Raw genomic sequence first — 144179 nt, forward strand, 5'->3', positions numbered from 1 at the left:
AATTTTTATTTTCTAGGCTTTTTATATCATCGGCAATCTTAACGATTAATCTGACACCAACGTGAGAAGTGAGTTCCTGAAACATAGTTGTCCTTAGTAGGTGCATTCTCAAGTTCGGCCTGCTTATAGTGTCGCACATGGACATCCCGCGCAGAGTCAAATGATACTTGAATCTGCCGTTTATGGAGACACAGAGAATTAGTGACATTAAATTATTTTAATTTAATAAACAACTTGATAAGTTAGAAGATAAATAAACCTCAATATAAGGAACTCTGAAGACAACTTTTCAGACAGTAAGCATTTCAGATTACAAATTTAGTTATTAAAATAATATTAATAGTGAACATAATAAATTATAAACTAAAACAGTACACAATGAACTTAAACTATGGACGTCAATTTAATATAACAAAAGTATAAGCGGTGAGCTGGGTGACATCACAACATACTGAGACACAGAAGCACAATTGAAAGCAGTTAATCCTCGCCAGGGTGATTATCTCAATCGGTTGATTTTGATACGGAATTATAATAAACTTATAGATGAAATTGAAATCTCAGAAGTTTTGTATAATCAGCGGTCTCCAAAAAGTTGAATGTTCGTTTTGTCATAGCCGTTCTTGTAGAGCAAAACATAATAATAATAATAATTCCCTCAGACGGCTGTCAAAATAAAGAATTTTAACATTATTATCGATAAACATATACTGGGTGGCGGGAGGTAGGGGTGCCTCCGCACCCCAGTTTGACTGGGCGGTACGAACATTTATACGGTAACCCTCCCCCATTACGTCATCCTAGATACGCCTATGGGTAGGGGTGAAAATAACATCCCTGGACCAGTATGTTAGTCAGGATAGTTCTAAATTTGATCCTTATACACAAATAAGTTCGATGTCTGAGTGCGTACTGATTTGTAAACTTTTAATACTACAGTTATAAACTATAAATAATACGACTTAGTTTTTACAGACATATAAAAAAGTAAGTTACCATCTGCTGCAATTATAAAATCGTTTAGTCCCCAAGTCGGCCAATAACGAGAAGGGAAACGTCCCAACGTCCAACCTGTCAACTGTTTACCCGCGCTTCCGTCTGCTGCATCCGCCCACAATGTCATTACTTTGTGGAGCGGTGCCGGGAGTACCCGTGATTTCATATTTCATAAATTAACGTAGGAACAATAGTGTTTGGTGCTTGTAGATTTAATATATCTGTTCGGTGTTCTGTACATTATTGCTACAGAGTTACTTTTACCTTCTAATTACAGAAAAACGTGATTTCAAACAAACTGATTCAAGAAAAAGATATAGAAATACACAATGTAATTGCAACCTACCGAATTTATTATCCTTAATCCTTCTTTACATAGAAATTGTGTTTTTTAATCATTAAATAACAATATTAATATATGAGTTAACCAACGACGCTTATATTTATATGATGTGTGTACGTGTTTCGAATTGTGGTTTTTGCCTTTCAGACTGATTTTATTCCAATTTCGTTAAATGTTCTACCAAAAGTGAAACATATATATAACATTTTCAGGTTACTTTGACTTTTAACATTTTGGCTATTGACATTGATCTCTAAGTACATTTTCAGACATTCGCCGTACTGGAAAACAATATATTTGATTAAATACAAAAAACTACAAATGTATTAACATTACAAAATTACATTTTTCCATAGTTTTCCTTAAAAATAAAAATTGTTAAATGTGCAAACAAAATTAACTCTGTACTCCTTTCGTGAAAATTTATTGCATATTCAGACTCCATATCCACGCATGTATATTGTAGTAGGCGACCCCTACTCCCAATCATCCAGAATATCCTATTAATCCGGAAGGATTAAATTGTATTTTTAGACAATTTCTAAGCTGTCCTGAGAGAACAAAAATAATATGATGATAAATTACTATTTTTAACCGCTACAGTGACCTGTAACTTGGATACATATCAATGTTTAAAACCAACATTCACAGAACAACATCCTACTCGTACCGATAACAATCGAAAAATACTTACGCACTCCTTCATTAAGGTATCGGACCTAAAACATTAACAAGTCATTCGCTTAAGAATGTAAATTATGAGTTCAGTCACCCGTAAGACGTTCTCAAATCTCTGGTTCAAGTGTGAAACTTGTGCGAAATCTGTCATTGCCCCTGAAATAATAATACGATGACAGAAAAGAACCCAAACATGTTCCGTTCACGCAGTCTACTGTAGATCGCGTTTCTGTGTGTACAACAATGGGAAGATGGTCTATAGGAATCCAATTCTGATTCACTTTTACAAGAAATAATAAAACCTTTTGATGATTGAGAAACGATACGGAAACGTGATACTGCTGGTCTATGTGTTTTACTGTTTACCTGTAATGAATAAGAGCCAGCTGTTTTCCCCTAAGAACAACGTTAGACCGCGTGCAGGTTTGCAGCAGTTTATTTTTAATCAAAGGAATAAGGGAGATACCTCATTTTTATAAATATGATTAGTACGCATACAAATGCTTTATAGGTTTTTATGTAAAGTATGAAAATTACTTGTAAAGTGCGTTTTGCTGTCTTGTACTATTTGAATATTTACACGATGAAGTGGAAAAGGGTTTGAGATTGTTTTCTGGGTAACTTATAAAAAATATTGAATAGCTACAAAGCGTTTGTGCATTAACCATATATGTCAGATGAGACATCTCTCATTATTCTAATACCAAAAATAAGGCCGACAAGTTCGTTAGGTTTAACATTGTTTTTATTAGACATGTTCGCGTGGGCTCTTTTTGTGTCAGATGAGACATCTCTCATTATTCTAATACCAAAAATAAGGCCGACAAGTTCGTTAGGTTTAACATTGTTTTTATTAGACATGTTCGCGTGGGCTCTTTTTGTGTCAGATGAGACACCTCTCATTATTCTAATACCAAAAATAAGGCCGACAAGTTCGTTAGGTTTAACATTGTTTTTATTAGACATGTTCGCGTGGGCTCTTTTTGTGTCAGATGAGACACCTCTCATTATTCTAATACCAAAAATAAGGCCGACAAGTTCGTTAGGTTTAACATTGTTTTTATTAGACATGTTCGCGTGGGCTCTTTTTGTGTCAGATGAGACACCTCTCATTATTCTAATACCAAAAATAAGGCCGACAAGTTCGTTAGGTTTAACATTGTTTTTATTAGACATGTTCGCGTGGGCTCTTTTTGTGTCAGATGAGACACCTCTCATTATTCTAATACCAAAAATAAGGCCGACAAGTTCGTTAGGTTTAACATTGTTTTTATTAGACATGTTCGCGTGGGCTCTTTTTGTGTCAGATGAGACATCTCTCATTATTCTAATACCAAAAATAAGGCCGACTATGTTCGTTAGGTTTAACATTGTTTTTATTAGACATGTTCGCGTGGGCTCTTTTTGTGTCAGATGAGACATCTCTCATTATTCTAATACCAAAAATAAGGCCGACAAGTTCGTTAGGTTTAACATTGTTTTTATTAGACATGTTCGCGTGGGCTCTTTTTGTGTCAGATGAGACATCTCTCATTATTCTAATACCAAAAATAAGGCCGACAAGTTCGTTAGGTTTAACATTGTTTTTATTAGACATGTTCGCGTGGGCTCTTTTTGTGTAGTTCGCTCTCAATAGTTGTGTAGTTCGCTCTCAATAGTTATGTATATTTTTCGAATATAATCTAACATGTAAGACGATTCGTGTTTTATCATAATTTTAATTGATTTTTTAGTTTTTTGTAACTTTTGAGCGCATGTGTTTTAATATATTATTTTCCCTCCCTTTTAATATGTACGAAATGGGTATTATACTAAAAACGTATTAAAATGTTTTAAATATTTCTCGCTTCATGTGACTTTAATATGAAAAGTAAAAGGTTTAAAACTTGTGTTCTAATAATAATAAATAATGTATTGTTGTAAACTCGTATAGTGATTAACATTGTCACAAATACACTTTAAAATGCTATTCCAATACATTTATTTTTAGGTATATATGGCAACAATATATTATTAAAGCTTAAGTCATTAAACACTACAAAACCAGTACAAGTAAGTAACCAATCTCGTCGTGTATAATGTCTAAAAGGAAAAGACATTTTGTTAGAGGGAAATATTTTTTTAAAGTGAATAAACATAAAATGTAATACATTATACATACATTATGATTAAAAAAAACAGTAAAGGCAATAAAAGGTCATAATAATGCAAATATAAGGGAATAGTCTGTTATAAAAAAATGGATACATACCCAGTAAATACCCAAATACACTAAAAGGAATACAAATTTACAAATCTTGATTTTTCAGAAGAAATTGTATAATTGGTTGAACGCTAGTGAAGTCATCACTAATGGGGCTGGAAAAATGTAATTTCTATCTGTCTTTATATCTGCCTGACTAGCCGCTAGATACAGTATATCGAACAGGAAGCGTTAATTGTATATGAGGAAAGCTGAGCTGTATGATGGTGCTTATGGCTGCATGGGCTTTGGCTGAGAGTACGCATATTTTTGCACTGGTATTATGGGTAACCATGATTGCAACAAGAAAATATCAGAATACATAAATTTGTAAACAAACATATGACATATCAACACACGTACCCTAATTATCCCAACACATACATCATTTTATAGTGACTTGGTGGGTAGATTATTATTATTTAAACACTAGTATGAAACTCAATTTAATGAACAAAAATCTTAATCTATTATCTGGCAATAATAGATTCTTAAAATTATTCAGAACTTGGCAAAGTTTTGCAAAAAGCTTAAGAAACCCCGGTCGTTGAGCTACTTGAGCATGAAAGCTTCGAATTTCTTAAGGAAGTTTTGCAATAGTGCAAATATCTAATCAATCAGTTTTGATAAGCTATTGTAATCTTTGTAATATAGTCTGGTTATTATTATAAACATGATTTAAATCATTGTCTTAATACTGCTCTTTTTTACCATCTGTATTAGTATTTATTATTTATCCTTCTTAGTACTAGTCTATACTGTATTTGTTAAAATTGTAGATGACGCTACTGAGCTTAACACTTTATTTATTTATTTATTTTATTTCCCAACGGATTATACCATTTTACTATAGATATATGCAATATGTGAACAGATGGCATTATACAATGATTTGAAGTTCAGGCAAGCAAAGTAGGTAATTGACTAAATAATATGAATTGAGAAATGGATTAATGGCAATTACTAGATAGTGACTAGATGTAAAAGAGACAGGTACAGTTGTTGAAAAATCACAGTAATGATGTGATACTGAACTATACTAGTACACAAAAATAAGTAGGTAGCTATAATACGTTAATAAATATATAAATAGATTTGGTAACATCATGCACAACAGTAATGAAGCGATTTATCTGAAGTAATACTACAAGTTACATACAAATAAATAGATTGCTACTTAAAATTAATAAATAGATTACACAATACGTTTAAAAAATAATAAATAAGAAATAATGATAATAATAACAATAAATTAACACTGCAAGTTACAACAACAACACAATTTACAAGTATGCTGGGGTGTGGTTACTCAAGTAAGCAAGGAGACCCTCCTCTTGAACGGGAGGGGCTTCTCACAGGAGAAGTCCAGTTGAGCAGCCGCCGTGCTACCAGCCTTGAGGAGACGGTAAATTCCGCTGTTGTAAGAATAGTAGGCTGAGAGAAAGCGTCTGCTGAAGATAGTCTTGGAGCGAGTGCCTCTGGGCGTGGTAATGTCAATACCGCTCAGGATGCTGGGACAGTCGATGAAACCCGTTTACCAGTAGAGCAGAATGATGTCGGCATGATGACGTCGGAGTGATAGAGGTAGAAGAGCGAAGGACTTCTCCACATCGTCAACCGGGGTGGTGCGGTAGGTAAACCCAAGTCTCGGTCCAAGCATCCGTATGAAGCGGCTTTGAATGTTCTCCAATTCGTTGACATGGTTTCTCTGGAAGGGAGACCAGACGATATACCCATACTCCAGCAGCGGGCGTACCAGGGACTTGTAGAGCGTGATCAAGGTGAAAAGCGAGTTGAAGTTCCTAGTCGATCTGAATATGAACCCGAGCAGAGAACTTGCTTTGGCTGTAATGTGGACAATATGCTCTTGAGAGTTGAGCGAAGGGGTCATTGTCACTCCGAGATCGCGTACTTTGTTCACTCTCTTCAGTGTAGATCCATTGAGGACATAATCATGTCGGACTGGAGCTGCACCACGTTTGTAGGAGATGACGACGCATTTCAAGACGTTTAGCTCCATGAAGTTCTCCTTGCACCAGGCATCGATGTTAGTCAGAGAAAGTTAGAGGCTTTCAAAATCAGGAGCCAATGACACCGAGCCAAATACCATGATATCATCGACAAACATGAGATATTTGGTAAGGATGACGTTGCCAATGTCATTCATGAACAGATTAAATAGCAAGGGACCAAGGTGGAACCCTTGCGGGACTCCAGATAGGACACTGAATGGCGCAGAAAGGCACCCGTCATATTTGACTACAAGGGTTTTGTCGGTCAAGTAGCAGTTTAACCACTCAAGCAGGGGGCCCCCCACATCATATCAGGCAGGCTTGGCTACAAACATGTTGTGATTGACCTTGTCGAAAGCCTTGGAGAGATCAAGGTAGACGCAGTCAACTTGGTGAGCATTGCCAAAAGCAGCCATGACGTATTCTTGAAATTCCATCAGGTTAGTTACTGTTGAACGTGAGCGCAGGAAGCCATGTTGAGAGGAAGAGATACATTTCCGGAGATGAAAATAGAGGTAGTCCAGGACAATGCTCTCGTGCACCTTGGCAACAGCAGAGAGAATGACAATGGGCCGATAGTTTTTGACGTTTGAGCGATCGCCAGGTTTGAAAATGGGAACGACAAAGCCACGCTTGAGGGCCGATGAGAAGATTCCAAGTGAGAGCAGGGAGGAAAACCAAATAACCAGATGAGGAGCCAAAACAGGGGCACAGTATTTCAGAACGCATGGAGGAATAGCGTCAGGACCAGCTCCCTTATTAGGGTCAAACGAAGCATGTTTGAGTTGAACATCCGAGGCAGTGGCGACACATTTTGTGACTATTTTGTTATTATGTTACTGGACTCTCAGTTTGTCAACAAGTCTATTGACTATTTCTCTATTTGGTTTTTGTGCATTTATTATGTGAATTTGTTCTAAATAGCTGCCACATATCTTTATAACGTGGCATTTTTAATTTATAAGAAATTATTACATGTACCTTGCTTGTATAAAAAGAGAGAAATAATTTATTATTATCATATGTGAAGAAATATTTCATATGCATACTTTATATTTTGCGTGAAACTTCATTTCTACAAAAGTGATTTCTATGATGCGTAATTTAGTGTCAATCTCTTTGTTTTTGTACGATTGTCTGTACGTCTGTTTGTCCCTAGGACAGCTGAGTGTGAAATGAACTATAGATTTGAAATGCTGTTTGCAAACTCCGAGAAGCCTGTTACGGTATGTGGATTATAAACGGCGTTACTGTCAGCTAATCGTAACATTTATTCTTGAACAGATTCTCTGGATGTTTTCCAATGACATGAACAAGTGTATTACACACTTTCACATCGATTATATTGCGACTGTTCGTGGTAGAGCTTATTCAATGAAGTTTTATATTGAAATACGTATCGCTACGTCTATTATAATCGTGTATATTAAAATTAAATACCAATAGATGGGAGGATTCTTCATAACATAAGCTATAAGATCTTAAAGATTAATAATTGCAATGGTTAAACTTTCTAGTTTTACAATACAGGGGTTCACAGTGCATCAGTGAGGTATAGCTACGTTACAGGAACGTAAGACAAATTAGGTTTTGACACGAATTAAAAAAATATTTTTCATGGATTTCCCCCGTACACTTTGTACATAGACGAAGCATCTTGAGATTGACCACTTTAAATGAATTCTTATTGCATTTGCCTATCTAGACTATTGAATTGAAAGTAATCCAAGACCTCAAGTGTAACCGAGCAAGTGAATATGAGTTCCGAGTAGGTATAAGTCCGTGATAGGCTATAATCCGCTGACAAATTGAACTGGAACGCTTACAATCCGAGCAGAGCTCCCAGCCTCAAGTGTAACCGAGCAAGTGAATATGAGTTCCGAGTAGGTATAAGTCCGTGATAGGCTATAATCCGCTGACAAATTGAACTGGAACTCTTACAATGCGAGCAGAGCTCCCAGCCTCAAGTGTAACCGAGCAAGTGAATATGAGTTCCGAGTAGGTATAAGTCCGTGATACGCTATAATCCGCTGACAAATTGAACTGGAACGCTTACAATGCGAGCAGAGCTCCCAGCCTCAAGTGTAACCGAGCAAGTGAATATGAGTTCCGAGTAGGTATAAGTCCGTGATAGGCTATAATCCGCTGACAAATTGAACTGGAACGCTTACAATGCGAGCAGAGCTCCCAGCCTCAAGTGTAACCGAGCAAGTGAATATGAGTTCCGAGTAGGTATAAGTCCGTGATACGCTATAATCCGCTGACAAATTGAACTGGAACGCTTACAATGCGAGCAGAGCTCCCAGCCTCAAGTGTAACCGAGCAAGTGAATATGAGTTCCGAGTAGGTATAAGTCCGTGATAGGCTATAATCCGCTGACAAATTGAACTGGAACGCTTACAATGCGAGCAGAGCTCCCAGCCTCAAGTGTAACCGAGCAAGTGAATATGAGTTCCGAGTAGGTATAAGTCCGTGATACGCTATAATCCGCTGACAAATTGAACTGGAACGCTTACAATGCGAGCAGAGCTCCCAGCCTCAAGTGTAACCGAGCAAGTGAATATGAGGTCCGAGTAGGTATAAGTCCGTGATAGGCTATAATCCGCTGACAAATTGAACTGGAACGCTTACAATGCGAGCAGAGCTCCCAGCCTCAAATGTAACCGAGCAAGTGAATATGAGGTCCGAGTAGGTATAAGTCCGTGATAGGCTATAATCCGCTGACAAATTGAACTGGAACGCTTACAATGCGAGCAGAGCTCCCAGCCTCAAGTGTAACCGAGCAAGTGAATATGAGGTCCGAGTAGGTATAAGTCCGTGATAGGCTATAATCCGCTGACAAATTGAACTGGAACGCTTACAATCCGAGCAGAGCTCCCAGCCTCAAGTGTAACCGAGCAAGTGAATATGAGGTCCGAGTAGGTATAAGTCCGTGATAGGCTATAATCCGCTGAACAATTGAACTGGAACGCTTACAATGCGAGCAGAGCTCCCAGCCTCAAGTGTAACCGAGCAAGTGAATATGAGGTCCGAGTAGGTATAAGTCCGTGATAGGCTATAATCCGCTGACAAATTGAACTGGAACGCTTACAATTCGAGCAGAGCTCCCAGCCTCAAGTATAACCGAGCAAGTGAATATGAGGTCCGAGTAGGTATAAGTCCGTGATAGGCTATAATCCGCTGACAAAATGAACTGGAACGCTTACAATGCGAGCAGAGCTCCCAGCCCCTGATCCTCACTCCCCATTAACCCTTTACGACAGGCTCAGAGTCCCTTCGATTTTACTCATGTTTTACAATCCCAGTTAAACTGAGCGTTTCAATTGGGGTTTACTGGAACATTTCGAGAGGATGAAGCGTTTTACGGTAGTTTACATTAATAAACGACAGTAATTAACGACAGTTTTAGTATTTCCCTCGTTCTTTGTTCTTTATTGCATTAATTAAAACTGTTTATCAGGTGACGTTTTCAGATAACTATCGATTTACAAATATGCACTAAAGAAACCTTTAAAATATTTAATAATTAAAAACTTGGGGTCGGTTAGATTTTAAAAGTCTTGTTTTTTTAATCAACAAAGTTACGTTCCGTGCTGTGGATTATAGCAGGTTAAATAGCCTGCCCTAAGCATTTAGCCAATTTAGAATAATTGTTAATACCGTGATTTAAAAATCAATATTTTATGATTATTTAAATCTATACCTTTTAAATTATACTTAAAAATTAATTAGTAATGTCTTACTGTTTATGAAGTTGGGGAAACTAAAATAGAAAATTAAATATCTTTACCATTGTTTATGTCTTTATGAATAGATTAATATGAAGGAAACTGAAATAAACTGTAGTTATTAAGCATAACTATGAAAACACATGGCGCCGATTTACTTACGATAAATTGTTGCTCATTCAAGTGATGAATGTGTGCCGTCATACAGAATAGGTTGTCCTGTAACAATGAATGATACACTATACTAGCTGGGGGGAGGGGGTATTCATAGTGGCACATATTGAAGTGACAATGATTGTTAAGCCTTACCCTCAGTTAAAAATACGGTAGAATTAATATCTTAGAAACATAATGGTTATTTTCCTTTTTCAAAGAAAATCGCTGTTCTTAAAAGTAACTTAGTATGTTGCTAGATCGTAGTGGTAAGAATAACTGAATGAAAATAACTGGTTAGTTCGGTTATTTCAATTAGAGCGATTAGTCAGTTATTTTTTATGCAACCAGTTAAATTAGTCATAAGACTAATTTTCTTACCGACTAATTTTCCAATAAGTCAACTGTTGAACAGACTTAGTACAAAACTACTAGACTTAAACTAGTCGATGATTCTGATCGGTTATTTTAAATTAGTCTTAAGAATGAGTTAGTTGATTGTGCAGACTTAGTTTATACTTCAAGTAGTTATATATTTTGTTCGGTTATTTTAAATTAGTCTTAAGACTAAATTTTCTATAGACTAATTTTCAGTAAGTTAACTGATTGTGCAAACTTAGTCTGTTCTTGAATCAGTCGTTTATTTTAATCAGTTATTTTAGTTACGCCACTCTCGTACTTTAGCAATTACCTTTCTTGATACTTTGGTGATTCAAAATTTAAATAAATAATAATATTGTCATTTAAACGGTAACTATATTGTATAATAATATTATATTTCAAAATTATGTATCTAAAATGAATAAACAGAATTAATAATACGATTATAGAATTATTTACCCGGTTCGGAATTGGTTTGAAATTCTTGATCACTGTTTGCTGATGATATTAAGGTTTTCAGCAGGGTTACATCTCCTCATGACCAAGAGGAACTCCAACATTCCCTTGACAGGATAAGTAACTGGTGCAGAGTAAATGCTATGGAGCTTAATATAGCCAAGTGTCTTGTCATCAGCTACACTCGGAGCAACACAGCCAGGCCCTTTGACTATTCTCTAAATGGATCCCCTCTTAAGATAGTAGACAGAGTCAGGGACCTCGGAGTTATTATGACACCCTCCCTAAGCCCTTACGAACACATAATGCATGTTACAAATAAGGCCTCTTCTATGCTTGGGTTTATTGCCCGAACTTGCAAAGACTTCAGATCCCCCTCTACATTGGCTATCCTCTATAAGACTCTTGTGCGTCCTTTGTTGGAGTACTGTTCCGTTGTTTGGTCTCCATATCAAGCAGGCCACATTGTGCTGCTGAACAGAGTACAGGTGCGTTGCTTAAGACTTCTTGGAGTCAAACTGGGATATAATTATCTTGCAACCCCCGTCGCTGAGATTGAGATGCTATATGGACTGCAACCTCTCCAGGAAAGAAGAAAATATATTGATATTTTATTCCTGTACAGGCTGGTGAACGGCTTCCTCGACTGCCCTCATCTAGTGTCGGATATAGACTTCTCTATACCAAGAGGTACCCGCTCTAAGACACTTTTCTGCAGAAGATTTAGGCCCACATATTATGCATCAAACCATGGAATATGCAGACTTCTAAAACTGGGTAGCGAGGCAGCGCACATCGACTTTTTTCACGATTCAAAATACACCCTGAAAAACAAATTATTAAATGTAAACACCTAACACATGCTTAAACAGATCCACTTACAGTAACTAACAGCTACGATTGTATTAATTATTGATAGTATATTGTTGAGTTTCTAAATTTTATTAATGTTATAGCATTGGTCAACTATTTATTTATCGTTGCTGTTACTGTATTGTTATTATTCCTTGTTATTTATTGTTGTTTTTGTTATTTATATTTATAGTATATCACTCTGTTATTGCCTATGTTGTTCAAGTTAGAGCTTACAATAAGACTGTGTATATTGATTATGATTTGTCATCTTGATTGCTAAGTACTTGATTTGTTGAATTACTTTTGTAAAAATGGTGGAACCGTTGAAATAAATAAATAAATAAATAAACTGTATTGCCCGCGGGGCGTTCTCGTCTCAATAGGTATGGTTCTTTTCCCCAACCCAGACGACTCTCCTTATCTTATCAATTCATCAGTAGGCGCAGGCGGACGGACACGGTACCGAATTTGTGATTGTGACGTTCAAGCTTAGTGTTCATTGCATTTTAAACGTGAATGAAATTTTTTAAACACGATGGTTTAATTTTATTTATTTATGTGTTTTAATTAGTCTTTGTTACTACATTTAAATACAGTGCGTTAATTTTTCATTTTTCCGTTAATTGTTTTGTTTTTTTAAGGTTCCATTGAAAATATACTAAGACGTAAAACATAGTGCACTGTGTTTGCAACACACCAGTATTATTTAGATTATCAATTTGTGTGTTTATTTTCTAATCTAGCCATTTTTTGTTCTTGAAGTCTAACGTAATTTTAATGAAATAGTGGTAAATTATACTCCTTTATTATGTTTTGTATAAAAAGTGTTTTCTATGTGTGACTTACTCATTTTATTCATATTATATTATATTAATATTTTATTTATAGCTTACTAATGTTGTTTTCTTCTAATGTAGTCTTATTTATGATTTAATTTGAAAATGAATTACACGAAATAAATGTCAACAATAACTGATGACCAGTTTTAATTTTGATTTATTTGAGCTCTATTGCAAATATTACCTACTTAACTCGAAATCAAAAATCTTACATGTCAAACATCAAATGCATGACTTTCTTACAAAATTATACAGGTGATATAATCAAAGTGTTTCGTAAAGATTTTGTTTAAATATGGTACTGGAACATTTATTATATTAAAAGTAGGTTAAACAGAACGGTAGTCTACTTATTTAAGTGTAATCTAATGTGTAAATAAACTTATATTACAAAATAAATTGGGTGTGGCAATTCAACTAATTCATCTGATTAATGTGAAGTCTACACATATAAGTAAACCAGCCAATCTGGATTAAATTGAAAAAGTAATCGGTTATTCATTCGACTAAAATAACTGATAAACGACAGAAATAACCGACTGGTTACTCGGTTATAAAAACCGTTCGGTTATCCCATCACTAATGATCGGTTCACAAGTTTGCCGTGCCCCGGAACTACCAGAGGGTCCTGACCTAGCGAGAGAACCTTGTCAGGTAAAACTGCACTAATCTCCAATTTTCCCACGGCATTTACAAGTCATGGAATGGGTCCGTAAACGCCGCATAAGAAGTGTTTATATTATAAACATTTAATTTAGAACACCAGGACGGGAAAATAAAAATATTACAAACTAAATAGAAATACTCATTGACCAAACTTTTTTATTTCTAGACATATGTAACAAAGTATCGTAAAACTATTATTAAAATGTGAATGTTGTGTCCGGCTCCTGTTCACCTTTTAGCGCAGCATCTAGAACATGATGCCGTCACAGGCGACTTCTGAAATTTGGAAACATGTTCGTCTGAAGAGATAAAAAAACGTCGATGACGAAGAAGCTCAAAATAAACTTTCGACATCACAGCACCTGATAAGGTAATGTAAACAATACCTCTTCGTCTAGATTTACATTGCATTGTGTAATAAAGGTATCTCTGATGTTGAAACAATCTAAAGAGTGTCCATATATATATATATATATATATATATATATATATATATATATATATATATATATATATATATATATATTAGATGTATACGAAATGTATTACCGGTATACCTATTCGTACCTAGACTCGCCAAAAACCTGAGGCTATCGGAAAGAGAGTTGACATCAATGTAAACTATATCAATAGTTTGGTTCTCTGTGTTTCATAAGGTTTACAGTGTAAAATTATATATGACGAGATCAAATAATAATAATAATAATAATATGTTTTATTGCTGTCAGACAATTACATAAATTGTATAGGAAAGGTCAATTAATAATTTAAAATTTATCACTTACTCGTCCAGTCAAACATACACAGTGGCATTCATTCCGCTTCCATCTGCTCGCCAATTATCTCCCTCTCCGACACCAGGTTATTATCATTCTCCGAAATCATTGGTCTCCCAGTTATATGCCATGAACTCGCCCATGCTATAAAAAGCCTTTGAGGCTAGAATTCGTTTTAGGCGATTTTTAGATACCCTGGGCATTTCTTGAATTTTCAGTGAGTTTGGTACATTATTGAATATTACAACATCTGCTCGCGAGGCGAGTGTTCGAAGGCTACCTTCCAGTACGGTGATTATTCCTGCCTGTGATTGTGAATGTCTCGGCCCCGTGTTAAGGCACATTTAGACAACACAATGACACAGTTTCAAGGATGTAGAGGCAGGGTGAAGCCAATATCTGCAACTCTTAAACGCAGTGAATACAAAAGAACATGCAGCATTATTTACCATCCAGTCCTTAGAGGCTGGATTCACTTCACCGCGAAAGTCACGTTTATTTCTGGAAATTGATTATTAACATGATACTGATCTGCAGCATCAATAGCACATCTCTGACTGACGCTCTTTATTTTTCACTAATTGATAACTACACACACACACACACACACACACACACACACACACACACACACACACACGCACGCACGCACAATGTGTGGCTGGCAGTCGGGCGGTGCAGACGTACCTTAGTGTACTCCATAATCGACCTAACCTATATAGTTTTACGGATTTGATTATCTTTCTTATCCTATACACAATATCTTGTGACCCACTCCCTGACAAGATGGGGAGTGCAGTTTGTTCCATGTGTAATAACTATCTTCATTTCGATTGTGCCGAAATTTTGGAATCGCATGAGGCAGCGACGACGTGATACCTGGAATGCAAGTCTAGCAGTGGTAAGGGTAAGATAAGGGTGAAGATACCTAAAGATCGTAGGTGGTTGGTTGACGAATGCAGGCGTATTGTGACCTGTATTCTGTAGTTCAGTTTTAATAATTAGTGTTGTGTTTAGTATTTTATTAAGTATATGTTTAGAGTTAGTGAGGTAGGCACATAACATGGTGGTTGTGATTCCTGACTTATCGTGTCAACGCTCTGGTATGATTTATTTTAACCTAGTTTGTAATTATGTGTCAGGTTAGTTATTTACCTGAAGAAGAGATCAGATTGCAGATCTGGAAACGTAGTGCTTTACTGTTTTTTTGTTTCACTGAACGATGGCAAATTTTCGGAAAATCATGTTTCCTTCATAATCCTTCCATCGTCAAAAATAAACTTCAAACAAAGGACATAAAGACATTATTAACAAAATGCATAGCTACTGAAATCCCAGTAAAAATGGAAGGAATCATCAAAAATCAATTTGCTATATGAAAAAAGGTAGTACCAAAATAACTAAACTGTCTGAGTTTATGAATTTCTTCTACGAATTAAAAATTGTTGAATTTGTCTTTAAATTAAACACTCTAGAGAAGTCTAATAAAATCTTAAAGCTGAAAATGTTATTTTTTTTTTTTTTAATAAATATGTGGCAGAAAATTTCAGTTGGAAAATATGGAGCAACATAATCACAACATAAACGTACGTAGTGTTCCTGAACAGCCTGATGAGGAAATTAGTAAAATTGTTCAAAAACTCTCTGAATCGGTTAGTGTTCCTATTAACTGTTACTTTAACAATGGCGTTTAATCCGTTAACCGAATCCCAACGAAACGAATCAAAGGACCTAGGGCAATAATTTTGTAGTGTTCTGACCGTGTTACTGAAAGGATGTAAGAGGAGTTCGATTGATTCGTCTATGTTCGTCTGGGGTGTTCCAAGCACTAGAGTGTACGCGAACGAACATCTCACACCTTTTTACAAAAACGTTCTGTTTTACGCTAAAAAACTCAAAGATATGAACTAAAAATTCTTCTGGGTAGTGGAAGGCAGGATATTCGCTAGGAAAACGGAACATGGGAGAAAAATTCGCATCTCAATCTTGGTAGACTCGGTTAAGCTTGGAGTGTCTATTAGCTAAACACATTATTAGTTATTGTTTGTAACCTCTCCCTGAGCCTTTGTATGAATAACATTAAATGTAATGCTTTTAGATTTTTCACTTATGAATCCGTAGCCTTAGAAAGTATGTTGATGAACTTTTAGTTATTTAAATAGCTTGCCATACAAATATAATATGATAGTCTTAACAGAAGTGTGGGTCGTGGCAAGGACGGCGGCAGTCTAAATTCCCTAACCCCGGGTTTAACCTGTCTCTACGTGATCGACCTGATAACAATACCAGAGGAGTTCGTATCTATGTAGAACACAATATTTACTGTGGCCACCGTCTTATCCTGTTTCCTGGGGCGGAGATTGTCAATATCACATGCAAAGTTAACTATAACAATACGCTTTTAGACATTTCTCTTTATGGAATGTATCTTAAAATTGAGTTGTAATCCTACAATCATTACTGGAGATCTGAATGTATGTACCCTTAATAATAATGGCACTAGTGGTACAGATCTCTGGTAGTAATTACTATTTATTATCATCTTATAGATCTTTAGGCTGTGTTAACACCAAAACCAGAATATTAGCAACTTTGTGTCTTGCTTCATCATGTTTTTATTATAAACTCTAAGAATATAGATTTTACTTGTAAGGTTCTGTTATTTTTCATAACAGATCATTTTCGATTAGAGCTAGGACTATCACAGTTGGATATTTTAAATAATAACAAAACTTTGATATCTTATTCCACTGAAAGAAAGCAATCAGTAAAAATTAATAATACAAACAGTCAAATGCTACAACTGCTGCATTGAATTGCGCAACGTGGCGTGCTTGGCCCGATCATATTTCTAATATACAGGGTGAGTCAGAAATATGGTAAAATATTTTAAGGCTTGATTGTACCATAAAATAAGATTGAGCTAAAAATAAGAAAAAATGTTATATAAAGGTAGGTCCGGAAACGCTCCATTACTGAGTAATGGCTGGCGAAAGATTTTGCTTTGTTTTCAGTTCACCTGGTGAAATTAAGTGATTCTGAAAGGTTTTGTTCTTACTTTTTAACTCAAATAAGATGGATATATAAGGAAAATCACCTGAAAAATCAAATAAAACCACTCTAGAGGTTGTAGTGTGAACAGTTTTTGAGAAAAAGTATGATATTTGCCAAAAATCTAATAACAAAAATACCATCTTAAATGTTTGATGTCAAATAACATTGTTAAATGACCAATAAACAAATTGTTTTTCCTAATACAGATTGTAGAGAATTTAATTCTAAAAACAACCATAATAAACAAAGTTGACTAAATGTGTAAAAAAGTTATGATATTGACTCCTCACGTATCACACTTCACAGCAAACTTTTGCTGTTTTATAATAAGGAATGAGTATCTGATTGGTAACAGCTGGTAATAATTAATTATTTAAACAACAACTGTTTAAACATTTTAAAATAATAAATAATCAGCTGGGCATTTATTATTAGATGACATACGTTACCTCATTGTTGAACTAAACAACAAACTGTAAAGATACTGTGTGTTTGTGTTAAGTATTTTAACCAGTTATTTTCATCCATTTTATTAGTAATTTTGTTGTGTGTTTCATTTATTAAAAATGGAAGGTAATATTCATGTGTATTTAAACTCTGAATTAGCAGACATGCATTTAATGTATAGTTTGGGACGCTGCAATAGTACTGCAGCAAGACGTCAGTTCAAGAGAACTTTCCTAACCGCAGGTGTCCAAGCGCAAGATGTTTGCCACTATTCATCAACGCCTATCTGAAACAGGTTCTTTGAAGTCTTCGGAGCACAGTAATGCAGGCATCGCCCGATCATGTAGGACTGTTGAATTAGAAGAGTTGGTTCTTAATAAAATTTCTGATTATCCTGAAAAGAGCACTAGAGAATTGTCACTACAGTTCAATGTCAGCCAATCTAGTATTCGGAGAATACTACACGAATACCAGTTACACCCATACCACTTCCAGCATGTCCAAGCAACTCCATGTCCCAGCAACTCTTTTGCCACAAAACTACGTTCCCCATGTTGTTTTTGTCAATGGCTTCTGTTAAAATGTGCTGATCCAAACTTTTTGAATACAATTTTGTTTACCAATGAGGCTCACTTTACAAGAACAGCTATCATTAACTTCCATAACAACCACATTTGGTCAGACAGAAATCCTTATGCTATCAAACCTAATCGCCCACATCAGTTTTCAGTAAATGTTTGGGCTGGAATCTTAGCAGATCATTTTGTCGTATTCGTGCTTCCTCCCAGGCTTAATGGCGCAATGTACTTGAACTTTTTTAACTGTTCGTGGACACCTAAATGAGAGTTTCACAAATCAATCGAAGGCCGAGGTGGACCAGTTTCATGGCCAGCAAGATCACCGGACTTAAATCTTTTGGACTTTTTACCTTTGGGAACATTAAAAAAAAATTAGTTTACTCTTTCCCAATAGATACCATTGAAGAACTCCGATTAAACCTTTCTAATGGAATAGAAACCATTAAGCAGACACCTGGAGTTTTTGAACGGGTCTGAAACTTGATGAGAAGACGCCTGAACGCGTGCATTTTGAACAACAGAGGTCATTTAGAGCATCATTTTTAATCTTCTGGTGAGACTTAAAGCGATTGTTGATGTTTATTGTATTTAAAAATAAAATTTTGAACTAAAAATGTTTATTTTACACCAGCTGTTACCAATCAGATACTCATTCCTTATTATAAAACAGCAAAAGTTTGCTGTGTAGTGTGATACGTGAGGAGTCAATATCATAACTTTTTTACACATTTAGTTAACTTTGTTTATTATGGTTGTTTTTAGAATTAAATTCTCTACAATCTGTATTAGGAAAAACAATTTGTTTATTGGTCATTTAACAATGTTATTTGACATCAAACATTTAAGATGGTATTTTTGTTATTAGATTTTTGGCAAATATCATACTTTTTCTCAAAAACTGTTCACACTACAACCTCTAGAGTGGTTTTATTTGATTTTTCAGGTGATTTTCCTTATATATCCATCTTATTTGAGTTAAAAAGTAAGAACAAAACCTTTCAGAATCACTTAATTTCACCAGGTGAACTGAAAACAAAGCAAAATCTTTCGCCAGCCATTACTCAGTAATGGAGCGTTTCCGGACCTACCTTTATATAACATTTTTTCTTATTTTTAGCTCTACAATCACGTCTTAAAATATTTTACCATATTTCTGACTCACCCTGTATATTATAAATTTATTACATTTGCCCTTACACTCTTCAACATTATTTGCTATATACTTTATTTACATATATATTTTAATGTATTATTTTATAGGTTTATATAGTTGTTATATGTTTACATGTATATCTTAATTTTGTTAAGCTATAGACTTATGTACTTAAATTACTTTTAATTAATTTTATTAAATTACAAAGTCTATAGTTGTTGCCCAATTTATATATCAATGACAATATCAATGAGATACCTCTCAAGGCCGTTTCAGTTCTTGGAAATCGTACACGAGGTCCCGTTGCCTTTCATAGAGATTAGCGCACACGCTCTGCTATTATTATCTTATCTGGAGTGAATGCCTCCGCCATCTATGACCGGCGCGGCGGAACTAACTGTTAAGTCAAAATAATTACAACTCACGCACAGTCGGTTGGTTTCGCCTGCAATCCAGAAGATGCTATCCCTGCACTACATTATTGTGTTGAGAAAGTCTTCGGATAATTTGAAGGTTCAAATATTGTAACTTTGAATCCATATTATTAATTGATTGTAATGAGCCTAGTGCTTAACATGGACTAAACTCTTGAACAAACAAAAGTGGAAAAGACTTTCTTGTTTTTAAGAATCATAAATACAGGGAACGTATGGAATATGATAATGGTGACGTAAACTGGAGTATCGTTGAAAACGGATTCAACAAAAACAAAACTAATAGCTATCTGCAACGAGAACCTTTCTCGGTTACGATAAGGACTTTGTCACCTAGCCCGAATAACATCTCCTGGTAATATCTTAACGACAGATATCATTCAATATAGTGCCCTATCATTCTCCCCACTAGTACAGCCATTGACATGTACTAAAGAGAAGTACAGCGTCGATTGCCAGACCGAAGACGTATTTAAAAACTAAGGATGAGTTAGTGGGTCGGATTAGCGAACTAACTGGTAGACAAGCTGGTTTGGTGGATAAGTTACAGGAGTTGACTAAACAGCTTGAAGACGCGAAAGTTGAGTTAAACAGGCACAGAGTTGTGAATGTTCAAGCATTAGCGAAGTCTAGTGTCTTTAAATATGACTCGTCCATCCAAACAGAATTTATATCCTCAGATAAATCACTACAGACAGAAAACGTAAGGGATTGTGTTAAATTTAAAATACTTCAAGAGGAAACAGAAAAAAAACTTATTTCTACCGTCCGAACAATGGGGGAAGGACTTCTACCTGCCAAGGAAAATCCACAATATCCTGAGTTTTTGGACATTCAAAACGGATTACAGTTTGTCCAAAGACGGAGAGATTGAGTTTTCCCCATCAAACTTACAGAGGGGAACAAGAAAAGGAAAGAACTACTCAAGTAAAAACACAATCCAAACATCAGTCGGTCTCGGTAGTGGTTCAATAAGACACGAGTCCAGGTCATACAGTGCATCGAAGAAAAATACTATTGGACTTGTAGATGTATATATATGGAGATAGCTATGCAAAAAAATTGTCAAACAATTGTGCAAACATCTAAACAGACATTCAGGTGTGTTTGTTTGTGCAAACACTGGCGTTTCTCTTCAGTACGTTCTAAAAAACTGTGAAGAGTTGGCATCAACGCGTGGAGATGAGGATACTGTTGTCATAATGGCGGCTTCTAATGATGTCAGCAGCATTAACGAGAACAGCAGGTAACCGGCGAAGTCCGTGGTGGAACAACTCCCTTGGTTTGTGATGACGAATAGACATGCAAATTTCGTAGTGGTAAATTTATTTCACCGACATGATCTCACTCCTAACGGACTAATTAATATAGAAATTGAAAGAATTAATGAAAGTTTAAATAATAAAACAAGAAAGAGTACCTATTGTTAACGTTAGTACTTTTAGTAGAAAATTATTCACCCGGCATGGCTAACACCTAAATGACCTTGGCTAACATATACTATACGGAGAAATGCTGAATCCATGAATAATATAAATCGTCAAGACCACGTTCCTACCCATGAGATCGCTTTATCTTCGACAGAGGACACAACGGAGCTGGGTCCTGAAACACAGCAAATCTCTGCAACTGAGCTGACCGGTGAGAGGTGCCAGAACATGGACGTGGCGGCGACACATCCTCCGGCAACTGGAGACTGCGGCCGTGCACCGGTGGAGGGCAGACCGACAGCATCGTCGACCTGGAATCCAGCAGCGCTTCCGACATTAATTATCAAAGATGGGCTTATGTTATTGGAGTTGAATAGTTTTCTGTATTTGCCTGTAACCGAAAATGATGATTCCGAATCTTTAGTAAAAACTGGCCAGAGCGGAATTCATCTAAATTAGATGAGTTAGACCATTGTTCTACCTTAGTTGCAAAACTTGGTAACCGTAATGGGGGTGGATTCATCATATACCACCAAAATATAAGGAGCGTTAGACACAAGGTTTTGGAGCACTGCTTGTCGTGGGCTCGGGCTCCTGATATAATCTGCCTCACAGAACACTGGTTGGGTGATGGGGAGTTGGTGGTAATCCCACAGTATTCATGTGTAACATCTTTCTGTCGGAAACATTCCGCGGGCGGTGGGGTGGCCATCTTTAGACACAATGAATAAATATTTGATTTCTCTGTAACACGACTAGTCAAGCTGGAAATTGAATTTTCAAACTAAGATTGTTTTGAATGCGCAATTGTAAAATTGGAGTTTAAAGTTGGTGATTAGTCTTTCTTAGACACCTCAGTAATTAATTTGATTTGTGTCTATCGTCCTCCCTGTAAAAACAAAAACGATTTTTTGCTTAAAATGGAGCAGCTGTTGACTGGCCTATTAAGGCGTGATCAACGATGTATAATATGTGGAGACTTTAACTTGAACTTTTTAGCAAATAACGATTCTCATGTTACATTATTAAGAAAAGTATTTTTCTCCTTTAACATGAGGGAAATTTTAAACCAAACTACAAGAATAACTGCAACCGGTGTATCTCTCCTAGATGATCTCTCCGTTTTTACAGATGTTCAAAGTAATATCCACTGTGAGGTAACATTTAATAGATTGTCCGACCATCATTCTCAAATTGTTTACCTCACCAAATGTCAGAGGGTGGAAAAGGTTCTCCAAGAACCAGATTCAAAATTTCAAGTCCATACTGCCTCCAACGGATTGGTACATTTTATCAAAATTAGAGGATGTGAATTCAACGTTTGAAACATGTACGATCTTAATTAATAAAGCTTTTCAGTCTCCTTCCCGTTTAGAAAGTCGAGGCCTAAAACAAAATACAAGGCAACTTTTGAGTTTGATTTCAAAATTAAGAGATGGCGTCCAAAAAGAGAGATATATCAATTTTGGTTAGGGAGTTTGGTGATCCAGATTGGAAACGCCTTCTCAATCGGCGTCGTACTATTCTGAGGAATCTTGTAAGCTCCCGTAAACGGTTACTAACGTCTAGAGCGATTTCTGATAGTGACAACAAACAAAAGATAGTTTGGGAAATTATCATACGTGAAGCTAGAGACACGGACCGCATGAAAATATTGCTTTGTTGAATAGAGGATTGATGTGCAACCAATTGATAGCTTACGTTTGGATAGTGGAAGCTGTTCACGTAGAAGTGTAGTCCCTCAATCTTTATTTTTTACACCAATCACACCGGGTGAGATAGAAAAAAGCATCATATCAATGAAAACCCAAAAGTCTTCGGGTGTTGACGAAATGTCCGCTTTGGTTGTTGAAGCAATGTTACGGTTGTTTTCTAAACCCAATGTGTATTCTGTTCAATGAATCAATCGCAGGTGGTGTTTTGCCAAATTGTTTAAAAATAGCCGTTGTGCCTGCTTTTAAGAAAGGTGATCGGGAATCTATGGACAACTACAGACCGGTGTCTCTCTTGCCTACTTTATCTACGGTGCTGGAGAGGCTGGTTCGTGCTCGTTTGTCTTCCTTTTTACATCGCCACAATGTACTGGACCCAAATCAGTTTGGATTTAGACAGAACCATTCAACAGCTGACGCAGTGATTTCTCTTGTTGACCAAATTATTGACTACCTAGAAAAACGCCAGGCAGCCTTAGGAATCTTTTGCGACCTTTCAAAGGCGTTCGATCGTGTAGACCATAGCATTTTGTGTTCTAAGCTGGAAGGGTATGGAGTATATGGGTATATGAGAGGCGTAGCTCTTTCGTGGTTACAATCGCATTTGTGTCACAGGACACAGTTTGATCAACTTGGGTTAACGAAAGCTGATTTAATTGAGAACAAGTATAGAGTGACGCAGGGTCCCATTCTGGGCCCTTTATTTTTTATCCTCTACGTCAACGATTTCATGCGTGCAGGGGAAACGCCAATTTGGTACTCATGGTGGATGATGCTACGGTTCTTCTTGATAGCTTATATAATGACGTTGACCTACGACCATCGTACATATTGACAGTTGGCTGTGGAAAAATAACCTATTGTTGAAAGCTAAGAAAACCACATTTATTCAGTTTCTAAAAAAAATAAACAACCCTCTGATTTGTTGGTTAATATAAATGAAACTTCACTAGAACCGTCTCAATCTACGTGTTTCCTGGGTGTAACCATTGATAGTAGATTGCAGTAGTCTACTCATGTATCTAGGTCGTGTGGTAAACTGAGTCGAGGTTTTTTTTGCATTGCGAACTCTGAGTACAGTTATGGACAGAGATGGGTTGGTGACTGCTTACCACGGGTACTTCGCTTCGTTGTTGATGTATGGGATTGAGGTCTGTGAGGCACCACCTCTCCTGCAGAACATGCATTTTTGCTCCAAAAGAGAGCTGTACAGATCATATGCAGGGTCCCAAATCTTCATTCATGCCGTGGTTTATTTAGGAATCTCAACATTCTAACAATGACATCCCTTTAAATTTTTAGAGTTGTCATGTATGTGAGGAAGCATCTGTGTCAGATTCCGTCAGTGGGAAGCACTCATGCCTACCCGACAAGGCACGGCACTTTGCTTCGTACTCCCTCATATCGTTTGTCCCTGCACGAGACTAGGGTGATGCACGCGGGTGTAATTTTTTATAATGTTCTCTCTCAAAATTTGAAAGATGTTTTTGAGGAGACAATTGTTAAAAAGACCCTGAGGACGTACTTAATAGCAAAGGAACGTTATAATGTAAATGAATTCCTCTCTGACAGTGTTGTTATTTTAATTCAAGAGGATATTGAAATTCCTTTATACTAGACGAGATAGTAATTATTGTGCACAGTGAATCGAGAAAAAGGGTTGATCACCACAGCAGTACTGTACAGCTAAAGTAGAGTGGAGTCGGAGTGTAGTGAGTGACCGAACGACAAGAAGCAGCAAGCAGACATAGTGTTGTGAATGTGACTGGCTTCTTTTGATGCTGTATAACTCTCAAGTATATTGCGAGTATGTATGCTCTTCAATAACAAAATAAACCTTTTCTGTGTTTGTTTAAGCTGACTACAATAACTGAGGTTCTAAGCTAAATTTCAAAACTAAACAACTCAAAGTCAAGTGGATGAGATGGTGTTACATCGGAAGTTCTTAAGAAATGTACAAATGTCATAGATTTTCCCTTGGCACACCTAATAAACCAATATTTTTTTAGAGTATTTTCCTAGAAAATGTAAAGTTATGTCGTATGCCCAATCCATAAAAAGGGCCAAAAATCTGAGATTTCCAACTACATACCAACTAGCCTGCTTTCTTCCTTTCCTAAAATGTTTGAAATGATCATTCTGGCAAGACTTCAATGATACTTCGACTCTAATACAATCAGTGTGGTTTCAGAAAGGGACAGTAAACTTCTAGTGATGTTAATAATGCCACAGAGGCCGTTTTGGGAGCTTTCGATGGGTCACAGTGAGTCAGTGCGATATAGTGTGATTTATCCAAGGCTTTCTGTTGTGTCAAACTGTTCTTTTGGGAAAACTGGAAAGATGGCTAGATATGGTTGAGGTTCTCTTACTTCTTTGCTCGTACCTCTCTGATAGGAAGCAGGCAGTTTCAATAACAAATAAAGGATTATTTCAAGCGGTTTGGAAGAGGGTCAGCTCAGGAGTACCTCATGGCTCCATACTTGACCCTTTCTTATTTCCTTTAAACATTAATGACCTTCCTTCTAATATGAATTCAAACATTGTTTGATATGCACAAGTACCCTGTCTTCTTGTCATGATATTCACAGCCTATAAGTTATCATAAATTACTCATAAGTTGGCATTAACAGATGGTAGATGGTCTTCATTCGAATGAAGAGAAACTAAGATAATGATTTTCTCATCACATTCATTGACTTAGCGAGTTTCAGCGTATATGGATTCAGACCATCAGGCTATACTCCTCTTCTTGATGTCATTTTAGATGATAAAGTCAAATGGTCTAAACATATTGATACTCTGTGCACAAAGCTGTCTTCAAATACTTTCGCTTTTTGAGTGTTAATGCTTGTAAGTTGGCAAAGAAACTATCCGTAAAATTTACTACGCTTATGTGTACAGTAAGTTAAAATATTACATTCTGGAGTGATGTTACTAGACGCAAGAGTAGACACGCAACACGGACACAACCGTGTAGCCAAGCGCTCCTGACTTTCTACACAAATTTCACAGGCAGCAGTGATGAAACGTACTTATTTGTACTATAGACGATCAACACTAGCGTACTTTCAAATCTTAGAAGTATATTGAGAGTATTCGGTTTCACTTACTATAAACCACCAGTGAAGATTTTAATTTTATACCTTATATCACAAAATCTGGAAAGTCACTATTTGAAAATCAATATATTTTACTATGGTACCTTTTTGTACAAAAGTCAGCAAATTGAAGAGTAAAACCACTAATCTTTATCTGCTTTGATGTACTGCACGATTAACATCACCACTTTATCCACTTGATATTGATTATATTGTAAGGAGCAGCATTTGAAATTAACCCTGATTATACACGACCCAACTTAAGGCCTAATGGTCTTAATACAGGCATTGTACCCTTTTTATTACCTTAAGTCTCTCAACCAAGTGTGAGTTTGAAGTATTTTGAAAATCAATTTTCAAGACATGTTGATGAATTTAACTTCCTCGTCAGCCAGACATTATTGGATATCAAAAGAAAATGGACATTACAATAATATTTCCATTTAAATAAAAAAAATAATCTTTATTCAAAATACATTGGACTCAACTATTTTTCTTGCTACTTAGAGTTCCATTACTATTTATTAGTCTTTTCATAGAAGAAAATATTTTTTTAATGAGAAAATAAAGAGATGTGATGAGAGCTGCAGTGGTCAGCAGCAACACTGATACAATGTCTAGTAAGTAGAGCTGGTACCATGGCATCGTTGCTGAAGCAGGCCTGAGGTGCCGAGCGCCTCCGTGCCTCAGCACGTACTCCACCCAGAACACGAGAGAGTCTTCTGCTGACACTGGCTGATCATTGTAGATGTGTTGCATCCTCTTCATGTTTTCTGTGTACCTGAATACAGTTTTAGAAATACTGTACATTATACTGAAAACACTTATAAGGTTAGAAAATATTCATTCTTGTTTTTTTCTAAGATTTTAGTATTTTGATTGGAACAAATCTTGAATCTCTAGAGATTGCATGTTAATGTTAAATTTGATATTTCATTTCACATTTTCAAAATAGTTCAATAAAAACGATACAATACATAAAAATAAGGAAATAGCCAATTTAAAAAATATTTTTCTAACAACGTGTAAAATTTCAGAACAATATTTACACAATGAAATTGTTCCATACAACAACTAAACTAATACACTTTACTGAAAATATCCTTATTCAGGAGAACTACTGCTGTTTGAGCAATTCCATGTTATTGTCGCAGCAGTTGTTTGGTATTGTTTGCTAGAACTAAGAAATGACTTCTATCGGTACCATTGTATAGCACATTACATGAAGTATAGATACAGCTACATCTGTATGTTTAATGCAATTCCATGTTATTGTCGCAGCAGTTGTTTGGTATTGTTTGCTACAACTAAGAAATGACTTCTATCGGCACCATTGTATAGCACATTACATGAAGTATAGATACAGCTACATCTGTATGTTTAATGCAATTCCATGTTATTGTCGCAGCAGTTGTTTGGTATTGTTTGCTAGAACTAAGAAATGACTTCTATCGGTACCATTGTATAGCACATTACATGAAGTATAGATACAGCTACATCTGTATGTTTAATGCAATTCCATGTTATTGTCGCAGCAGTTGTTTGGTATTGTTTGCTACAACTAAGAAATGACTTCTATCGGTACCATTGTATAGCACATTACATGAAGTATAGATACAGCTACATCTGTATGTTTAATGCAATTCCATGTTATTGTCGCAGCAGTTGTTTGGTATTGTTTGCTACAACTAAGAAATGACTTCTATCGGCACATTGTATAGCACATTACATGAAGTATAGATACAGCTACATCTGTATGTTTAATGCAATTCCATGTTATTGTCGCAGCAGTTGTTTGGTATTGTTTGCTACAACTAAGAAATGACTTCTATCGGTACAATTGTATAGCACATTACATGAAGTATAGATACAGCTACATCTGTATGTTTAATGCAATTCCATGTTATTGTCGCAGCAGTTGTTTGGTATTGTTTGCTAGAACTAAGAAATGACTTCTATCGGTACCATTGTATAGCACATTACATGAAGTATAGATACAGCTACATCTGTATGTTTAATGCAATTCCATGTTATTGTCGCAGCAGTTGTTTGGTATTGTTTGCTACAACTAAGAAATGACTTCTATCGGTACCATTGTATAGCACATTACATGAAGTATAGATACAGCTACATCTGTATGTTTAATGCAATTCCATGTTATTGTCGCAGCAGTTGTTTGGTATTGTTTGCTACAACTAAGAAATGACTTCTATCGGCACATTGTATAGCACATTACATGAAGTATAGATACAGCTACATCTGTATGTTTAATGCAATTCCATGTTATTGTCGCAGCAGTTGTTTGGTATTGTTTGCTACAACTAAGAAATGACTTCTATCGGCACCATTGTATAGCACATTACATGAAGTATAGATACAGCTACATCTGTATGTTTAATGCAATTCCATGTTATTGTCGCAGCAGTTGTTTGGTATTGTTTGCTACAACTAAGAAATGACTTCTATCGGTACAATTGTATAGCACATTACATGAAGTATAGATACAGCTACATCTGTATGTTTAATGCAATTCAAATTGTTGATTGATCCCATCGCCAGTAACACTTTTCATCGCCCCAATCGCTGCTGATACAACATCAATGAACCATTTGTACAAGGTTGATATCACACAGCGTGTTAAGACTGCTTGCCCAAACATACATTTCATCAGGGGCGTCACCACCATAGGGAACATGGGGGACGCATTCCCCCTACATTTTAAAAGCCAGTTTTGTCCCTTCTCCCTAAATTTTATAAGAAATTTGACAGAAATATTTTTTTGTGCATAAATAACACAGAAGGCCTGAATGCCCGCCCGCCGCCACGGTGCTCGCTTGGCTCGTCGCCACTCAGGGCTCTGCAGTCCGCCCGCACTGCGTATACCTCCTTTAGCAAAAGGCAATTTGGATTGTTATAATGTACTGTAAAGAGAAACGTCTATACTTTTAAAATTAATGTTTACGTTGTGATGTGATAGATCACATTTAATAACAGTAGTGTTTGTAAAATAAAGCATTTTAAACCTGATAAAAGTTTTTTTTATTTAACACCTATTTTCAATTGTATTTTTAGACATACTTTCAGACCAAAAAAAATTGTTTCAATGAAAAACGTGCTTTTAGAAATGTAAGATTTTTGGGCTTAAATTAGTGTTCAAATGTAATTTCAAGGTTACAGTTTTCAACAATTTCCCAAGAGATTACCCCCCACATATTCCGGGGGAGTGCCCCGGACCCCACATTCGTCCCCCCCAAAGTTTTGATGCTGACGACGCAGATGCATTGTATCAAGACGATAATTTATTTAAATACAGTTCCAGCATTATGAGACACAAGTACCAGTCATTTAACACAAGACACATCATGAGGATTAGTTCTGTGTTACACCTACAGTGCTGCTGGAGCTGTTATTTGTGACACAGAGAAATGTGCACAACGCTAACTGGTTACTGGCCAGTAGCAGCATGGGAAACCTATCATTGCACCAAGTCTTGTGAGGACCTCTACACAGGAGCGCAGGAAGTTCAGGATGGGCAAGGATAGGGTTGAGGCCACTTGCTGCTACACCCAGTTAGAGCGAACAGGATCGCCTTTACCCACTAAAGGCCCTAAAGCCTTTGACACAAGGACAGCCTACTCCCTCATCTGCGGTTAGTGACATTGGGTTGCCCAGATGATGGAGCTTAATTGTTGTAAACACAAGTTAAATAAGAACACAGGTTTCCTGCACTCGACACACGTGCATCTTTAAACTTACAACAAGTTTAACGTTATTGTTGAAACTATTGCACTGCTTTAAACTGATATGAAGATGAGGTCACTATAAACAACTACTTACTTTGGATCGTTCAAAACCATTTTTACAGCATGAAATATGCTTTCCTCTGAGAGATCACTGAACAGAATTTTGACTCCGATCCGGTGTTCCTCATAAAATCTTGCGTTCATGGGCTGGTCACCAAAGAATGGAATACAGACCACTGGCACGCCGGCACTGATGGCTTCGTGCTGGCTGAATAAACCTCCATGAGTCATGAACAACATGACATTTGGATGGGCTGCAATAGAAATTTAACGTTAGAACTAACGTAGAGTAATAATGGCATGATTGCCAAAACACGTGTTAGGAAATATACCTATAAAAGGGTACTATGTTGCTTATTTTCTTAATTTATTTGTTATAGTAGCCCTATACAGTGAATTTTAAAATGTTATATAAATGTCTAAAAAAAGTAATTCAAAAATTGAAATACCACACACTAAAAATGACAAAAGTAAGAGAAGACATTCAGTTCAACAAGAAATGCCTATATTTGATCATGAAATGATTGTCAAAAAACCATGTCAGGGAATAAAAAGTTATGAAATGGTACTATGTTACTTATTTTCTTTATAAAAATAAAATATATATATATATATATATATATATATATATATATTTATTTAGATGGTAGAATCTATTTGTATTCATACACTTTTGAGCAAAATCTAATACTTGTATTGTGAACTAATCTGTCTGCCCAGGTGAAGGTAAGGTGTAAAACTTACAGATTAAGTCCTTCTAATTCAATGTTTCCATATAACGATATTTTAGAAAGCTATTGCATGAAACAACTAATAGAATTGCTACTGCAATCATTTATGCTGTTTTAAGAGCAAATTCTTAGAGAGAAAATATACTATTGATAGGGATTCGGTTTAGGTGTTCATGACCAAATCTGTTTGTGAGCACGGTCAGTTACAACAGTTGTGTGTATAATGTGTATTGTGTATTGTGTGTATAATGATGCTCACCCAGAATGTCCTGCTGAGGCATCCACGTGCCGATCATTACGTTGTCCGGGAGGTGCTTGAGATCAGAGCCGGTTTTCCACAGCACTCTCTGAGGTAATCTACGAAATACATTGATGAAGTTGTCGAAGTATTCCTTCGGCAGGAAGTGGTCCGGGACGACAGACCCCATGCTGAAGTATATCACACCGTCCTTAGCTTCGTCTAGAAACTGTTTCATTTCCTAGCAAAGCAATACGTATTTTGTTACTCATTTTGGTTTGTGCCACTAGAAATGAATTGTATAACAAAAGTGTAGATTACCTCCATGCAGAATTAGAGGATAAAATGGATATAAGTACTTTAAACACTTACACATTATATAGATCAAACATATATATTTATAATATTTATGAAAAGAGTTGTCAAAGCAGATATATGTAACTTTCAAGAATGCTTGCACAATAAAGACTTCATTTTTTAATTAATACAAATCACCCATTTTACAAAGGTAATTTTAATAGTATGCAATTAGAGTCCTACCTTTACTTTTATTATAGTTTTTTCCTTACAAATCCAACAATATAAGTTTTAGAAAATTTCTTAAGACATAATTAGATTTTTTTAAACCATGTACTAAACAATATAAACTGTCATTATGTGACAGCACTGTTTGTGAGACACAACAATCAGCTGTTATAAATTTAGCTGTTCTAATCAGCTGATTGTAACATTACTTTGTTGAACTGTGGTCGTAATATCCTTACCTATTGCAGGATATAGGTTTGTGTTGCAGAGACATCAAAGACACAAAACTAAAGTTGTTCCTCTCCAGATTCCTATACCATATTTTAAACTCTTTGAAACAAAACATAATACACTGTTATCAATACTTCTAAACTAAGAACATTTGATCATATTTTTAACAAAAAACAAATTGAATTAAGCTTTTTGAAATTTGTTCAACGTGGCATGACAAGTTCAAACTAGTAATGCAATACGATAGTTATATTTCTGTCTCATTTGCTGATTTGTTAATCAAATATGCATGTTTCATGTTGACACAAGTCTCTAATTCTTTATCCGATGAATACACACAGCCTTTTGATAGAAAATAGCTGAAGCTTTCAGTGCAGTTCTGTCAAGAAGATATAAATCCCTTTTTGTTTTGAATACAAGTAACAAACAATTCTGTGAGTTTTGTTGGTAAACATCACACGTAAAACACTTTAACTGTAATGAACTGGGAACTCACTTTAGGCAGAGGTGTTCGTTGTTGTGACAGATGGATTCCTCCCACCGGGAGAAGGTTAGGTGTGTAGGGCTGAGCGTAGTGCACCGTGCGGTGTGCATTGCTCACAACCAGAGACGTGTTCCTCAACATGTCGACAACAGCTGGAATTGTAGGGTCCAGGAACATCTGCCTCGTGTACGTGTCCAACGACGGCAAGTACTCGTAGTGGTACAGATACAAGGTCTTCAGTATGGAGTACGAGTTGATGGCTCTTTCATAGAACGTCATGCGATTCGAGTGAGCTAGACTGAAGTCCGGAACATACGCGAGACAAAGAGGGTTGCCGATGATAGTGTTGATGAGGCTGAACGAACCGAAAGGGTGCAGTGTGATGACCGGAGCCTTGAATTTGTGCCCAAAAGCGAGTAAAGGCTCCTGAGCAAACGAGGTTTCCAGGAAGATCAGATCAAAGTGTTCTTTTGATTTTATGAGTTCTTGAATTTTATTATTTTCAAATGTCTTCTCTATAATTCTTCTGCCTTCCTTGAATAACATTGTAGAAAATGCTATGGGCGACAGATTTGAAACTGCCTTGAACTGGTCGGCTGATACTAGAAAATGACATTTATTACATTTTGTTATGTTCCACATTCTGTAAACTATCATGTCATTGCATGTAAATAACTATAATAGCTAGTGTCTCAACGACATTTATAATTTATTGTTATTGAGTGTGAGAAAACTATTACTGTAGTAGAGGCTGAAATTCAGATAATTTTTTAAACACTTGAGATTACTGAGTGCAAAACTGTCCATTTCAACAGTAAACACTATCAAATCTGTCTTTATTCCATATACATGCATTTATGTGCAATAGAAGACAAATAATATCATTAAAAACATAAAACAGATCATAATTTTATAGTCTAACACCTTATCTACTTATCTCTCACTAAAAAATTCGTCCAAAGAAAAAATGAAGATTTCAAAAAATATTCTTTAAGTAAAATTAAAAATGTTGCAGAATTTTTTTCTAATTTAAGTTAAAACGGTTCAGGCAAACAGTAAAAAAATGTCACCGTTGAAAGTAGTTTTTTTTCTTAAAGAGCTCTATTCTGTGATAGTCAATAATTGTATGAGCTCTTGTGTTGTATTGGTGTCTTCTGCCATCCAAAATTGTTTTATTATTTCCTTACACAACTAAATAGTTTCATAGATATATGAACTATAAACCTTTAAAATTTCAGATTCTCCTCTATTTAAATTAAAAATTATTCTTAATGCCCTTTTTTGCTGAAGCCATATCCTATCTAAATTTTTCATGTACGTTATTCCATAAACAGTTACACTTTAGGAAATGTGGGATTGAATTCAAGCATAACCAATGGTTTTCAGTGTGTCAGTATTACATTGTTTGAATATTATACAAACAATATACCAATAAAATCAGTTCATATTACAAACCTTCAGTTTCTTTTTTCATACTTGACTCTATAAACTTTTAACACAACAGTTAACTATTGTGGATGACTTTTGCAATAAAATTATGAATATATAAAGCTTGCTAGATAAGGGATGATACAAACTAAAGATAGTAAAAGGTGTTTCTTATTAATTCACATAATATTATTTATTATAAATAATGTACATTTTGAAGAGGATACAGTCAAATTTCTTCCCAGTCCAGTTTTATAATAAGTTGTAACATGCTCTGGTAATAATAAACTAAATTTATATGTATGAGGATTAGAATCTGTTCAAAAAAATACTATTGATGAAGATGTCTCTACACCCAGACCAATGTTAGCTTGAGGACTTACTGGATTTGTCAGTAGACTCGATGTTATCGAGAAGTATTTCTGTGTAGTTAGCCAAGGGCTTGGCCAGTGGAATGGTGGTATAACTTGTCACATGATGGCCTTTACTAGCCAGAGACTTGAGCACTGAGTGGAACAGAATGTGGTGGCTCTTGGCTATCATGGGGAGTATGGCAAGGATACGGGCAGTGTGTGCACTGCAGACCACCATCAGCAGCAGACACAAAACCCACAATCTCATCCTGCTATCTAGACAACACAGCTTCACCTGGCAGAAACAAGCATTAATACTTCAACAGACAAGAGCTGAGACTGAGCACTTAGTGGAACAGGATGTGGTGGCTCTTGGCTATCATGGGGAGTATGGCAAGGATACGGGCAGTGTGTGCACTGCAGACCACCATCAGCAGCAGACACAAAACCCACAATCTCATCCTGCTATCTAGAGAACACAGCTTCACCTGGCAGAAACAAGCATTAATACTGCAACAGACAAGAGCTGAGACTGAGCACTTAGTGGAACAGGATGTGGTGGCTCTTGGCTATCATGGGGAGTATGGCAAGGATACGGGCAGTGTGTGCACTGCAGACCACCATCAGCAGCAGACACAAAACCCACAATCTCATCCTGCTATCTAGACAACACAGCTTCACCTGGCAGAAACAAGCATTAATACTGCAACAGACAAGAGCTGAGACTGAGCACTTAGTGGAACAGGATGTGGTGGCTCTTGGCTATCATGGGGAGTATGGCAAGGATACGGGCAGTGTGTGCACTGCAGACCACCATCAGCAGCAGACACAAAACCCACAATCTCATCCTGCTATCTAGAGAACACAGCTTCACCTGGCAGAAACAAGCATTAATACTGCAACAGACAAGAGCTGAGACTGAGCACTTAGTGGAATAGGATGTGGTGGCTCTTGGCTACCAATTAATCAAACAATCTTTATTCTAAAGATTTACTTGTATAGCAAACATCAATATTAACAGTTCAGAGCTAAAATTTTGCACATTCTCCCCACATCAAGATCACATTCGAATATAGAATTCAACAACATTCATGCATCATAGCCGGGCCCCCCTACATGTAAGCGTACCATAAAAGTAAGTCGCTTCTAAAATTTTAGTCAACTTTTATTTGCTTAGTTTTGCAGATTTTATGCATACTACATTAGAGCATAAAGGGGCAATAGGTTTAATCGTATTCAAACAACAAATTCTATACAAAGAATTACAATTTATTATTTATTTATTACATTTACCTACCTTTTTGATCAACCCTCGAAGTCTAGTATACTTTCCTTACATAGCCCGAGCTCCATCTGTGCAAATTCCTATAAATTGTATCCAAGATAATCCTGCAAAAATGTATCAATTATTCGGAAAATGGTTTCACCAGTCTCATAAAAAACAACTCTTCCCACATCACATCACTATCAACGAATCTTACATAACATATTAAATATGCAACTCTATGAAGATCGGTAGCTTCATCAACTTATATGGCAAAAAGAGAATTTTTCACCTTTTCCATCAATTTTGCGTGAAGATCTTCCAAAATCCCATACGTCTATATGTCTTGATACTGTATCATTTGACATTGGTATGGCCTGTTGACCCATGGATTCTCCAAACATAATTGAAACCATATCAATTGCTGCTGGTAATACCAGGTCTTCTCTAATAGTGTGCGGTTTTTTCTTCTGAGCGATTCTGTGATAAATCTGATGTCAGCAAAGCCTATGAAGGTACACTTGAGATTTTGTAACAATCATTTTTGCATATTTAACACTGTTAAGTTTTCGTTCAAAAAACTCTCTGGGTTTGTTTGCGATATTTACATGTTCATTGTCAAGATGTCTTTTTAGTTTGATAGGTTTTATGCTGTCAGAAGCCAGAGCGGCTAGACAGATTACACACTGGGGCCGTTGTTGGCCATTTATGATTGTTTTTGTAAAACTTAGTGATAAATAACTGTCGTCATCCTTGCGCACTTTGCCTACTCTTGGTCCACTTGGACTTGGAGAACGAGTGGTTACACTTTCCGTGTCCTCATTTTGACCTTGACTGTCACTGTCACTACTAATCGTACCTGCCTTCTCTGATGCAACTCCACTTCCACCACTTGTTACAGTTACAAGAAATCTTTTCATTTTGATGTAAAAATATACACTTATACTCAAAAAGCTTACACAAAACCAAAGTATCTATGAAAATAACCACGAAATATGGATATGTGCTATGTTTAAAACATGGAACTGCACTAGACGTGGCACATTGTCGGTAGGGGTAGGAGTGGTGGAGGTTTCGGGAAAGTTCGGGGCCGATCGTTCATGGTGGACTTCACGAGTCATTGGGAAACCACAACGACCAGGCGCTACCATCAGTCATCTCCCACGCTGTACTGAAAACATGTTGGTGTACACTCACAGTATTTTACTGCAGATAAACTAAAAAAGCAAATATATTACAACAATGGCTAAAAATTATATTTACACTTGTTGTAATTTTTAAAATAAAAAGTTTGCTTAATTATTTTGTAACTAAATTAAATTAATTTTTAAAGCAAGCATTGGCCCCCCTTGAATCTTCATTGCGCCCCCCTTGGGGGTCGCGCCCCACACTTTGAGAACCTCTGAGTTAATCAGTAACGCACCAGGAAATCGATTATCCAAAGTGTAGTTATCCAAAGTTCTTGGTTATACAAAGAACACTTTCGGTATACATCCACTTTAAAACAGAAATTACTAAGCTAAAACTTTGTTTTAATTGTTCTACACATTACTATAGTATGAGAATCACTCTGTCTGACAACACAATGTCATTCAAGGGTGTTACAGCAGGGAATGACTCGCAAGAGACTGATGGAGAATTCAGACTGAGTCAGTTGTGGAGGTAATTTTTCACATGATGAAATATTATTATGATATACGATATAAATGTGTTAGTTTTTTTACTTTCTTACATACAATAGTTAGACTAAATAGTCTATTAGTTATATATATACTGATATGTTATTACCTTGCCTTATGTAAGGAATTCATTACTTTCTAAAAATATAAATAACGAACGTTGACACTTGCTGTAGGCTTGTATGTGTGTGGGTTAGATGCAGCTGCTCAGTTTTAGATATCAATACCACCAGAGTGCTAGTTTAAACGGCTGTCTGCCCCATCCACTACCTCAGTCATCCAAATTAAGCTTGGTCCCATCAACTTCGGATAGTTGCATCCCTAAAGTACTCTAGCTTTACCCATAGTAAACACATTGTTTTGGTCTATCAATTTTAGGCCAATTTAATTTAGGTTTTGAACAAATTTAATATTGGAGCAATTTTAAAAGCTTAAGCATACTGACTGTGTTCATAAATAACTTGGGTTTTAATCCTCCAACTACCCATATAGTAACGTCTATTCTGTCAAGACCATTTCAGCTGATTTACTAGAGTTTTCTAAACCACTATGTGTGTACAGGCATTATACAAAGGTAAACTTATTATATATATATATATATATATATATATATATATATATATATATATATATACTCATTTTTGCCAAAGTATTTAGAATTTGACTATTGAACCGGAAAAAATAATAGCACTCAGACAAAAAGATTATTTGCATAAACTAGTAATTGTTGAACCATTTTAGCACAAAACTGCAAATTCCATGAGCATGTACCAAAAATGTAATGTGAAAAACTAAAGTAGCCGAAATATTTATCATCTAATAACAAAATATGAAACATCATGCAAACATACATAATACGTACGTGTTATACTAACACATTCAAAAAAGTAGCAAATTACCAAAAATACAATGGTTTTTTTATAGGTCTATAAAAAATATTGCTTTACATACAACCACAATAAATATCATATCATAGTAATCCAAAATTTATGTTTTATTAGGTAAATGCAAATTTATAAGTCATAGCAAAAAAAAAGGAAATATAAAAAAATTTGAACTTTTAAAATATAAAAAGTTTTGTTAGGTTCAAATTTGTATTACTTTGTAAAATCTTTTAATGAATTCAATAATTTGTTTCAAATAGTGTAGATTATAAGACTTTTATTTATGTATAGTTTAAAATGGAAATTTTCTTTTGTACGATCCTTGGAAATATAGGTTCTTTTTATACCCTTTACGAAACTTTATGGTTGGCATTTACTATGCAACTTCACAAGTTGATAAAGTCAAATGATAAAGTTTCAATGCCTATTTTAGATACTGTAGTCCATTAAGAACACCTCAATATCAAATTTGTATTTTTTAAAGGCTCATCATATAAGCAGAGATGACACAAGATCTAAAAATGTTTCACTGGCCAGTAGTATTGTTAAATAATACAAAGTAAACTTTGATCACAGTAAGCAAACATACAATAACCCTCATCACTCACCAAACATGAAATGTTTGAAAACTGAAATGCTAACTAAATTTCTTTGGAGGTAAGAATTTATCTTATTCGAATACTGAAGTTAATGGAATTTGTACGTTATTGTATATAGTGTATAATAGTGTATATGTTATTAATGGTGGCAGAAGTACTCTGTTGTAACATTTTATTTACTTTTGGCTTTATTCACTAAAACATTTAATTCTGGAGAAGAGCAATTGAATCATTATAAAGTTGTTTTAGTTAGGTAAGAATCTTACATAGATAGCTCTTAAGATTAAGAAAGAGATAAATTAACTAAGACTTATATTTACTTTAAATAAGTAAAGAAAGAAATTAAAAGAATAATTCATTAACAAGATTAATTCATGAGATCGAAACAGATACCTTAATCAACACTGTTTTATTTCTCAATTTATAGCAATTTTATTAATTGCAGTACAGCTATTTCTGTTGTATACTTAAGTTACAAAACGTGTTGTAAGTATACATGTATAGGTTATACTTGTATACATTTTATAACTTTACCTACAAAAAAATACACAAACTTATTAAAATTTAAACAAATCATAATCAAGAACAAAATTTTTTAGATTAAATTATATAATTTCTATAACAGATTGCCAACTCAAATAAAAATAGAATGTAACAAAAAACAGTTTACTTTAACAAAGTGTAAATTGATTTGTTATTTCAGCTTATTATTTTCATGTTTATAAAACATAATATTTCATAAAAACGTCTTAAACACTTTTAATTGTTACTGGTAATATACTGTACAGTATATGTTAAACAATATAAAATCTAATTATATAAAAATGGAATAAAACATTAACTACAATAACAGCAAAAACTATATAATATATATATATAATGTAAAATGGATATTGTTTAGAACTTACATAATAAAACAATGTAAAATTCCAAATTTAAACTATCCTACTGTGATTGAATAATAGATATAAATCAACAAAAGTGCTCTTTGCACTATAATTATAACACACATTACACTCACTGTAATGAAGTTACCTACTACAAATATTAAAATCTTCATAAATAATATTTTAAGTTACATGCATACTCTCTAATCCTAACATAGAGTCTATATTTTTACCTTAAGAGAGCTAGAGATGAGACCTGGCTAGAGTCAGATTGTATTTTGAAGATACTACCAACAAACAAGTGATACGAATGAAGAACATTAGGATAGGAGTGTACAAGTCATCTTTGGCCCTAAACCGGTTAGCTCAATCTGCCAGTCACTTATCTTACTGATAGGCCTTCTTACAGAACTTTGCTCTACTAATATGACAGTCACCTGAAGTACAATACTTGTTATCATCATAATAATTGTCACTTTAAGAATTCTTATCAAGTTTCTACTATCTGTACAGCTATATCTGATGTTTTCTCATGTTTATTGATTCTGTGAAAATCGATTACTGTATTTTTAAACCTTCTGCATAGTAAAATTCTATTTCCGAACAAACTATGTACAGTGTCATATAAAGTTTTGTTGATGAAACTCCTCCTACCCAGAAATACTTAAAAACAACCAAAGTTTAGTTTAAAATCTTGCTTCTGTAATGATTTAGTGGTTCCAATCAAATTAAAAACTTTATAATATCTTATTTTATAAAAATTGAATTATTATGAATGTGCCATTGTGTAATGCTCATAGACATTAAATTGGTACATTTGCACTTTTTGTATTTTTTTCTACCACAGATTTGTAGTGCTGGAGTAGTTGTAGCTGTACGAGTATACACCCTTTTGGATATTTGTCATTGATTGTTATATGTCAAAAATATATATTTTCTAACATATAACGGTGCCAAATGTAAAACATCCTACTATCCTTTCAATTCATCCATCATCAACAACAAACTTTAAATAAAGAATTCTATAGACCAGCTTACATTCACCATCTTTTTGCAATGACATTGTGTTTGTATATGGTTTAGATATATTTGAAAACATTTTTATATGGGAAACCATACTTTGATTTCTATTTGTAACTTCAAATATTTAAAAAATGTCCAAAACACCAAGCAAAGCTGGATGAACATTTTTAACTTTAAAACATTTTCAACACTGGAATTTAATATATTATTTAAGAATAAAAGATTTTCACTAATAAATATACTTCAAGAAATAAATAAAAACAAAGAAACGTGAATGTACAGCTAGCTAATTTTGTCCGGTCTACATCCAAATCGTGGGTATGCCGGGTACTTGTACAGAAAACATGAGTGACATATTCAGTGACGAAACATTAAAGATTTAATTGTTTTATTCAATTATTTGTTCTGTTTGATTCATTAGATTTCCTTTTTATTTGGTTTTTTATATATTGTGCCCAAAGCGACCTAATTTCAACTGCTGAGTAGTTGATCCACTAATTCAATGTATGAGCACTCGATTCATTTCATTTTGTAACTGTAAACACATTTTTTTTTATTCTGTGTATCATATTGTATACGGTAGTGTTACTGATTTTTGTGTATGACCAAACAATGTCAAATGTTTGAACGAATCCTTACTTAAACCCGTTGACAATTGTAGGGAAGTGATCCCAGAACAGTTTGGATGTGCCGGCACACCTCTACTTGCCGGGGAACAGACATCATTGTAAGTTGTCTCGGGTCTTGGCTCACTCTATCTGTAAAAGCTGCAAGTACTCTTCGTCTGTGAACGGTGCTGCTTTCTAGCGACATTTCAATGGACTGTATGAAATCTTATTTTTACACCTTTTTCCCATATTATCCATAACCTCTCAATGCATAATGGACAGTATGCTCTCTGTAATATCCGTCTAGTTTCAGTCAATTATCTATTGTGTGATCTTATTTCACACGTTTATGTACACATAACGTAGCTACAGTAGGAAGGGCTGATTCAATGTGAATTTTGAGTAAAGCTCCAGTTCACATTCCTGTTATTGCGGTGTCTGGAATCTGACACTACACTAAGAGAAAGAACTGAAGCTAAACTCAACATTGACACAACTACCATGTACTGTATTTCAATATTGTCATTCCAATTTTACTTTTTTGTTTTTATTTTACTGTTCATGAAAAGTGTAATTTCTAACATATAAATAAAGAGACTGACTAATTAGATTTTTTGAATTTTTTCATATTATAAACATGTTGGTACGTATACATTTAGCATAATTAAAGACATAATGAATATTTATACAACGGTCGATCAGCACGCAATACTGGACCGGCTCACCCACAATACAACAAAGTTAGATATTCTATAGAAATTCATTTATAAGAATTAGCCTAATTCGCAAATTCATTGTTGGGTTCTATTTTTCTTCAGCTTACACTACGGGAATTTAGTTGGAATATTCAAACCATGGGCTTGGGTAATAATAAACATCTCGCCAGATCTCAATAATACTTTAGTGCATTTAATGTGAAAACTGTTTAAAATATACAAAATTGTTGTTATTATGAGTGGCGAGAAACCAGTACACTTCCTGTCAAGACTGAACTGTTACAAGTGTTACACTTATGTAGATGTGAATGTGTTCTGCGCAGTTCTGCACATTTGAGGCCTCATCACCTGAAAACAGGAAAAGTGTTTTTCAGAATAACAAAATGGGTTTAATGTAATGTTTCTTGTTATAAACAGAATATATAAATAATATTCATACTCAAAATGTATGTGTATAATATATTAAGCTGGTTATGATGTAACAGTAAAATTTAAAAAAATAATTTCTCATTTGAACAAATTAGTTAATAAAATCTTTCATTGACCTGTTTGAATTTTGAAATAGCTTTCTTTTCCAATCATGTGAGGTTTGGCTAAAATGGAACCGTACTAGTATTGTTGTAGCCACAGGACAAATACAATAAGGCTGCATACATAAGTGACTACAATTATAAACAATTAATGTTTTGTCTCTGTGTCGGAAAGATGTGTCCAGAAAGAACAGCAAGTGAACATCAAATTTCTTTTCAAACTTGGAAAGTCTGCAAGTGAAACATTTTAAATGTTACAAGGAGTTTACAGTGATGATTGTTTATTACAAACAAATGTTTAAGTGGATTTAAAGATGGCTGAAGACACGAGCTGACACACGCACTGGCAGACTATCATCAGCAAAAGGTGATAGTAACATTGAACAAATCAGTAACCTTGTTCGACAAGATCACCATTTAACTATCAGAGTAACGTCTGAGTTAACAGGAATTGACAAGTGTTAGGCAGGTCTCAACATTCACATGAACAGAGTATGTTCAAAAATGGTTTAAAAGTGTCTCACAGCGGAATAAAACAAATGTCAAAGAAAGATTTTTTCTGACATCCTAGAAACTTAGAAAATGTTATTACTTGCTAGGAATTGTGATTTGTTACTTATTAACACAAAACAAATATCAATTAGTGTGTTGAAAATCCCCTGATTTTCTATGGCAAAAAAAGCATGAATGTCAAAAATCAAAATTTAAGGCCATGATGATTGTATCACAGGGATCTTGCACATTGATTGGATACCAGAGGGGCAGACAGTGAATCAGCATTACTAAATTAGTGTCCTGACTACCCTAGGTGAGTGTGTATGGAGAAAACTGAATGATTTGTAATAAAACAAGTCATGGATCCTCTACCAGACATTGCTCTAGATCTCAAAGCTTTGTCGGTCGTGACGTTTTAGACAAACACAACATTCCCGTCTCACAGCATCCACCCAACTCCCTGACTTGGCTACCTGTGATTTGTTTATTCCCTAAAGTCAAGTCAGTTTTGAAAGTAGCAAGATTTGAGACTGTCCAAGCAGAAAAAGAAAAAGTGACAGAAGTAATAAACAATATTACTGAAAATTATCTGCAGAATTGCTAAGCACAGTGCAAAAATTCACATGAAGTGGTGTAGAGATCGAGGAGGGAAGTACATTGATGGGGATTACATCAAATTGTAAATAACTGAAAGTTCAATTTTTTCAGCCTCAGTTTGGTTTTCTAGCAACACCTCACAAAGGACCAGACACTTGATTCATTAATATTTAATCTGAAATTGATTATAATTTTTTGTACTCTACCAATGAACACTCATTTATACAAAAACTGCTGTTATGTAAGTTTTTAAATTACTTTTGTATAGAATTTGATTGTTACTATTTTATCTGCAACATGCATATAAAATACATGTGTATATTTGCATTGGATCTGTTGCCTAGATTCATTTTTTGCACTGGAAATTGATTGATGGTAGTTCTAAATCAAAATCACAAAAAATCTCATAATTTTTACAGGTTACACTTTTAGCTAAAATCATGAATGATTTGGTTCCTCGATTAAGTATATTTCAAAAACATTTTACACATTTCCTTTTGTAGTATTTACAATCTGATCTAGCTACTGAGTTTATGTTTGTCTGATAAATAATGAATGAACTTTTATGAGTTTTCAATGCAGTCAGCACACAACAACCTTCTAGCAATATTTGTAATTTTTCAGCTACCAATACAATTTATGGTTTGTAAATAGTTAAACATCAAAACAGATAATAGTTTCAAGCTGAACAGGAATGGAAAAGAGGATGATAAGGGTATAGAGAGCTCCCTAGAACACTAAGTGCTGCCGACCTCATAGGCCAGATGAATGATTGGTTCTAGAATAAGTTATGTAAGTCTGGATAACTATAAACTATTATTTTCTAAAGTCCAAACAAGCAAACATTAAGCCCTGTAATAATAAATTATTATATTGTTATATACAGTGGTTATGTATTGTTATATAGAATAAGTTATGTAAGTCTGGATAACTATAAACTATTATTTTCTAAAGTCCAAACAAGCAAACATTAGCCCTGTAATAATAAATTATTATATTGTTATATACAGTGGTTATGTATTGTTATATAGAATAAGTTATGTAAGTCTGGATAACTATAAACTATTATTTTCTAAAGTCCAAACAAGCAAACATTAACCCTGTAATAATAAATTATTATATTGTTATATACAGTGGTTATGTATTGTTATATAGAATAAGTTATGTAAGTCTGGATAACTATAAACTATTATTTTCTAAAGTCCAAACAAGCAAACATTAACCCTGTAATAATAAATTATTATATTGTTATATACAGTGGTTATGTATTGTTATATAGAATAAGTTATGTAAGTCTGGATAACTATAAACTATTATTTTCTAAAGTCCAAACAAGCAAACATTAACCCTGTAATAATAAATTATTATATTGTTATATACAGTGGTTATGTATTGTTATATAGAATAAGTTATGTAAGTCTGGATAACTATAAACTATTATTTTCTAAAGTCCAAACAAGCAAACATTAACCCTGTAATAATAAATTATTATATTGTTATATACAGTGGTTATGTATTGTTATATAGAATAAGTTATGTAAGTCTGGATAACTATAAACTATTATTTTCTAAAGTCCAAACAAGCAAACATTAACCCTGTAATAATAAATTATTATATTGTTATATACAGTGGGTGAGTAAATTCCCAACCTGCGCCTGTACTACCAAAATTTAAGAATTGCATTTAAGACACCATAATGTAATTGTAAATGTAAATGTATATGAACAATCATCAAAATGAACACTGTACCGTTTGTCTTTCTTTTCCGAAGTTTCTTCTAGCCCCATCCGAGTCATAAATTCCAGAATCCAGCTCTTCACCTGCATACAAGAATCTGTAAGGGTTTAAATAATACAATTCCTGGGTATACCAATAATCAACTATATTTTTTATATATTTATCATATTATTAATCCAAAAAAGTCACTCTTTTAAAATACAAGCAGTTTAGAAACCGATATTTTTATCCAATGAACATTCACACAAATGCCCTATCTTCCATTCTAGATCACCTTGAGATGTCCACACACACACACACACACACACGCGCGCGCGCGCGCGCACGCAGATGTAAATAGTGCTTTGTATGAATTTTATAAAACCTACAATATATGTTATGAATCATCTTGTACATTGAAAAAAAATAAATAGTAGGAACAAAAAGCGTAAGGAATGGATATCTAATAACTTAATAAATCTTATAAACTGGAAAAACATCTTATGTAAAAATTATTGTAAAAATAAACTTAATGTGAAACTAAAGGAGGAGTACAGTAATTTGGCTAGATTTGTAAATAGATGTATAAAGCACGAAAAGTTAAATTATTATTCTAAGTTAATAAATAATTGTAATGGTGATAGTAGGAAGTACTGGGGTATAGTTAGGGGAATATTGAATAGAAAAAATAAAGGTATAAGCAGCATAAAAGTAAACGACTGCCCAGTTAAAGTAATGGGAAATGAGTCTCTCATTGCTAATTTATTCAACAAGTATTATGTTAGTGCTGTACCGAACCTTATAATGAATACATTCGGGTGTGACATGTTTCTACAGGAACAACAACCTGTAACTGATGTCTTGTTGAATAGGTTTGATATGGAAGTAATGGATATATATAAAGTAGTACGTGGAATGAAAAATAAGAGTAGTTCTGGGATAGATGGCATTAGCAGCATAGTTGTTAAAAATAATAGAGATATATTTGTACCATTGTTGTACAGCATTTATGAAAAGTCTCTTGCACAGGGCGTAGTTCCGGACGATTTTAAGGTGGCTGTAGTGGTACCTGTATACAAGTCAGGTGATGACCAGGAGGTGTCATCATATCGTCCAATATCTCTCATAAACACCCCGGCTAAGATATTTGAGACACTAATTAAAGAAAGATTATTAAAGTACTTTCAAGAATTTAATATATTTTCCACCAATCAATATGGATTTTTACCTGGTAGGGGAACCGACTTGTCTTTGGGAAAGCATATAAGTCATATAACAAATTCAATTAACGCTCATAAATTTACATTGGCTATTTATTTGGATCTCAGGAAAGCATTTGAGGTTTTAGATATAGATATATTGATACAAAAATTTAGAAAATATGGTATTGGGGGCATGGCTTTGACTTGGTTGATATCTTTTTGCAAGCATCGAAGACAAGTAGTAAAGATAAATAATGTACTGAGTGAGGTTCTAGAATTGCAATATGGAACAGCTCAGGGGTGAGTGTTGGGCCCTCTTATGTTTTTAATTTATATTAATGATCTTCTAGATATTGACTTTCACTCCTCTATATTTGCATATGCTGATGACACGGCTTTGGTGTGTTCATCTGGCAGCAGAGCCTCTCTCAGGACAAAGATTGACAGGGACTTGGTAAGGGTGTCGGAATGGTTGATTGCCAACAGGTTGTTAATTAATGTATCCAAGACTAAATGTATTCTATTCTTTGATAGTAACAAGCCTAAGTCTGACCTGCAGAATATGTTTGATTTGTTCTGCCATGGCCACCAGTGCTTGTACGGCTGTACGTGTTCAAATATAGAAATAGTCGATAATGTAAAATATTTAGGAATGTGCGTTGACTCTCAGTTAAAGTGGGGATTCCACGTAACGTACCTGACAAAGAAACTGAGGAAAATCAATTATGCGTTGTACCACATGAAACAGTTTTTGACTAGCGAATTATTAATACAGTTATACATGTCATGGTTCGAGAGCACAATGAGATATGGGATCGTACACTATGGTGGTACCTTTAGCACGGTGTTGCAGTCTGTGGTAATGAGTCGGAGGCATGCTTTGCGAACGGTATTTGGACTTCGGCGTACGGACAGAGCTAGTTACTTGTTCACTGATAACCATATCCTAACTTTCAAACAAGTGTATGAGTCTAACGTATTGATGTATGTTTATAAACACTTGCAGGATTATCCCATTAAAATGACGTACAGGGAAACAAGAGCTGCTCAATTAACACTTCTCGATGTACCAAATTATTTTAAAGAAATTGCCAGACATCAGTTTTCCTATGTTGGCCCAAAGATGTTTAATAAATTGGTTGAGAGATACTGCAATGGTATATATTTTGAACGAAAGCCTAAATTTAAGATGAAATGTTTAACATTTATAATGGAAAATGTATAAAGTTCATATCAGGAGTAAGTCTGGAATTTAACCTGTTTTCTGTCTTTGTTGTTGATATTTATTATTTATTTCATATTTATTATTTATTTATAAAATTATACGTACTGTTATTGTTGTTATGTTAATTTATTGTTGTTATTTGTTGATTTGTTTCTATGTTTATACATTGTTAATTGCTTATATTATTTATCTCTTGTTATTTATATACAGATGTGTGTATGTAGGTGTGTGGCCTGTAGGTGTGTGGCCTATATGTATGTAGATTTACATGCATATATGCAAACATTGTTATTGAAGGATATAAGTATGTATTCATGCGTGTTAGTTGTTAGCAGTAGCAAATTGGAGAACATGGTGGGCTCAATCAATTAATTTGTGTCATAATAAATTTACTATAGTACAATTTAAACATTTATATTTAAATATATTTATATACTTGAAAAAAGCATTTGTATCAAATATCACTTTTTGAATGTAGTGCTTAATTGGAATAATGGTAAATGACTTGTGCATGGAGAAGATCTTAAATAACTATTAAAAGTAAAGGAATTACTGTCAAAAAATAAGCAATGTAATTTAGTAAGCCAACTTTAATTCCCGCACGCGCCATTATAGGGGCATTGGGAATGTACGGTTAAAAATGCATGTAATGATAGATATATAAACTGCATGTACTGTTAATGTTTTGCATGTATTCAACTTTTATAATTCTCTGAATAAAGATCTTTTGAACTTGAACTTGAACACACACACACACACACACGCACACACACACACACACACACACACACACACACACACACACACACACACACACACACACGAGGGTGCACGTGTCTGCACACACGTAACTCTTCCTCAATCGCATCTTACACAGCCAACTTTAACTTTCACATTTAGAAGTTAAGCACACAATAACCTGATTCCTTAATCATAAAGTAACCTTAGACAATATACCTTTCTCAAGATCATTTCTGCAACAAACTCCAATAAAAAAAAGAAGTTAATATTCTATAAAAAGATGAAATACAAAATAAAAAACCTAATAATTCTGTTCTAGTTTTATGTACCATGTTCTTGTTATTTTTCTCTAATGTCTCTAACTCTAAGGCACAGATCAAGTTGATAACCCAGTTCTTCCCAAACTGTGATCAATGTGTCTGGAGTGATTATTGCAACAGCTGCTTCAATCCTGTTCCTTGAGTCGGATAGGTCAGCTGGTAGCGGAGACACATACACACAATCCTTTATGAATTTCCGAATATAGAAATCACATGGCACAGGTCGGGTGAACGTGGAGGCCATGTGAAACAAGCTCTGTCATTAGGCCTATTGCAGCCAATACAGAGACGTTTACAGTTATGCCAGTGAGGCGGTGCACAATGTTGCTGCCAAATGAAGTTCTGTGGTTCACCTTCTTCCAATTGAGGATATACCCATAGTTCTAGAGCATAAAGATAAGAAATACCACTTACAATTCCTTCTCCAAAAAAGAAAGGTCCATGAACTTTCCGCCTAGAGATGGCACACAAAACATTCAATTTAGAGGAGTCGCGCTGCAACAATTGTACCATCTCGTGAGGGTTTCCTGAGCCCTAGATTGTGAGTGTTCACTAAGGTGAAATGTTAATTCATCACTGAAAACAACATGATCCTGAAAATCTTCATTTGTCGTGTAACATTTCATCTGCAGCATTGGCACAAAACCACAGTCTGCAGGATTTAGTGCCTGTAACAACTGCAAATGATAAGGATGTAGTATTAAGCGTTTCTATAAAACTTTTCAAACAGTCGTCACTGGAATGGCAATTCAGGTCTAGCCTTGTGAACTGATTTCTGTGAGCTAAGTGTGAAATTCTCTCTCACTCGCTCAACACTCTTTACTGACAGTTGGTCGTCCTGTACTCTTCCATTTGCTAAAGCAGCCAGTATCTTCAAATTGGTGATACCATCTGCTGATGTTATTATCACTTGGAGGATCACAACCGAACTTTATAAAAAAACCTAAAAATTGTTTAAACCCTAATATTTATTTATAAACACCCGGTATAACATCCAATGCATAAGGCTGAATTATTTTATTATTAACATAATCTTGATTGATCTATCTACAAAAAATAATAGTTTGATATTATTGTTGACTGATCCATTCCAAATATTGAACCTACCATTGGTCTACTACACATTTACCAAAGTTTATGTGAAATCATATATAACGAGACATGACAGTAAAGTGATAAGTGACTCAGCTGTTGTAATCAAATGCTTGTAGTATCCCTAGTAATACAAGAAAGCACAATCTTTATATGATAGAATTCATGCTAAGTAGTAAGTAGAAATCAGTTTTGAGGCTAAAAGTTATATTTATAAAACTTTTTATCTGAGACAGATTAATAAAAAAAAAAAATCAGACAAATTACCATACAAAATCCCAAATTTTGTATTGACAAAATGTTTAATATATTATATACAAACAAAAACCCCAACGTAGTGAGGGATATATTTATAGTAAACAATTTTGTGAACATGTGTAATTATTTCGTTAAGTTTAGATCAATGAACCAGACAACCTGTACAAGAGCTCTCATAGTTCAGGATCAGTGAAGCACCAGTATACAAATTTGTAACTTTCTGTAAATGTATATTTACCGTTGCGCAGAGGCAGTTTATCCATCCTTTGACCACTTCCATCTAAATTGTAGGGAAAGGGTAGAGACAAATATCTTGGACTGGACTGAGCAGCCATTCGCTACAACATATGTAACATACGGTCAGTCATATTATCAAACAAGGATAGGAATGATTATGTTGGACTGACAGAGAAACCATTTGCTACAACATATGTAACATATGGTCAGTCTTATTATCAAACAAGGATAGGAATGATTATGTTGGACTGACAGAGAAACCATTTGCTACAACATTTGTAACATACGGTCAGTCATATTATCAAACAAGGATAGGAATGATTATGTTGGACTGACAGAGAAACCATTTGCTACAACATATGTAACATACGGTCAGTCATATTATCAAACAAGGATAGGAATGATTATGTTGGACTGACAGAGAAACCGTTCACTACAACATATGTAACATACGGTCAGTCTTATTATCAAACAAGGATAGGAATGATTATGTTGGACTGACAGAGAAACCGTTCACTACAACATATGTAACATATGGTCAGTCATATTATCAAACAAGGATAGGAATGATTATGTTGGACTGACAGAGAAACCATTTGCTACAACATATGTAACATATGGTCAGTCATATTATCAAACAAGGATAGGAATGATTATGTTGGACTGACAGAGAAACCATTCGCTACAACATATGTAACATATGGTCAGTCATATTATCAAACAAGGATAGGAATGATTATGTTGGACTGACAGAGAAACCATTTGCTACAACATATGTAACATATGGTCAGTCTTATTATCAAACAAGGATAGGAATGATTATGTTGGACTGACAGAGAAACCATTTGCTACAACATATGTAACATACGGTCAGTCATATTATCAAACAAGGATAGGAATGATTATGTTGGACTGACAGAGAAACCGTTCACTACAACATATGTAACATACGGTCAGTCTTATTATCAAACAAGGATAGGAATGATTATGTTGGACTGACAGAGAAACCATTCGCTACAACATATGTAACATATGGTCAGTCTTATTATCAAACAAGGATAGGAATGATTATGTTGGACTGACAGAGAAACCATTTGCTACAACATATGTAACATACGGTCAGTCATATTATCAAACAAGGATAGGAATGATTATGTTGGACTGACAGAGAAACCGTTCACTACAACATATGTAACATACGGTCAGTCTTATTATCAAACAAGGATAGGAATGATTATGTTGGACTGACAGAGACACCATTTGCTACAACATATGTAACATATGGTCAGTCTTATTATCAAACAAGGATAGGAATGATTATGTTGGACTGACAGAGAAAACCATTTGCTACAACATATGTAACATATGGTCAGTCTTATTATCAAACAAGGATAGGAATGATTATGTTGGACTGACAGAGAAACCATTTGCTACAACATATGTAACATACGGTCAGTCTTATTATCAAACAAGGATAGGAATGATTATGTTGGACTGACAGAGAAACCATTTGCTACAACATATGTAACATACGGTCAGTCTTATTATCAAACAAGGATAGGAATGATTATGTTGGACTGACAGAGAGAAACCATTTGCTACAACATATGTAACATACGGTCAGTCTTATTATCAAACAAGGATAGGAATGATTATGTTGGACTGACAGAGAAACCATTTGCTACAACATATGTAACATATGGTCAGTCTTATTATCAAACAAGGATAGGAATAATTATGTTGGACTGACAGAGAAACCATTTGCTACAACATATGTAACATACGGTCAGTCATATTATCAAACAAGGATAGGAATGATTATGTTGTACTGACAGAGAAACCATTTGCTACAACATATGTAACATACGGTCAGTCTTATTATCAAACAAGGATAGGAATGATTATGTTGTACTGACAGAGAAACCATTTGCTACAACATATGTAACATACGGTCAGTCATATTATCAAACAAGGATAGGAATGATTATGTTGGACTGACAGAGAAACCATTCGCTACAACATATGTAACATATGGTCAGTCATATTATCAAACAAGGATAGGAATGATTATGTTGGACTGACAGAGAAACCATTTGCTACAACATATGTAACATATGGTCAGTCTTATTATCAAACAAGGATAGGAATGATTATGTTGGACTGACAGAGAAACCATTTGCTACAACATATGTAACATACGGTCAGTCATATTATCAAACAAGGATAGGAATGATTATGTTGGACTGACAGAGAAACCGTTCACTACAACATATGTAACATACGGTCAGTCTTATTATCAAACAAGGATAGGAATGATTATGTTGGACTGACAGAGAAACCATTCGCTACAACATATGTAACATATGGTCAGTCTTATTATCAAACAAGGATAGGAATGATTATGTTGGACTGACAGAGAAACCATTTGCTACAACATATGTAACATACGGTCAGTCATATTATCAAACAAGGATAGGAATGATTATGTTGGACTGACAGAGAAACCGTTCACTACAACATATGTAACATACGGTCAGTCTTATTATCAAACAAGGATAGGAATGATTATGTTGGACTGACAGAGACACCATTTGCTACAACATATGTAACATATGGTCAGTCTTATTATCAAACAAGGATAGGAATGATTATGTTGGACTGACAGAGAAACCATTTGCTACAACATATGTAACATATGGTCAGTCTTATTATCAAACAAGGATAGGAATGATTATGTTGGACTGACAGAGAAACCATTTGCTACAACATATGTAACATACGGTCAGTCTTATTATCAAACAAGGATAGGAATGATTATGTTGGACTGACAGAGAAACCATTTGCTACAACATATGTAACATACGGTCAGTCTTATTATCAAACAAGGATAGGAATGATTATGTTGGACTGACAGAGAAACCATTTGCTACAACATATGTAACATACGGTCAGTCTTATTATCAAACAAGGATAGGAATGATTATGTTGGACTGACAGAGAAACCATTTGCTACAACATATGTAACATACGGTCAGTCATATTATCAAACAAGGATAGGAATGATTATGTTGGACTGACAGAGAAACCATTTGCTACAACATATGTAACATACGGTCAGTCTTATTATCAAACAAGGATAGGAATGATTATGTTGGACTGACAGAGAAACCATTTGCTACAACATATGTAACATACGGTCAGTCTTATTATCAAACAAGGATAGGAATGATTATGTTGGACTGACAGAGAAACCATTTGCTACATCACAGGTAACATAGGATCAACCAGACTAAGTATGAAGGATGGAGGCAAAGGTCTGACTGAGATACCATTCCCTACTTGGTGTGTGACATAGTGTTAGCCAAGTTCTGCAAAACCAGAATTGCCTCTCATTTAGTGCCAAACTTTGTACTTTTGTACTGTAAAGTACAAACTATATGTCAAATATTTCATTAATACTTCAGTAGGAATGTCAGCAAGTAAAATGTGAGCAAAATTTGAGAATTACTCATGCTTACCTATTTAAAAAAACACATAGGTGTAAACTACAATTAATAGAAAAATATTAAAGCAATTATGAACAATAATTAAATTTACAACTCACAACAAACAACCAAAACAAAAAAGAGATACTACCTGATTAATTCTGGTTTCCTTTTTTTGTTGGGAGTGTTTCGTGATGACAGTGACCACCGCAACATACAGCAACACAAGAGCAGACACGCAGAGACAGGCAGAGGCTAAAAACACTGCAGACAGCCCACTCTGCTGGTCTACAACACACACATAACATACAGCAACACAAGAGCAGACACGCAGAGGCCAAGAACACTGCAGGCAGCCCACCCTGCTGGTCTACAACACACACATAACATACAGCAACACAAGAGCAGACACGCAGAGGCCAAGAACACTGCAGGCAGCCCACCCTGCTGGTCTACAACACACACATAACATACAGCAACACAAGAGCAGACACGCAGAGACAGGCAGAGGCTAAAAACACTGCAGACAGCCCACTCTGCTGGTCTACAACACACACATAACATACAGCAACACAAGAGCAGACACGCAGAGACAGGCAGAGGCTAAAAACACTGCAGACAGCCCACCCTGCTGGTCTACAACACACACATAACATACAGCAACACAAGAGCAGACACGCAGAGACAGGCAGAATCCAAGTACATTGCAGGCAGCCCACCCTGCTGGTCTACAACACACACATAACATACAGCAACACAAGAGCAGACACGATGAGACAGGCAGAGGCCAAGAACACTGCAGGCAGCCCACCCTGCTGGTCTACAACACATACATAACATACAGCAACACAAGAGCAGACACGCAGAGGCCAAGAACACTGCAGGCAGCCCACCCTGCTGGTCTACAACACACATATAACATACAGCAACACAAGAGCAGACACGCAGAGGCCAAGAACACTGCAGGCAGCCCACTCTGCTGGTCTACAACACACACATAACATACAGCAACACAAGAGCAGACACGCAGAGGACCAAGAACACTGCAGGCAGCCCACCCTGCTGGTCTACAACACACACATAACATACAGCAACACAAGAGCAGACACGCAGAGACATTCAGAATCCAAGAACACTGCAGGCAGCCCACTCTGTTGGTCTACAACACACACATCCAAGGTGGTCCGCTGTCCACTGTTATATGAAATATGAAATGAATGAAAACCAACATTGCATCATTAAATCTGAACTAAAATATGAACTGTAATTAATGCTAAAAACGTTCATTGTATCAATTAACTATCATATATTTAGGAGAATACATTTTCAATGTGATGCAAATCTATGATTTAAGTTTCAAATTTTTTCAATTGTTGTTTCGTATTTGTAAAATTCTGTCTAGAAACACTTTTAAACTTTGAACTACAGCTAAAGTCCTTAAACAAATATCTTGCCACTAACTTCAACTTTATCTTAATGTCCTTTTCATGGATCTTAAACGAAAATGCTTTTAAATCAAAAACGCTTTTTAAGGGGGTATTGCACTTAGTTTTGGTATACTTTAAAAATATTACATTGTTCTTATTTCCTCTAAAATATGTTTACAAATCCAAATTTTTCATAGAATTTACAAATTAAGTACCATATTTTTAAGGAGTATACAAACAAATTTTTAATATATTTGATATGAATGTATTTTTAATCATTGAATCATAAGTTGTTTTCATTAAAAAGAACTCTAAAGTGGGGCAAATGTATCAAGCTTATTTCCAAACTAGTAGCAAATATGCTTTAAACCAAAATCACAGTGAGTTTTGAGAAGTTATCGTACATTTGGGTTGACGAAAGACTTGCAAGGGCTGCCTCGGAACGTCCAAGAGTCGGTTATCTGAGTCACGAATAGAGAGTCGGCCCTCCCCCAGTGCTTGACTCAGCTCTACTACACATTCGTCGACAGTCAGACGTTGTGTGTTCTGCAGAGTCATGGTCACCTGGATACTACCTGTAAACGTATTCATATTCAATGTTTGCTTTGGCTGTATTTGTACTTTACGCAATACAATACTACATTAATTAAATAATACTCACAGTATTATGGTTGAGATTATATACAAGTATTATTATATTGTAGTGCTATAAGACCTTTTAAACTATTTCCCTCATTAATGCCAACTTTTGCCTCTAAAATATTTTGATCAGACCTATGACTTTTTATCTAATTTATTAATAAACGTTAATAAAATGTCAAACAAAAACTATAAATATTTTGTTTTTGAAACAGTTTTAACCAGAAAACCTTCATGTAGGCTATGTTTTACTGTAGTTTATTGTACAGAGTGTAAATTAAGTCCTGGTACACCTGAATATATTCCAAACGGATTGAGATAAGATATCAATGTACAACCTTTACCAGACTTATTAAATTACTTTTTTGAATTTTTTTGAGGATAACAAAAATAAGGGGGGTAACTTTAAAATTTCAAATTGCAACCCCTATCTTGTGACCTGTCATTTTAAAGATCTATTCAATGGAAATACAATGACATGAACAAAACATCTATATGAAGATCCTAGCAAAGGTTATTGGCCAACAATCCCTTATACTGAAATGCCATCTAGAACAAAGACACCTCTTACCAAAACTATTCACACCACAAACATTAGACACTACGTAAAGAAATATTTTTATCCTTCAAAAAGTTCATAAAAGCATTTTAATAGCTTATAAAACACTTTAATATTTTAATATTTTTTAAATATTTTTGGTCACGGTTTCACATCGTTATCGCAATCCATGTGGAATACATCCAGGTGTATCAGGATTTAATTTACACCCTATATAAAATATATATATATATATATATATATATATATATATATATATATATATATATATATATATATATATATATATATATACATATTGTAAGAAATAAAATTGTTGAATTTTTTGAGATTTTTATTATATTCTGTGATATATTTAATTTCTGATCTTAGCTGCTTGATAACGGTCTTTTCTTCAAATTACAAACAGAAAAGATGTTTTTTATGATAATATTACTACAGTTAACAATAATCCTTTTTTTGGTAGTTAAACTGTTTATTATTAGCTGGATGTAGTTAAATGGCCTTGAGTGTTTCACCATAAGAAATATGTTAAACCTGATGCACTTCACACCCTTGTTTTCAGTCATATAATTATGGGAGGTGTCTATTATATTCTGTGATATATTCAATTTCTGATCTTAGCAATTTCTGATCATGCACCCAAACTTTAATTATTCAAGAAGTATAAATTTTACAAAAATAGCTGCAAAAGTTTGGATGAGTACTAATCATATATTCAATAACTTAATGCTATGATCAAAAATAAGCGTGTAAAACTGCACGAGGTCTAATATTGTTCTTATGGGGAAACAAAGCATATACATTCTTTTTCATATATCAAGTCATCTAAAATACACTTTAACTTTCCTTTTCTCTTTCTTAATTTAACTTTATGAATATTGAATTGGAAATATAGGCAAAAATGTTATAAAGATATATCTTACACATATCAACACAGAAAACTGTAAAAATTTTGTAACATGGAGTGTAGAAACACTGGGAGGCATGCAGTAGACATACTCAATTCGTATCTTACTTACTCACCTCTAGAAACATATATGTCCTGAATGATTTCCTCGGGCAGGCCAAGCTGCTGTTCCACTTGTGACTTTACCAGCAGACTAAATTCTGTCGTGTTCCTACCAACTGTTCGGTCAAAATTCTCTTCAATCCTAATGCAAAATAATAAACTTCTTTTTACAGTTATCATGTGAAAACAAATGGTTACGATTTAAAATGGAAAATGTTATTATGTTTATTACTATTTACCTGAAAGCTACTTTTTTAGCAAAAGAACTAGAAGGTGTAGTAATGTTGACAGGAAGTGGCAGTGCAGTTGTAGAGTTATCAGGATCTGTAGAGGAGTCCTGTCTCTCGGTACTAAGATGTTCAGGAGATGCTGTCTCTGGTATGTTGTCAGTTGGCACCACTGTCTCTGGTATGTTGTCAGTTGGCACCATTGTCTCTGGTAGCGTAGTGGTAGTTGTGAAGGGAGTAGAGGTTACAACAGTGGTAGAAACTGTTGAAGAAGTTGTTACTTGGAGTGCAAACACACTAAAAATAATTAACCATAAAAGTTACACTAGTTTTCATATTAATAACCTACTTTTATTATCATAAACCAACTTTCTGGAACAATAAAGAGATTGGGGATTAACCGGCAACTTGCTGAAATTTAAATGTTGCGGAACTACTTTAAACTAGCAAAGCCATTATTTCAAGATGTTAGAGATAAATATTTAAAAGTAATCAATTTATTAATAGTGACCGTAATCAGAACCAAACATTGCATGTAGAGATTTTGTAATGTAAATATTTTATGGAGGATTAAAACGTCTCAGCAACAACCACAATCTTTAACCTTAACTTTATTAACCCTTTGATTGGAGGGTTCGCACTGTACTCGTTCTCCAATGAGTTAACCCTTTGATTGGAGGGTTCACACTGTACTTGTGCTCCAATGAGTTAACACTTTGATTGGTGGGTTTCACACTGTACTCGTGCTCCAGTGACTTAACCCTTTGATTGGTGGGTTCACACTGTACTCGTGCTCCAGTGACTTAACCCTTTGATTGGAGGGTTCGCACTGTACTCGTGCTCCAGTGACTTAACCCTTTGATTGTTGTCCCACTTAAAAGTATTAACAATGTCAGAGCTGGTATGAGTTAGGCCACATCAATTGTCACATTTCTTATAACTAATTAAAATTCCTTAAAACCAGTTTAAAATTCAACATTTACAACTAATTAAAATTCCTTAAAACTAGTTTAAAATTCAACATTCAATGTTATTAAAATCACTTAAATAAACTTCCTCAACTGAATAAAAGGCTTTCACTTTTAGCCATTGAGTTAACCCTTTGATTGGTGGGTTCACACTGTACTCATGCTCCAGTGACTTAACCCTTTGATTGGTGGGTTCACACTGTACTCGTGCTCCAGTGAGTTAACCCTTTGATTGGTGGGTTCACACTGTACTCGTGCTACAGTGACTTAACCCTTTGATTGGAGGGTTCGCACTGTACTCGTTCTCCATTGAGTTAACCCTTTGATTGGTGGGGTTGCACTGTACTCAGGCTCCAAATAGTGAGTTAACCTTTTAGGACTATTTGGCGGTGTATTCCTCACACGCTACCGTGCGAAAAGCACCTTGTGGACGACTTTTAGCCCACTTTTCTAGTATTTTGTTTTCTAATTTGAACATATTTAGTATTTGTAGTATATTCAATGTATGATATCGTTCATTGTAGTCAATACTTAGACAATATAACTTGTGTTACCTCTATGAGATATGGAAAGAGCTGTTTGTCTTCTGTTGTTGTTGTTCACTTATCTCCTTGACTGGACATTTAGCTTGCCCCTGTTTCTTTGTTAACAAATGCCATCATCATTCTAGTGCCATACTTTGCTGTATAGTATGTTTGATATTGTTGTGACTTTACATAATGTACATAATGTGAGCAGTAAATGTTTTATTATGGATAAAAAAAACACTGCAAAGATCTTTGGAGTGAAGTAGATTGTGGTCGTCTGATGTTAGCGATAAAGGTAGTGAGTTATTCATTGTCAGATATATATGATGATTCTGACGATTATCCAACTTATAGCCCACAACATCTTGAACTGGTCCTTTTCTGTCACAAGTTGCACTGTTGTACATTTTTCTTTATATTTAGACAAGCGTTCTCTCAATTCTTGTGATTATTTTGAATTTCGTACTATATTATAATTACAAATAATAGGTGAAATTTGTTTCCAGGTATAATGTGACAAAAAACAAATTTATTAGCAAAATCATTGGCCTATGACTGACAGCATAATACCTATGACTGACAGCATAATAACAAGCAGCACCATTTACTTATCTACAAATTACTGATTTTCATCCTGTGTCAAAGTGGCTGGTATAATCCAAATTTCACTTCATTTCACACGAGGCTGCGCAATTGAAATAATCTCGATATTTATCTTAATACTTTTTATGAAACAGATTTTATTTATCATTTAAACTAATTTCTATCTTCTACATATCAATATGTATCTTAGAAACTAACAAGGCAGAAACACAAAAATACGTTATAAAACCTCAGGATGCCTGGGTTACCTGTAGTATAAATAAGCTGGACATCTACAGTCTGCGATGTCAACTGTAGTAGCGGAGGTTTCACAGCTTGATGAGATCCATATTCCTTGTTCAACCACATGGCACTAGAAATCAACATCTCTGTCAACTATTTTATAGAACCTTGTATGGATGTAACATCGACAGTAAATAAATGATCTGTAGATGTATGTAGGGGTAATAGCATTGTTTTGCATTCAAGAGCTTTATCTGTAGAATTGTTATCTGAAGATACCCTGAGAGGTGAAAATTAAACATTGATGTTGAAGAGAGTGTAAAAATATACTTCTTTTTCAAGATGAAATTCTGATAAAAAAATCCAACTTCATGTATATCTTATAAATATTTTCCTTAAAAAGAATGAAAGCATTATAATTTTAAATTAATTCAGCATTAAATCTAAGAGTATGGGTCCTTTGTACTCTACTTATATCTGGCACAATCTGTGTAGAAATTTTTAAAGAACTAGAAGTAATGACCCTTTATAATTTATATATATATTGCTGTTATTAGTGTTAAAGAGAGTCTTGAGTTGTTTAAAGTACGGCAAGAAGTACATATATCCAACTAGATCAAATTATTTCTTAGAATTGCCTCAAATAAAATTAGAGAAAACCAATAGAAGTCACATTTAAATGAAACTTAAATTTTTTAACAAATTACCTGAAAAGGCATGGACTGTACCCCTGCAAAGTTTTAAAAAAATAACAGAAAGGTGGTTTAAACAAAATGTTTTTTATTCAGTGAATGGTTTTTTGAACTGTGATATTAGTAGCCTAAGATTTTAAATTATTTATTCATTTATTTATGATATTTTTAACTGTGTGTAGATTCAAGTTTTAAACCTTACATTAACTTTAGTAAATAATTTATGTACATAGTTTAGTTTATTTATTGACTTTCATATTTATTCAATTGACTTACATGAAAAATATGTGCCTAATATGTATTTTTTAAGGTTTATATGCTGTGATCATTGTAAGCTATGACTTTGTCAATTGCATTTCTATGGATTGCCTAACGACGATAAAAACCTTGAATCTTGAATCTTGAACAGTGATAATCTGTAATTAAGTTTTAATCTATGAATGATAAGGTTAAACTTTCTATTTTTATTGTTAGCATTGACTCTGCAGGTTTTCTGTTCAGTCTCTTATTTGATATTTTATTTTAGTCCTAAATTGAGACATGGCTTCAACAGAGTCCTGTGTTATATGTGAGCAAAAGAGCTATAGAGTCACTGGATTCTTATGTATAATTCTAATGATGATCATAAGAATTCTATAAGCTTTGATCCACAGAGGCCAAATATGGGTGCTTTAAAGCCCACATTTACAAATGCAGTAAGTAATCAACGAATGTTTGCAGTTGAGGAATTACAAGATTCCTATGTAAGGCATGGGATAGAATCATCCTCTACTCTGACTGAAGAAGCCTAGTGGCATGTTTGCCAAGTTCTACCACTACTGTTAAAGGACTTCCATAGATGCCAATGTCTGAGCTTCAGAAATCAGAAATCAGAAATCAGAAATTCTTTATTGATAATCTTTAAGATTACAAGTAGCGTCAATTAACAAAAAGTTTACATAGTTATAAAATATAAAAGTTCATGTTTGTCTCTGTCAAGTTGTCAGTCTCCATAAGTAAAATTCCTCCACTGTGTAGATGGTTCTTTGCAAGAGCCAGTTCTTTATTGCAGTCTTCATGTTAATGTGATTGTTTCCTATTTTCTTAATTTCTTCTGGCAGAGCATTAAAAAGTTTTTTCCCGGCATAGGTTGGTTTTTTCTCAAATACAGCTGTTCTGTGAAGAGGTAGTGGAAAGTCTTGACCATGTCTTGTGTTATGTTCATGAAGATTACTATTTCGAGGAAAGTCTTTTAATAAGCAGTACAATATCGTTTCCAGAATATATAGAGAAGTCACTGTCAGTATATTCAATTCTTTAAAAGTAGCTCTGCAGCTTTCTCTAGGTCCTAGCTTCCCCATTAACCGGATTGCTTTCTTCTGAATTTTGAGGACTTTTAGTAGGTTAAATTGAGTTGTGCCCCCCCATGCTGCTATCCCATACCTGACATGACTTTCAAATAGGGCATAGTACGCTATTTTGGTAGATTCAAGAGTGCTTGTTGCATGGGTCCTTCGCAAAGCATAGAGTGATGAATTTAGCTTCAGGCATAAGTTGTCAATGTGCATATAGCTTCCTTGGCTATACATGAAATTGCCAATCAACGGATTCACTTCAATAATACATTTTTTCAAGGAGTAATGAAATATGATTCATGAAGCAATAAATGCTAAAGAAAACATTGAACTGAAGGCAAGTAAAATCTTCAGGGTTAGTCAGAGTTTGCTCTGAATAGACTACTGGAGGAAACTATTACTCTTGAAGGTCATTTAGGAATTGGTGGCATCTTTGACGACATAGCTTATATCCAAGTGCCCATAGACATACTAGTTGAACTTCTGGATCATGAATCAAGTCCATTGTGGTCAGGAGAGCTGTCGAAATTTCTAGGTGACAAGCACAAAGAGCAACAACTGAAAGAACAAAACACCTCCAGGATGGTGATGAGTATTCGTCAGTCTGAAGACTAAAGCTAGCAGCTGAAATTCTTTTTATGTATATGTACCTGAATCCACCTTTTAAACAGTTAATAATCCAGAGATCTGGTTCAGTAGCATCTGAATGAGTTTACTCAGAGAATCACCTTGGTAATCACAAATACGGTTCTTTATAATCATTGAAGCAGGATATAAACATTACACATAAATAATGTCCACGGTCTACAGACCACATCTGATGAAATATTTCTCTCATGCTAGAGTTCTAGCATTCATTGTTGATCCTACGTAATATAGATTTGATCTGATCAATCTCTTTTATCGAAATAATTTAACCGTCTGTAAAGCTAACAGAAAGTATGATGTTTATTGCTCTGGTGGGGGAGGGGCTCATTCGCTATTAACTAATATTTATATATTTGGGGAAATCTAGTATTGTGTGTAAGGAAATCTTCTCTGAAAGTGTCTAGGTCAAGATTTGTATTCTTAGAGAAAGTAAATTTTTGTTTTAATGCAATTACTTTTCTCTTTCAGGTAATCCTAGCGTCATTAAGAACTTATTTCAGAACACTTTTGGGAAAACTTACTTCAAAAATGAAATACATCATTCTGTTTATAGATACAATTTTCTTTTCTACGGCAAGAATAGTAGATTATAGGTTATTTGAGTCTGTTTCAGCTTAATCAAGATAGGAATTTCTCATTGTGATGAACTACGATTGAGTTGACTTCAGCTGTGGTCAAGGAAGACAGAAGTAATCCTCCTTTCCAGATATGTAGCAATATAGTCAGTTGCCTGGAAAATACTCTTGAATTTGAGTACTCTTACTTCCTACCTAAGAGATATTTTGGTTTATACTGCCAATATCCATTTTATAACAGGTCTGATATACTTCTATGTTTATGAGGGATGAAATAACCAAGAAAAATATTACCATGTCACAGGTTGCCTCAGTGCTTTATAGCCAACTTGATCATTTCGTTTCAGTGGAAGAGCTTTGCTCATTTAAACAACCTGAAATTATTGATGGCTATGCAGTGTATTCTGGTGTGAAAAGACAGAAAAAGTAGACCTGACCAATTCAGAAGATGGCATTCTTAAGATGTTAAAGCGACTTTAAATCCGAACCAACCAAACTTAGGAAATATATTGGCCAGTTTCAGGAATCAACATATCCTTTGTTTCCAGCTGTCAGTATTGATGATGATATGCCAATGTGCTGTGCTTAACTTTTAACAGTAGTTCACTTCTGTATATCTCTTGATGAAGACCAGTTGAGTGAGAAATCTGAGATGGTGATCATATCTGAACATAGAGGTTTGTCCAACATTTCAAACATTGACATTCCTTCCACATCAGTTGACTCTGTCCAGTTTGCCATCAGAAACCTAAAATTTGCTCAGCTTATCGGATTGACAATATCCCTTCATTCACTACTGAAAGTATGTCCAATATCATTTTTCCAGTGCTTGTGTAGCAGATGTAGTTGTTGATAAGATAGTTTAGTTTCTTTCCATCTAGAAAGTTGCAGTAGCTGTGATAATTCCATTGAAGTCTCTCTAATTCGGAATTTTCATAATGTAAGTAAACACATTATAGTGCCTTTGTTGAATTTGCTTTATACTTGGAAGATGTTTTTGAGTATATAATTTCCAAGGTTGTACAACCCTTGAGCTTGTAAATATTGTGCAGAAGAAAAAGCATTACCTATATGAAATTTACTTCTACTGTACACTACTGCACTCTAGGTTGTCAATATTGTCAAGAATATTGGAGGTTGTGGCAAAATATAATATAGGCCTTGAAAAGGCCATAACAGGTCAAAAATATCATGGATATCTTGCCTTACATAAATATGAATTATTTTTTAGATTTGCAAAATCTACAGTGAGTGTTTTTTAATATTCATTTAATATAGCTCACAAAGGAACAAGTTACTCCAAGAAAAGAAAAAAAACCAGTAATCACCTTGATAACATGATTTGAAGGCACTGATGAACTATTCAGGGGGATGGAAATCTTCACTAAGGGCCCAACAAGGGGAATTTCAACACGAGGAGGATTGTACACCAACACTTTCAGTCTGTATACAGCACTGAAACAGCACAAAACATACACAGAAAATCTTGTGAATAGTGTTAAATCTGTTTGTTCACTTCCGAAAAATCTAATCCAACAACCAAAATTTCTTCCATATTAAGACGATGAAAGCAGATCAGAACAGTCATAAAATTAGGTGTATCAAAATAAATATAGGATAAAAATAAATGCATTTTGTGATCTGCGATGTTGGTGTAAAAGACGTTATTACCTGAGAGGCACAGCTCCTGCAGGAGACTCGAACACGGGGTCCAGTGAGCTGTGAGGGAACTGAAGTCCAGACAGACAGACACTATCTACTGCCTTGTAATGATTGGCAAAGGCTCTCTCCAGAGTCAACTACACAAATCATATTATATATTAATGTTATAAGCTTGATGTTTGACTACTCGCTAACCAAGTCAATATTCCTATTCTTGATTCATAATTTTGTATTTGAGAAGCATTGAGTCAAATTAATTTATTTACTCACTTTTGAAATTAGTAATAAATAAATGAAGAACAATTTGAGCATACAATATCATCAATGGTGTGCGGTAGTCGTGTAAGTGAAGCAGAGGTACCGTCAGAGGGGGGCCTGGGGGTTTCCCCAAGCCGTAGTTGAGTCCGGGGGACCACCACACGGAGAAATTTTTTCATATTTTTAGACTAAAAGTATGCATTTCTACACACCTTTCAATTCAACTTAAGTGTAAGAAAACAGAAGTATCATGTGTTTATTACATCTTATATTAAATTTATATAAAAAGATAGCATTTAAATAAAAAAACCTTTTTATGAATAATTTTATATTTATGATAACATTGCTTTTTATTAAATTGTGAGTTATTATTTCTGCATACTTTTCAATGTAATAAGATAGGCGAGATGAGAAATTGATAGTACAACTTATGCAAATTTATACAAACAAGTAGCTTTTAAATGAGACTTATGTTTAATGGTTTAAGCATGGATTTATTTTTATGATTATGATAACATTGATTATGATTTCACATTTCAGTTACATGATAATTAACCAAAAAATGCTTATATTAGTACAGTTGAAGAGTTGTATTTGTATAAGAAAATATGAAGGACAAATTTACAAATGTACGTAAAATGTTAAACATTAACAATGTATCTCAATCAATAATAGGTTACTTAAAGCAGACACTTCAGAGTTGAAAACACGTAATGGTTAGTAGGCTGACTAACGGAAATTGAACTCCATTCTTCTGTCCCTAACAGCAAATGTATTAACTATTTCGCCAAAAACCTTTCCTTTGATTTTACTTCTGCCAGCAATTCACATTCAATGGATATGAGGCCTAAGTGAGAGAGTCTCTGTTGACCATTGGAATTTCTCGAATAAGTCTTTATCCTTTTCAGTGCAGAACAGGACTGTTCGCCAGTGGCTGTAGTCACAGGACTCATGTAAGTTAAACTAACCAATAAATTAATTTGGAGAAAAGCTGATCTAAGCATAAGGTTGGAGTCAAATAATTTGTACAGATCTTTCAGCGGTTTTCCTTTAAACTCTTCATTGGAATTGAACAATAATAGTTCATCTTATAACTGAACATGGTCGAAAAACTTACCATATACATCCAACAAGCTTTTGAAAGCTGATTCTGGACATATATCTTCATGCTTTCAAAACACTTCTGTTGCAAGTAGTTGCAAAAAGTCCAATTTTCAGTAAACTTCTAAGCGTAATTGGAAATGTCCATCTATATTGTCAAAGATTTCAAAGTACACTCTTTTGCAGTTGGTTTGCCTCCTCTTTTATAGGTGGTCCAACCTCCACAACAACTTCCTCATAATTTTTGTCATAGTCACCACGATGCTTTGACGACTACTGTCAATTTTATTCCTACAGTACATTATATAACTTGACTGGTGTTGTTAAACATCAAAAAGAACATCAGTAAGAGCAAAGATGTTGTCCAAGTGCCCTAGTACTGATAGAAACCCAATCACTGGAGCCAAGATGTCAGTCTCAATTTCTTCTAGATTTTCAAGCATGTATGATGTTCCCAACTTAACTTTTCATTCAAATCTATTCCTAAATATTTGAAACCACTCACTTTTTCTATTTGTTCGCAATTGCAATTTAAATTTAAACATCCAATTTTGTTATACTTGAGAACTCTGGAAATCAAAACTTTAAGACCCAAAATTTAAGTATTTGGCCTTTTTGACATTTATTTCCATTTTTTTATTTTCACACCAGACTCTTAGCGCGGCAAGATCCTGAGTTATTTCTGCCCTCAGCGCATCAACAGTTATATTGGAATAAACATATTTAACCCCGAGTATGTATTTCGGCCAAGTATTTTTCAAGTTAAAACATATGTAAAGTTTGAGTTTACATATTTTGTTATGACTTTTTTCAAAGTTCCGATCTTTTAAGCAGAAAAAAGGCTATTAAGCTATAGATTATTTTGAAATAAAATGCTCTTTAATGGTCCCGTTCGTCCCCCCTCCCTTGACGGTGTGCCCCTGATAGTTTTGCAATTCCACTTGTGCTGGCATATTTTCTCACTCATTCATACGGGTTTATCCTAGAACTATATCTAACTGTCTCTCTGTAGCTGCTGTGCTGCTATTGCTTTCCTTCACAAACAAGGTGTATTACGATGCACAAACAAGGTGTATTACGATGCACAAACAAGGTGTATTACGATGCACAAACAAGGTGTATTACGATGCACAAATAAACAAGTTGATGATGCCAACCTTAGCTGATGGGCTCGAACAGTCGCCAGAGCACTGAGGAAGAGCCAATGGGGTTTTGAAGTTCTCCTGGACATTAAGCTTTTGTACGCTTAGACTCACCACTTGAGTACCTGGAAATTGCTCAGAGTATCATAACTTTGTACATAAAACAAAGCAGCCACTAAATGTTTTATTTGTTGTATTGGAGCATATTTCCCACCCCTTTCCTGAATAATATTGCTATTACATGTAATATATTACAGTAGACTCAGTTATTGTATGTTACACAAGGGACCAGAACTCTGTCGGGTTATGGAAGATTTTGGATTACTAGAGATATTATTATAAAATTGGTATATAACTTCTTTAGGCATATCTACGACGACTTAAGTCCAATGGGGGGGTTAATATACAATAAAGACACTCTAAAGGATTTAAATTCCTAAATACTACAATAACACTACCAATTTTTATTTTGTTCAAACGTTACGGAGGGTATTGATAATGTGTTGTTTTAAAGCTTGTTCTTGAAAATGGAATGATTGTGAAGGTTTTTCCGGACATTCACCATCAGTAACACATTTACCAAAAAGTCAATAATACTATGTTTCAAGACTTGCAATCTGATCTCTTTCTCAGGTGGATAACTAAACTAACACATAACTACAAAATAGGTTAAATAAAAAAATCATACCAGAGTGTTGTGACATGCATAAGTGAACAGGAAACAAATTCTGTGTCAACTCCATATAGATAGACTATGTTTAACTGAGTTTATGATATGTTTTCAATAAATAAAATTTGGTATGGTTTTTGTGATTTTAACTATATTTTCTTGTATATTCGTTTTCTGATATCACGACCCTTTCTTAAGTCAAAAAATGAGAATTTATTGTAATTAAGGAAAAAAATCACGATCATGCAAATAATTTACAATAACATTTACATATTTTTTCTCTAAAGGTCTGATACAGTCAACAATGTATGGCAGTTTGTAAACCCAAAATTACTATACACTCACTATGGATAAACAACCATATAAAAGAAGGATAAAATTTTACATACCGTATTTAATAGTTAATTTATTTTCTTCATGTTTCCTTTTTCGAAAATTGTCTAAATTGTCTGGAAGTGAGTATTATTAATGAGGATAATAATAGGAGTGAGGCAAGAATGGATAATGAGACGAACCCAGGAAGACAGGTTGTGAGTCGACCAGAGCCCTGCAGAGTCCAGCGATGTAGTTGTCCAGGTAATAGACCAGTCTTCTCCTTTCCTCCACACTTCTGTTGTGGCTGAAGCTAAGGATGGCCGTCTCCGAGGTTCTCAGCCACACTCCCACCTATGTATTAGCACGGTATCTGATCAGTTAAGATATAGTAGAGTGTTTAGTGTCGTGGTCGTGGGCCGGCATGCCGGTTGTGTCGACAGGGAAGAGTGGGTCCAGACAGTACTCTCTACAGTGATCTGCTGTTCCCAAGTGAGGTAGTTATGAGTTGCAATGAAACTATAGAACAAGAAGAAATGGTGGTGGCATTGCACTCACACAACATAAATTTTACACCACCTTTTTTGCCTCCGATTACATAGTTGGGCGTAAATTCATATTCAGTGAAATTGTCTTGTCAGGTTCACATGTACTTTTGCTGGGAGTATGTTATCTCCCACCAACTCAGACACACTCTTGCACCACAGGCATGGATACTGTACATCGATCATGGGTGATTTCTAAACAAATCTGCCGAGAAACAATGAAGACTATGACTATAGACAACTGGGCCGGATTTAAGCATAGGTGGCATACGCGCGTGTATAGGAGCCCGCAAGACAATTGCAACTACAAAATAACGTTACTGATTATGTTTTATTATCGTATATAGTACATACTTGATACAAGATCATGATTATGAGTGTACGGTGACATTGGGAGCAGAGCAGAGGGTTGGCATGCATTTGAAGTACCTGTCACTGGTGCGAGGAGCGGGCAGGGTTCATGTTGGTGGCTGCTCTGGATTAGTTCGAAAAATGAACAAGTTAATGTTTTTGAGACACTATTTTGAGTCAAGTAAATAAAACTGGTGAATCTTTACAAAACTCTAGAAACGACATGAACACAGCCGCATTATTGTTGAAATCTTTTAGAAACCTGATTCAAGGTAAATGGGAAAGTTTTGAGGAGTATGAGCAGAAAGCTATCAAATAGAATATGAAGTTGAATTTGAATCAAAACATAAACGGAAAACAAATGTACGTTTAGCTCCTCTTGACTGTGTACAAGCTACATGCTCCTTGTGTGTCAAAGCAAATAATAAAAGACATCCAGTGTCATAGATGAGAAAAGTAATTCTTTTACTGAAGGTTCATCAAGACGATCAAGATACGAGTAGCTTATATTGAAGAGCGAATTGCTCTTAAAGTCAGAATGTGGTAAAGGAATTAACAATAAATTAAGACAATTAAACGTAAAAATATCTGGTAATGACACGGTTAGTTCAGACAAGCTGTAAACAACTGTAGAAACAAATGATTAAATAATGGTAATGACTGACTGTAAACATGTCTCAAGCCAAACATTGTGGGTTACAATAGGGATTGTGTAAGCAAAGGGCAATGAGTTTCGTACTTGGCTGGTTTCCTCCAAAATGGGCTTAACCAGACGCGTGTAATAAGTAGTCCTCGGACACAATTCAGCTGATAATCTGGGCACTCTACAGAAGCACTGGAAACTAGTAACATTAACACTGCCTGTGTTAAAATCGAACACACGAAGAGAAATAGAACACAACACAGTTCATCACCCTGACATTGGCATGAAGGGACATCAGGAGATGAGAACCCTGGTATGACAAAATAAAGAGACTAACTGCAGCGCTGACCACGAGGAGTTTTGGTTATCCACCGTACAGCCCAGATTCTGTACCAAACCATTACCGTCTAATCACAGTGATGAAGATAACGCTCACTACACAACATTCTGACACTGACATCGAACTGCATACCTCAGTAAACCAGTGGTTGAAATCTCAAACAGTAGATTTCTATAGAGAGTTTTGGAAAACTTGTGCTACGGAGTGTATATTATTTATTTAACATGCATATTTAATTTGTATAGTGATTATATAGAAATATAGCTTAAAAATATAGATTTCATGTTTTAATAAAAAGTTTTAGTTATTTCTTATTTTATTAATTTTACATTTTCTAGATGCAGTTTGGAACTCACTGTGTCAGGGTTCTCAGGCCGGACGTCAGAAGGCAAGGATTGCTGGCGTTTGGTTCTTCCAGTTCTCGGCTCCATCACTAATTCCCGGCTCGGCCGCTCTGAACAACAACAGTCCACGGTTACAAGTGCAATGAGAGGTTCACAGCTTCTTCTCCTAAGTGAGCAAGAGAATTGGGACCAACTTGAAATCAGGCTTTCACAGTGGTTGAAGACAGGGATATGCATTTTTTATAGTACTTATATTTACATTTATATTTGTATAATAAACAAAAACATTACACATTTTTTAATAAACAACAATTTATTTTTATAAGTAATATTAAGTTATAAAACTTTAATGTATTTTTTTATGTAACACCAAGGATATATGAGAATTTCTTTTTTTATTAATCCAAGATGGAGGACACTCAAAAACTGTTGTGGAAGTTCTTCTAAGTTGGTTGTGAGTATAGTTGGTAAACATGTGTTGTAATTTTACACTAAAACTACACTTTAGAAGAGATCACATTCACAGGTAGTGTTGGCTGTCAGCCATTTTTTATGGTAGCTCATGAAAAGCTAGTTGAAAATAATCTCATGGAGATTTTAATAATAAATCTGATAAATTGAAATAGTTGCAAAGATAGGATAAGCTGTTTTGAAAAAAACAAGCTACCTGAAGAAAAAATCAATAGAAAAGAAGCCATGATAATGCATATGGAACATAAAACAGAATCATTGGAGGAAAATGGAGCTGCAGCAATGGTAACAGTGTCGTTTTACAATCTTCAAATATTTATATCAATAACCAACCTGTTTGAGGCATTGTGGCAATCCTGTCTCTGAGAGCTACGACTATTGAGAGAGCCGAGTCGTTGAGCTGCAGCAATGGTAACAGTCTGGTGACACTGTCCAAAAGTTTCATAGCACTAGGTCTATGTGAAGGGTCATTCTTAAGCCTGGAAAAAAATGATATGTGGAAAAAAAGGTACCTGAAATTGGTGCATACCTAGATGCTCAATTCAAATAAGCATAGAGGAACATGTAAAAGAACATAAAATATACCTATACAAGTAACTCAAGATTGGAAAACTTGTAATGAAACAATGCTAGTTTAACTCAGATTATTTATAGTAACTTGATAAATGAGTTGTAAATTGTGTAATAACTCAAACACTTCTGTTTTGTAAAACTTCATCAACAAATCAATCTTTATTATTATTGTAATACTATTAATAACTCTCATTAAACTTTTCGTCAATAAATGTAAAACTAGGTATTTGAACAATTTTTTAATACACATTGATTTGAACCACAAAAAAGAGACAATTAATTTAGTATAAAGTATATGACCCAAATATCTTTGACATATTATCTGCCTATTATTATTTTTATAATTAGTTTACTATATAAAATAAAAATCTTTGAACATTACTTGGTCAGTAAATTGAATCCTTTTCCACATACAAGGTGATATTTGAAACATGTTTTCATAAGATGTGTAGTATTTGGGCCATATGCTTTATGTGAGAAAAACTAAATTCAGAGTTACATTAATATATAAAAGCAGGATGAGTCGGAAAAATTCATTAGCATGATGACATTTGAGACATATCTCTACTTTCTTGAAACTTTACTTCCTGTCTTAAAAACTGTACTTAACTGTTAAATAATATCTGATGAAGTATAATCTTTGTTCAAATTGCAGTGCTGGCTTAAATAATAAGAAGTTGTAATATGTTTTTATTTTCTAAAGAGTAATCTAACAGAAATGAGAAATGCGCAAGTGGTGAATCATGTGATTAAGCAAAAAATTGTTTTTTACTATTTAAATAATAATTTGCTATGTTACTCTCAGCAAAACTTTGACAGAAATACATTGGTTCAACTAAATCTTTATTTACACTGTCATTTAAACAAATACTTTGAAACATATGCAAAAGTCAATCAATGTAAACCACAAATAAACATTATTAAGTTAAATTTACGCAAAATAAGATTTTTATAACAAGTCTGGGGCAGATGTACTAGGAGACCAAACACAATAATTGGAACTGCAGCGTACCTCTGTGAGGTCCGGTTGACTCTGTCAATGATTGCTGCTTCCACAGCGGCAGAGATTGTTTTGTACGCTGCTTTGTCCAGAAGCTGTCTGGTAGAGGAGAGAGCAGTGAAAGCTGGAGTTATGGCTTCCGGTAACTCATCATTCCTCAGCGCAACTGAGGCCAGCTCAGATATAGCGCTTTACACAGAGCAGGAGACAATTAGCAGAAAAAAATAGATCTATGGATCTTCTGGAAAATAATTTAGTTTTACCAAACAGTATTTACATCTCATCAAAACACAATTTGTATATGGTCACACATCATTAAGGCTTTACTGTGCATATTGGGTATATTTTATGTTAAATATATTACTGATATTTAATACCAAAGGTGTGAATGGAAAGATCTGGGAAAAGTCACAATTCATTTTAAAGAGTCACACTTTGGGTTAGGAAAGGTTACATTTTTGTCCACGACCAAAGCATTCTTTAACAGTGCTGACCACTTTGTACTGTACCATCTCTTCCTTTTATTCTGTTTGCAAACTCTCACACAAGTCTTTAGTATAAATGAATGAGAATTAAGATAAAACGGAGTCTAGCATCTAATATAAAAGAAAAAATCTATATTATTTCTTCACAAACCAGGTCAAGAATCTGGAAGTTATCATTATATGCATAATCATTATAATATGATTGAACTAAATGATACTCGGTAATAAATGGTTTGTCGAGCTTTTTTTTTATTACAAAATTAAAACATAAACTACTGAAAAATATGTTGATTCTAAACATTTATTTCCTAATAATGTGTTACAACCCACCTTGCTTGTGCGGGAGAGATGGAGGGAGGTGGGGAAATCTGCACTGAGGGACCATCGGAGTTTGTACACAACGACTGAGAGGTGCAGACTCGTACCACAGTCCTCACCGCACTGCTTGACCTACTGTCTGCAGAACTGAGGGATTACTGACACAAACCACACTCCAGTTTAATAACTAAGTTTAATTTTATCCAAACAAACCCAAGGATCAACTTATAATTCTTACATCTTACCTATAATTATTATTCAAAACATATACTCGATATAATTAATCACATTGTAATAAAAAATATAATTTAAATTTAACTTATGAAGATCAGAACATGCTACCCAGTATATGAAAACATTTCATGAAGATAAGACTAGATATTTGCATATATTTTCACAGCAGTTCAGTAGTAATTCACTGAAAACCAATTGACTTTTAAATATTTAATGTTTGGATTTTATTAATAATTATTTTTATACATAGTCAAAATTTGATTCTGTAGTCTATAACTTTTACAATTAAAAGCTAATTAAACACTTACATACCTTCATCATTCATGCTTGGCATAACTTTAAGTCCGTAATTAAAATATTACAAAAAGAATTACTTACTTTTTAATAGCAACTTACGTTTTGCTATATAATATATGACGGTAGTATAGCATCAAATAGGATTATGCTCAGTATGGGGATATGGAGAATCAATCCCCAATTTATAAATTTGGTATAAATTTACATTAATAAAATATAAAACCAAATTTGTTGGATTACTTTTGGATGGAAACATAACTTGGGATGAGCACATTTTGGCTTTGCAAAAAAAACATCTTTTCCAGATTATTTGCTCTTGACCAAATATGTCCAAATATTGCTCAATAGAAATTCAAAACACAATTTACTATGCTCACATACATTCTCATATAACCTTTGGTGTTGCGTTGTATGGGGCCACTAGTAATAACAATTTGCAAAGCATTCTGCAACTTCATAAAAAGGCAATTAGAATAAGACTAAATTTAAAGGACCGGGATTCTGTGAAAGATTATTGTTACAAATTGGGAATTTTAACTGTTTATGGAATGTATATACTTGAAACAGTAATGACAGTCAGATCAAATGCTTACAAATTACCTCGATTAGGGTCAAATCATGACTACTTTACTCGAAATAGAAATTAATTGGCAGTACAGTGCAGCGCAAGACAAGAGCTCCCTCTGGACATCAAACTTTGTATCAACTTTGCATTATATAACTATGACACAAAAACTATTTCCATTGTATAAATTTTACTAACCACAACTTTTGTTTTATGACGCATGTACTATTCTCTATGAATATGTAAATAAAGAAATTGTCTACTATCTATTGTCTATAGTACATAAACAATCGTTGGAATTTCATTATAAGATACCAAGCTCGACAGGAATTAAGTTTATAAATAAAATTCCAAAATACTTACTCAGTGTAGAAAATAATTTATTGTTCAAATAACACCTTAAAATATTTTTAACCAATAAAGTTTTATATTCATTTGAAGAATTCATGGAAATATAAAAATATTTTAAATAAAATATGACTGATGCTGTTCTTTATTTGTATAATTTTAAATGTAGTAGTACAAATTATATATATATATATATATATATATATATATATATATATATATATATATATATATATAAAGTTTTTTTGAATTTGAATTATTTTTTTTTAATATTTGTCAAGTATGGAATATTTTATTCCAAAATAGTAGTTAATCTTCTACTAATATTTTTCCAGTTTCTTATTAAGAACCAACATACATTTATGGTACATTGTAATTAGTAACCCTACAAGAAACGCTACATATCACAACAGATACCCACAAACAAAATAAAGCTGACTACACAGATCTTCTTCTTGAATTAGCAGAGCGATAACAGGCTGCTAGGATCTTTCTAAAATCATTCCTTCAGAAAACCTCAACACATTCTAAATCATAAACTTTCCTTACAAACCATCAAAACCTTCTTGGGAAAATTTTAAGTCGAACATTGCTTGACAAATCCAGCCAAGAATCCCCACTTCCAGACTGAGATCGACCAGAATTATCACCGTGATACAACCACAGGAGACAGGCAAACCTGTCTACAAAATCTGAACACTGAAAATTCTAAAATGAAATAAAGTTACAGTTTGGAACCTAGAAGGTGCAAATAATGTATTATTTTGGTCTTTTATACTGTTTCAAAACATTTTGAATAATTAAAACTAAAAAATGTTCTTTACTCCTTGGAGTCCATAATGATAATTTTGCTCACTCTAGTAGACCCTAGGTACGTTGAGAGTTATAGCATCAGTACTCCATAACCGGTTAAAATTAGACATCTACCGTAATGCTACAACCAAACGTGCATGAGGTTTTACGTTGCTCTTATGGGAGAAAACTCATGGTTGCTCATCTACACCTGGCTTTCAAAGAGATCTGATGCTCCCCTGTGATACGGGAACTATAGAAGCAGCCTACTCATTCTTAAACCTGGGCACAATCCCCACCTCCTCACACGTTCTGTATGAACCCACCTACAGGATTCACACCTAGGAATCTCACAGAATGGTTGAGGACCTGTCATATGAGCCGCTGAGCTCATTTTCGCTAAAGCATCAGCCCTTTCATACCCTTAGACTTCCTAATGATCAGGAACCCAACAAACAGTGACATGATTGGTTCTGCAGAGGTAATAAGCAGCCTGATAACATTCCCAGACAAGTTAAACACACACGGTCAAACACTTACAACACTACATGTCTATCTGTGAAAATACTGATCGTCTCACTGCTGTACCGAAGACAAAGATTCTCACGAGTACACTCCATAATAGCAGTGACTTCTGTCTTAAAAACGGTGGGATGAGGACTCATAGGGACTCTCAGTTCTCTGCATGGTCTCACCTTAACAAATCCTAACACATGTACCAGCCACTTTATGTCTTATAGCCATCAGTAAAGCATTCAAACTCCGCTAGTGGAAAGGGTTTGCTTCCCTCAGACCAAGCCTCCTTAGAAGGTATCACAACTCTGAAAGATTTATCGAAGAAGGATTTTTGAGGTATACATATATGAGAGATCATGTGCAAGACATCATCTCCTTGTATCAGCAATCTAATTTTACAAAGCTCATTGCTGAAACCCAAAACAGACCAAAGCTCTGCCTGCTGAAGGCAGTAAGCATTCCTCCTGGCCATAGCCTGCATTACAATGTTCAAAGCAGTGAGATCAAGACGGGAGTCCAAGGCGTCGCCTGGGACATAATAATAATATTAAATCTTTTATTCCTTGTAACATTTTTAAAAGAAATGTATCGGAACTGTCAAATGTAGAAAACTAAAATTTTCCATTTATTCTACCACAAAAGTCTCTTTCATACATACATTGTTTGCAGACACACTCTCCCACTCGTTATAATTGTACCACTCTAGTCCCTAGTCAGTCTGCCAACCGAGGGTCTCCCAACTGAATGCCATAAACTCGTCCGTGTTGTAAAAAGCATTTGTGACTAAAGTTGATTTCAGATGAGCTTTAAATGCCTTCAGCATTGGGACAGTACCGTCTTGTGTGCCCCAGTGCAGTAGTTGTTCCTGCCTCTAGTTACATAAGAGTGTATGTCACTACCTTGTATGGCATTACATTTAGATTTAAAAAAAGACAGGTGTCTAAAATATAGAGGCATGGTAATGTCAACAGTTTTAGGTCTTTGAAAGCTTGCCTACACGACTCTCTATTGTGCAATTTGGCAGTTATTCGGATAGCTTTTTTTAAGAATGAAGATTCTTGAGAGATTTGAGCTTACGCAACCTCCCACAAAGTTAATGCGTAGGATAGGTGTGGGTAGATTACTCCGTAGTATGCCATCATCAGTATCTGGGTTGGGCAATACTCAGATAGTTTTCTCAAAAGATAGATTCCTGAGGATAGATTTGAACAAATGTGGTCTACGCGACAGTCCCAAGTCAACCCCTTTGCTTTGAAACAGAGTCGTGTCATCTGCATACTTGGCGATTCATCCTTGGGAATGCTTTGGTGATAGCTAGACAGGCTATTCTCTAGATATTTGCCACTTCTGCAAGGCACCAAAGACCAACCATCTTACAGAGTGCGGTTCAGGGCAATACCCTAGATGCGGAAGTTCAGCAAAAGACAAATTGAGCAGGCCGCAGAAGTGGGTTCCAAACTAGTTACAAGTTTGGATCTCCCCATCGGTCTTGAGTGACATGAGATAGTGGCACACCTAGGGAGGCATTTTCCTTGCTCATTAGGGGCACCGGATTCAGTAAGCCCACCCCCTAGGCCCCACTCAAGAAACTGCAGGTACATTGCACTATCAGCAATATAAAGATCACAAACTACCAACCTTTGAGGTAGTACCTATCAGGTAACTGAGGGCCTAGGGGATTTCTTGGGGGGCTGTCCAACACTTAACAGACATTTCTAATACATATTCCTTCCTGTTTTAATAGCATAAATGTATCAGTATGAAAAGATTTAAAGATGACATTGTACCAGCAATTACTACATTAAGCCTGTAACTTTACCAATAAAGAGTTTAGATGAAAAATTATTTTTCATGAAGACTCTTTAAACCAGGTAACTTATTTATTATTAAAAAAAAAATACTAGAGTTCTCATTAAAAAATAAAAATAAAAATTATATTTTTTTAACATCCTGTGTATAGGTAAGGCAAACATCTCTCAAATGCTGATGTTTTTCCAAGTCTTTATGAGGACTACAAGCCAAAATCATTTATATTCTACAGTTTTGCCTCACCCTATATATATGTGTTAGCTCTTATATGACTCACAGGCAGGTAGGCTAGCTTGCGATGTACAAGAGTAGGCAGAGGTATAGAAGAAGAGAGGATGGCCCGAAGGTGGATAGAAGCCGAAACTACACGTCGACATCGCAATACGCTCAGTTGAGAAGTTGAACTGAGTTTGTAGAGCCACACCTTGTAGTGGAATCACCTGCATTTTACCACAAACTAAATAATCAGGTCATTAAGTGCTTTTATTCTAAATTAGTTATTATAAATGTTTATTTATATACATTACCACCAACACAGGTTATTGTATGGTAAGGCTGCTCTTACACTGAGCCTTAGTTGCTATAGCAAAATCCAATGTACCTTCTGGGGCAGCTCCAACATAAACAAGAGTTGATCTAGAATTAGCTAATAAAGGGGCAGAACTTACTTCAGTCAAATGACATCTCACAGAAGTACTCCTTGTCAGATGATAAGATAATCATCCATCCCCTTGTTTTACAACATTTAACCTGGATATGGCTGTAAACGGAACCATGACCTACAAGGTTAGAATTGCCATTGGTAATGTTGGTAAAAGAGAAGATTTTAGACAACACACTGTTACCATGGGATAAGGTGTGTGTGTCTGAGATTGACCTTCTTGAAATATTGAAAACTTACTGCATATTGGTGTTAGTGCATTTCAACAGTAAAAAAACTATTTGCTAGTATTACACCTATAATTCTCAAATTTTCTTATGAAATACTTGTATTATTTGTTTTATATTTAAAATATAAATAACGCATCCTTAAATATATGACTTAATACATGTATCATCTATTCAAACTGAATCTCCACTACCCAAATCTAGGAGCAGCCTAAATCAATCATCCAACAAAAAAAGATGCAGCTCCAGCTCGAGTTTGATCTAAGTTTTGAATTGAACACTCTCACAGAAAAATTCATTTCATTTGAAATGTATCTGATAGAGAAAATAACTCATCTCAATACTTGACTGTTCTGGTTGGTGTTCTGACCAATGGTGAGGAGTACCAGCTGGGAAATACATTCTATCGGCTGTTAATCCTGGACATAGCCTTCGAGGGGGTCCAAGGGGTCTGGATCCCCCCAAAATATTTTAAATTTAGTAAACGATTATTATTATTTAAATAATTCAGTATACTGACATGTACTGCTGAAAGATCGTTCTCAACAAATAAGCAAGTCAATAACTTTTTAAGGAACAAAATGGGGCCTTACTCTCTGTCCATTACGGGAAATTATCAGTTGTCTGGACCCCCAAACTGCCCCTGGCCACGTTCTTGATCCCACGGTGAGTGTGTAGTTTTTTCTGATTGACTGGCTTCCACAAGTGTAACATTTAACAAATGTGGTTGTTTATGTCCCAATATCTGCAATTTTGTTCTAATAACAATTCCGTTTAAAAAAGAATGAACTTTGAGAAAGAGGTATTCTTTACTAGCAGTTATAAGTGTGTCTATTGTTTCACAAAATTTAAGAATTCTCTGTCATCATGTTTAACTCTTAAAATAAATGAATCTGAACCGAAGGTGAAAATGATTAGTCTTCAATGAGGTTACAACCTTTATCTGTAATACTGTTAAAGACCTAGCCATTAGTCTTGTTGAAAACTTGAATACCCTACAAATTTGGCCACAATTTAAAATTCAGTATCTTTACACAACTAATTAGATTTTTCACATTTTTGACACTGCCGGTTGCTCCAAATTTATGAATAAATTCTCTGACAAACTTCCTGGATACTGGCCTTTCTGGACGTAATTCATTGAACCCCTTTAATTTCTTGATAATTTTAATGTGGTGCACCATAAATGAGGATAATTTCAATCCTTTTTTGTAGAGGTCAAGCCATAATTAACTACACCAAATTTACCAAATTAATGAAGTATACTTTATCTCCTACTTAAACTTCGATCTCCAACTAATACTTTCCACATAATGAAAATTTATCCAAGGCAGGGTACAGCTTTTCCACAAACAATATTGGAACTAGTCAAACTAAAATAATACAGTAACTTTGTGAACCTACAGGTGTTGTTAGAATATGTTGTTACTATATCAAAATATGAGTTATTTTATACTTTTCAGTAAATAACTCAATAAGTGCAACACTAGGACAAAGAATATTATGTTGCCACATTAAAACTAGACCGGATTAATGGCATTAGTTATGTGTTTCACTTCCCTGTTAACTGCTAGAGTGAATTACAACATATTTTTGTTAGTTATTTTGTTGATGATGTCTATCAGCCTTTTATGGGACCATTTCAAAAATCCAGATAATTTGGTAACACAGAAGGGGTCAGGTACGAATTAATCTGGATTATCGCTGCTCTACTACAATATGTATTCTTTTATTAATCGAAATTATCAACTCTCTACTGTAGTGTGTATTATTTTAAACTTGACTGGAGAGATGACAAAGTTCTTGTTAGTAAAAGAGTAAAGTTAATTTATCGCAGTAATTAAGATGGGTATAGTTAATCTTCAGCTTTGGAACATTATCTGACACAGTGTCCATAAAATTATTGGGGTAGACATAATCAATAATTGTACTGAGACATTTTGTCAGTAGAGGGAAGTGTTGTTAGATCTAAACAGTTTACCTGAAACACAGCAATGTGTGGAGGTCTATCAATAGACACAGTGACGTCTGCGTACGCGAGGTCCGCAGCAGAACAAGCTGCAGTGAGTCGAAGTCTGTAGCGAGCACTGGGTCGGAAGGTGGTTACTGGTACTACCAGAGAACTGTCCTGCCTCGTGGAGCTTACACCTACAGGCACCACTCTTTGGTGACCTGGCTACACCGTCACCGTCACAGATATAACATCACACGTAAATGTTATGTTACAAATTTTACACCTACTAAAAAATTAGACTGTACGGGTAAGTAAAAGACTTTCAACAGTAACTGTGTGTGAAACCCCATATTAAGGGTCTTAATAAAATAAATAATTGTGAACATTTTTAGAGGTTTCTAATTTTACTCTAAACAACAGAGAATCCAGTTGAAGTTAGAATTTTACAACGGTGCCTATTTAGATAGAGTGGTTTCCTTGGTGCTGGAGGTTATGTATCATCACAACCTTAATTTCCAGTTACTAATGGATTAAGCCAGACTTTAAGCTATTCCTCTTCCTTCTCCTTTGGATAAAAGTAATGTAATATTGAAATCCATAAAAATGCCCTCAGACTCTTTACTCACCCTTTATTACTCACCCCTAAATATGTTTTAAAATTCAGATATAACTAAAAATAATCAACTTTGGCAGGAATTAATTATTATCAATTAGTTCCCCCTCCTCTTTACGAGCAAAAATATTTTTGCTTTCTACCGAATAAATAAGAAATCAATAGTGGTCTAGTTCATGCACACATAGTACTGACTGATACACACACAGTCAGAATCAGTGAGGTCTTTGAATAAGTGACTGCAAAGTCAGGTCTTCTGAGTAGAAATATCAAGATGGTGTTACAGGTTAGGACTTCAATCCGAATTCATCTGAAAACAGTGTAGACCTTGAAATAAACGTCTAAATTTTTTAAGAGACATAAGAGATGAAACTGTATGTACTTTTCATTGCTTTTTTTTGTTTCATCAATCTATTAAAATATTTGCAGAGTTTCTAAAATTTAAGTTTAAAGACAAATTACTTCTAAAGTGTTTAACGGTGAAGATAGAGGTCTGAGCACTTATTTTTGGCTAAGTACTCACCACTTGCCTTACAGGGAAGGTCTCGTAGCCCACCAACCCCAGGGTCTCCCAAGTGATCAGGCAGCCCTGGTGTATATCGGAGACTGTCGCTGGGAAAGTCATAGAGTTCCGGGAGGGAGGGAGGTAAGGATGTGACAGATGTACCAGAGGAGGGTTGCCAGCCATCATTAGCACCACAGCAGAAGCTGAGTATGTAGTGTTAACCAGTTTAGTTGCTGCTGTCAGTCTGTACCTGCAATACAATAGACAATAGACAAATATACTTTATTTACATATTCTTTGAGAACAGTAATTGCGTAACACTTTTTACATAAAACAAACAGTTTGCTTAAAAAAAGTTCAGATATAATTTGTCTTGATTAAAATTAATGTAAAGTTAAAACCAAGTGAGATTAGTCTGGTTGTTCCTCCAGTTGACAAATTCTTCCATGGTGTCCACTCCATGAGATGCTTGTTGATCCATGAGATGTCTTTACGGATTCTTTTTAACTGTTCAGGTAGGAGGTTGAACAGCTTGGCTCCTGAGTAGCACGGTTTCTTGTCGTAGAGGGACGTGTGGTGAATCGGCATGGCAAAGTTTGTGTTATTCCTAGTGCTGTATTGGTGAGCATCTCCTAGTCTCCGTTGATTCCTGTCTACTGCAAGTTTGACCACTTCAAGAATGTGAAGTAATGTGACAGTCAGTATTTTAAGTTCTTGGAACGCACTTCGACAGGAGTCATATTGGTTTAAGCGTATTAAAGTTCTCACTGCTTTCTTCTGTAGTACCAATACTCTGCTTACATTCCTGGCAGAGGAGTTTCCCCACACTATAAGTCCATTCTTAATATGGGACTCAAATAACGAGTGGTATACTACTTTTGATGTTTGAAGCTCACAGGAATTTTTTATTCTTTTGAGTGCATAGAGGCTGGTATTTAATTTTCCACAAAGGTTGTCTACATGTGATCCCCAAGTGAGTTTGCTGTCAGTTATAACTCCGAGATATTTTGCTTCACTTTCTAGTTCAATGTCTGGTACTTGGTAGCCCTGGCAAGTCAGTGGTTCTGTTTCTGAAATTTACTTGTTGAGGTTTATTTCTCATTAAGTCCAAGATAATTGTTTTGACAATACTGCTTAGCCATATTGTACGTGACAAAGGATGAAATTTCTAATGTTTTTTTATGTTTGTCAGCAACTAAGAGTGCAGTTTCGTCCGCGTACATAATTGCTTGCCCATATTCTTGAAAATATCTTGGCAGGTTGTTGGTCCGCAGGATGAAAAGGATTGGTCCTAATAATGAGCCTTTGAGTACACCTTTATTGATTGAGAGTAAAAGTGACCTTGCTATATGGGTAGTGTGGTTTTTGGTGAATGTTAGTTCAACTATTGTGTTCTTCCTGCCAGATAGCTTGAAAACCAATTTGCAGCTTTGCCTTTTATTCCCATGCTCTTTATTTTGTTTAGCAGTAGAGAGTGGTCTAGAGTTTCAAATGTCTTACTGAAGTACAAGAGAAACCCAGTAACAGATGCTCCTTCCTCCATCTGATTGATAATATACTCAACAAGGCTAGCCAGCGCTGTGATAGTTGACCTTCCCTTAAGGAAACCATGTTTTGACTACTGAGGATGTTGTTATTAATGAGATGACTCATTAATCTATCAAGCATTGTCTTTTCAATTACTTTGGATATTGTAGATAAGAGGAATATGGGTCTGTAGTTTTCTATTGAGGTTGCGAGTCCTTTTTTAAAATGTTGGAATTATTTTGAATGATTTTAGGGCTTTTGGGAAAATACCTTCTTTAAAGGATAGGTTGATGATGTGTGTTAACGGGGGTGTAATCTGCTACTTGCAATATTTAAGTAGATTTTGATGAGATCTCATCCAGTCCTAAAAATGGTTTTGATTTTAATCCTGAGATAATTTTTGAAATTTCAGATTTTGTGGTTGGGTTTATTATGAGTTCAACCAGATTTTGGAGTTCAAATACTTCTGTTTTTAAGTTAGGTACTGTATAGTGACTCTGGATGTTATCTGCAGCTGTACTGAAATGGTCATTTAGATGTTGTGCTACCAGTAGAGGATCTTTAATCAACCTCATCCTATTATCTATTACCAACACATTCCACTACCATCACTCACACCACAGCAGAAGCTGAGTATGTAGTGTTAACCATGGAAAACCAAAACCATTTAACACCTAATTTTTCAGGCATTATGCCTATTTGACCATTCCATAATAAGACCATTATAAGACCATTTCTTTAATAGTGAATTATTAGTTTACAAAGTAGGGCTTATGTACCATAATATACACACTTGAGTAAAAACGTAATAGGCAAATCTTTAATGATAAATTTAACAGTAAGATATAAGAAATTTGTAACATGAAGTTACATAATTCCATTCAATGATTCATTAACATTTAGAGGCATTTTCACAACAGTACCTACAATTTTGAATCTTTTCCTGCCAGCTGTCTACCTGTGTGAATGTCTAGGTATTTATAATAGAGTTTTTATTTGCAGCTGTTTACAAAATTTCCTATAATTTTCAGGAAGAGATTAAAATTTGTACGTTTTACTGTATGTTCAGAAACATTATTTTATAGGATTGTTACTCTAAAATAAAAAAACATATATACACATCCAAAAACGGAATGCATCACCTTACTGAAAGGGCCTTACCTTCCAACTGGGAGAGACCCGGCCGGTAAAACTAATCTGGGCTGGGACAGGGCTGCGCTGTAACGGGTGGAGAGATTCTGGCCAGATCCAGGAACAATGCAGGTTAGCCCATCTTCTCTCTCACACGTCCACTGGAACTGGATATAAATACCATTAAAAAATTGTTTACATAAACAGTGGTTAACTATGTGAATTTATTTTATCTCAATTGATACTTTCATATTAAGGGTGAAAATATAATATATTATTACAATATTACAAAAAAATATACATATATCTTTTTTAAATTTCGAGATAAAGATTTTTATATAAAAACCACATTAAAAAGAACTCAATTATCAAGCTCATATCGCTAAGCACAAAAATTAAGCATTTCTAAACAGAGTTAATGATAGGATACACTAACCAGGATTATTGAAACAACGTAAAATTTAACATCTTAATTTAAAATAACAATGGAAATGGTTTCTTTGTTTGAAATTTGTTTTTGACGATGGAAGGATTGTGAAGGAAACAGGATTTTCCGGACATTTGCCATCGTTCAGTGATACAAAAAATCAGTAACACTGCATTTCGAGATCTGTAATCTGATCTCTTCTTCAAGTAAATAACTAATCTAACACATTTAAAATAAACAAATCATACCAGAGTGTTGTGACACGGAATCACAACCACCATGTTGTGTGTCAACTTCACTAACTCTAAAACATGCACTTAATAGAAAACTAAACATAGCACTAATTATTATAACTGAACTACAGAATACAGGTGACAATAGGTATGCTTTCGTTGACCAACCAAGAAGAAGAACAAGTTGTATTGGAGACTCTGGCCTAAGCAGATTGTATGGGCAAATACTACGTTGAAGATTGAGTAACTCAGTAACCTGAAGTGTGGTGAAGTCTATGTTACGAAGGGAGTAAGATATGTCCAGCAGTAGGCTGTGCCCTGTGCCCAGTGATATCTCTGTTGGGACTACCTCCATGCGTATGCTTCCATGCTCTACCAAGACCTGCATCTGCTTCTGAAATTGAAATATAAAGGTAACATGATAACAGGTTTTTATTTAGGTATTATCTAATATTACAGTTGGAAACCATGTTCACAAAATACAAAAACAAATTATATACAAGGTGTTTGAAAAGTCTGGGTACGGCTTAATATTTTACAAACCATAGCAGATAACATCTATAAACTTTGCACAGTGTCATATGGCTATGTAAACTATTTTTCCTTGCTATTACCATGACATGCCAACCATGGGGGAACGGCCCACAGAGGAAAACATGGAAATCTTAAATTAAAGCATGGGTCGAGTGATGCCTCATTTGAAAGAGCTCACTTAGTAGAGTTGAATGCCACAAACCGCATCTCAAAAGGTTTATCCAATCAGAAATGATGGGTTTTTTTAGGTACACATTGTGAAGTACATTATGCGCTGCCATTTCTGACTGGATCGTCGTATTCTGATGCGGTTGGCGGCGTTTCACTCTACTAACCGAAGTGTTTTCACTGACTTTTTTTTTAATTAGCAAATTATGTCATAAATTTATAACACAATAAATAAAACTAAAATGAATTCGTCGTCTTTATGTTTATGAATTAATTCTTAATGTTAATTAATTATTAACAATTAAGAATAAGTTCTACCATTGTTGGTGAAATAGTTAACTTACCACTTAATTTTTGAATTAATTTTTTAAATTATTTTTTATAAATACTAATCAGTGAAACCATCGGTTAGTAGAGTGAAACGCCACCTACCGCATCAGAATACGACGATCCAGTCAGAAATGGCAGTGCATAATGTACTTCACAATGTGCACCTAAAACAACCCGCCATTTCTGATTGGATAAACCTTTTGAGATGCGGTTTGCGGCATTCAACTCTACTAAGTGAGCTCTTTCAAATGAGGCATCACTCGACCCATGCTTTAATTTAAGATTTCCAAGTTTTCCTGTGTGGGCCGTCCCCCCATGGTTGGCATGTCATGGTAATAGCTAGGAAAAATAGTTTACACAGCCATATGACACTGTGCAAAGTTTATAGATGTTATCTGCTATGGTTTGTAAAATATTAAGCCGTACCCAGACTTTTCAAACACCTTGTATATCACCCTAGGATGTTTTATCCCTACATCTCACAAAGGTTTTGGGGCTGCATTCTCAGACAGACATTAAAAGTAATGGTCAGGAACTACTGAAATTTGTTAATTAAAACTCCCCTTATGTAACAGATTGAAAAATGAACACATAATGGTTGGTGCCATGCTCGAACTGGGTGATTAAAAAGCTTACTGACTGATATTTTTTTAACAATTGAGAACAGAAAAATGAAACTTGGGGAATATTTTTTCAAAGTCAAAGTCAAATGAGGGAGAAAGCTTCAATAAAAACAAGAATTTTAGCTCAATCGAAAAGTTTTAAATGTTTTATAGATAACCAAGGTAAAACTTTCACTTTGACGTATAAAAAATGCATAAGTCCTTTTTAAACATTCAGATAAAGTTGAACTATAAGTGAAAATATTCAATGTTAGAAGCACTTTTAAGATAAAATCTAAAATGAGCCTTCTTTACCTCCAACTGGGATTCATCAAAACTTTATTATCATATATCTGTCCAAGTCATTTACATAGTCTTCAAGACTAGTAGTGACGTCAACATGATAATACATACATCAGAGGTAACAATGTCTTAATAGAGTTTTATCCTGTATTTTCATTTCAAAATGTCTCAAAATATTAAAAAATTTTTTACTTGAAGTTAATTTCTTATGAATGTTTAAACTGGACTTAAATTGTATTTGTTTGAATTGTATTAAAATTTTTGAATATCTAGAAAATTGATACAGATAGAGTGACTGCTCTAGTTTGAGCCAAAGTTTTTTTTCTTATCTTTTTAATAATGGTTCACAAAAGGGAGATTGTCATCAGAACATTTTGAGCTGAAAAATATCATAGGAAACATCCTATCAAAATTCTGAATGCACTAAAAAGTAAATCGTGTTCGTCTAGGATATAAAGTTTAATTTTTCTATACACAATCATTAAACATATAAAAGGTTTACATTAGTATCATTTTTATACTAATGAGATATTAGTTTCTTATTACATAAAAAATTATGCTTTAAGTGAAAGGTTATCACTAGTGATATATGTATGAAAATTTGTTATATTTTTTATCATGAAGGAAGGGTTTATGGCATATTCATTACAAATTAGTTTAATTAAATCTCTGTGGAATAAAGCAGTTATTACCGTGGCCAGCACAACAGATCTGAGACTCAGCACACAACTGATATTGTACACACTCCGTGCGCGCAGGCTCCCAGCGGGCACAGTGGCTCTGGGGCCGGTCTGCTCCAAGGTCATTCTGTGCGTATCGCTCTCCACTTTCCACAAATACTGAAATAAAACACTGATCGTGAGGAACACAGTTCTATCCACCTTTTTAAAACTGCAAAATATTTCTCCGCATTAGTTTGTAATGATAATAAACTTTAAAATATAGTTTTACACATTTTTAACCCTTTTAGGACAAAGGACTTTATATCCTACAAACTTCATGGTTCAATAAAACGATGTGGACTACAAGTAGCCAGATTTTTGTTAGTGTTTATAATTCACTAAACATCATAAAATCATGATTTTGTACACTAACTTATATCCTATGACTTTTCTACAAATATTTATGAGATCACGTTGTAGTATACATCATCTACATTTTTCCACATTGCGTAACAGTTGTCGCATCACATCACTCCAGCTGCATCATCATGCAGGCTATTCTATTGTGTATTTTTGTGTTTTTCATTTTTTTTTTCCAATCAATCAGCGTCAAATTTTGTACTCTTATAAAAATATAAAAAATACTCTATACTCTATAGAAAATAAAGAAAGAAACTGGAATATTTTGTTTTTGACTATAAAACTATTTAAATGTTTGTAGTAAACTAACAGTAAAAGAAAAAAATAAAAGAAAAAAGCAAAGTAAAATATCTTTTAGGTTGTATATCCAATAAAATTTGTATAATGTATGTAAAAATTTTGCATTTTCCCTATTTCTACCTTCATCTTTTTCAGTACACCCTTCAGAAAGGAAGTAGTCACTTCAAAAGTATATGCAAGAAAAAAAATACAATAAGTTCTGTCGTTCTTAAAGGGTTCAATTAATACCCTTTAAAAAGAGGTTGGACTGCCCATCATATTATTTATTAATGTACTTCATGGTAAGCAAAATACTTTAAATTAATTGGGAAAAAGTCTGTTAAAAGTCTGTTTTATTCATTTATTTATTACAATTTAAATACATTATATTAATTCTGCTAAGATCCATAACTTGCTAGTGGAGTCCACTATAAACTGTATATACAATAAAATATAACATTTCTAATACTTGTATTTTAAGTTTAAAAGCAAACTTTGTACATAATAATGTATTAACTATGAATTAATTTATATATGTTTCAATTTAAATACAAGATTGTGAGAGAATAGAAGAACTGTGTTACAACCGACTTTTACAACTTTTTGTTGCTTACCGCAGAGTACAATGTCAATAATATTTGATTTTTAACTCTTAACTATTACTTTAAACCTAAAATTACTTTTTATCTACCCTTAGGCGATGGCATGTATAGTCTAGGAATAGGTGGTGGAGATGTCTTTGTGGAGACTGCAGAAAGTTTTACTTTGGAGATGTGACCACCAGATAAAAATTATTCTCTTATTCCAAAATCTAACATCATCGGATATAATATCAATGTGATTATAAATAATCTGTCTACAATGCTCTGTAATTTAAATTAGTCTTATAACTTTTTAATTGCTTTTTACTTTTATTACAAATTTAATTTACGAGTCACCACCAAAACTGAATCTGTTATTTTGCAAGTAATAGCTGAATAGCTAATCAACTAACTACAGTGGTTGGACCAGTATTCAATAAAATTGCGGAGAGATGTGCTTTATATACTATTAATACTTCACCAGAGTCTGGGAGTTGTACTCACAAGTCTTATCATTTACTCTTTGTTCTATCACATACAGACACCTTGATAAAAACATTTTTATAAATAATTTTGTAATTGTTCAAATTTTATAATATTATTATATTTTATAACATTATATCTTATCAACTTTATTCGTGTGTTGATATTGTACTTGTTAAAAGTGTTTCCTATTTATTACTTAATATAGATGTGTACTTATGTGATTTTTAATTTTAAATTATTTTATCTATATTCTGCGGCCATGTATTTTCATGTATATTTATCACATTTTACTCTATGCAAAAGTGTATTCAAGCACGTCATGTTAAACTGACCCAACAAAGTTCACTTCTGGCTGGTTTATACCTTCCAGTTGAACCCACCACTGGGCACAGCAAAAACCGATGTGTCACTAAATCTGGGCAACCTTATGGATGTCCAGGAGCGGCACATCACTAACCGCAAATGTTGAGATTCTGGGTTGCAAGGGTAATTTGATAGGTCTAGTCTACTGCGGGAGATGTCTTTTAGAGTTGGTGGGGTTCGTTTCCTAGCCCCAAAGGTTCTTGCTAGCCTCAACACAAGGGTGTGCCACCCCTTGCCTGCTTTGACTGGAGAGGCTGGTTCAGAGCTGCCCTTCCCATCTTCCGGGGGGACATGACTTTGAGATTAGTGCCCTAACTCTTCCTCATTGATCTCGATAGGAGGCGGCCCCTACCCCCTAACCTTACATTTTATTTCCTGAATATCCTGTCACTCCAGGAACAGCGCTGTTTCTTATAGGACTAAGTGCAATTTGTAAGCTTCTTGTCCCAAGAGAACAAACAAAAAGCATGTCGTGAACGTATAAGCCCCAAAGGCAGAGTTAAATTCAAATTTAAATGACATTTCAAATACATATGAACAAAAAGAGATTGAACTGAAAGCTAAGACCAAATATACTCACTTGAGTGTTACTGACAGACACGTTACCACAGGCAGAGGACACTCTGGCCTCCAGCATGAGAGGAGAGTCAGCTCTTACAGTGGACGAGCAAAGGATGGCTAGGGTGACCGGTGGATGACTGGTGGGACTAGCCAACTGAAAGTCCAGGTGTGATGATTGTCCAACAAACCTTTTCGTGTTGTAGCCCACAACCTGGATGTGGTAGATAATGTTGGGCACCAACTGTAACATATGGTTTACATTCCATAAGGAGGCTGCTATGACGTCATCAACAGCTGACCATGTCCACTTGGATTGAACTAGAGAAATATTTGAATTAACGTCCAATCGCATAGCACCATGTTTGTTTATTAACAATTGGAAATATCAAATCGATATGATCGACGATACACATTTCTGCAGACTGTACGATCATCAGTGGGACAATAGCTCCTGTGTTCCTATTGTCCACTAACAAAGAGTAAATCACTGTGTTAAACCAGCGTAAACACTATATACATGTACACTCATAAATACTCACATGTATATGCAAAACCGTTATTGACTATGATGACATTAATATATAGACATAAAGTAAAAATTGAATTGATATGTACAAGTATTGTTATATTTCTTATTTGCTCTTTTATTATAGTACCTTTTGATTTACATGTTTTTTTTATTGTTTGTATATATATTGTATTTCATGTTATTTCATTTTGTTATTATTTGTAATTTAAGAAACAGTACGATTCATAACTAATATAGTAACAACTTTAAAGTTGCAAATGTGTTAATGTTTGTTGTTAAATTGTTCTATTTATTGTTGTTTCATTTAGCTATTCTGTAGTTGTTTTTTAAGTAATTTTGTAAGTAATAATATATTGTTTTGTATCGGCTTCGGCCTTATTATGAATCTCTGAAGTGTCTAGTGCTTGTAAGTCTCATTGCAAGTGTGTAGTGCTTGTAAGTCTCATTACAAGTGTCTCTTCATTATTTAGTGTTGCAGAAATAATGAAGAGCTACACCTTGAATCGTGTATTTACAATTTCTTCTTGGTCACTAAGGTATAAAACGTAATGAAACCGTGAATGAAGTAATAAATGTGGTAAAATATCCTAAAAGAAAAGTGCCAGACAGTTTACCAGACTAGTGTTGATCTGAAGAGACTGAACGCTGGCGTGTCGGGCCGCACTGATGAGTTGTCTAGCTCCGAGCCACACCAGCAGATTGCGTCTCTGTGTGGCCTCGGTGGCAGAGGCCTCGGTTACAGTCAGACTCCAGTTGTACAGCAGGGGAGGTCCAGTCAGGGGTACCACCTCCACAGTGCTAATACTCGGCGGACAAAGCTGCTCTGGACCTATCACCTGGTAATGTGCTGGAACTCCCTGTAACATTGTACCTGCTATAAACACCCATGACTCTTGTTCCTCTATTGACCTGATAGTAAACTCTGTAAATCTAAACACATTGACTTCAGCAAAGGGTGAACAAATACCAGTCTGTCTACTGCGTCAATGGCCTTCTAAATATTGTTGATAAATTGATTCAAACATGGTGATAAAATAGTTCTGGGGATCATATACAAAAACACGTCACCTCCTAAAAATAGGAAGTTTGGATATAAAAGGCAAATCGTGTTAGGATATCATGATACTCAATGATACTAATTTATTACTGGTAAAGATTACATGGCAATTTGTCATACATTGTTACATCGAAAACACATCATTGTACACTTCAATGTTTAGATCAATGCAATCCTTCAGTTTGTACAGATCTTTAAAAGAAGCAATACATTAAATAAATAAAAAATCAATTAAAACAATTCAATTAACTAATTAACTACAACACAAATAAAAGAATTTCCTAAGATCATCAATAACTGTGTAGTTCATGATTAATCCCAAAAAACTCATCCACTTCATGAAATGGGTGTTTCGAAAGGAAAAAGTCAATGTGTCTTTTGAAAATACCAAATGGCAGTGATCTTAATCTATTTGGCAGTGCATTCCATAATTTTGGTCCAAGAGATAATGTTGCTTGAATACTGTTTGGAAGGTAGTTTTTCGGTTACAATAGTGCGGATTGTTTGTGCTCCTTATGTTATATTGGCTGTTTTTTTTTACATGTTGTTTGACGTAGCCATATAAAGCAACAGTTTAAACACAACTAAACAAGGAACTGTCATAATATGAAGTTCTTGAAATTTTCGTTGCTTGAATCCTTATAACTAATAGTAGAAATATAGCATATTGCATTTTTTATTAATACAATTTTATTAATGTTCTTTTTAAATGTATTTCCCAATATTTCATTATGTTTTTTTTCCCAAAGTTAAGGGAGATGTGTATTGATGGCTTAGGCATCAATTTGATTACCAGTTAAGTTATACAACTTCTTGGCTAAAAATGTGGGGTTTTGTTATGCATGTCCACGTCTGTGTATTTTGCACCTATTGTATAACATTTATTACTTTGAATTTATGAATACTTTTAGACAAACTGTTATTTTACAAACATTTCTGAGTGAAACGGTGTTTAATAAGTTTAAAGTATAATTGTCATCACATCTTTTATAATCATTTTAATATATCAGTGTTAATGTCAATGTCAAACAAATTACTACCATGTAGGAAGCAATGACTGCCACTTTGAGAGTTAATATACACACCACTGAGACTGATATTGCTGTGAGCAATTAAAAGAGAATGGAATTATTTTATAAAAACTGAAACGAAACTAATAAAACTTTACCTTCCTAAAGTCCAGCTTTACTGCATCACCTTGTACTGAAGCAGGAACAGAGGATCCTCTTGGTCTCAGACTGGTGGGGGCCGAGAATCTCAAGAAGTCTCGGGGATGTATTTGTGCTGCACTCCCCAAGGTTATATATATTCGGTTGCCAATGTACTCACATTTTACACCTGTTTAAAATATGATTGAACTTTATAGACAACGTTCTATACTAAATACAAATATTCTTAATTTAATTTTAATGGTGACATGTCACAAAATAACAATTGTACTAGTTGAACTGTAAAGAGAGGTGAAGTTCTCTGAAATGTAGTTAATTTATTACTGGTACTTTTCCTAACCATGTATTAAAACTTATCCCACCAGCCATGTATAGACTTTATTTTGAGGCCATGTTAAAAATACTTTTGTTCACATTTTTAAAAGTTGATAAGTTGGACTGTTAGGCCATTCTGTGGCAAAATTTTAGACACTCATTTAGCTAAGCTCTAAAAATGTCTATAGTAAACTTCAGAAGTTTATATTTAAATCCAAATGTGTGTTCGGTTTCCCAAACGAGTAGTGTCCCTAATAATAATGTTTATATAATGTCATATTCAAAATTATATTTTATTATATTATTATTTTTTAAATTAACAACTAATTGAAACTTGTTTAAATTTCAAAAATGTGATTTACATTTAGAAAGTTTATTATCAGGAGTTTGTTCTTTTGTTTGTAAATTTTATTCAGTGTATGTTTATAAAGAGTACTTGATAAAATTGTAATTACAACAAAATATTGTACAGAAAATAATTGTTGTTTTTTTAGAAAATTTTTTAAAACTACTCTAAGAGATTATATATATATATATATATATATACAGGGTGATTCATGAAGTTCTCCCCCCACTTCTACAGCACATTGTACTAGTAAAAATAATGAAAAAATGTTATATAAACATAGGTCCGAAAACGCTTCGTTAGCGAGTTACAGCTAGCGAAAGATTTCGCCTGAATTCCTGGGTAAAGAGTAAAATAAAGCCATACTGAACTTTTGGAAAGGTTAATTAAGTAAGAAATATCGTGGATTCTTATGTATTTTTACCTGATAAAGCTAATAAAATAGGTTTCAGAACTGTACCTGTAGTAGTTTTTGAGGGATTCAGGGTTAAATGCAAAAAATTGGGGCACGAAACAATGTTTTTTTTAAGTTTTATGTACAATAACTTTGTTAAATTGGTAATAAATACATGAAATCAACAAACATTAATTGTAGAGAATTTAATTCTGAGAAAATTGATGTAATCAAAGTCTAAAATAAAACAGAAATAAGTACCAAAAAATCGATTTTATTCAGTATAATACATTACTAGTTTTAAGCAAAATTAATCAGGTTGGGCCAACCGTACGCACCTTTTTATAATAGATGTTCGAAAATGAGGCCATCATTATCAATACATTTTGCAGCACGTTTGTGTATTGCTTTTGTTGCGTTTCTTAATTTTTCAGGACTTCCCTGTATCTGCACAGCCGAATCCATAATACGGGCAATTAATTCATCACGAGAATTCACTTTTGTCTTGTATACAATGTCTTTCATCCATCCCCAGATGCAATAATCCAATGGAGATAGATCTGGTGATCTTGGTGGCCAAGGGTGAGGCCCTCCACGACCAATCCAGTGTCCAGGAAATTGATGATTTAAGTAAGCAGAAACGGCACGTGAAAAGTGGGGAGGTGCTCCGTCATGCTGGAAGTACAAATTTTGTCTGAGATGTAAAGGAACATTCTCTAACAGCTGCGGCAACTCTTCTTGAAGGAAATGCAAATAGAACTCAGCATTTATGCGTCCAGGTAATATGAAAGGTCCAATCAGCCGATTGTGCAAAAGGCCACACCAGACATTGACGCTAAATCGGTGTTGAAAGTTCTGTTCCACTACCTCATGTGGATTTTCTTCTGCCCATGAGTGTTCATTGTGCAAGTTATTGACACCATCCCGAGTGAATTGTGCCTCATCCATAAACAAAATACGCTTGTAGAGTTGATTATTAATATTCAAAAAGTTGCAAAACTCCAAGCGAAGCTGACCATCCCCTAGCTGTAGATGTTGAACCTTTTGTTTATGAAACGGATAAAATTTGTTTCGATTAAGTGACCTCCACACCGTTGACTGCGAAACTGCTATCCACCTAGAAATACGTCGTGTACTTACACCTGGACTGCGATGAACAGCATTAATAACAATATCATCATCAAGTTGGACAGCTCGTTCATAATTGGTTCTAGTACTTGGTAGTGATCCTGTTTCCCGAAGAGTACGAAAAGTTCCTGAAATTGTTTTGGTATCTGGAATCCTCCTATTAGGGTAACGTAATTCATATTCTTCTACAGCAGCTCTAGCATTAACATTACAGTAACCCAAAATAAAAAACCATATCAGCGTATTCCTCTGATGTAAATAAGTAAGGCATTTTTTCGCTGAATAAACAATCGAATTATAACTCACAGAAAAATTGCATTTAATAACACGATTCACAGAACCCGATCTCCTGCTGTAGCTTGCAAAACACCACTAATACACAGTTCTAACGTAACAGTACAGAATACCATTGTTGATCAGCTGTTATTCGTGCGTTACCAACTTAGAAATTAATAAAACAAAAAACTGCATTTCGATGATTAGTAAACAATAATGGGAAAATGTTTGCTTCATTTATTTTCGAACATTTGATGTAAATTTTTATTTAAAAAAAATACAACGTAATAAAACATGATATTTTTATTTACAAACTAATTTATTTAACAGTTAATCTTGTTTTCTCAATTTATCTCATCATTAAGGAACAAACATTTTGTTTTTGTTTTATTTTAACTAAATACCGTACGGTATTTCTTTACAGCTAGTAATGTATTATACTGAATAAAATCGATTTTTTGGTACTTATTTCTGTTTTATTTTAGACTTTGATTATATCAATTTTCTCAGAATTAAATTCTCTACAATTAATGTTTGTTGATTTTATGTATTTATTACCAATTTAACAAAGTTATTGTACATAAAACTTAAAAAATCATTGTTTCGTGCCCCAATTTTTTGCATTTAACCCTGAATCCCTCAAAAACTACTACAGGTACAGTTTTGAAACCTATTTTATTAGCTTTATCAGGTAAAAATACATAAGAATCCACGATATTTCTTACTTAATTAACCTTTCCAAAAGTTCAGTATGGCTTTATTTTACTCTTTACCCAGGAATTCAGGCGAAATCTTTCGCTAGCTGTAACTCGCTAACGAAGCGTTTTCGGACCTATGTTTATATAACATTTTTTCATTATTTTTACTAGTACAATGTGCTGTAGAAGTGGGGGGAGAACTTCATGAATCACCCTGTATATATATATATATATATATATATATATATATATATATATATATATATATATATAAAAGATAGGTATTGTATTGTTTATTTACAGAGATGCAGAAAGTGCCTGGTGGCCCAAAATAAAAACAACAAACAGGCAACAGAGCAACATAAACATATATATTTGTAATAAATTATAACAATGCTCTAATTTCATATAGGAACAAAAAGTGGCTGGTTTATAAATTTAAAATCAAATCTGTTTCCAATGAATTGAATAGTACGCATATTTGATATACTAGAAGAGACATCAGCGAAGTATTGAACAACCTAACATTTAATCATAGGTAGAATATTTTGTAAGACGACATACAGTTGGCTGTGTACCACTATTTACAGACTAATGAAACAGTCTAGCAACTGATCTCTGTCATTACTTCATTACTTTGTACTTTGTGTTGAGAATCCTGTCTCAGAATGTTCACAAATGCCTCAATCTATCAGTATTAAAAATACTGAGACAAACTCACCGCCTCCAAGTAAAATCTGTGTACTGGACCTGAACACTCGGGAGCAGTCAGCGGGGCCTTCGATGTTCTGGTTGAACTCCACCCGGATAACACTCGAGTCCTACAAATGTGCATAAGTATTCACTTTATTAATTCAAATTCAATTCTACATTAATTCTTCGAGTAAATCATAAAACCGTGCAAACTGACAAGAATCTGGAAATCATTTAACAAAAGTGTTAACAATAGCGTAGCAGTAGCCTCTCTTTTATTTTGAAACTTTGTATCGCTACATTTATAACTGTATGAGCTAGTAATTGAAACATTATATTTCACTTTTTTGATGTACAATAGATGTTTTATAAACAAAAATATGAATGTAGCCTACTTGCTGCTAAATAAGTTCCTCTGTATTTGTAAAAAGGCTAACTTCGACATCCCACGAAAACATCTAGACAGACTACAAAAAAGATTCAAGTCTTTACAGGAATAAAGCAAAACCGTGCACATTGAGTGTCCGTATGAGTTGGGAGTGCCGATAGCCGAGCGGTCTAAGTCGTTGGACTTTGGGTCTGAGTTAGAGATAGCGCAGGTTCAAATCCTGGCTGTGACCGTTGCACTTTTTATCAGTACAATCAAGCTCGTACTGTATCGACTCTCCCCCTTATTCTGTTTGATAAGATCCTCGCACAGGCCAGTGGCCCATGAGGACGGACAGAATAAGGCTTAAAAGGGGATCGGCCTATCCTTAAAAAAAAAAAGAAGAAAAGAAAAACAGATTAGTTGTTCATTTCAGATTAAACAATGTATCAAGTGGCCGGCTAAAAGGATATCAATGTTTTTAAAACCGAGGCTAGTTAAAGTGGTGACCGGTAAGAGGGAGGCTACTTTGATAGTAAATGTTGGAATATCTGTCCATCAACTTCAGAGCAATCCAGACTCATGCCTATCTAAACTTCTTCACTCGAAGAGTGAGTTAAAGGAAGTTTACCATTATTTTCACCGCTCACATATTATATAGACTTTATTAATATGTAGATGTATTACTTGATGTGTTGATCTTTTCACACATTATAATCCTAGTGTCAACTGGGGGATGGGGAAAGCTGAAACTTTTATAAGCTGATCAGTAAAAGAGACAGATATTGGTACCAGTAAAATTGTGAACACAGCGTGGTCCAGAGCTGATGTAATGACTACTCACATGACGATACACTGCGTTTCACCTCACTGTAATTGTGTTTGTTTAAAGTTTGTAAAGTAAGGAAAACTATGTTTAGTAGTTCAGTGAGTAAGTCTATTGTATGATTACCTCTGCAAAGTCTGCCTGGAGAGGTATCAGTGGTGCTGCTTGACTTGATGCTCTCACTGTATTGTTGGCAGACCTGTAACTTATAACATTTGTTAATATTTCAAGCTTCAAATTCTTTTTCTTTAACTGAAACAATACAAATATAATTTACACTATTAATGAGATTTATTCTTTACTGATGAGTGAGAAAATGTTGGTCTATTGTATTCTAATACACAATATACAGTTATAAATATTTCTTTTAATAACATTGTTTGAATTCACACATTAAATGAAATTTACCAGTAGACCAGTACTTGGATAATTAAATTCATAATTTTAATTCACGATACTTTCAAATTTGGCATTGCTATTTTGTAAATATGAGTTATTTAGTTTTCTCTCAGAGCAAATAACATTTCAGAACCCAGATTTGAAAGCAAAACTATGAACAGTTATTTTCTCTTGGATTACGGTACCAAGAATGGATTATGGACTTTGGTGAACCACTACGGTGTCCATAGCAGTTTTCTTTGTCAGAACAAAGAATTACGATCAAGTCCAGCCAGTTCCTTAGCTCTGCGAGTAGCACTCAATGGTCCCCCTTAACTTTACAGTTCAGCTTGACAAGGCCACTACATGTGGCCTACTTTCTTACACAGTTACACCAGGTGTAGCTGGAAAGTGCTGTAACCTCTTGGCCAAATAAGGAACTAAATTAATGTTTTACTATGTGCTACATATACCATCGTTTAGAGCTGCTATTTTTATCCGAGTGCCACTATAATGTATCCTACACATTTATTGAAATAATAGTGCATTTGGTGGAGCCAAATATCAAGATATGGAACTTTGTTGTATTTTTATTTTGCTAATAAAAATACTTTTAATTTATTTAAAAACTATAGCTTGTACTACATGGTATGGCTAATTGAAACATTTATGAGAAAAGAATACTAGCCAAATGATATCCAATAAAAAAGATTTAAACTTGTAACTGGTAAATATTGTAAGAGTTTGAGAATTGATTTTAAATCCTAGTAATTTAAAGGGTCGAAGTTCAAATACTGTCATATAAATCTGAGTCAGGGTGACATAAATGTTTGCTTAATCGCTGAGTAGAAACTTTAAACACAGCCGGCCACTCTGTGTGGCTCGTCAGGCTGAGAAACATCTCCTTGTTATTCCACCTGTACTCTGCAAGACATCAGCAAGTCACAGATAATGGCTACTCAATAAATTATTAATTTCATAGTAATGGCTACTCAAAAGGTGATTTTAATTGTTTATTATCCTTTACAATTAAAAGCTACAAAATTGCCGATAAGTAATGCTTACACATAAAAATATAAACCTAGAAACTTGACTTTCCAATAATGTACAGTTTCACTTGGTTTGAGACATTATTGAGCATCCTACTTCAAACAAAACGATGCACTACATCAACCAACAATAACTATTGGTTGCCAATTTACATATCGTACTCAATCAACTATATTTGTCAGTTGCCACTGTATAAACCGTATCCAACCAACAACTTTTGACGGTTGCTACTTACAGGATTATGATTAAATATAGCAGTGGAAGACTCACAGGTTAGCCACCGCGGCTCGAGAGAAAGCCACCCCAAGGAACTGTGGCTTGTCAGAGAGAGGGATAGAAGGGGGACAGACCACGGTGGACGCCAGGGGGTTCCCTGAGACCCTGTTGGTGGGCAAGATATCTACCACTGTCATATTTGAATCCAAAATGAAGCAGAAGAGATCTAACGGGGCTGTTATTCCATGTACTACCAGCTTCCACTGAAAATAAGCAAACAAAACTAGTAGTAACCATTCCTGGAAGAAGGAATACATATACATAGCATTTGAGATAGTGGCCATCTAGAATATACTTTGGAGTAAGTAGGATTACCCCTCCAGAACCTTTTGTAAGGTTCCAGAACCTTTGATATATAAAATAAGTATTTAAGTTGTTCGGGATAATGTTCATCTGAACTTTCCTATTCATTATCTGCCTCCATAATTTTATAATTAATGTAAATAGCACGTTAAAGATAACATAATCACGTAAATTTGTCATTGTTACGTGTTAAAAACCTGTCATACATATGTTTTGAGAACTGTTATTTGCTCTTCTGCAGGATTTAAACACTAAAACATACCGATAGGCATTTAAACAAGATAAGAATCAACAAACATGGTGCTGAGCACAACAAAGCCCAACTTAACAATAGAAAAAATAGGTGTATCTTGGACCATTTATTTTATTAATTGTTTCTTGTTATTTTAATTTTAACTAAACTATAACATTAATCTTATTATTGTTTCTTTTTCTTTAAATGTTAACTAATAATTATAAAGTTAGCCTTACTGTTAAACAAACTGAAAATTACTGTTTTATTAATGTTTAAATTACAATATATATCTCAAAATAATTAATTTATTAACTACTATTAGGTGTCTTGTGATAATATTGTTCAAGCCAGTCTATAATTCTTTGTTTGAAGGTTATTTTTGACGATGGAAGGATTGTGAAGGAAACAGGATTTTTTCGGACATTTGCCATCGTTCAGTAGTGTTTTCTTGTTTTCTTGTTTTCTTGTTTCACTGAACGATGGCAAATGTCCGGAAAAATCCTGTTTCCTTCACAGTCTATAATATTTTTACATGGTTATGTCTTTATATTAAAATAGACTTATAATGATTTATACATTTATGTAGGTATGAATTTGTCAATCACAAATTTTTATTCAGACAATAAAACTTCAGACTTCTATAGAGGGAATAATAACTTTAAAATTAATGAGTCTGTACATCATTCCCACCTTTCATTCATACAGTACCTATCTTAATATGTCCCCTCTGCTTCTTATGTAGTAACAAGGATACTGTCAACTGGGGTGAATTTTAACTTGATTGTTCATACTCATTGGATACTTTCCCTTAGGATTACATTGAGTAAAAATGAGAAGATCACCTGGACGGTGACCCCGACAGTAGCTACTAACGGAGACACAGATGTGACAGTGAGTGTCCGACTGTCGACTACAGTGAGAGTGTGAGTGCCCCAGGAGTGACGCTGAGGAGATGGACTGTCACAGTGCAGGTGACACTCTCCACTCAGTTGACTCAGAGGTACCTTGACCCTCAGCACTACATCCTCCAGTGACATTCTCTTGGTCAGCTGATTATGTTTGTGTAAAAGCATATGACGGGATTAATACAAGCAAACAGGCACACATACAACACAAGGGGAAAGAACTTCAGTAGAAAGCAATCGCCACAATTTAGATCTTGCTAAGGTAAAGTCAAATAAAACATGTATGTAACCATGATTTGTAAACGAATGTAACCAAATAATTAAAACATATAAAATCAAATGAAAAATTTAAATTAGAGCTAAACGTATCTAGTTATTATCTCCTTCGTCTAGTTATTACAGATTCGGTCTTTCTAACTTAATTTCAGTTTCTAAATAGCTTATTGAAGTGTATGTAAATTACTAAACAGAATTCATGTATAAATATGTATAATACTAAAATTTTCATGTGTCACACTATTCCTTGTACATTGTACATCATGATAAATATGAAATAAGAACGAAATGACAAGGGATGGAGTCTCCTGACTGATGGTGCACATGATGTCTTGATATCCAGCAGCAGCTGAAGTCAGCTCTACTGCCAGCTCTACATTCATGGTGCCTGTCATTCATAAAAAAAATTAAAAAAAAGGAACAACTGAACTTACAAGGACAAGGGATGGAGTCTCCTGACTGATGGTGCACATAATGTCTTGATATCCAGCAGCAGCTGAAGTCAGCTCTACTGCCAGCTCTACATTCATGGTGCCTGTCATTCATAAAAAAATAAAAAAAGGAACAACTGAACTTACAAGGACAAGGGATGGAGTCTCCTGACTCATGGTGCACATAATGTCTTGATATCCAGCAGCAGCTGAAGTCAGCTCTACTGCCAGCTCTACATACATGGTGCCTGTCATTCATAAAAAAAATAAAAAAAGGAACAACTGAACTTACAAGGACAAGGGATGGAGTCTCCTGACTGATGGTGCACATAATGTCTTGATATCCAGCAGCAGCTGAAGTCAGCTCTACTGCCAGCTCTACTTCAGTCCCTGCAGCCTTGTCCAGCACCAGCGGATACACAGAGACTATAGCTCGGCAGTCTACTAAACATAATATGTAAAAATATAACAGATCTCCAAAGTTCTTTAACTTTGATTCAAGTAAATTAATAACTACAAATATTAGAATTGATATGTACCTCTCAGAGCTCTTTTGACAATGTTTATTATCACTCTTACTGACAATCCGAGACCACATATACAATTAGACTATTAATCTTATGTTAGTATTTGTATGTACCTCTTAGAGCCCTTTTGATAATGTTTATCATCATTGACTTTGTTTACAAGATGATAATATGAACATGGCTAGTGAAAATGGTTTAGTGAACAAAATATTATAAAATAATAAAAATTTGAATATTAAACTAAAAATCACTTTTTTGGAGTAAAAAGTATATACCTAAACTGTCCTAACTTTCTCTTAAAGAAACAGCAAAAATTTCAGTAACACAGTTTAAGGTACAAAAAGAAAACCATGAAGGTGTTAAGTAACTGTATAACGACAACTCTTACTATTTCTCTCCCTTCAATCAATCAATCAATCAATTTATTGTTTTAAAACTTTTTACAAGTATTAACAACGTTAGTATTGCAGCACAACGCCAAGTCTAGATATACTTATAGATATAGATATACTATAAGTTAAATTACAGATAAACTATTACATTAAAAATTCAAATTTTTTTTACGTTAAGGTGTGAAAATAGTTGTTAAAATAACGCCATAAATTAGTTAATATAAATCACTTCAATTAAATGACAATTAAAACATGTAAAACAATGAAATTAATCAACAAAACTAAAATTCAACAATTAAGAGTAATAAATAATTCTCAAAATGCAATTGGACTAACTCCAAAATAACTCCTGATGGCTGTAAAAAGGATTCAAATTCAAATTCAGTGAACTATTCTTTTACATGAACTATTACCTATTACATGCATTGCCTAGGCCTAGTAACAAGTATCTATCCAATTACAGCATAATAATCACTGATGTCATATGGGCTGATATTAATAAATTAGCTTCTTTACACTTTTCTTGAAACAATTAATTTCAAGAGATTTAAGATGAGAAGGAAGAGAGTTTTAGAGTTTAATGCCTGTTTCAGCAAAACAATTTAAACTGGTTTTAAGACTACATTGAGATATTCTAAGAGAATTTGAGTTTCTAGTCATATGGTTATGTACAGATCTATTTGTAGGTATGGCATGTAAATTTCTTTTTATATACAATAGGCAATCTAAAATATAAAGTGCAGGTACTGTAAGAATACCATACTTTTTAAATAAAGGTTTACAGTGAGTCCTTATGTTTACATTAGCTATAATCTTAATAGCACGTTTTTGTAAAATTAATAATTTTTTTGTGTTACAATCATTGCCCCATACAATAATTCCATAAGACAAGAAACTATGAAGGTATGCATAGTAGACAGTAATGAGGATGTTTGTAGTTACAATAGATCTTAGCCTAATTAATATAAAAATACTCTTAGACACTTTATTGCATAACATTTCAATGTGCCTATCCCATTTGATGTTACTTTGAAGAATAACTCCTAAGAATTTCACATAGTCAACGTTCTGTTATCTAGACAGTTTTAAACAAAATTCTAGAGTTTGGGTTTTATCTGTATTAAGACAGAGTGAATTGGCAGCTGACCAGTCTTCGATAGTGTCACTAATATTAGAAAGAACACCTTTAGCAAATAAAATATTATTACATTTAACTTGTACAGCCAGGTTATCAGCAAACATATAAGAGCTCACATGGTTAGTAGTAATACAACCAGATAAATCATTTATGTAAGTGATAAAAAATACTGGGCCCAGGATTGAGCCCTGTGGGACACCAGTTCTTACATTTAAGTATTGTGAAAAATGGCCTAAATAATAAACTGCTTGTAGCCTTTCAGACAAGTAAGACCCTACTTTATACCCATATTCATACTACATGTTGTCTTGTATTAAAAACTTGCAAACGTCACCATTCCAGGAGCTACCCTCGGGCACAGAACAGCTGCCACATGCATCACGCTTGGTGCCGGGTGTACTGTTGCAGCTGACACAGCGGTTGTCTCCTCCACATACGTTGCAGTGGTCAACACGGCTAACTCCACCGCACTCCCCGCATCTGCACCAACATCCAGCTTCACCAACAGATTTATTCTAAGAGAAATTCTTTCTCAACGACACTTTACAAGTCCTGATTACCAAGATAAAGGGTGGTAAAATGAAAATACTCCATTAAATCATTATATTTCTAGTATACCCAGAGCTTAGCTTAGAAAGTATCTCAAGTAATGTATTTAACTTGTCTCCCCTATAACAACTGTTTAAAATCTAAAACCAACTGCAACCTGATCCAGTCTAACATTAAATGTCTTAGAAAATTTCATGCTGTACATAGAGTATCTGCAGTTTGATGACAACGATCAAAGGACAACTAAAATATTAGATATCTAGATAGATAATATAAGATTTATAACTGACTTGCTTATATTTATAATGAAACTTTGTCAATGGTCTTTATTTTATGGTAATAAAAAATATTGATTGATTGATTAGATACAATCGTTAAAAATATCTTTTATTTTTAAACCAACTGCTTACAAACACGTTTTACTTGGAAACGCTTTTGTACCAAAACCTCGTTTTTGGAAATCTACCTACCAATCTGTCTTATTAGGAATGCTCCTCATTTTGAAACTCCTAACCTACAAACTTATTTATTATTTACTATTTAGAACCTTCTTCCCAGACTAGACTATACAAAACATTAAATCGCTGCTCCATCACTAGCCATTACGTTACAAGATTTGTCTTCCTGACCAACTACAGTTTTTTTTTTAAACAGATGGCAGATTTATGCAACAATGGGAAATGTCTGCAATCGTGTTATTCTTCTATGTTCAAAAATCCTTTGAACTGCTGTTTGTGCATTTTTCTAACCTCAAGTTTGTGAATCATATCTAAGGTATCTAAGTACTCCTGTACTTAGATTTTTGTTTTTGTTTTAAACAAGTTTAGTAGTTCCTGAAATAATAGTTGCAAAAACTGCTCTTATACTTTAATTTCCCAAACGATAATGTAAATGTCAAAAATAGATTAATAGGCCTACATTTTATAGAGATAGATATTAATTAATGTCATTGTGATGAACAATTGACAGCAAGGAAACATTTGTAACAAAATCTAATGTCACTGCACTATTCAGACGTAAAACCATATAAATTAATTTAAATAAAACACCATTCCTGAGAAACCATTTTATATAAAAAACTCTTTTCCAACAGATGGGAAAGAATCATCTGCTGATTGATTAGTCCATCACTTTAATGTCTTTATGTCATTAGCTGATACTGACATAAATATTATTTTCATGTCTTGCAGTTGGTTTTAATTAAGTATGTCAAGGTCAATAATTAATACTGTTTTAATATCTGAATGTTTCTACAACAACCAAGATTTTATTAGTGTTGATTTTAATTAGGTTAAAATTACACTTAGTGTCTTGTTGATTTTACCTTAGCTTGTTAGCTAATTGTACCGATTGTTGGCACTGTAATGTAACTTGATGTTCTTTACAATGAAGATTGTTGATTCTTTCTTCAAACTAAAAATATCCGATTTGTCAAAAGTTTATTTGGCATTTTTAACCCTTTTATTTTTAACTGACAATTTATTTCTCTTTAGGGGAAATTCCTTTATTACCCTTCATTACAGACTAAATTGTGTGTTTATGCAATGAAAATTGGCTCTTGATTTCTCGATTTATCATTATTAAGTAATGATTACCAATAATGTTTTGGAGGAGAAATCCAAAACAAACAAGCAAAAAAGTACAGATGATACATAACTATAAAAAAGAGATGGAGAAAGTTACTTACACATCTATATTTGTGTCACAATTTACTGACATTTTCTGGAGACTTGTTTCATGAATAATAGTATGTATTCTTTTATGAAAAATTCCCCCTTGTTTTGACATTGGGATTTGTTTCGAGTGGAAATCACTATTTCTTGGGAGATGTTCTCTAAATGTGTTACTGTCAGAGTTGCTTTCATTGTCAATAGTCTCAGGGATGTCAAAGTTGTCTGTTTTGAAATTTTCTTGAAATTCAATTTTCTGAAAAGATATAATAGTTAATAGCAGATACACATGTTCACAATTTCCTAGACTAAATTTGTATTTTATTTTAAATTTACACTTACATGAACTGAGGAAGAGACTTTCTGGTTTGGTAGCAATACCAATAGTATAAAAATGACACACGAAATGTATACGTCTTCCATCGGCAACCTGTTAACATGCATGAAAACCAACAATATTCTTCCATGTTATGTGTGCTTTATGAGGTAGTTCTAGTAAAACAGCGAGAATCAATTATACAATTTTAACAGAAATTAATTTTAAATGTTTATCTTGTTAGCAGTGCCTCAGAGAACATTTTTAACTACCTATGCGATTATACCCAATTTTTATACAAAAATAAATATTGTCTAAATTATAATAAGGTTATAACAAATTATTAAAATTGTATAATTGATTCTCGCTGTTTTCTTCAGAGATGTTCTCTGAGGAATAAATTCCTCAGAATGCTGATAGAGATTTATGTGACGAATTTCATTATTGAATCTTAAAAAACCATTTTTTGATTACATAAATGAATTTTAAGATAACAATGCATCTTTATAAATTGAATAAAATTGTGTCAGATTCTTGGTTCTTTGCCTGCTTTATTGTAAATGTTAATTGTGTTTCTTATTATTGTTTTTATTTTGTCAAAATGTTTGTTTTCAGCTGATACTGCTTTATTGTGATATAAATAGTGGAAATGATATATGAATGACATTACAATCTATGTCTGTGCTATTTATATACTCATTGTTTAATATTATTAATCCCACCAAAATGTTTTGTTATTATATATTGTAATGTTCAATACAACAATAAATTAATGTATGTGTTATCAAGTGAAGATCTGTTCATAAAAACAAGACAAAAACTTATATTTTTGTCTCAATACAATACAGTTATTTTTGGTCTCGATACATACAGGTATCTAGTATCAATAAACCCTACCCTTACTCAAAATAACAACCAAATTTAAGCTAAACTGTTTATTTCTCTGTTTTATTATTATTAACAACACATAAACGTTTAGAAAACTATAATACAAGAGTTAATACAATTTCAAAGTATTTAGAATTGATTTGGTAAGAATCTTTATTACACTAGATATATTTAACAATTTGTATATCTTAAAAAGTTAAATTTAATATAAATACAATACTTATTCACAAAATACAATGAATTTAAAGATCTGCAGTTAAAAAGGACTCAAAATTTATATATTTTATATTTAAAAAACCATGCTTAGCTTCAGCTTATACACTTTGAAATTTTCCAATATTTTTAGTATATTTACAAACTATAAGTTTAAATCGTATTTTTAATTTAAATACAGTTATTTTTATATTTAATTATGGTCTGTAACACTACAAGTGTATTAATGTACAATAACTGTACTTATTCTTTCATATAAACCAAGGAAAACACGTTAGTGATAAAACTTGCCATAAGGCTACATACATTGCAAAGTCGATCTCCAGACTAATAACATTAAAATCTAACTCATCGTTGATGTTCCAAGGAAACAAACACAAGAACTGTCACTGCTTAGTTAAACAATAATGCGGTAAACTACATCTCTAACAATAAACTACATCTCTAACAATGATAAGAACACATAATAGCCAAGTTACTCCACAGCCAGAGTGCACTTGGTTGTAGAGTATTGATTGAGGATTTGTTGTGGTAACACAGTGTTGTGGCTACAGTAACATCATCTGGTGTAGAATCAACGTGACTGTGCTTTGTTGCTACAATTAGTTACTAAAAACATGAATTGAGTAAGAGCTACCGGTATTACTTTCGTTGATTGTAAAATATCTAGCAAACACAATAACTGACAACATGAATTGAGTAAGAGCTACCGGTACTACTTTCGATGATTGTCAAATATCTAGCCAACACAATAACTGACAACATGAATTGAGTAAGAGCTACCGGTATTACTTTCGTTGATTGTAAAATATCTAGCAAACACAATAACTGACAACATGAATTGAGTAAGAGCTACCGGTACTACTTTCGATGATTGTCAAATATCTAGCAAACACAATAACTGACAACATGAATTGAGTAAGAGCTACCGGTACTACTTTCATTGATTGTCAAATATCTAGCAAACACAATAACTGACAACATGAATTGAGTAAGAGCTACCGGTACTACTTTCATTGATTGTCAAATATCTAGCCAACACAATAACTGACAACATGAATTGAGTAAGAGCTACCGGTACTACTTTCGTTGATTGTCAAATATCTAGCAAACACAATAACTGACAACATGAATTGAGTAAGAGCTACCGGTACTACTTTCGTTGATTGTCAAATATCTAGCCAACACAATAACTGACAACATGAATTGAGTAAGAGCTACCGGTACTACTTTCATTGATTGTCAAATATCTAGCCAACACAATAACTGACAACATGAATTGAGTAAGAGCTACCGGTACTACTTTCGTTGATTGTCAAATATCTAGCAAACACAATAACTGACAACATGAATTGAGTAAGAGCTACCGGTACTACTTTCGTTGATTGTCAAATATCTAGCCAACACAATAACTGACAACATGAATTGAGTAAGAGCTACCGGTACTACTTTCATTGATTGTAAAATATCTAGCAAACACAATAACTGACAACATGAATTGAGTAAGAGCTACCGGTACTACTTTCGTTGATTGTCAAATATCTAGCAAACACAATATCTGACAACATGAATTGAGTAAGAGCTACCGGTACTACTTTCGTTGATTGTCAAATATCTAGCAAACACAATAACTGACAACATGAATTGAGTAAGAGCTACCGGTACTACTTTTGTTGATTGTAAAATTTCTAGCAAACACAATAACTGACAACATGAATTGAGTAAGAGCTACCGGTACTACTATCGTTCATTGTAAAATATCTAGCAAACACAATAACTGACAACATGAATTGAGTAAGAGCTACCGGTACGTACTACTTTCGTTGATTGTCAAATATCTAGCAAACACAATATCTGACAACATGAATTGAGTAAGAGCTACCGGTACTACTTTCGTTGATTGTCAAATATCTAGCAAACACAATAATTGACAACATGAATTGAGTAAGAGCTACCGGTACTACTTTCGTTCATTATCAAATATCTAGCAAACACAATAGATGGATATGCAAAAATTAATTTTTTTTTATGGCATGGAATGGAATGGATTTATTGATTTGGCTAGAATTTAGGTGAAATGTTTTGGTTTTATCTCATTCTCCATCTCTATATAATGATTACGTTTGTCTCAGACAGGAACTAGACTTTTAAAATCCTAACATTGTTGTACACAATTCACATTTGACATACATGTTATTTGGCAAAATATTGGATCCTAATAAAGTAAACCAAGGAGATAGGCCAATTTATTCCAAGATCGAAGGAAATAAATTATCATTACAGTTTCCTGATGACATTTTTGTAATTATAAAACTGAGCAGCTCCGCCAAACAACATTAAAAGCGATAAAATTGGTGAAATTGAGATTTCAACAGAACAAAGTTGCAAATGATATTCTACATCACATGGGTTATATGGTTTTTAAAAATATATTGATTTGCAGAACAGACAGCTGGCTGAATTATTCAAGAAACACTTCCACGGCCAGAACAACGGTGCAAGCGACAAGAAAGCAGTCAAGTCGGGTATTATTCTCATCAGATCATGTAAGAAGGATGAATATTCAAGGAGTACTTCCACGGCCAGAACAACGGTGCAAGCGACAAGATAGCAGTCAAGTCGGGTATTACTCTCATCAGATCATGTAAGAAGGATGAATATTCAAGGAGTACTTCCACGGCCAGAACAATGGTGAAAGCGACAAGATAGCAGTCAAGTCGGGTATTATTCTCATCAGATCATGTAAGAAGGATGAATATTCAAGGAGTACTTCCACGGCCAGAACAACGGTGCAAGCGACAAGATAGCAGTCAAGTCGGGTATTACTCTCATCAGATCATGTAAGAAGGATGAATATTCAAGGAGTACTTCCACTGCCAGAACAACGGTGCAAGCGACAAGATAGCAGTCAAGTCGGGTATTACTCTCATCAGATCATGTAAGAAGGATGAATATTCAAGAAACACTTCCACGGCCAGAACAACGGTGCAAGCGACAAGATAGCAGTCAAGTCGGGTATTACTCTCATCAGATCATGTAAGAAGGATGAATATTCAAGGAGTACTTCCACGGCCAGAACAATGGTGCAAGCGACAAGATAGCAGTCAAGTCGGGTATTACTCTCATCAGATCATGTAAGAAGGATGAATATTCAAGGAGTACTTCCACGGCCAGAACAATGGTGCAAGCGACAAGATAGCAGTCAAGTCGGGTATTACTCTCATCAGATCATGTAAGAAGGATGAATATTCAAGGAGTACTTCCACGGCCAGAACAACGGTGCAAGCGACAAGATAGCAGTCAAGTCGGGTATTACTCTCATCAGATCATGTAAGAAGGATGAATATTCAAGGAACACTTCCACGGCCAGAACAACGGTGCAAGCGACAAGATAGCAGTCAAGTCGGGTATTACTCTCATCAGATCATGTAAGAAGGATGAATATTCAAGGAGTACTTCCACGGCCAGAACAACAGTGCAAGCGACAAGATAGCAGTCAAGTCGGGTATTACTCTCATCAGATCATGTAAGAAGGATGAATATTCAAGGAGTACTTCCACGGCCAGAACAACAGTGCAAGCGACAAGATAGCAGTCAAGTCGGGTATTACTCTCATCAGATCATGTAAGAAGGATGAATATTCAAGGAGTACTTCCACGGCCAGAACAATGGTGCAAGCGACAAGATAGCAGTCAAGTCGGGTATTACTCTCATCAGATCATGTAAGAAGGATGAATATTCAAGGAGTACTTCCACGGCCAGAACAACGGTGCAAGCGACAAGATAGCAGTCAAGTCGGGTATTACTCTCATCAGATCATGTAAGAAGGATGAATATTCAAGGAATACTTCCACGGCCAGAACAACGGTGCAAGCGACAAGATAGCAGTCAAGTCGGGTATTACTCTCATCAGATCATGTAAGAAGGATGAATATTCAAGAAACACTTCCACGGCCAGAACAACGGTGCAAGCGACAAGATAGCAGTCAAGTCGGGTATTACTCTCATCAGATCATGTAAGAAGGATGAATATTCAAGGAGTACTTCCACGGCCAGAACAACGGTGCAAGCGACAAGATAGCAGTCAAGTCGGGTATTACTCTCATCAGATCATGTAAGAAGGATGAATATTCAAGGAGTACTTCCACGGCCAGAACAACGGTGCAAGCGACAAGATAGCAGTCAAGTCGGGTATTACTCTCATCAGATCATGTAAGAAGGATGAATATTCAAGGAGTACTTCCACGGCCAGAACAACGGTGCAAGCGACAAGATAGCAGTCAAGTCGGGTATTACTCTCATCAGATCATGTAAGAAGGATGAATATTCAAGGAGTACTTCCACGGCCAGAACAACGGTGCAAGCGACAAGATAGCAGTCAAGTCGGGTATTACTCTCATCAGATCATGTAAGAAGGATGAATATTCAAGGAGTACTTCCACGGCCAGAACAACGGTGCAAGCGACAAGATAGCAGTCAAGTCGGGTATTACTCTCATCAGATCATGTAAGAAGGATGAATATTCAAGGAGTACTTCCACGGCCAGAACAACGGTGCAAGCGACAAGATAGCAGTCAAGTCGGGTATTACTCTCATCAGATCATGTAAGAAGGATGAATATTCAAGGAGTACTTCCACGGCCAGAACAACGGTGCAAGCGACAAGATAGCAGTCAAGTCGGGTATTACTCTCATCAGATCATGTAAGAAGGATGAATATTCAAGGAGTACTTCCACGGCCAGAACAACGGTGCAAGCGACAAGATAGCAGTCAAGTCGGGTATTACTCTCATCAGATCATGTAAGAAGGATGAATATTCAAGGAATACTTCCACGGCCAGAACAACGGTGCAAGCGACAAGATAGCAGTCAAGTCGGGTATTACTCTCATCAGATCATGTAAGAAGGATGAATATTCAAGAAACACTTTCCACGGCCAGAACAACGGTGCAAGCGACAAGATAGCAGTCAAGTCGGGTATTACTCTCATCAGATCATGTAAGAAGGATGAATATTCAAGGAGTACTTCCACGGCCAGAACAACAGTGCAAGCGACAAGATAGCAGTCAAGTCGGGTATTACTCTCATCAGATCATGTAAGAAGGATGAATATTCAAGGAGTACTTCCACGGCCAGAACAATGGTGCAAGCGACAAGATAGCAGTCAAGTCGGGTATTACTCTCATCAGATCATGTAAGAAGGATGAATATTCAAGGAGTACTTCCACTGCCAGAACAACGGTGCAAGCGACAAGATAGCAGTCAAGTCGGGTATTACTCTCATCAGATCATGTAAGAAGGATGAATATTCAAGAAACACTTCCACGGCCAGAACAACGGTGCAAGCGACAAGATAGCAGTCAAGTCGGGTATTACTCTCATCAGATCATGTAAGAAGGATGAATATTCAAGGAGTAACTTCCACGGCCAGAACAACGGTGCAAGCGACAAGATAGCAGTCAAGTCGGGTATTACTCTCATCAGATCATGTAAGAAGGATGAATATTCAAGGAGTACTTCCACGGCCAGAACAACGGTGCAAGCGACAAGATAGCAGTCAAGTCGGGTATTACTCTCATCAGATCATGTAAGAAGGATGAATATTCAAGGAGTACTTCCACGGCCAGAACAACGGTGCAAGCGACAAGATAGCAGTCAAGTCGGGTATTACTCTCATCAGATCATGTAAGAAGGATGAATATTCAAGAAACACTTCCACGGCCAGAACAACGGTGCAAGCGACAAGATAGCAGTCAAGTCGGGTATTACTCTCATCAGATCATGTAAGAAGGATGAATATTCAAGGAGTACTTCCACGGCCAGAACAACGGTGCAAGCGACAAGATAGCAGTCAAGTCGGGTATTACTCTCATCAGATCATGTAAGAAGGATGAATATTCAAGGAGTACTTCCACGGCCAGAACAATGGTGCAAGCGACAAGATAGCAGTCAAGTCGGGTATTACTCTCATCAGATCATGTAAGAAGGATGAATATTCAAGGAGTACTTCCACGGCCAGAACAACGGTGCAAGCGACAAGATAGCAGTCAAGTCGGGTATTACTCTCATCAGATCATGTAAGAAGGATGAATATTCAAGAAACACTTCCACGGCCAGAACAACGGTGCAAGCGACAAGATAGCAGTCAAGTCGGGTATTACTCTCATCAGATCATGTAAGAAGGATGAATATTCAAGGAGTAATTCCACGGCCAAGAACAACGGTGCAAGCGACAAGATAGCAGTCAAGTCGGGTATTACTCTCATCAGATCATGTAAGAAGGATGAATATTCAAGAAACACTTCCACGGCCAGAACAACGGTGCAAGCGACAAGATAGCAGTCAAGTCGGGTATTACTCTCATCAGATCATGTAAGAAGGATGAATATTCAAGGAGTACTTCCACGGCCAGAACAACAGTGCAAGCGACAAGATAGCAGTCAAGTCGGGTATTACTCTCATCAGATCATGTAAGAAGGATGAATATTCAAGAAACACTTCCACGGCCAGAACAACGGTGCAAGCGACAAGATAGCAGTCAAGTCGGGTATTACTCTCATCAGATCATGTAAGAAGGATGAATATTCAAGGAACACTTCCACGGCCAGAACAACGGTGCAAGCGACAAGATAGCAGTCAAGTCGGGTATTACTCTCATCAGATCATGTAAGAAGGATGAATATTCAAGGAGTACTTCCACGGCCAGAACAACAGTGCAAGCGACAAGATAGCAGTCAAGTCGGGTATTACTCTCATCAGATCATGTAAGAAGGATGAATATTCAAGGAATACTTCCACGGCCAGAACAACAGTGCAAGCGACAAGATAGCAGTCAAGTCGGGTATTACTCTCATCAGATCATGTAAGAAGGATGAATATTCAAGGAATACTTCCACGGCCAGAACAACGGTGCAAGCAACAAGATAGCAGTCAAGTCGGGTATTACTCTCATCAGATCATGTAAGAAGGATGAATATCCAAGGAGTACTTCCACGGCCAGAACAACAGTGCAAGCGACAAGATAGCAGTCAAGTCGGGTATTACTCTCATCAGATCATGTAAGAAGGATGAATATTCAAGGAATACTTCCACAGCCAGAACAACAGTGCAAGCGACAAGATAGCAGTCAAGTCGGGTATTACTCTCATCAGATCATGTAAGAAGGATGAATATTCAAAGAATACTTCCACGGCCAGAACAACAGTGCAAGCGACAAGATAGCAGTCAAGTCGGGTATTACTCTCATCAGATCACGTAAGAAGGATGAATATTCAAGGAATACTTCCATGGCCAGAACAACAGTGCAAGCGACAAGATAGCAGTCAAGTCGGGTATTACTCTCATCAGATCATGTAAGAAGGATGAATATTCAAGGAATACTTCCACGGCCAGAACAACAGTGCAAGCGACAAGATAGCAGTCAAGTCGGGTATTACTCTCATCAGATCATGTATAAAGGATGAATATTCAAGGAATACTTCCACAGCCAGAACAACAGTGCAAGCGACAAGATAGCAGTCAAGTCGGGTATTACTCTCATCAGATCATGTAAGAAGGATGAATATTCAAAGAATACTTCCACGGCCAGAACAACAGTGCAAGCGACAAGATAGCAGTCAAGTCGGGTATTACTCTCATCAGATCATGTAAGAAGGATGAATATTCAAGGAATACTTCCATGGCCAGAACAACAGTGCAAGCGACAAGATAGCAGTCAAGTCGGGTATTACTCTCATCAGATCATGTAAGAAGGATGAATATTCAAGGAATACTTCCATGGCCAGAACAACGGTGCAAGCAACAAGATAGCAGTCAAGTCGGGTATTACTCTCATCAGATCATGTAAGAAGGATGAATATTCAAGGAATACTTCCACGGCCAGAACAACGGTGCAAGCAACAAGATAGCAGTCAAGTCGGGTATTACTCTCATCAGATCATGTAAGAAGGATGAATATTCAAGGAATACTTCCACGGCCAGAACAACGGTGCAAGCAACAAGATAGCAGTCAAGTCGGGTATTACTCTCATCAGATCATGTATGAAGGATGAATATTCAAGGAGTACTTCCACTGCCAGAACAACGGTGCAAGCGACAAGATAGCAGTCAAGTCGGGTATTACTCTCATCAGATCATGTAAGAAGGATGAATATTCAAGGAATACTTCCACGGCCAGAACAACGGTGCAAGCAACAAGATAGCAGTCAAGTCGGGTATTACTCTCATCAGATCATGTAAGAAGGATGAATATTCAAGGAACACAGGAAGAGATACAAAGTGTAATGTTGCAACTGATGTACATTTATTTTGTGTGCACAGTTTAATTCTTATTTATCATCAATGGCGTAACCAGCGTGGGGGACCCCACAAATATTCAATTTTAATTAAATTACTTTTTTATCAAACGATTATTATTATTATTGAAATAATTAAGTATTAGTTACATGTACTACTGAAAGATTATTCTCAATATTGAAATGGGTCAAGAACTTTTTAAGGAACACAAAAGGAAATGAGCAGTTGGCTGCACTTGCCTTACTTCTGTCTACTATAGGAAAATATCAGTTTCTCCAGGGCAAGTACTAGATAGGATGGCTCTGAAGCCAAGAAGAATTTTACTTTTGTAAAAACTCTTTTACATATTATCATTTATCATTGTGGATTTGTATGATTAGGGATGTTTCATGGTACAAGTTATCAGATTGTGAGAGGTTTTGTATTTTGGTTTCAAGATCTTCAATATCGGTTTTAGTGGTTTCCAGGTCTTGTTTACACTTATCACACACACATGGTGCAATTTCATTTGCAGTAAGTTTTTCTAGTTTTTTGTTAGACCGATTTAGGGATCTGGAATGGTACCAAGTATTACAGGGTCCAGAACGGCATATAGCCTGGTATTTAAGTCCAGTGTTATTAATGCCACCGACATGGTGAGCAGTAGCGTAGCCAGAAATTTCGTTCGGGGGGGGGGGGGGTCCGAAACCGGGGGATCCGGGGGACGTTTTGTGTGTTATTTGCCAATGAATTCACTGGTAAAAGGAAATTACCAAAAACATGGAGCTTTAGTAACTACGCCTTATAGAAAGTGGAAATATGTAATAGGCAAATTAAACTCTCACAGCAACTCTAGTACCACAAATATTCTTGTATTCCTACAGAAACTTTACGAAGTTCGATTCTGGCCGAGTAGAAGGCACCAAAGTGATGTTGGATTCACTGGATAAGAAAGAAAAAGAACACAACAGAGCTTCACTCAAGCGTATAATTGACTCAACTATATTTTGTGGAGAAAATGAAATACCCCTTCGGGACATTGGGCCACTGACGGCCGAAAACCCTTTAGAAAAGAAGGGCGATTTTCGAGCGTTGCTCGGGTACAGATCAAACTAACGGTCGGAAAATGCACCGGAAAAACTCTACTGATTAGAAGTTCGGCCACTTTGGATTTCACTGATTAGGGTATTTATGAATGAGTTATAATGACGATTTTTTGTATCATTACACTGTAGACAAGTATATAAATATCGGAAAAATCACTTTCGGTCGGAAATAAAATACACCTGAAAAACTCTAATGATTAGAACTTCAACTACTTCGGACTTCGGTTATTGAGGTAAACGTGGTATTTTTTATTGAGTTAGGACGACGATTTTTTGTTATCATTAAACTGTACTCGACTACCTATATAATTATCGAGAAAAAAAACACTTCCGGTCGGTAAATACCAAAGAAAAGCTCTCTACTGATTCGTTTTGACGATTTTGGATTTCACTGGTTGAGTGGTTGAGGTAAAAGTAGTACTTATAATTATGTTAATTACTAGCTGACCCAGCGAACTTTGTTCCGCCTTAAAGGCAATATCACATGATCACATTTTGTACTTTTTAAATTAGGATAATTGTAAATAAAAAAATATAATTATTCAATGATTCTTTATTTGCCATTTATTGTAGCACCTTGTGATAAACCATTTTTTGTTTTTTTTTATTAGGCGCGAAAAAAATAACGCGGAAGGTCTTCCGACCTGTGAACATGCCACATATAATGGACCATGGGAAAAACATGGATGTTCGAGATTAAGACCACAAACTTTTAACGATTGGCCTTGTGACTTATTTACAGTCATGGCGAATGCAAGACGGATCAGAAATTGAAGTCGTTTAAATTGAAATGGCATGTCGGTTGGGATCATCGGGATACTCGGAATGACAACTTCCTCACCTTTGAATTTTCCTTTGAGTATTGTGGCGTAAATAAAATTGTTCATCAATTTACTTACCACCAAATGTGTTCCGTTGCACAGTTTTGGCTGGTTTAAGTTTTTAAGCATGATTACAACAACCAAACTTTAGTTGTAAATTGTGCTGTGGTAAGCCAGGTACATCCAAGGAGTTTAAAAATTCAATTGGATAGTTGGTGGCATCACCTTCATTTGCTACACAGTCAATAGATTTGATAGAATGCAGTGTACCAATGATCTCATTCTGAATTATGTAGTTTAAGTCATCTACATCTTTATTCTTAGCTACCAAAATTGCTCGCTCACTCAACCATTCATTATTTTTGAGGTTAGTAATGATGTTTGGGAATACTTTGTTAATGAGTTCGTCTTTCGATGAGACAAAGTTATAGAAATTCGGAGGAAATGAAATCAATCCGCTCGATTCGTCGACAGGTACTCGACGATTACCGATAGTCAGCAATTGCTCAGAGAAATCTTCAGCAGATGTATCGTTCAACAATGCAACTCTCATGTTTGTTGTCAGCTGAAGTTTCTTAACATAGATTCGATGATTTGAGGCAAGCGTTTATCTCGTCGGCAGCAGTCGATCTGGGAATTACTGGCAATGTTTGGCGGAAATCGCCAGGCAGTAAAATCATTGAGCCTCCAAAACATCTCGAGTCATTACGTAGATCTTGCAATGTTCGGTAGAGTGCTTCCAATGCACGTTTATGCGCGATTGTGCATTCGTCCCAGATGATGATCTTCGATTCTGATAAAACTTTGGCCATAGCGGAGTGCCATATTGCATGTTGGTTTTTCAATATATTCCAGATTTAACGGCAATTTTAATGCAGAATGTGTCGTACGACATCCTTTTAGTAATGTGGCTGCTATTCCAGAAGAAGCAACTGCAACCGCACGATCCAGAAGCAGTGTTGGATCTTGCACGAACAGTGGCTAAAATTACTGACATGAGGAATGTCTTACCAGTTCCACCAGGGGCATCCAGGAAATAGAAACCACCATTTCCATCATCAGTTGCCTTCATTAATGTATCATAAACTTCCATTTGTTGGGGATTCATCAGGGGTACATTCGTTTGAACTTCTAAATCTAATTCCTGGTGATCATATTTACGTTTCCGTTCCAATTCTCGATTAAATGCGTCATTCATTTCACAATTTGGCACTGGCATTCCTAACCTGACTAATAAACTACCGCATATGAGATAGCACATGTCTTCAATCAAAAGCAAGGCCCTATTATGTATCTCCTAATTCATTTCAAGATTGGGATTTCTTGAATTGACACGAATTTGATGTAAAATATCTTCTGCCATATTATCCTTGTATTTGTGCCATAGGTTAGATGGGTTCGATGGAAAGCATGTCGAAATGATGATAGCAAATAATGTAATCTGACTTGGAGATGCAGAGATAACTGCTTTCAATTGTAAAAAATTAAAATTTGAATTGTATTATCTGGATAATAAAGTCTATGTTTAACAGTGATTGCAGAAACAGTTGAAACAAAATTTGCTGTTTCTCTTAAGCTTACTCTATGCTTTCAAACTATAAGTGTAAAGAAATGTAAAATAGTAATTAAATTATATAAACATATGTTTCTTTTGTCGCATTATACATGTTTACAAAGAACAGCTGATTAAATTTGAAAATTCTCTTTCACTTAATAACATATGTTTGCTGCAATGCATTTCTTACGGGTATTTCTGTAACTTTTAGAGACCAGTGGGGCGGAATCCTGAATCGGGAACGGGATAAAAAGTATCCTATGTTCTTATCCCAGTTCTTAGCTACCTCCCTACCAATTTTCAGCCAAATCGGATCAGGCGTTCTTGACTTATAAATAGTGTAACTAACACGACTTTCTTTTATATATATAGATTTAGAGATTAATTCAACGCTGACTAATAAATGTATAATTATCGAGAAAAAAAACAAAAATAATCACTTCTGATCGGAATATACTAAGGAAAATTAAATAATACCTCAGTCAGTGAAATCCAAAGTAGTCGGAACTTCTTATCAGTAGAGTTTTCCGGTGTATTATCTGACCGGAAGCGTTTTCCAATTTTTCTTTGATAATTATATAGATATTAATCGGCGTTCAATTGATACCTAAAATCAATGTTCTAACATAATTCTAAGTACCACTTTTATCTCAACGACTCAACCAGTGAAATCCAAAATCGTCAAAATCTGAATCAGTAGAGCTTTTCCTCGGTATATTCCGACCGGAGGTAATAATAATATAATTATAATAATACTTTTATTGTGTCAATAATAATAAAAATTGCATACAATCGTTAAATTAAATTATTTAGAAATATGTATATCTATTTTAAATTGCCCCCATTCATACCCGTTCATACACAGTCCACACTCATTCCTAAGACTGATACATACTTACAGCCATACGTTTTTTAAATCTTCGAAATTTTACCACCAGAAATAGAGGATGATCGAATTACTTTAAATTTCATCCCAGCGGCTCATCATAAACTCTTCCACTGAATAAAACACCCTCGACACCAAAAAGTGTCTCAATCGAGCTTTAAATTTTGTTGGTTCATTCAAATTTTTTATTTCATCAGGGAGCTTGTTGATCAGCTTAACACCAACCTCGGATGGCAAACGTTTGAATGCGGCTGTTCTGTGCGGATGTAACCGAAGGTTGTCGCTGCCTCTTGTCCCGTATTGATAGACGTCCCTGCCCCGGACGAACTCGCACTTAAATCGGCAGTACAGGGCGACATCGAGGATGTAGAGACAGGGCAAAGTTAGCAATCCAAGCTCCCTAAAGGCATCTCTGCATGAATTTCGGGATTTCAATTTTGAAATGATGCGGACAGCTTTCTTTTGACTTCTAAATATTCGCTCAAATTTGTATTTAGAACAGCTGCCCCATAGCCTCAACTCGTACATTAGATGGGGGTGTACAAGGCCGAAGTAGGCCATTTTTAGTACATCCCGGGAGCAAAATTTTGAAAGGTTCCGTAGAGCATAAATGCCTGAAGAAACCTTTGAGCAGGTACTTTCAATGTGATTGTCTCAAGTCAGACTTCGATTAAGGTACATTCCGAGGAACTTGGTGGAATCAGTTTCCTCTATGAGGACATCGTCCGCCATCACAGCAGCGCGATCCTCAATCAATTACAGTTTAATGACACCTAAAATCAACGTCGTAACTTAATTCTAAGCAGTCACTTTACTTCCCCACGACGAATTTGAACGAAGTGGACGCTAATTTAAACTGTTCGTCGTGTTACGGTTCAGGTGACTTTGCGACGTCACCTGACCGCGCCCTATAGAAATACCGTGATTACACTACACTATCCGAAAGGCCGAGCCCAAAAGTATCGTTTGATACTTTATGATTTAAACGAAAGGACAATTATATGTTTAACAACGGTCACTTCAATCAGTGAAATCAATCAATTTAATGTTTGTAGACAAGAGTAATGATAACTGTCCTTTTTTATCCTGCTCCATGCTTTATTTTTTAATTTGTCTTAAAATTTCGGGGGGGGTCCGGACCCCCTGGACCCCCCCCCTTCGCTACGCCACTGATGGTGAGGAACAATTCTGATTTATAATGTTTGGGTATTTGCCAGTCTGTGGAGTAGAATTGTATTGTGATGTAGGAATTTTATATCAAATATTTGAAATTTATTTCAGTACAGCTAATATAGTACCGGTAACTGTAATTCTTGAGGAGACTAAGTTGAGAGTAATTAAAAGAAAGATTACAGTTCAATTTATAATTCTTTGTTAATGACAAAATGTGTATAATATTTTATTTAGATGAGTTCGTCAACTGTTACGTCAGATAGCAAAAAAAGATGCTTTTGTGAAAATACATAAGTATTTGTGTTTAACAGTTAATCACTTTGTAGATTGCAGGGACAACAAACTACATGGAAGTATCTTTATATCATCTAAATCTGCTTTTCGCAAATGAGCAATACCACCACTAAAAATAAAAATTTTGTAGAGACTGTGTAACACGTAAGAAGTCAGGGAAGTCGACGAACAGACGAACAGTCAGGGCTTTATACCATCTGAGTGTACTTTCTGCGGACGAGCAATAAGACCGGTCATTCTAGAGAATGAAGAAAAGCAAAATTGATCAGGGATGTATCTTTATATCATCTGAATATGATTATCCTGATGTACAATTAAACTGCTAATATTATTTAGAAACTTCCACGAGACGAAAGAGATTAGGGAAATGTCTATATCATCTGAATGTGCTTATCCCAGACGAACAATACAACAATTAACTCACTTTAGAGACTGCACCAACACCAAAAACGTCAGGGAAGTATCCCTATGTGGTTTTGAGCTTGAAGACCCGGCAACAGAATATAAAAAATGAATTGTAAGTAAATAAAATACAGTAACGCTCTGAACGTCACCAAAATCTTCTGTAAATTGATTTTTCAGTCATATGCGTGACTGAGTCTGACACGGGTAACAACACTAGTTAACAGTCCGGCGCACAGCAGCGGGAGTCACCAGTCCGGCACACAGCAGCGGGAGTCACCAGTCCGGCGCACAGCAGCGGGAGTCACCAGTCCGGCACACAGCAGCGGGAGTCACCAGTCCGGCGCACAGCAGCGAGAGTCACCAGTCCGGCGCACAACAGCGGGAGTCACCAGTCCGGCACACAGCAGCGGGAGTCACCAGTCTGGTGCACAGCAGCGAGAGTCACCAGTCCGGCGGACAGTGAGGAAGCTTGCGTAGCTGTTTCACAATGCAGTGACCGCTGATATCACATTTTGTGTATGCGGCAAATGTTTTACGAAATTAAAGTTAAATTAGATCAATGCTTTTTAATAGAGCCGCCATGAAAATGTTACAGTTTCCTGGTTTCCATGTAAAAACCACACTTTGCACAGACCGAATCTCAATCTAGAGGAGATGCCATGGCACCGGTGGCACCTCCTCTCTAAACATTGGTAAAAAATTATAAACTTCAATGTAATTATAATTGACCACATAATTATTATAAGCAATTTAATTGTTAAAAAAATGTCACAACATCCGTTTTTAGCTCTATATAGACCATTAATAAAAGTTTTTTCTAATATTTTAAATTTATTTTTGATTTGATTTGATCACAACAATAATCCACTCAAGGGTTGCAATATCAGATGCTTATTACAGAAATTTCCACAGCTCCTCCATTGAGCTGCGTTCGGGAAACATGAAGGTAAATTGATAATTATTGTCAACTTTGAACACAATAATTTTGTCTCTTCAAATTTTCTCCAATAATACCAGCACAAGGATTGACATGTAGAATTACAATTAGAGTCATTTACTGTATTCCACGATATTAAATCTGTATACTTGATTACTGTTCTATTAAAACGTTGTTTAGTATTTTTTAGAGTGATAAAATAACGTTTTCAATAGAAGTTTTGGTACATAGATTTATTTTAATTTAACCATTAAAGACTTGTACAAAACCAGTTACTTCAAAGGAATAGGATTAAAAATACAACAAAATCTGATATTCAAAAAAATTTAGATACATAAATTAATTCAAACAATTAATATTGTTTTAATTTCAAGTACTAATAATAAATAAGACGTAAGAACTTTATTGCCACTTATCATAGGCATTATCAGTAGGTACACTTTTTAGCATATAGCACATACTAATATATAAACAAACCATTATAGAAAACCACAAAACAGATTTAACAGACTCAAAAACATTTTCCTTACATTTGTAAAATAAACGTATGTATATTTTAAAATTAAAACCTAATGATTAAAAACTGTATATTTACATCCATAGTTAAAAACTCGTCAATTAAATACAATGGATTATTTAAAGACCACAAATACAATTTTCTTTTTAAATTAGTTATTGGAGTAACATGAGCAATTTCTAAAAGCTTGTTAAACAATTTTACGAACTTTACCAGATGGGATGTTCCAAATTTGGTCAGTCGATGTTGAGGAATGTCAAGCTTATTTTTATTTCTGGTGTTGTGTGTATGAACCTGATTTCTAATGAAAATGTTTCTGAAGTTTGCTTTAGTGTATAATATAATATGGTAAATGTAGAGATTAATTATGGTAGGTATTTGTAACTGTATAAATAGACATTTGTAATGATCTAATGGCGCAGCATGACAGATGGTTCTAATAACCCTTTTTTGGATGGTTAACAGATCTGAGACTGCTACAGAATGGCCCCATAATATCAAGCCGTACGCAATATGTGATTGGAATAATCCAAAATATGCTGTCCTAAGGTACTCAGTAGATGTTATGGATGTTAGTTTCTAAAACAGAAAAGCAACATTCGAAAGTTGTTTGCTTAAACCGTTAATATGATCATTCCAACTCAATTTCGTGCCAATACAAATTCCCAGTAATTTGACAGATTGGTGATCGTTTTGAGAAAGGCTAAGTAATATATTTTGCGTTTTACTTTCATTGCAGAGAAGTTTATTAGTTGCGAAAAATTTCTGAGAATTACTTTGAGCTGCAGCCATTGTAGCCATTAAACTTTCTAGATTATCATGACAGGAGAACAGAGTTGATCGTCAGCATAGATGATAGAATTCACACCAACATTTTTTTATAAATCGTTAATTATCAAAGGAAAAAGAAGGGTCTAAGAACAGAACCCTGCGGAACGCCTAAGAAACATCAATTAATGATGATTGTGTCCCTCTTATACGTACGTAGTGCCTACTATTTACGGTTTATTAAATACGGTTAGGTTTTGATGCACTTGATTACTGTATAAGGAGATAATATATACACCTGAAGATATAAGTGGTGAAATAGAAATACAAATGTCACTGCTGTTATTTCCAATCCAAAATTCAAATTTAAAGTTCAGACATATAAAGTAACTACGGTATCATGTACGGATGTTATCGGAATATTAGTAAGTATTATTGACGCTAGGTGCTGGATAGCAGCAGCGGGTTGACCTGGAAGCCAGAGCAACTGTGGAGAGTGCTGACACCTGGTGATGTTGGCCGCAACTACGACAAGCAGCGCAACTTAGCAGCAATATAAGCACCACATGTAGTAGTTCTCTACTAATATACACATACGAGTACATTATTAGTAAGGTTTTCACTCATACCCTTGTGTATTATTACATCCATCTAAAAAAGGGTGAAATTAATATTTAGTTTTTGTATTAGATTATGGACTCGCATGTAAGAACAAAACACTTTTTGAACCAGAGTACAAATTTAGCCTACTTATGGAGTTGTTTGCCAGTCCCTTTACAAACCTTTGTTAAAAGTTCGTATATGCCATTAGTTAACTATGAAATCAGATTATCGTTTCCTCATACATTACTTTTATCTATGTATAGGATTTATATTTATAGGGTAATCACCAAAAGAACTTTTAGCTTTTGTTTATATTTGGAGTTTATACCATCAATACATTTTTACTAACAGAAGTATCAATCGTAAAACGGCTTAACTAACTATTGTTATTATTTTATTTTATGCTTAGGCTAGAAGCTAATTATGTGGAATCCGTTTTAAACATAGTAAAGCATTTGTTGGTAAAAAGTGCTAGTTTATAAATGTAACTTTATTACTTGGTTTCCTATTTAATAATTTACTATTCGTTTTTTAGCATTCAATCATAATAATAATATACAGGGTAAATAAAACTTCAGGCCCCCTGTTTTGTTCTAAAGTGTATATAAGAAGATATCTTTTGGGTAGTGGTGCAATGTAGAATGGGTTTCATTTGGTGATTTAGAAAATTTGTGTGTTACCCAAAAATACGGGATTTTGAGGGCAGCTAAAAATGTTTGAATGCAAAACCCTCTTAAGTGACCACTCATTTTGAAGAGCATAACATCTTAAAGAATGATAGAAAACAGAGATCGCTATCTCTTTCCAACACAAAATAATAGGTTATCAGAATGTTTATTAATTCTTTACACTTGCACTTTTTGTTATAAAGTCACTGTCTATGTGGAAACAGTTTATTGGCCGGTTGTGTTCCAAATCAATTAGGAATGCAATAGACGAAGAATCCAATGAAGACATAAGACATACTGATAACAAGTTTATTTGTAAAGAGTGACCGGGCTTTTCCGGTGCGAATCACGGTTTAATACAAATTAGGGGCGCACCGACGGCGGGGGGGAGGACGAAACCAGTCCCCCCAAGAGCATTTCATTTCAAAATAATCGATTATCTAATAGTATTTTAGTAGTAGGATTGGCTTCTTGTTTAGAGAGACAGCGAGCAATGGCCATGAACGCCTGCCTACCAGTCGTCTCTTTTAGCGGCTAATATGTAATAGTCTTACCGTAGTTCTCATCTCTTTCGTTGTTGGCGCTAGTCGTGTATTAGTGACTTGTGTTATTAATGAATGTAGATAGTGGTAGTACTAACAAAAATAAAATATAAGTACAAAACCTCTAGATTGTTTATTTTACTATTTAGAAACATTATAATTCTTTAAAATGTGATAACATTTTACTTGCTATTACAGTTATACACTTCTCCAGTATTGCTTCAACCAATACAAAATTAGATGCTTATCAAAATGTGTTTTACAAAATTGACATAACTATAATAATATATGACGAACTTTCAACCATTTGGTGGTGAACTTCTGATATATCTGAGGTTATGAAATAACCCATTTAATTTATTTTATAACATTTATATATTAAGTCCATAATCAAAATGAAGAAATATAGTGGTCATTTAAATAATATCTGGCTTGAAGTTTGTAGTTTTATGTTTTATTTTACACACTAGAACACGTTTTGTGTACATAAATTTCAGGAATTAAATATAAATAAGTATTAATAATAAAATTAAATTGGTGATAATTTTCTAGGTTGCCAACAGCAACAATGAAGCCCCTGGCATGGTCAAATCGTACTATAGTAATAAGTTTTATGTTCAAACTTCTTTTACTGATAAAACTATTAAATCTGGTGGGCCATTGATACGCGTATGTAAAATATAAGCATCTTGAAGTTAATTTCTAATTTTTCGATTAAGAAACTTCGAAAAAAAGTTAATGATTTGTCTTCCACCATCTTTTTCATTGAATATTTTATTCAAATTTTTACGTTGCAATGTTTTTTGATACTTTTAGTTCTTAGCTCATAATAAGAATTATCAGTACTATTTTTCAGGTTCAACGTACTTGCTTCTAAGAAACTGCTAAATAAAAGCCAAATTTGTTATGTGAAAGGTTTACAAAAGTATTGTTTTTACCGCGCCTCCCCTGTCAGATCTCAGGTAGATGCCTGTAATAGTTTGTATGGGCTGGGACCCAAAAGAATGCCTAATATGGCAATAGAGTCCTTGTTATCACTATTATGATTCTGTCACACTTTGCTCTTAAAAAATCTAAAATTACACAACTAAAGTAACGAAATATTGTTCTTTTTAAATTATATTTAACTTGAAGTTCAATATAAGCGAGCGTCTACGTGCATTGCATGTTGTGAACGTCGCGTCGACCGCCTTGACGCGGTAAAAACATACAATTATTAATTCATGTCTCGAAATTTGTGTAGTTGTGTACACAGTAAATATATAATCTATAAAAATACATGTCAATTTATATCCCAATATGTTTATTATGAATGACATGGTTTGGAATTAAAAACATTTAAATGTCAAATACATATTATTTAAGAAATATAAATACACGCCCATATTTTTAAGTAAAAGATATTTAATATGTATGTAGAAGATATGAATCTTGAAAACTCATATTAGAAGTTATAAATTCTAGGTAAAAGGTGGAGGATGTGTCTTTTAGTTATTAAGATATAGCCATTTTCCCGAACCTCTCTTATTCTAATTAATACAGTGTCATTTTCTTGAAATTCTTTTGTGTTATCAGGCAGTCTCCAAAAGCGTACATTTTAGCTGATCTTATAGATGTTTTTTAGAGCATAAAATAAGAATAATAATAATCTTTAAGACGGCTGTAAAACTTATAATATGTAATATTATTAGCATATTCCGGTGGGGTGGGCTATTCCCGTTCCCCAGCTTTCCTGGAAAGATTTCTAGTGGTAAACCCCCTTTACGTCATCCTAGACACGCCTATGAACGTGGTGAGTTATTAAAAATGTTGTTTTGGTAACTCTGGCTATTATATAGGATTGGAAATAGATAGCGATCTCTAGTTTTTACAATTTTTCAAGTGTTTAATGCTCTTCAAAATAAGGAATCGCTTGCATGAGGTTTACATAGAACATTTTTGAGTTGCCCCCAAAATCTAGTATTTTTTAGGGTTAAAACAATTTTTCAAAATCACCAAATGAAACTTCCTTTCTACACTGTACCACTACCCGAAGGAAATCTCCTTATATAAAGTTTAGAACAAAATAAAGGAGGGAGGGTCCTGACTGTTTTTCACCCTGTATAATACTACTATATTAATAATGTAATGTTATCTTTTAAAGGTTTTAAATACGTGTTTGTGTATGCGAAATATAGGACTAGACACTACGTGGGAGTCTATTAAAAGTTAGCATGTACGAATATTTGTTTCACGTTAATTGCATCAAAAGAGTTATAAAACATTACATTTGAATCACCGTGAGAGTTATAAGCGTGGTTTCGTTTTTGTAATATTTTGCATTTAGATATTATTGATTCAAATTTCAAGAGAAATAGTTTAAGAGTATAATATTTCTTAAGATTTTTCAGAGAAACAAATTATATATTATAGAAATCACATTTTTGTTTAACAAAACCATACTTTTGAAAAAGAGCATACAGATAATGCAAGATTTCAAGTAATAAATAAAACATGCAATACAGAAACTTCATAGTGTCTCAGTATGATATATGAACTCAAGATGTTGAAAACAGATTTAATTAAAACCGACAAATTCAACACGGATACGGTTTGTAGGATATTTTTGTGAAGGATACGGTTTGTAGGATATTTTTGTGAAGGATACGTAGTACGAATTTGTTACTGGTATTCTCGGTATGAATTATCAATTATTGGGCGCGGGCGTTTCATGCTGAAGTGGGGATGGTCTCTACACAGTAATTGCCTCTGATTACGGCTGTCTGCCTGTTTATCTAATTTTCATATTCTGATTAATTCTAATGCAGAGACCGTGTAATGACTGACATGACGCCCTCGTGTCGGCGCGGCGGAGGCAGAGCTGTTGTGCGAAGGTGTCACATATTTAATAGGTCTATTTAAAATGTTCTTTTATAAAATAACCTGATTCTCTATATTGTTCTAACAGATTTATACCTTATTTTTATGTTATTGTATACGTTTGACAAAATTATCATTAATGATTTTGAAACAGGTTTTGAGACATTTCTAATAGATTTCTCATTGAATGAAATCAGAATTGACAAAGTTCTTATAGATTTTTGCGTTATCTTAGCAGGTTTGATTACATTTCCGATACATTTTTCGTTAATTTGTAGACGGTTGGACTACATTTGTAATAGATTATACTATCGATTCCAAGGAGTTATTGCAAGTTGTAACAGATTTGTCTTTGATTTCAAGCAGATTTTATTGCTTTGTGATGGATTTTACATGAGTTAGAAGCAGATTTGACAACATTTTAATAGATTTTACACTGTTTCCTAGCAGATCTTCATTGGTTTAACATATTTTTCACTTGATTCCGAGCAGATTTGGCAACATTCTTGATAGATTTTTCAGTTGTTTTTAACACATTATTTAGTCGTTTGAACAGATTTTTCTTTGATTAAACCTATTTCTTAAGAGATTATTCAGTCGTTTTTATCAGACTTTTCATTCATTTTTAACATTTCTTCTGTTATAATTATTATGGTCCTTTGAACAGTATTTTTCATTGATTTACTGTCAGCTCCAAAAGTGATCCAGAAAAACTTTGGTTCTATGTTTCTATATAGCCTATACCTAATGTAATCACATGTATAGTTAAAAAATCAGGTTTGTTACAGGAAAGAACGCTCTTATTTAAGAAAACAAGGAAAACGGCAGACAAACATCACAAACAATTTTGAGATATTAGTAGCGATAAAATAACCAGACCTACTTAACTTAAATTGAATTATATCGACCACTACTAAAGGGATGATATTATGTTCCGAGTACAGTTTTCTGACGTAATCTTATGAGTGTTATTCTACATAAATCCGGTGAAAAAAATACGAACTGGTATTTAAATTCCTATTACAATGAAGAACTAAGACAACTAAAAGTCTACACAAGTTGTGGAAGGTGGTGGTACTGTACCACAAAGCGTCAAACATCTCACTGTGGGAGATAGAACTGTACCACAGAGTGTTAGAACTCAGTGGTAGATCAGCTCACGAGCTTTCTATTGATAGCCGTTGCGATGGGTAAAAACATTTTACCACAAAGCGTCAATCATCGCACTGTAGGAGATAGGACTGTACCACAGTGTGTTAGAACTCAGTTGTAGATCAGCTCACGAGCTTTATATCGATAGCCATTGCGATGGGTAAAAACATTTTAACACAAAGCGTCTACCATCGCACTGTAGGTGATAGAACTGTACCACGGAGTGTTAGAACTCAGTGGTAGATCAGCTCACGAGCTTTATATCGATAGCCATTGCGATGGGTGAAAACATTTTACCACAAAGCGTCTATCATCGCACTGTGGGTAATAGAACTGTACCACAGTGTGTAAGAACTCAGTAGTAGATCAGCCAACGAAAACATTTTACCACAAAGCGTCTATCATCACACTGTGGGTGATAGAACTGTACCACAGAGTGTTAGAACTCAGTGGTAGATCGGCTCACGAGCTTTCTAACGATAGCCATTGCGATGGGTAAAACCATGTTACCACAAAGCGTTTCATCTCACTGCGGGGTGATAGAACTGTACCACAGAGTGTTAGAACTCAGTGGTAGATCATCCCTTGAAAACATTCTACCACAAAGCATCTATCATCGCACTGTGGGTGATAGGACTGTACCACAGAGTGTTGGAACTCAGTGGTAGATCGGTTCACGAGATTTCTATCGATAGCCATTGCGATGGGTGGAAACATTTTGCCACAAAGCGTCTATCATCGCACTGTATGTGATAGGACTGTACCACAATGTTAGAACTCAGTGGTAGATCAGCTCACGAGCTTTCTATCGATAGCTGTTGCGATGGGTGAAAACATTTTACCACAAAGCGTCTATCATCGCACTGTGGGTAATAGAACTGTACCACAGTGTGTAAGAACTCAGTAGTAGATCAGCCAACGAAAACATTTTACCACAAAGCGTCTATCATCACACTGTGGGTGATAGAACTGTACCACAGAGTGTTAGAACTCAGTGGTAGATCGGCTCACGAGCTTTCTAACGATAGCCATTGCGATGGGTAAAACCATGTTACGACAAAGCGTCTATCATCGCACTGTGGGTGATAGAACTGTACCACAGTGTGTTAGAACTCAGTGGTAGATCAGCCCACGAAAACATTTTACCACAAAGCGTCTATCATCGCACTGTGGGTGATAGAACTGTACCACAGTGTGTTAGAACTCAGTGGTAGATCAGCTCACGAGCTTTATATCGATAGCCATTGCGATGGGTGAAAACATTTTACCACAAAGCGTCTATCATCGCACTGTGGGTGATAGGACTGTACCACAGAGTGTTAGAACTCAGTGGTAGATCATCCCTTGAAAACATTCTACCACAAAGCGTCTATCATCTCACTGTGGGTGATAGAACTGAACCACAGTGTGTTAGAACTCAGTGGTAGATCAGCTCACGAGCTTTCTATCGATAGCCGTTGCGATGGGTGAAAACATTTTACCACAAAGCGTCTATCATCGCACTGTGGGTGATAGGACTGTACCACAGAGTGTTAGAACTCAGTGGTAGATCAGCTCACGAGCTTTCTATCGATAGCCATTGCGATGGGTGAAAACATTTTACCACAAAGCGTCTATCATCTCACTGTGGGTGATAGAACTGTACCACAGAGTGTTAGAACTCAGTGGTAGATCAGCTCACGAGCTTTATATCGATAGCCATTGCGATGGGTGAAAACATTTTACCACAAAACGTCTATCATCGCACTGTGGGTGATAGGACTGTACCACAGAGTGTTAGAACTCAGTGGTAGATCATCCCTTGAAAACATTCTACCACAAAGCGTCTATCATCGCACTGTGGGTAATAGAACTGTACCACAGTGTGTAAGAACTCAGAAGTAGATCAGCCAACGAAAACATTTTTCCACAAAGCGTCTATCATCGCACTGTGGGTAATAGAACTGTACCACATTGTGTTAGAACTCAGTGGTAGATCAGCCCACGAAAACATTTTACCACAAAGCGTCTATCATCGCACTGTGGGTGATAGAACTGTACCACAGTGTGTTAGAACTCAGTGGTAGATCAGCCCACGAAAACATTTTACCACAAAGCGTCTATAATCGCACTGTGGGTGATAGAACTGTACCACAGTGTGTTAGAACTCAGTGGTAGATCAGCTCACGAGCTTTATATCGATAGCCATTGCGATGGGTGAAAACATTTTACCACAAAGCGTCTATCATCGCACTGTGGGTGATAGGACTGTACCACAGAGTGTTAGAACTCAGTGGTAGATCATCCCTTGAAAACATTCTACCACAAAGCGTCTATCATCTCACTGTGGGTGATAGAACTGAACCACAGTGTGTTAGAACTCAGTGGTAGATCAGCTCACGAGCTTTCTATGGATAGCCGTTGCGATGGGTAAAAACATTTTACCACAAAGCATCTATCATCGCACTGTGGGTAATAGAACTGTACCACAGTGTGTTAGTACTCAGTGGTAGATCAGCCCACGAGATTTCTATCGATAGCCATTGCGATGGGTGGAAAGATTTTACCACAAAGCGTCTATCATCGCACTGTATGTGATAGGACTGTACCACAGTGTTAGAACTCAGTGGTAGATCAGCTCACGAGCTTTCTATCGATAGCCATTGCGATGGGTAAAACCATGTTACCACAAAGCGTCTCATCTCACTGCGGGGTGATAGAACTGTACCACAGAGTGTTAGAACTCAGTGGTAGATCAGCTCACGAGCTTTATATCGATAGCCATTGCGATGGGTGAAAACATTTTACCACAAAACGTCTATCATCGCACTGTGGGTGATAGGACTGTACCACAGAGTGTTAGAACTCAGTGGTAGATCATCCCTTGAAAACATTCTACCACAAAGCGTCTATCATCTCACTGTGGGTGATAGAACTGTACCAAAGAGTGTTAGAACTCAGTGGTAGATCGGCTCACGAGATTTCTATTGATAGCCGTTGCGATGGGTGAAAACATTTTACCACAAAGCGTCTATCATCGCACTGTGGGTGATAGGACTGTACCACAGTGTGTTGGAACTCAGTTGTAGATCAGCTCACGAGCTTTATATCGATAGCCATTGCGATGGGTAAAAACATTTTACCACAAAGCGTCTACCATCGCACCGTAGGTGATAGAACTGTACCACAGAGTGTTAGAACTCAGTGGTAGATCAGCTCACGAGCTTTATATCGATAGCCATTGCGATGGGTGAAAACATTTTACCATAAAGCGTCTATCATCGCACTGTGGGTAATAGAACTGTACCACAGTGTGTAAGAACTCAGTAGTAGATCAGCCAACGAAAAAATTTTTCCACAAAGCGTCTATCATCGCACTGTGGGTAATAGAACTGTACCACAGTGTGTTAGAACTCAGTGGTAGATCAGCCCACGAAAACATTTTACCACAAAGCGTCTATCATCGCACTGTGGGTGATAGAACTGTACCACAGTGTGTTAGAACTCAGTGGTAGATCAGCTCACGAGCTTTATATCGATAGCCATTGCGATGGGTGAAAACATTTTACCATAAAGCGTCTATCATCGCACTGTGGGTAATAGAACTGTACCACAGTGTGTAAGAACTCAGTAGTAGATCAGCCAACGAAAACATTTTTCCACAAAGCGTCTATCATCGCACTGTGGGTAATAGAACTGTACCACATTGTGTTAGAACTCAGTGGTAGATCAGCCCACGAAAAACATTTTACCACAAAGCGTCTATCATCGCACTGTGGGTGATAGAACTGTACCACAGTGTGTTAGAACTCAGTGGTAGATCAGCCCACGAAAACATTTTACCACAAAGCGTCTATAATCGCACTGTGGGTGATAGAACTGTACCACAGTGTGTTAGAACTCAGTGGTAGATCAGCTCACGAGCTTTATATCGATAGCCATTGCGATGGGTGAAAACATTTTACCACAAAGCGTCTATCATCGCACTGTGGGTGATAGGACTGTACCACAGAGTGTTAGAACTCAGTGGTAGATCAGCTCACGAGCTTTATATCGATAGCCATTGCGATGGGTGAAAACATTTTACCACAAAGCGTCTATCATCTCACTGTGGGTGATAGAACTGAACCACAGTGTGTTAGAACTCAGTGGTAGATCAGCTCACGAGCTTTCTATGGATAGCCGTTGCGATGGGTGAAAACATTTTACCACAAAACGTCTATCATCGCACTGTGGGTGATAGGACTGTACCACAGAGTGTTAGAACTCAGTTGTAGATCATCCCTTGAAAACATTCTACCACAAAGCGTCTATCATCTCACTGTGGGTGATAGAACTGAACCACAGAGTGTTAGAACTCAGTGGTAGATCAGCTCACGAGCTTTATATCGATAGCCATTGCGATGGGTGAAAACATTTTACCACAAAACGTCTATCATCGCACTGTGGGTGATAGGACTGTACCACAGAGTGTTATAACTCAGTGGTAGATCATCCCTTGAAAACATTCTACCACAAAGCGTCTATCATCGCACTGTGGGTAATAGAACTGTACCACAGTGTGTAAGAACTCAGAAGTAGATCAGCCAACGAAAACATTTTTCCACAAAGCGTCTATCATCGCACTGTGGGTAATAGAACTGTACCACATTGTGTTAGAACTCAGTGGTAGATCAGCCCACGAAAACATTTTACCACAAAGCGTCTATCATCGCACTGTGGGTGATAGAACTGTACCACAGTGTGTTAGAACTCAGTGGTAGATCAGCCCACGAAAACATTTTACCACAAAGCGTCTATAATCGCACTGTGGGTGATAGAACTGTACCACAGTGTGTTAGAACTCAGTGGTAGATCAGCTCACGAGCTTTATATCGATAGCCATTGCGATGGGTGAAAACATTTTACCACAAAGCGTCTATCATCGCACTGTGGGTGATAGGACTGTACCACAGAGTGTTAGAACTCAGTGGTAGATCATCCCTTGAAAACATTCTACCACAAAGCGTCTATCATCTCACTGTGGGTGATAGAACTGAACCACAGTGTGTTAGAACTCAGTGGTAGATCAGCTCACGAGCTTTCTATGGATAGCCGTTGCGATGGGTGAAAACATTTTACCACAAAGCATCTATCATCGCACTGTGGGTAATAGAACTGTACCACAGTGTGTTAGTACTCAGTGGTAGATCAGCCCACGAGATTTCTATCGATAGCCATTGCGATGGGTGGAAACATTTTACCACAAAGCGTCTATCATCGCACTGTATGTGATAGGACTGTACCACAGTGTTAGAACTCAGTGGTAGATCAGCTCACGAGCTTTCTATCGATAGCCATTGCGATGGGTAAAACCATGTTACCACAAAGCGTCTCATCTCACTGTGGGTGATAGAACTGTACCACAGAGTGTTAGAACTCAGTGGTAGATCAGCTCACGAGCTTTATATCGATAGCCATTGCGATGGGTGAAAACATTTTACCACAAAACGTCTATCATCGCACTGTGGGTGATAGGACTGTACCACAGAGTGTTAGAACTCAGTGGTAGATCATCCCTTGAAAACATTCTACCACAAAGCGTCTATCATCTCACTGTGGGTGATAGAACTGTACCACAGAGTGTTAGAACTCAGTGGTAGATCAGCTCACGAGCTTTCTATGGATAGCCGTTGCGATGGGTGAAAACATTTTACCACAAAGCGTCTATCATCGCACTGTGGGTGATAGGACTGTACCACAGAGTGTTAGAACTCAGTGGTAGATCAGCTCACGAGCTTTCTATCGATAGCCATTGCGATGGGTGGAAAACATTTTACCACAAAGCGTCTATCATCGCACTGTAGGTGATAGGACTGTACCACAGTGTGTTAGAACTCAGTGGTAGATCAGCTCACGAGCTTTCTATCGATAGCCATTGCGATGGGTGAAAACATTTTACCACAAAGCGTCTATCATCGCACTGTGGGTGATAGGACTGTACCACAGAGTGTTAGAACTCAGTGGTAGATCAGCTCACGAGCTTTCTATCGATAGCCATTGCGATGGGTGAAAACATTTTACCACAAAGCGTCTATCATCGCACCGTAGGTGATAGAACTGTACCACAGAGTGTTAGAACTCAGTGGTAGATCAGCTCACGAGCTTTATATCGATAGCCATTGCGATGGGTGAAAACATTTTACCATAAAGCGTCTATCATCGCACTGTGGGTAATAGAACTGTACCACAGTGTGTAAGAACTCAGTAGTAGATCAGCCAACGAAAACATTTTTCCACAAAGCGTCTATCATCGCACTGTGGGTAATAGAACTGTACCACATTGTGTTAGAACTCAGTGGTAGATCAGCCCACGAAAACATTTTACCACAAAGCGTCTATCATCGCACTGTGGGTGATAGAACTGTACCACAGTGTGTTAGAACTCAGTGGTAGATCAGCCCACGAAAACATTTTACCACAAAGCGTCTATCATCGCACTGTGGGTGATAGAACTGTACCACAGTGTGTTAGAACTCAGTGGTAGATCAGCTCACGAGCTTTATATCGATAGCCATTGCGATGGGTGAAAACATTTTACCACAAAGCGTCTATCATCGCACTGTGGGTGATAGAACTGTACCACAGTGTGTTAGAACTCAGTGGTAGATCAGCTCACGAGCTTTATATCGATAGCCATTGCGATGGGTGAAAACATTTTACCACAAAGCGTCTATCATCGCACTGTGGGTGATAGGACTGTACCACAGAGTGTTAGAACTCAGTGGTAGATCATCCCTTGAAAACATTCTACCACAAAGCGTCTATCATCTCACTGTGGGTGATAGAACTGTACCACAGTGTGTTAGAACTCAGTGGTAGATCAGCCCACGAGATTTCTATCGATAGCCATTGCGATGGGTGGAAAGATTTTACCACAAAGCGTCTATCATCGCACTGTATGTGATAGGACTGTACCACAGTGTTAGAACTCAGTGGTAGATCAGCTCACGAGCTTTCTATCGATAGCCATTGCGATGGGTAAAACCATGTTACCACAAAGCGTCTCATCTCACTGCGGGGTGATAGAACTGTACCACAGAGTGTTAGAACTCAGTGGTAGATCAGCTCACGAGCTTTTTATGGATAGCCGTTGCGATGGGTGAAAACATTTTACCACAAAGCATCTATCATCGCACTGTGGGTGATAGGACTGTACCACAGAGTGTTAGAACTCAGTGGTAGATCGGCTCACGAGATTTCTATCGATAGCCATTGCGATGGGTGGAAACATTTTACCACAAAGCGTCTATCATCGCACTGTAGGTGATAGGACTGTACCAAAGAGTGTTAGAACTCAGTGGTAGATCGGCTCACGAGATTTCTATTGATAGCCGTTGCGATGGGTGAAAACATTTTACCACAAAGCGTCTATCATCGCACCGTAGGTGATAGAACTGTACCACAGAGTGTTAGAACTCAGTGGTAGATCAGCTCACGAGCTTTATATCGATAGCCATTGCGATGGGTGAAAACATTTTACCATAAAGCGTCTATCATCGCACTTTGGGTAATAGAACTGTACCACAGTGTGTTAGAACTCAGTGGTAGATCAGCCCACGAAAACATTTTACCACAAAGCGTCTATCATCGCACTGTGGGTGATAGAACTGTACCACAGTGTGTTAGAACTCAGTGGTAGATCAGCCCACGAAAACATTTTACCACAAAGCGTCTATCATCGCACTGTGGGTGATAGAACTGTACCACAGTGTGTTAGAACTCAGTGGTAGATCAGCCCACGAAAACATTTTACCACAAAGCGTCTATCATCGCACTGTGGGTGATAGAACTGTACCACAGTGTGTTAGAACTCAGTGGTAGATCAGCCCACGAAAACATTTTACCACAAAGCGTCTATCATCGCACTGTGGGTGATAGAACAGTACCACAGTGTGTTAGAACTCAGTGGTAGATCAGCCCACGAAAACATTTTACTACACAGCGTCTATCATCGCACTGTAGGTGATAGAACTGTACCACAGAGTGTTAGAACTCAGTGGTAGATCAGCTCACGAGCTTTATATCGATAGCCATTGCGATGGGTGAAAACATTTTACCACAAAGCGTCTATCATCGCACTGTGGGTAATAGAACTGTACCACAGTGTGTTAGAACTCAGTGGTAGATCAGCCCACGAAAACATTTTACCACAAAGCGTCTATCATCGCACTGTGGGTGATAGAACTGTACCACAGTGTGTTAGAACTCAGTGGTAGATCAGCCCACGAAAACATTTTACCACAAAGCGTCTATCATCGCACTGTGGGTGATAGAACTGTACCACAGTGTGTTAGAACTCAGTGGTAGATCAGCCCACGAAAACATTTTACCACAAAGCGTCTATCATCACACTGTGGGTGATAGAACTGTACCACAGTGTGTTAGAACTCAGTGGTAGATCAGCCCACGAAAACATTTTACCACAAAGCGTCTATCATCGCACTGTGGGTGATAGAACTGTACCACAGTGTGTTAGAACTCAGTGGTAGATCAGCCCACGAAAACATCTTACCACAAAGCGTCTATCATCGCACTGTGGGTGATAGAACAGTACCACAGTGTGTTAGAACTCAGTGGTAGATCAGCCCACGAAAACATTTTACTACACAGCGTCTATCATCGCACTGTAGGTGATAGAACTGTACCACAGAGTGTTAGAACTCAGTGGTAGATCAGCTCACGAGCTTTATATCGATAGCCATTGCGATGGGTGAAAACATTTTACCACAAAGCGTCTATCATCGCACTGTGGGTGATAGAACTGTACCAAGTGGTTGATCGCCGTCTTTTAGTAGAAAGGCTGGAACGAAACGGTTATTATTATGTAAATTGTGATTCGTATTCAGTTTAACCTTTGGTTTAAAAAACTTATGAAGAATATAACCGTTTATTGTGTTTACACTTTTTCAATATAAATTAAATAAAATGTTTCGGGGAAAAAGTTATTAATTTTGTTATTAATGTTTATCAACAAAAATGGTAGGTTATTAACATTGGGACAAATGTATTCGATTTGTTTAGTGATGTCTAATAAAAACCAGTCCCTTGCATGATCGCATACGGCCTTTTGCTTGCAGAGTTTCATTAAAACAAATCTTTCTTGAATTGGGGTTGCTACGAGTTTTTTTTAACAGAAAACCAAAAGTTGGTTTTGTCAAAATAATACTCTGTACTATGTTATGAGAAGGGAGAAAATAAAAGCAACAGTACAAAAATATTATTGATTTTTAGAAGATTTTATATCGGTGCTTAACATAAATATGGTCTATGTGTGTCACGTGACTAGTTTCTTATTTTTGTCATGGTAACAACACATTTGGTTATCATGCTTCCTATGATATTATCATGGCCCTTAATCTTTAATACGACTTCAAAGTAAGTATGCAGAGTAGCGACAAATGAGAATATTCTACGAAGGCTGTTACCGACATCAGGACTATTTAGAATATCTAAACATTCAGCGTTCAAAGATGTCCATATTCCAGCTGAAAAAGTCAATACCAAGTAGGTGGCTCTACTTTATAAAAGAATCAAACAAATAGTTAAGGTGAACAAAGTTTTATCATAAAATTGGACTAAATGAACGTGTTTTAATGATCACTAGTTGCCTGCAATAAACAAAGGATGCGTGACCAAACCTGAGTCGCAGATTGATCACGAATTACTTTTCTTTGCAGTACGTGATGAGACGCACGATCGGATCTTTCGTTTAAAGAAAAACAGCAACTCCAAAACTGGTCACAGAATTAGAAAATTACCTCACGGTGAGTACTTTACCCTTCTTTGTATAAGTTAACATGATTTCAACAACACATGTTGAAACAAGCCAGGACAGCCAGCCGGTCTTGACAGACACTGCCATATAACATTTATTGACAAGAAATGCTGAGCGATGAACGTAGACTGAGAATATTAGATAGACTTTCAGAATCCACTTTAAGAAGTGCAAACGTAAACCCTGTACAGTGTGTACAAATACACAATGCGACTATTATTTTTAAACAGCTCTATCAAACATGAAATTCAAAATGTTTGTATTTATAGAGGCGAAGTTAGGAATAAAAAGCCCTCTCTTCCACTTTACCTCTGAATAAAGTGCCAAAGTCAGAAAGTTTGGAAGTACGATAAATAGTTTGAATACAAAATCTTGGATATTAAAGGATAACTCAATAGAGACTTAATTAAGAAACTAAAAATTTAAGCAATACACTTTGGTCATTTTCTGCGACAACCGGAAAATACATATGTTTAGTAAATTATTTGGCATTAAATTAAATGGATTCCATTCGCAAGATAAAATTTTCCTAAGGGCGCATTTGTCGGTCAAGAACCCCACAAGTGTAAAAATAAGAAAATTCATCATTTAAAACATAAATATGGTAATATGGTATGTAAGTAGTACTGAATCGATAACTTAAAAATATGATGAAAAGTTTGCCTAAAATCAACGAAAAATCTGTTAAAAACAACTGAATAACATAGTTAAAAATGCGTGGAAAAGTTTGCCAGAAATCAACGAAAAACAACTGAATAATCAAGAATGTTACCAAATCTGCTTCAAATGAAAATTATAGTAAAATCTGTTAAACTATCTTTACTATACACGTTATTGATGGAAAATACAAGACTTAAAAATATATTGCAAAAATAGTATATAAAAGTTAAACTACCTCCTGCAAACAAGTATAGTGATATAAGACTTATTTAACATATATCTATACTATTTTTTAAATAATTTTAAAATTAAAAAATACAATTTTTGTTATTTAAATGGAGCGAGAAAAATATCGTGCTCTTATTGTCAAAAAATAAGTACAAAGAAAAAAATTATGGAAGACATTACAACTAAAAATATATTTGGAAAACAAAGATATTTATTAAAATGGGCTGAAAATTTACGAAAATGGACTGAAGAAAACCAAGTTAACAACGATCACCAAAAAATGTATGATATTGAAGAATTACATGAATTAAAGAGAAACTTCAAGGAAAATAAGAAAAATCTTAATCTATTTACTGCCGAAAAAAAATCAGTAAATTGCTGGTAAATTATCTACGATAAAACTACTGGTAAATCGAGAACTGAAACTATCGAACAAATACTGAATCCCTAAAAAAGAATGAAAAACCAGTAGAAAATCTTATTGATGTCAAAGTTTTATCATCTATACATAGTATATTTAAGCAATACTTTAAAAAACATTCTAGTGATACTTTTATACCGATTTACAAATATTTATCAGTAATGCAACCAGAAATTAAAAAACCGACAGAACAATTTTAAGAAAATAATAGAAATAGTAAGGCATATCTCTTCCCAGAATGCGAATATAAAAGACTTTAGTGAGTGGCGAACCACAAACTTGTACAATGTATTTTAGGTCAGATGAAATCTTGAACGTCAACGATTTTATCACCAAACAATTCAACAAATCATCGCATCGAGAACAAACGAATAATACAAATAAAGGCTCTGGATGGACACTAAAACGCCGTAAAGAACTAATTTTGAGTTGAAATAAGCACTAAATTTTAAAAGCCGGATCATATATTGATTGGCACAAGAGATCAAGGTTAATAATGCATGTGTAAATATAAAAATTATAGATGATTTTCGCTACGTACGGTTATGATAGTGATAAACCTAGGAAATTAATATTTTTTTCTTTTTTAGATACGTTCAGATTTATGGCGTGATCTTTTGAAAAACTTGCGAAAAATCTCAGAAAACAAGATTCAAACATACAAATGATTTTATACATATAACACTAGAAATTCTTGAATATAATACTAGAATGACGGCCAAATTATGAAGATGAAATATTCAAAATTCTTTCCGGAAGAAGGCGCATTTCCCTAAGAATTTATCATTAATATCGAAAAACATGATCATACAATAGTTAAAAATACAAGATGTTTACTCAACTTTAAATTATAATGTTTGGAAAAAATAAAAAAAAAGTAGACGGCAAACTAACTCGCAATTACTAGCGGTCTGGGGACGAAGGGAGATACCCACAGTAATGTCACTACATTAGCCTTAGAGAAAATGTCATCGTTAACAAGGGTACATGGCACACTACTACCGAAAAAAAAACTGGTGAGTGGCACAATTAATTGTGAATCACGAGGTGACCAAGGCAGCAGTCAACTAACTATCAAAGAGTTAAATCAAAATATAATAGAGCTATTTATAGCATATGTCACAGTAGTGAGCTGGTGGACATAGAGTTTGATAGCGATCTCAACACTAGAATATGAGCTTTAAACTCTGATCACGAGGGTGCATTTAGATGACGCGGAATATTTCTCATTTATCACATTATAAATAGACATTGTGGAGGCGAAACTGATGGCACTAGTCTTTCTATAGGCATAAAAAACCACACGGAGTGTAGGAGTAATATGAGCTTGATCCCGCCATGATAGAGAAATAGATAATGAGGAGATGATTGTTCAGGATTAGGAGACTCTACCATGTGCCTAGGACAAAGTATTCAGACATGAGGTTTAGTTAGAGAGTTTTGCTTCGAAATACTTTGAAATTCTACTTCGAGGGAGTGAAATCTACGTTGAACAACGTCTTTAGAAATTCAAAGAGTAATATTTTCGGCCTGAAAGAAAAAGAGGACGACGTTGCATCCTCCAGGATCCTTAGAGGGAGTGGATTTGAAAAAATCACCATAAAGCGATCTTCGAAAGATGTTTTATTGCGTAGAGTAGGTTAGACGAGTGTAGGTTACAGGTTGAAAGTAGAGAGATGAGGACCAACTTCCACGAGACCACCTTGAGTAGCGTAAGAATTACTGATTACATGAAGATAATGACTGCCCTACTTTAAGGTGCATAGTATAAGTTGAATGTAATAGAAACAAGTTTCGTACTCAGTTAAACTATATGTATTAGGTTTATAGTAGTGAAAATGTAACTAGTTTACCTATTTTATACTAACTCAATGGCCAGTTAAAATAAAAATGCAATAAATTAAATGCCCCATTAAATGCTAATTCTTGCGATTCATATACTTTAAACTCCATGCGTCTGAGGTGAGAAACGAGTCTAGCAGAGTGGCAACATAGGATTGATGGATGGCAGACCCGGACATCCCAGTGGGGACCAGACGTCACCCGGTCAGTCAGTGGTGGACATTCACTACTCTCATCTCTTGCCTAATGTTTCAGTTAGTAAATGTATCACAATCCTCAAGAACTATTCTATTCCAACTGAAACAATGTCCAATCAGTGAAATTTTACAGCAGTAATGAGTTTAACTAGTATACAAGATTATATGTATATAAGATTTCGACACTTAAAAAGCAAAATTGTTTTTCCTATACAGAGTTTAAGAAAATTAAACAAGATATATAAAATATCATGAGATTCTTGAAATCTGACACTGACACAAACACGTACATTTTAAAGACACAAAAATCTCCTTAAGGTGATTTACAATTAACATTGTAGTAAACTGAGAATTACTTGTATTCCTATGTGTAATTAAAATGAAATATTAAACCATTTGAACAATTATTCCTAGTCAAAATATAAACTTGTACCAAATATCGTAAATTTAAGATGTATTTTAAAACATGTAAAAATATTTTTAAAGGGTATATATTTAGTAGTATTGATCTCTATTTGTCTTCATGAAATCTAAAGAACGGTCTAAGAATTAATGTTCAAATAAAGCAAATGTACACATAAGGAAACCCTTATAGCATTAAAGAAATATGAACAAAACCGAATGACTTCCTTGAAGAATGAAAGACAAGCAACGTTTTTAATGTTTCCATATTACGAACACTTTCAGTCCCATTGGGATCTGTATGTCCCAAAGTACTTTCAAAAATTCCCACAAGCGTTGCTCAGACTACATTTCTTATTAAAATAATATAAAAGGAGTGTTTAATCTTTTCATTTGATGCAATTGGCGGCATTAACAAATGGCAATATTTACATTGGTAAAAACTATTAACACCATCAGTTGTTGCGTGACTGCCACGCATTGTTAAACTATGCTGATGGTCGCTTCGTGTTTTCAAGTAAAATAAGTAAATGAACTATTGAAACTGACTTTTGAATAGTGTATATAGGT

The 144179-nt window shown here is 35.3% G+C and overlaps 4 protein-coding genes across 4 annotated transcripts; all 4 read right to left on the minus strand.

The window, feature by feature from the left end:
• Nucleotides 1-5793: 5793 nt before the first annotated feature.
• On the minus strand, nucleotides 5794-6279 carry LOC124369697. Its single transcript, XM_046827749.1, has one exon. It carries the CDS (start codon nucleotides 6277-6279, stop codon nucleotides 5794-5796), a length of 486 nt encoding a protein of 161 aa, XP_046683705.1.
• Nucleotides 6280-26473: 20194 nt separating this feature from the next.
• LOC124370052 (UDP-glycosyltransferase UGT5-like) lies at nucleotides 26474-34315 on the minus strand. The gene is made up of 6 exons (XM_046828372.1): nucleotides 34187-34315; nucleotides 33855-33993; nucleotides 32056-32645; nucleotides 30825-31044; nucleotides 29869-30088; nucleotides 26474-26812 (listed from the first exon to the last, which is right to left on the minus strand). Exons 1-6 carry the CDS (start codon nucleotides 34283-34285, stop codon nucleotides 26515-26517), a joined length of 1566 nt encoding a protein of 521 aa, XP_046684328.1. The 5' UTR covers nucleotides 34286-34315; the 3' UTR covers nucleotides 26474-26514.
• Nucleotides 34316-41661: 7346 nt separating this feature from the next.
• Nucleotides 41662-101318, minus strand: LOC124370053. The gene is made up of 29 exons (XM_046828373.1): nucleotides 101042-101318; nucleotides 99656-99864; nucleotides 98084-98156; nucleotides 96793-96892; nucleotides 92914-93083; nucleotides 91303-91545; nucleotides 90179-90400; nucleotides 87500-87646; nucleotides 85127-85264; nucleotides 84241-84377; nucleotides 81571-81802; nucleotides 80462-80656; nucleotides 77870-78032; nucleotides 73044-73170; nucleotides 72241-72417; nucleotides 70989-71134; nucleotides 70197-70294; nucleotides 68165-68315; nucleotides 66995-67104; nucleotides 64488-64615; nucleotides 64145-64271; nucleotides 59594-59697; nucleotides 57260-57544; nucleotides 57035-57162; nucleotides 55215-55385; nucleotides 53535-53671; nucleotides 49900-49999; nucleotides 44857-44927; nucleotides 41662-41832 (listed from the first exon to the last, which is right to left on the minus strand). The coding sequence occupies exons 1-29, from the start codon at nucleotides 101270-101272 to the stop codon at nucleotides 41779-41781; spliced, it is 4374 nt and encodes a 1457-aa protein (XP_046684329.1). The 5' UTR covers nucleotides 101273-101318; the 3' UTR covers nucleotides 41662-41778.
• A 187-nt stretch (nucleotides 101319-101505) lies between these two features.
• Nucleotides 101506-107990, minus strand: LOC124368628. Its single transcript, XM_046825867.1, has 5 exons — nucleotides 107811-107990; nucleotides 106430-106517; nucleotides 106105-106343; nucleotides 104203-104348; nucleotides 101506-102252 (listed from the first exon to the last, which is right to left on the minus strand). Coding segments are annotated over exons 1-5 (1086 nt in total). The 5' UTR covers nucleotides 107813-107990; the 3' UTR covers nucleotides 101506-101641.
• Between the last annotated feature and the right edge of the window lie 36189 nt (nucleotides 107991-144179).

Source organism: Homalodisca vitripennis, chromosome X (genome assembly GCF_021130785.1).
Source record: "Homalodisca vitripennis isolate AUS2020 chromosome X, UT_GWSS_2.1, whole genome shotgun sequence".
Lineage (NCBI taxonomy): Eukaryota > Metazoa > Arthropoda > Insecta > Hemiptera > Cicadellidae > Homalodisca > Homalodisca vitripennis.

Coding starts and splice junctions, on each gene's coding strand:
- LOC124368628 (XM_046825867.1), bottom strand. Junction 106,344..106,429: donor AAGTCTCTTCCTCAGTTCAT/GTAAGTGTAAAT, acceptor ATATCTTTTCAG/AAAATTGAATTTCAAGAAAA. Junction 102,253..104,202: donor CGAGGGTAGCTCCTGGAATG/GTGACGTTTGCA, acceptor TATGTTTAGTAG/ACTGCCGAGCTATAGTCTCT.
- LOC124369697 (XM_046827749.1), bottom strand. CDS start 6,279: ATGGAGCTAAACGTCTTGAAATGCGTCGTCATCTCCTACAAACGTGGT.
- LOC124370053 (XM_046828373.1), bottom strand. CDS start 101,272: ATGCTTTTACACAAACATAATCAGCTGACCAAGAGAATGTCACTGGAG. Junction 90,401..91,302: donor TTCAGATCAACACTAGTCTG/GTAAACTGTCTG, acceptor CATATGTTACAG/TTGGTGCCCAACATTATCTA. Junction 59,698..64,144: donor CTTCAAATCATGTTATCAAG/GTGATTACTGGT, acceptor GTTGATTTCTAG/TGCCATGTGGTTGAACAAGG.
- LOC124370052 (XM_046828372.1), bottom strand. CDS start 34,285: ATGAGATTGTGGGTTTTGTGTCTGCTGCTGATGGTGGTCTGCAGTGCA. Junction 32,646..33,854: donor CGAGTCTACTGACAAATCCA/GTAAGTCCTCAA, acceptor GTCATTTTCTAG/TATCAGCCGACCAGTTCAAG. Junction 26,813..29,868: donor ATGGTTTTGAACGATCCAAA/GTAAGTAGTTGT, acceptor AACTGTATTCAG/GTACACAGAAAACATGAAGA.